This window comes from Muntiacus reevesi, chromosome 7, assembly GCF_963930625.1.
Source record: "Muntiacus reevesi chromosome 7, mMunRee1.1, whole genome shotgun sequence".
NCBI classification, from domain to species: domain Eukaryota; kingdom Metazoa; phylum Chordata; class Mammalia; order Artiodactyla; family Cervidae; genus Muntiacus; species Muntiacus reevesi.
Window position 1 is genome coordinate 62,368,080 of NC_089255.1, and position 144,173 is coordinate 62,512,252.

The following is a 144,173-nucleotide window of genomic DNA, read 5'->3' on the forward strand; positions in this document are numbered from 1 at the left end:
CATCAGGATACATTTGGCCGCCACCCATCAGCACAGCCCTCAGGGACAACCCCATTGAGCTGGGCAGCGAGATACATGGAGTGACTGACTACCTGGCTTCGGAGAATGTGGGAGACAGAATCATGTCCATGGCGGTTCCCAGCCACTTCCTAGGAACTTCTTTTGTATTAATAAATGCCCCCATCCAATACTATATTTTGGCAGTATTTTTGACCATCACACAAACTATGTTTGTTGGGTCATTGCTGTTCCCATTTTTCTATTAATCACTGATATATCTTAGAACTATACATGGCTTCTGATTAGCTCTGGATAATCACTGTACCCACACTCAAGCAATAGAATCCCCAAAGCAAAGAGAGCCATGTGTTCTTGCTAGTCCACCATAGCCATTTCAGAGGAAAAAGCATGATTTCTGTCTGACTTTTAGAGATTCCGAAAATTGTTCAGAGCATCCCAGCACTATCCCACTGACTCCAGGGGCCACGGATCCTAGACTGAGAACCACTGATTAACTATAATTTTTATATAGAAGTTGGTTGACCCCCCTGGTAAATCTGCAGAGTGGGTTCCTTGTAATCCCCCATTTCCAAGATTTTTTCCCTTCCTGTCATCTCTCCTTCAATCCTTTAATGCCTCCCAACATACCAGAACTTTGATTATTTTAATCTTTCCCCTTTTTGATAACATTATTGCATAGGTCAGATAATATTAGATAAAATATGAGAGGCATTCAAATTCTTAAAACCTGGATGCAATTGTTTTATATATTATAATCCATTTTTTCAGTTGTGATAATTACAGACAATGTCTCAGGCTTCAGGTGCAAGGAATGTTGCATTTGTTTTTCTCAAGTTTGGTCCAAGTCCAACATTACCTTTTAGGAGGACCCCATTCTCCCTTGGATGGTTCAAGGCTCTCAAGAACTTACAGAGTCTGGAAAGTAAGCCCCTTCAGCCTCCTCTCTGGGAAGCAGGAAGGTATTATTATGTTGATTTTAGAAATAAACTGAGCTCTGGGAAGGAGGAGCCCTGGGGTCTGTTTCAACCGACTTCCCTGCCCCTACCTTTCTCGGCCTCACATGGTGCTGTCAGGCCTTCTCAAGTCACTGCTGGTCCACATGGCCTTGCTTAAGCAGTTCTCACTCTACTCCCTCCATGATGAGCAGCCTGGGCTTGAAATGCCACCTCCATTAGTTACCAACCAGGTAAGGGCCTCAAGAGGTCCTTCTCTGAGATCCTGTTGCCTTAGAGGCATGATGTCAGCCTGAGTACAGCATCTGCCCATCCATCCATCCTGATAGAACTTGCAACTTCTCCTCCTCTCCGAGGGGTGCCCTTTTACCCCCTGCCACCAAAAGGTTCTGCCATTAGTTTAATAAGATTGTATAAATAAATAAAACACCAAGGCCTGTTTACCCTTGTGAGGGTCAAGGGGTGGAAAGAGAAAGAGGAGGTCAGTGGGCAAGGAGAGAATTTCTTCCACCTCTACCTGAGGTGCTCACAGATGAGACAGCTTCATGCTATAGCAGCGAAAAGCAAAAGCAAAGTTAAGTTTTCAGCAGGTCACACATACACGCTAGATATGGATATCCTACTGCCCCAGCTTTGTAAAACTTCAAGTGAAACTTTTAATATATTTTAAATTATAAATATGTATACATGGAAGGCATTTAGAAGGTACAGAAAGTTAAAGTGGACTTACATAACTCTTGAGTTTCCCCAATGGCTCAGCAGGTAAGAATCTGCCTGCAGTTCAGGAGACACATTAAACATGGGTTTGATCCCTGGGTCGGGAAGATCCTCTGGAGAAGGAAATGGCAACCCACTCCAGTATATCGTCTGGAGAAATTCCATGGACAGAGCAACCTGGCAGGCTACAGTCCCTGGGGTCGCAAAGAGTCCGACATGACTGAGCACATGAACTCACCATGTAACTCTTATGATTCAATAAGATAAGGAAGCATGGGTTAGTATAAAGAAGATCGAAATGAGATCTTCCATGGAAGCCAGGATAAGGAGACTGCCATTGGACAGCAACAGGACTATGATTTGTGTACAGGTTTCTAGACCCTCATCCATAATTCTGACACCCAAAACCAGAATCTTTTTTGTAATACATTTGGCATCAAAATCTGACCCCTCCCCACCAAAAAAAAAAAGAAAAAAAACCTGACCTGAATGAACTGATATGTAGCTAGCTTTAGTCTTCATTCATCCTACTCAGTACAAATATTCATATTTTGCTATATACATATTGGTATATTTGGTCATTAGGTCCTGTCCCAGACTATATGGGAAGTGTTCCATAATATATATGTTACATTTCCAAAATACAAACAATTCTGAAATCTATCTGCACCAAGTATGGGTGAAAGGGATTATGAACCTATAATATTCCCGTCTTTGGGGAGCAATCCCTACCAGGAGGAAGTAGGACTAAGAACATTCATTTCTTCAAGATCTGAAGCAGGATATTTTAACATGGAGTCATTTCACAAAGCCTAAAATTTAAAACATTAAAATACAAACATTTCTATTCTTAAGATTTGTGTACTATAGACATTATCCCTAAACTCCTCTCAACTCTGGGGCGGGGAGGGGGGGAGGGTCTTGGGATAGAGTGAGATTCAGGGACACAAGGATGATAAGGGCTTGAAAGCCAGAGATAGAGTGAGGCTTAAAGACATAACTTGATTTTTTTAAAGTTCAATAGTTATGATTTTACGGCCACAAATTAGATATGAATATCATTATAGCAACCAAATGGCTAAATCAAAATGTCATGAACCCCACGAGAGAAAGAAGGAAATCTTTATAGCTACTAAAGGAGACATTGCAGCTGCTCCCAGGAGGTCTAAGGCCCCCGAGAGAGAAACAGCACCCAGAAATCTGGCCAATAAAATTCCTAAGCCCATAGATCAGAACCAGAAAGCCATAGGCCTGGTTCATTAACACAGCACAGCATCAGTCCTCACTGATTTATTTTCTTTGGTTTAATATGAAGAGCTTGCCACCATTAAAACTTGGAACTTTTCACATAATATCTCAGTATCTGTATTCTCTTGAAAAATCTAAAGACCTGGCTGCATTGGGCCCACGTTTATGCATAGCGGTGATCATCTAGGGCTGGGAATAAGCTACGGGACCATTTAGACAGACATGACTCATTCATGTCACCGCGGTCCCCGTGCTATCTTGGAGGTCCACATGATCCTGCCAGCATTTGGAAGAGAGACACGTGCTTTGGCCACCCAGGACCTCTGGTGTATGGATTCTGAGATTGTACCAGGACACATTAGGGCTACACATGACTATGGGCACCTTAGGGAAAGGGTATTTTTCTGCAGGGGGTCTGATAGCCTTGTTCCAAAACACATATATGAGCAGTAATAACTAGTAAAATCATTTAGAGAAATCCCAAAGGAAAGTGCTGAGCAGAACTAAGAAGTCAGTGAGGATTTTTGCAGAAGTAAAATAACAAGAATTGGAGAATAGTGGACGCAGGTACTCTTCATGACAAGATCCTTAAGGACCAACTAATATAATTGAGAGTCCTTTGGAGAGCAGGGAGATCAAACCAGTCAATCCTAAGGGAAATCAACCCTGAATACTCACTGGAAGGACTAATGCTGAAGCTCTAACACTTTGGCCACTTGATGCAAACAGCCGACTCATTGGAAAAGACCCTGATGCTGGGAAAGATTGAAGGCAAAAGGAGAAGAGGGTGGCAGAGGATGAGATGGTTGGATGGCACCACTGACTCCATGGACATGAACTCCGGCGAACTCAGGAGACGGTAAAGGACAGGGAGATCTGGCGTGCTGCAGTCCATAGGGTCCCAAAGGATTGGACACAACTTAGCGACTGAACAACAACAACAATATAATTGTTTTCACTAATGAGCAATATGCTGCCTTTCTCCCAGTCAAAGACAAATATCCCTAGTAGTTATAGAATACCTACTAAGTATGGGTATTTTACACATGTTGCCTCTTTTACTCTTTACAACATCCCTGGGAGACAGGTATTATTATATCGATTTTAGAAATAAAGAAACTGAGCTGTACAGATTTCAAGTAACTTACTCAAGGACACTAGCTTATCACTGTTACAACCAAGATTCAAATTTAGGTCTTTATGACTCCAAAATTAATTCATTTTTCATTATACCACTAGGCCAAAAGCAAATGTTTATCTTTGCTCACCAAGAAAGTAATTACTCAAATAATTGAGACAAAACATCTCCTCTCTCCTTTTAATAAAAATTACTCTCAGGATCTGACACAAGCTAAGTTATACCTCAATGTGAGTTTAAGTCATTAGGCGTGTTAAATGGAGACCTGAAAGATTTTTCACCCACACAAGTTAAACATTCTAGGGAAAAGGGGTACTTCCTCATTGTCCTTGAAGTCACAACAGCCTCTTTAAACCACATGGAAGTGTTAGAGGAGGTCATCCAGAGGACGTGGCCACTGGTTAACCCAGGAGTTGGACCCAGGCAATTGGAGGCTTCTCTACCCTTCCCCTCTCTTTGTAATAAATGTTCCACTAAAACCATATTATTGTATGATAATAGTTATAGACATTCCTATTCCAGAAGGAAGAAAATGGAACAGACACAGAAAGGAGTTCGCTATCCTGATGATTTTCAGAATTTGGCCAAGCAGAATCCCCTTCCCTGTCAGCTCAGACAGTAAATGTGGGAGACCTGGGTTTTATCCCTGGGTTGGGAAGATCTCCTGGAGGAGGGCATGGCAACCCACTCCAGTATTCTTGCCCAGAGAATCCCAAGGACAGAGGAGCCTAGAAGGCTGCCGTCCACAGGGTCACAAAGAGTCAGACACGACTGAGCAACTAAGCACAGCACCCACCACACCCAGAGTGAGAGCTGTCTTCAAGGACTCAGCCTTGAGAGAACCACGTGCTATTGAGACCATCTGGACAGTACATGTGACTGAACCAGTAAAGGACTCAACATAACTTTTAAGATTTGGTGGGTGGGTGCAGAGTTCTACTCATCTTTCAGCATCTCAAGACAAGCCCCGTATATGAGCTCCCTTGCTTACTAAACATGCAACCTACCAATCTGGAGTGATCTGCCTCATTCCCCAGTGTCTTGTCATCCTCCCTGAAGGGGGACTAGTTTGCAAACCAAGAGTAAGTCCTCACCAAACTTGCAAACATGAGCTGGGAGGTATGCTCAGGGGCTGTGTGTTCAACTCTGATGGGTCCAGTCACAACCTCCTGAGCAGGAGACAGTTTAAAGAAAGAGTATTAATTTTTTTAGGCAGTGCAAAATTCTCTGGCATCCAGGTACCTACCGCATGATCTCAGAAAACTCAATTATTAATATGAGTATATGAACATCATTTTGTTGTGATTAGATTTCACTTTAATTTAAATTCTGTTAAAGCCACAAGGGACCAAAGCAGCAGTCTCATGAAATAAACGAGTCAGTCTCAGTTTTATTTTTCATGTTTGCAAGCCAGGATTATCAGCAAATCTTATCAGTCAGGCGGCAAATTACCAAGAACTGCATTAAAAATGTGTATAGTCATTTTCATTTTTGAAAGATTCAAGACTATAAATAATTAAATGCATTAGACATCTGTTATTTATGAGCTGGAATGACAGTTTTAATTTAGTTCTTCATTTAGCCGAGCCTGACATACTGTGACTGTAAAGGAAAACACAAGAAATATCTAAAAATGACAACCTTCAGAGCCTGCAGTGACCATAGGTGCAAATCAGAGCCTGGTTATTTTCACTTCCTTTCGAAGCTTGTCAAGACACAATCTTCATTCGTGACCTTTTGTTGTCTGTCCTCAGGAATTCTGATTGGCTGACAGAGTAGCTCGCATCTGTCAGTTTCACAATGTAAATCAGGCTGCTTAGTTGGAGCTGTGAACACGCTCCCCATTAATTATGCGTGCAGAACCAAGTCACTAGATCAGATCTACCGACCACTTCAGGCAAATGCCAAAGAATGGAGAACGCCTGCCCTTGCCTTTTCCCACCCTGGAGAAGGGTGTCCCAGAGATGTGCCAAACCTTGTGGATTATGAAAGGAAAGAGGCAAGAAATAGATGTGAGAATTGTGATTTGGAAGCCAAGGGGTAATATGTTAATAATTAAGAGGCACCGTAGTTACTAAGGAAAGTCAGGAAAAGAAGAAACCATTTTTGGAAATATAGGTTCCCTCATCACAAAGCCCCATAAACCTACACACGTCAGCCTGGTACCCCATGGCAAGACACCTTTGGATTCCCGGTTCAGCGGAAGGGCAGTTATCTGCAGCTTGGAGCATTCTGGCATGACCAAGAATCCTGAAGTGACCCCAGCCCTAGGTGTTGAGGAATCACTACACCTTGGCCTCTGTCTGAGCTGCTGGAGGTGGGACAGATCACACTGCCTGTGTCAACCAGGTTAGAGGTAAGCTGTTTGATTGAGCTCACCAAGCACTGGCCCCAGGCTAGTGCTGGAAATTACTACAGTGTTTCAACATTTGTTGATTCCAATCCACAGAATGATTGACTGATTTACTGTTTGTCAGTTTTAAACAATTTGCCTAGGGAATTTTTGCCTCTGTGATTGTGTTTCATGTGTAGAATGCTTGAAGCGCTAGGATTCCTGAGGAAAGAGCACCAGCACAGAATTCGGTGAATTCTAAGCCCTTAGCATTGCTTAACAAGCTAACATGGACTTATGTTTGGGGATCATTTACAAGCACAATCTCCTTGGAGAAAGGAGGACCAATATGTTGTTTCTTTCCAATACATAAAATATAAATCAGGGATCCAACCAAAGGATTCCAGCAGAAATGGTGCACATAAGATAACAAGATCCCCTGGTTTCCCATGCCTCTGTCTTTTCAAACCCCCAAATGGGGCCATCCTCCTGTACTTCCTCAGGCCCTGGGGCATATCCTGAGGTCAAAGAAGATAAGGAACACTGGAGCTCACCACTCACATCCACTGAGTCTGGGAGTGCTCCTGCCCTCAATGGTGGATCCCATACCTCATGCCTCCTTGCCTTCTTTCTTAGAACAAAAACCTGCCTTATCTGCCAGTGTTCATGTCATCCTCAGAGTTTGCCTTCACCTCCTCTAGTTCCTCTGGTAGCTGAAAACAGCCTTGCTTTACCTTCAATACTTGTTCCCCCAGAAACTAGTGTCCTAACCTTTAAACCGACTGCCATTAACGAGGTCAGACTGTGATGCAGCCCAACCAGATGCCTACCATGACCTTCCAGTGGCTCCCAAGGCTATCAGCCAGGACGTCAACCAACTGCCTTTGCTGTAACCCACCAGGGTCTGTTTTTGGCCCCTTTTCTTCTCCAGGGATGGCCCATTCTCATAATGACATCCCAGCTCTGATAACTAGGCATGTAGCTTTTCCCTCCACTCTATCCAACAAGCCTGATTGACAGCTTTTCGGGGATTTCTGACTTCCCCAGCTGCTAATCCTGCTCCTCACCCAGCTCTGTATTCCCCTGCTTCAATTAATCTAGGCAGGAGCTGATTTGGCTTGTAATGTGAGGTTAATTACAGAGTGATAACATTTCTAAATAAAAATGAGCTCCTCCATATTAAAAGCCTAAACTAAAATAAATCCAGAAGGAAATCATTTTTGGTTACAAACCACAATCCCAATTCCCGACTCTCATGAGCACTTCCATCAGCAGGACATGTCCTTCCCCGCGGGGAGGCTTCAGGACACATAAACCCATGAGCAGTCCCACAGGGCCCTGAGAGGCGTCCTGTGCTCACTTTAATGCTCTGCTGCTCCTACTTCAAAAAAATTATATATATATATATATATATAATATATATATATATATATATATTTTTTTTTTTTTCTTTTTCTTTTGGCTGCATTACGAACCTTGTGGTATTTTAGTTTCACCACCAGGGACTGAACCCAGGCCCACAGCAGTGAGAGCACAAAGTCCTAACCACCAGACCACCAGGGAATTCCTTCTACCTAGCAATTCTTAATTTTATCTTCAAACTTGTCTTCTGTCCAAGAAACCCAGCAGGACAACGAATGCAACATGGACGTGAGCAGGGGAAATGTGCTCAACACACATGTTCGTTGTGGTTCCCACTACCACACAAAGTGGTTAGCACAGAGCATCCCCGATGTCCCCTGCACTTAGGATTTCAGTGAACCCACAATGTACCAGCAAGACTCAAAGTGACTATAAGGTACAGGTGACATCTACATTGAGTACGCATGGGAACTCAAAGCCTGAATAGGCCACACCTTGTGTTCAAATCAGTACTTGCTTCAAACACAGAAAGAAGGTAATGGTATTTGAAGAAAAATAAACACCCAAGGAACCCTATGGCATCCTTTCTTCCTGGTGTTACTTTCACCCCTGTCAGTTGGTTCTACCTACTTCCAGTGAAAATGATGTAAAAGAAAAGGAAAAGAGAACCAGCCTTAGTTCCTTCCTTCCAGACCTTCCTCAGTTCTCAGCGAGGCAGAGGTAGAGAGAGCTGGTAGAATGTGCACATATCAGGAAGTGAGATAAAAACACCTGAGTTGCTTTTGTGTGGTATTTCCACTGTTCTAGTCAGGACAAAATACAATGCATATATTCTGAAAGAAATACAACTTGTGGAATTCTGGTGATTCTACATATGAGTTGAATGCTCTCATTTGCATTTAAAACTGGCATAAAGTTGTACTTGTCAAATTTTTGCTGATAATCTAAAATTTCAATTTGTCTTTGTTTAGAAAAACATTATGTAGCAAATAAAAATCACCATGACCAGTTGTGAGAGAGACTAGGGAAAGAGGAAAATGCTTTCTATTTTAGCACCATTAACACTTTTTCCTGCTTTTTGAAAAAGGAGTCCCACATTTTCATCCTGCACTAGACTTCACAAATTACATGGCTGGGAGCAGGCGAGTTGGGCAAGCAGAGTCACCTCCATGCGCAGCCCAGACTGGTGGAAGAGTCGTCCAGGCGGACAGCTTTCCAAGTCTGTGTTCCTGTGTTTGCATTTTCCTTCCGAGATCCCATTGCTGTAGCTCCTCTGCCCTGGAGCTGGGTTCCAGCGCTGACCTGATGGACTGACCTTGAGTCCTACGAGGCTGACTCTGGGGTGGCACAGTTTTGGCCACTGCATCTTAACCCTCAGGACACGGCTGCCGGGCCCAAGCCCCGAACCACCTCTCCATGCCTCCTCACTGCCATATTCCCATTCACCCACTTAATACTGCTCTTCTGCATCCTCCAGTTTGTCAACCTCACTCTGTAGCTCTGCTTCCCCCAACAGCTCTAGATCCTCCCTCCTCTGTCTAGCCAACACAGCCAGTTCTTGGCCACATGAAGCCCCTTATTGGTTTAACTCCTCTCTTGGGTTTCCTGCCACCGGGAACTGCCATTTGGTATTGCCTGGCTCTCTATCAGACTGCTGGCATCTACAGATGATCAGGGTGTAGAGAACAGTGGGCCAGTCACTATGGCAGAGGGAATGGAGCCCTGACCAGGAAAAGCAGCCTTGTGGCTCCCTCAGATGTTACTTGGTTTTCTTCAAGACAGCTTGCATCAGAGGTTCTTCACCTCAGTTCATCAGAACCCTCCTGAGGAGTTTTTAATAAAAACCAATATTGGGTTCCCATCCCCAGAATTCTGGTCGAACAGACATGGGGTCAATTCCCACAGATCTTTTTTCACAATTTCCTCAAAGGACTCCAACATGCAAAAATACAGAGACCCAACTGTAACACAAAAGGCTGAGCTGGGTCTAAAGAGCAGAGCTAAGGATGGAAGACAGAATCAACAGGGTTACCTCAAGATCATTGCCTGGCTCCACCTGGGAAGCCCATTTTATATATAATAGTGTATATACGTTATCCCCCCAAATTTTTGTTGTTTATAAGCCACTTAGTCTGTGGTATTCTGTTAGAGCAGCTTGAACAGATTAAGACAGGTGGAGGTGGGGAGTGCGGGGAGTGCATACGTAAATACAGACAACCTGGTTAGTGTCAGGGAGACACCTGGCTACTGGACTTTGCACCATCTCTGAAAATTTCTCCCAGGTGACGGCTACTTTGATAAATGAATATGTTAGTAAGGCACAAACCCAACCTTACCAACAACATTCTCAGGTACTCCTGCTACCTCTTTCTTTAACCACATATTTATCCATAGAGATATATCTCTATCAAAGCATAATGAGCTCTTAAGTAGGCTACTGCCTGATTCTGTCCTTTGATTTAAAACATCCTGGTGAAGGACTTTAAGGAAACCAACTGTGAAATCAAAACATCTTCTATCTGGGCACTAGGCTCTCATTTTTCCTTTTCCTCTTCTTCCCTTCCCTGCTTTTCTCTGACTCAAGCTTTCTTTCCCTTCTCTTTCATCTTTTCTGAGCGACTCACATTAAAAGAGTATCTAGTCCAATTCCTCAGCTGACCCCATTATTAAGCGATCTGCTGAAGGTGCCATGTCAGCCATCTCCTAAGGCAATTCTATCTCTCAGCCTTCTCAAGCATCCTGAGACGCTTCAGACTAAACAACACAAAAATTTCCCTGAAGCACCTATTATGTGAGCTCCTCTTTCTTCCACGATGATAACTGGTCTCCAGCCTAATTATAATATCCTATTTGGTGTCTAGAAAAAATCTTCCCATTTCCTTACATACCTTTTTCAACCTGTAAAAAGCTGTACTTATTTAATATATACAACTCACTGTGTTTGGGGTTAAGTATACACACATGAAATCACAACCATGAAAGCCATAAACATACCCATCACCTCCCAAAGTTGCCTTTAACCTTAGCAGAAAGTCAGCCCTCTGCTTGGAACAAAGTGGGTCCCCAAGAACAAACTTAAGTGTGTTCAGGAAAGATAAAAGACCGCTCAAGTCGATGGTAACAGCAACTGAAAAGACAACTCAGGTTGTCACATAGGGACATAGAAGCAAAGTCTAGTAATTACATAAAAAGAAAAATTCACTTAAGTGCATATTGGTAGACAAGTCTTTGGGGAGGAGATAAAGCCTTCCATAGTTAATGGCCTGTGAATAAATACTTGATCCATTTCCTTAGAAACTGGCAATACTTTCTACTCCCTCTGGTATCAGGAACTCTGCTTTGTTTTGGCTAGATCTTCCCAATTCCGTCTTCAGAAGAGTAAATTACTAAAAGCACCTAACCATCACTTTTTTCAGGTGACTAAAGGAAGTGGGAACAATGGTGTTCAGAATAACGCAACAGTTGTTGCACTTCCACATGCTCTCAGGGCACCCCTTCCCAGAATATAATAACTACTCAGCCATGTGAGAAGGGTTCGTTTTCATCCAGCTTTGGTCAAGAGATATTACCTAAGGGCAGGGACACACAAAACACTCTTCCACAACTTGACGGCGGGGGGGGGGGGGGGGGGGGGGGGGGGGTTCATAGCAGTCCTTCAGCACAGCTACCTTCTACCACATTGTCGGGTCTAAAGTACACACATCTGTCCTCCAAGACTGACTCCTTGGGCTCCACCGGTCCACAGTGCCTAGCAGATCAGCGAAGACAACGGCTTTCTCCCACCATGTCACAGCCTCTTGTTCACCAAAGTCCACATGCGCTATCCCCTCTAGGGGCTCCATCAGCTCAGCTCAGCTGGCCGTCATATGGCCGTATCCTTCCACCTCCTGGGAGGTGAAGCCCCTGACGACACGCCTGCAGAGACCTCAAGGCCCAGCCCACATTTCTCTCTCTTTCCATCCCTCTCTTATGACTAAACCGTGTGTCTTTGAAAAGCAGGAAGCCTTCCTCAACATCCTCACCCATCGTTTCCATGTGGCCATCACGTGGGTGGCTGAGAGTCGGCTCTCTTCCAGCCCTGACCCAGCAGTCACTGGCTGTAGCTGGCCTGAACCCAGCTCCCGCAGGAAGTTGGCTGCAGGTAGAGTCAGGCATCATCGTCATGAAAACTGTTGCAAGGAGCAGGCCTGGGGGCAGGCTTGCGCCTTGGCAGGGAGTTTACAGGGTCAGAAAGAACATTTTCCTCCCACAGGCAACGCATCCCCAGTCAGCCCAGACTGTCCTTGGGGTGAGAACCAAAGTGATTCACTGGCTTTTATGCTTGCAGTTGAAAATGCAAACTGCTGTTATCAGAAAAGGCCACTGAAAGGATCTTTGGTTTTTGTATGTGCCTTTTTCCTGATTCACACACACACACACACACACATGCATATTCCAGACCCATGAGCTCTGTGTCTCTTTGTAATTTTTCCTCCTCAGTTTCTTCTCTTTCTTTTCCTTCTCATGTCTCGCCTTCCTTTAGAAATAGTCACTAACTTGGGACTTCCTTGGTGGTCCAGTGGTTAAGACTCTGCGCTTCCACTGCAGGGGTCATGTGTTCAATCCCTGGTCAGGGAACTAAGATCCTGCATGCACCATGGAGAGGCCAAAAAAATATCAAATAAGTAGAAATAATCACTGATTGTAATCAAACTGAAGTATAAACACCTTCATTAACTAATTGGTGAAACACCTGAAGATAGTTAATTGTGGTCACTGAGGAAAATAAAAACATTAAACTCGATCAAAATACATTCTTTGAACGGACCGGATTTTTTAAGCAATGTTTCACTCACAGCAAAATTGAGTGAAAGGTACAGAGATTTCCATATACCCCTTGCCCCTGCCCCTGCTTCCTAGTTCGAATAGAAAGAACAGGTATCTTGACAATATTTAGTCCTCTTATCCATGAACATGAAATATTCCTCCATTTATTTCATTCTTCTTTGTTACCTTTCATCAGAGTTTTGTAGTTTTCCTCATATAGATCTTACACACATTTTGCTAGATTTGTATGTAAGTATTCCATTTTTGGTCTTCCCTCATAGCTCAGTTGGTAAAGAATCTGCCTGCAATGCAGGAGATCCTAGTTCGATTCCTGAGTTGGGAAGATCTGTGGGAGAAGGGACAGGCTACCCACTCCAGTATTCTTGGGTTTCCCTTGTGGCTTAGCTGGTAAAGGATCCTCCTGCATTGCAGGAGATCTGGGTTCAATCCCTGGGTTGGGAAGATCCCCTGGAGAAGGGAAAGGTTACCCACTCCAGTACTCTGGCCTGGAGAATTCCATTGCGGGTTTTTTGTTTTGATTTGTTTTGTGTTTTTATTTCTTACCTTTCTTATCTTTTATAGGAATATAGTTGAATTACAATATTACATTAGTTTTAGGTATACAGCAAAGTGAGTCAGTATTTTTACAGATTATACTCCATTAAAAGTTATTACAAGTAATAGATTATAGTTCCCCATTTATAAAATATATCCTTATTGCAAAAGATACAAAATATCCTTATCTATTTTATACATAGTAGTTGGTATCTCTTAGTCCTATACCCCTATCTTGCCCCTTCTTCTTTCCCTCTCCCCGCTGGTAACCCCTTAATTGCTTTCTGTATCTGAGTCTCTGTTTTGCTACATACATTTGTATTATTTTTTAGATTCTACACATACGGAATATCATTCTTTTATGCCAAACTCACAGCTAACATCAAATGAAAAGCTGAAAACCTTTCCTCTAAATTCAGGAACAAGACAAGGATGTCTGCTCTCACCATTGCTTTTCAACATAACATTGGAAGTCTTAGCCATAGAAATCAAACAAGGAAAAGAAATAAAAGGAATCCAAATTGGAAAGGAAAAGGTAAAACTATCACTATTTGCAAATGAAATGATACTTAATATATAGAAAATCCTAAAATTCACCAAAAAACTATTAGAATAAATAAATTCAGCAAAGTTGTGGTGTACAATATTAATATATAGAAAACTGCTACTTTTTTATACACTAATAATGAACTATCAAGGGCTTCCTTGGTGGCTCAGATGGTAAAGAATCTGCCTGCAGTACAGGAGACCTGGGTTTGATCCCTGGGTCAGGAAGATCCCCTGGAAAAGGAAATGGCAGTCCACTCCAGTATTCTTGCCTGGAGAATTCCATGGACAGAGGAGTCTGGTGGGCTAAAGTCCATGGGGTCGCAGAGAGTTGGACACAACTGAGCAACTAACACTTCCACGTTCAATGAACTATGAGAAACAGAAGGTATAAAAGCAATCCTGTTTAAGATCACATCAAAAAGAATAAAATACCTAGGAATTAATCTAACCAAGAAGGAGACAGACCTATACCCTGAAAGCTATAAAATGAAGGAAATTGAAGATACAAAGATATAGGAAGAAATCCAGTGCTCTTGAATTGGAAGACTTAATACTGTTAATATGGTCATATTACCCAAAGCAATCTATAGGTTTTAATGCAATCCCTTCCAAAATACCCATGACAGTTTTCACAGAACTAGAGCAAATAATCCTAAAATCATACAAAACCACAAAAGACCCTAAATTGCCAAAGCAATCTTGAGAAGAAAGAACAAGACCAGAGGTATCACCCTCCCAGACTTCACACTATACAACAAAGCTACAGTAATCAAAACAGCAGCATGGGACAGGCCCAAATGCTGACACTAGACCAACAGAACAGCATAGAGAGCCCATAAATAAACCCACACACCTATCGTCAGTTAATCTATGACAAAAGAGACAGAAATACACAATGAAGATTAGACAGTCTTTTTAATAAGGGTGCCAGGAAAATTGGACAGCTACATGTGAAAGAACGAGATTTTAACATGTCTTCACACCATATACAAATATAAAGACTAATGAACCCAAAGGTAAAACCTGAAAGACTTAAAGACCCAAAGGTAAAACCTGAAATCATAAAACTCCTAGAAGAGAATACCCTTTGACATAAATAGTAGTAAAATATTTTTGGGTCTGTCTCCTAAGGCAAAAGAAATAAAAGCAAAAACAAACAAGTGGAATCTAATTAAACTTAAAAGCTTTAGCACAGTAAAAGAAACCATCAACAAAATTAAAAGACAACCTACTGAATAGAAGAAACTATTTGCAAATAATATGACCAACGATTGGTTAATATTGAAAATAGATAAGTAGCTCATACAACACAATATCAAAAACAAACAAATCAATCAAAAAATGGGCAGAAGACCTGAATACACATTTTTCCAATGGTATTGAGTTTTTAATTTCAGTTTCCACTTGTCATTGCTAGTATATAGGAAAGCAACTGAATTTTGTATGTTAATCTTATTTCCTACAACCTGACTAGAATCACTTTTTAATTCCATCTGTTTTTGGTCAATTATTTCAGAATTCTTTCAATTCTTTCTATATCGACAATCACACCATCTATGAACAAAGACAGGTTCATTTCCCTTGTCTCAATCAGTACATACTTTATTTTCTTTCTTTGTCTTACTGCATTCAGCTAGGACTTTGAGTACAATGTTGAAAAAGGAACAGTGAGTGGGGACACGCTGCCTTCTTCCTGGTTTAGAGGGAAAGCTTTGAGTTTTCAATGACTAAGTATGAATTGTTTTGTAGATATTCTCTATCAAGTTGAAAAAATTCTCCTCTATTCATTGTTTACTGAGAGTTTTTACCATGAATAGATCACTTTTTATGTCACATTTTATTCAAGTGCTTTTCTGTACCTATTATTATCACATGATTTTTTTTCTTTAGCCTGTTGATCTGATGGATCATATGAATTGATTTTTGAACCAGGTTTTCATACCTGAAATAAACCCTACTTGGTTGTGGTAAATAATTCTTTTTTATACATTGTTTAATTTGTTAACAATTTGTTGAGGACTTTTGCAACTACATTCATGAGAGATACCGGTGAGCAGTTTTCTTTTCTTTCTTTTTTTTTTTTTTAGCTTTTGTCTTCATTTATTCAATATCTTTGAAATAATCATTCACAAATTTAACCTATCCTTAAAAATAGGCACTACTTATTTCAGTATATTCCCATTTATGTATAAAGCAAATCAATGGCAACCCACTCCAGTACTCTAGCCTGGGAAATCCCATGGACGGAGGAGCCTGGTAGGCTGCAGTCCATGGGGTTGTGAGGAGTCAGACATAACTGAGCGACTTCACTTTCACTTTCACTTTACATATTCACACTTAGCTAAGTACACAAAAAAAAGCATGAAAGGATATATATTATTAAACATAAACACTGGTAACCTCTGGGAGGGTAAAATGAAGGAAAATCTTAACTCTTTATTCCATATATTTCTGTATGTTTTAAATTTCCACAACAAACATGTATTTATGGATTACTCATATAAATTAATTTTTAAAGACACAAAAGGGCTTAGTTAAACCATACTTTCTATCCAGTCTGCATATTAATTAAAGCTTCTATTGTTTTAAGGTACACTAAAGGTTTGTTCAATCACTCTGATTGTTCTAAACTCTTTTCCTTACTTGCAGTATGAGTTAGTCCCAGTTCAGCACATTAGCCAGAAGTATAATTAAAAGTTATTTCACACTACAGGTATCTCACTGTTCAAGAAATTTGGATTTAAGCTTTTAGAACTCCAGCTACACACTATCCAACACTCAGGGGGGGAAGAAAAAACAGTCAAACAGACTTAGATAATATCCTCTATATTCAAAACCTAGAAATGAATATAATTGGTACCAAGGGACACTTTTATTAGTCAACAGTTTTCTTTCATCTGGTTTTAGTATCAGAGTAATACTGGCCTCAGAATAACTTGGGAAGTATTAATATTTCTCTACTTTTGTCTTTTAAAAAAGATTTTAGAAAATTGGTATATTTTCCTTCAGTGTTTGGTAGAATTCACCAGTGAAACCACCTAGGCCAAATACTTTGTTTGGGAAGGTTATTTATAATATATTCAATTTATATAAAAGATACAGGCCTATTCAGATTATTTTTTCTTGTGTGCTTTCGGCAGATTGTGTCTTTCAAGGACACAATTTTCACCATTTTGTCTAGGCCATCAAGTTCGTAGGCATAAAGTTGCTCATAATATTCCCTTATTATCCTCTTAATTTCCATGGGATATAGTGATGCCCCTCTTTATTTCTGATATTAATAATTTCTGACCTCTCTCCTTTCTTTGTGGTTAGCTTAATTAGATGTTCATTGATTTTATTGATCTTATCAAGGAACCAGTTATTTTTTACTTTATTGATTTTCTTTTTCAATTGATTTCCTATTTGCAATTTCAATGATTTCTGTTCTAATTCTTTATTATCTCTTTTCTTCTTCTTACTTTGGATTATTATTCTTTTTATAGTTTCCTAAGATGTTAACTTAGATGACTGGTTTTAGATCTGTCTTATTTTCTAATGTATGCATTCGGTGCTATATATTTCCTTCTAAATACTGCTTTCATGCTGCTGCTGCTGCTAAGTCGCTTCAGTCGTGTCCGACTCTGTGTGACCCCATAGATGGCAGCCCACCAGGCTCCGCCGTCCCTGGGATTCTCCAGGCAAGGACACTGGAGTGGGTTGCCATTTCCTTCTCCAATGCATGAAAGTGAAAAGTGAAACTGAAGTTGCTCAGTCATGTCCAACTCTTCGAGACCCCATGGACTGTAGCCTACCAGGCTCCTCCATCCATGGGATTTCCCAGGCAAGAGCACTGGAGTGGGTTGCTATTGCCTTCTCCAACTTCATTCATAGCATCCCACAAATTTGATAAGTTGTATTTTTATTTAATTCAAAATATTTTTTTAATTACTCTTGAGATTTCTTCTTTGACCTATGTATTATTTAGAAGAGCATTTGCTGTCTAAGCTTCAAGTATTTAAGGATTTTCCAACTATCTTCTTGCTATTGATTTTTAGTTTACTGCCATTGTGTCTGAAAGCAGACATAAGCAGACACTGTATGATTTCTACTCTTCTAAATTTGTTAAGGTGTGTTTTATGGTCCAGAACGTGGTCTACTTTGTTGAATGTTCCAGCATGAGAGAAATTTGTATTCTGTTGTTATTGGTTGAAGTATTCTCAGATGTCAAGTATTTTTGTTGATTGGTGGTACTGTTGCAGTCAGCTATATCCTTGCTGACTTCTGCCTCCTGGATCTGTCCATTTCTGATAGAAGACTACTGAAGTCTCCAGCTTTAACAGTGGATTCATCCATTTCTCCTTGCAGTTCTATCAGGTTCTGCCTCACATATTTTAACTCTGTTGTTAGTTCAGTTCATATACTTTAAGGATTGTTATGTCTTCTTGGAGAATTGACCCCTTTATCATTATGTAATGTCCCTCTTTACCCGTGGTAACTTTCTTCACTCTTTGAGTCTGGTCTGTCATGGATATACTCTTTTTTAAAAAAAATGTATCATAGCCTGAGAAGCAAGACCTACTCTTGTCATTATCACTTGAGTAGTGACATGCTGAGTCCCCTAACCATGAACAGGGACCAGGACTTGCACTGGCAATTGTGCACACACACACACACACACCCCTAGTATAACACAAAGAGTCAGCTTCAGTTTGTAAACCACAGCATGCGCCACATGATAAACACACAAAGACAGATCTGGGTATGTTAACCAACGTAGTCTATCCTCATCTGAGTGACTAGAGCAAGATCCTGTGTTCCTTCAACCCTTCTCCATCTTACTTTATGAAACAAGGTGGTCCCTCACGGCACAGTCCTTTAGCTCCTGCTAAGGACACAGGTGGAGTGGTTGATGTGCTTTGTCTAGGCACCAAGAATTCGGGATGCTGGACTCTTCCTTGGAGACGCTACGTGAGTGAACAAATATGGACTTTGTTGTACCATGTTGTACAACTTTACACAAGCCTATGTTTTCTTATCCATAAAATGAGAGAGGACAGGAAATTAAGAAATACAAAAACAAGCTTCACAGTTTGTAATGAGGATTAAACGTAACACAGTATTATAAAGTGTAATACCTAATACTTAGTAAATGCTTATAAAATGTCAGGAAAGCATCTGAAATTGCTCACTAATTACAAAGAAGAAAATAGTAACTTAATGGAAAAACCTGAGAGATGCCAGCTTAATCAAGTGATCAACATTAGTATCACTGATAAGACAATCTGACACCAAGTGCCTCGTGATGTGATGCACTCTTATTAAATTCCTGCCAAAAATACATAACAATCTAATTATGAAGAAACATCAAATAAATCCAAACAGGGACATTCTACAAAATAACTGGCCTGTTCTCTTAAAAAATGTCAGTGCTTTAAAGGACAAAGGCTGAGGGACTGTCCCAGATTAAAGAACTAAAGAGACATGACAGCTAAATCCAAGGTATGATCCTGTGTTAAATCCTAGACCAGAGAAAACAATAGCTATAAAAGACATTATCGAACAGTTATGAAAAGTTGAATATGAGATGCAGTAATATTGGATTATATATTACTGCAGGGTTAAATTTTCTGAATGTGGTTGCTGTGCTGTGGTTATAAAAAGACTATCCTTGTCCTCAGGAAATCCATGTTGTATTACTCAGACATAAAGGAGCATCATTTGCAGTTCACTATCTAGTGGATCAGGAAAAAATAATCATTTTATACAGGTGGGTAGACTGAAAGAGAGAGAAAGCCAATGTGGCAAAATGCTAACAACTGGTGAATCTGGGTGAAGCATATACACAGTTCTTTGTGCAATTTTCTGTTTTGTATATTGCAGCTTTTCTTTATGCCTGAAATTATTTCAAAACAAAAAGGTATTAAATGGCAGTGAAGATAACTTTTCAGCGCTAATCGGAAAAAGAAGTCAAGGTGCACTGCCACACTATTGAAAAGGAAGAGGATCCCTGAGGAGGAGCTCTCTAACCTCGGTGTAACCCTATTCACAGCATCTGAGCATTCCCACCCACAGCAACACTGAGATTTTTGCTGGTGAAGCACTTTCCTGAGGAGCAGTGGCCCTTCAGGCATGTGCACACATATACACATACAAACACCCACTAAGATACTCACACTCACAAATACACACACATAAACACAAACACACAAAGATAAATTGAATATAACTGGCAGTTGAAACTTAAGATCTCTCTCCTTCTTAAATTCCAATTTATATGTTGCATCTCTAATGTGCAGCCTTATAATATCATCCTAACTGGTCTATCTTCATCTTTACCTCTTCCAATCTATTTTTTATACTATCTCCAAGGTAGCAGTGAAACATAAACATGATCGCATCATTCACTTGTTAAAAAATAACTTACAATGTTCCCCAAATGCTGAATAAATCCCTTTTCCTTACTGTCATCAAGCTATCTTCAGCTCAAACATAAAGCAGTTGTATGTAAAAGAGTTCTCCTGCAAGACTGGAGGTAATTAGAGGGGCATTAAATTGCATCACAGCTAACCAAGTAAAATTAAAATCCATTATCAGTTATTTTTCTTGAAGCAGAATGATTCAGTTATTTTCCCCATAACCAGAACTACCTTGGAGCTTCCTAATTCAGTGTTTCTGTCCCTTATGCAGTGATTGTCTCCCAGTTGTGCATATGAATGACCTGGGGAGCTGGAACCACACCCCAAACCAGATTTGGAATCAGAATGTTGATGGATGGGGCCCCTCCCACATCTCCACACCCAACTCCTATAAATGCAAGGAAAAAAACATAAAAATACATCTTCCTCCAGAGCAAGCACCCAAGGGTCATGGTGATTTTGTTTATTCCTCCTTTGGCCTACTAGCACCTGGAGAACCAGAGTTCTGTGATATCTGTCTTTGTTAGGAATCATGTTAGACTTTAGGAGACTTACAGCAAGACCTTGACAGGTAATATTAAGAGTTACTCTTTTTTAGAACAAAGCAGGAGGCATAACCCTCCTAGAGTTCAGATAATACTACAAAGCTACAGTAATCAAAACAGCATGGTATTGACACAAAAAACAAACATATGGATCAATGGAGCAGAATAAAGAGCCAAGAAGTAAACCCACATACCTATGGTTAATTAAACTTCAACAAAGGAGGCAAGAATATACAATGGGGAAAAGACAGTCTCTTCACCAAGTAGTATTAGGAAAGCTGGACAGCTGCATGTAAATCAATGAAATTAGAACACAGCCTCACACCACACACAAAAATAAACTCAAAAGGGCTTACAGATCTAAATATAAGACAAGACATCATAAAACTCCTAGAATAGAATACAGGTAAAATATTCTCATTCTGAGACCAATATATTCTTAGGTCAGTCTACCAAGGGCAATAGAAATGAAAACAAAAATAAACAAATGGGACCTAATCAAACATAAATTTTGCACAGCAAGGGGTATCATAAACAAAATGAAAAGACAAGTTACAGACTGGGAGAAAATGTTTGTAAATGATGCAACAAATAAGTGCTCAATTTCCAAAATTTACAAACAACTTACACAACTCAAAAATTACAACAACAAAAAAAAACTCAATAAAAAAATGGGCAGAAGACGTAAATAGACATTCCTTCAAAGAAGACACACAGATGAGCAACAAACACATGAAAAGATGCTCAGCATTGATAATTATCAGAGAAATGCAAATCAAAACTATAATAAGGTACCACCTCACACCAGTCAGAATGGCCATCATTTAAAAGTTTACAAATAACAAATGCTGGAGAGGGTGTGGAGAAAAGGGAACCCTCTTACACTTGGTGGGAATGCAAATTGGTGCAGTTGCTATGGAAAACAGTATAGAGGTTCCTCAAAAAACTAGAGTTGCCATTTGATCCAGTAATCCCACTCCGAGCATATACCCAGACAAAACTAGAATTTGAAAAGGTGCATGCACACCTATGTTCATAGCAGCACTGTTTACAATAGCCAAGACATGGACATAACCTAAATGTCCATCAACAGATGAATGGATAAAGATGTGGTAAATATATATATTTCTGTATACAATGGAATATCACTCAGTCATCAAAAAGAATGAAATAATGCCATTTGCTGCAACATGGATAGACCTAAAGATTATCATACTTAGGTAAATCAGAAAGGAAAAAACAAATACCATATGATATCACTTATATGTGGAACCTAAAATATGACACAAATCAACATATCTATGAAACAAAAATAAACCCACCTATATATAGAGAAGAGACTTGTGATTGCCAAGAGGAAGGCAGGTTGAGGGAAGGAAGGATTGGGAGCTTTGGATTAGAGGCAAACTATTATATGTAGGATGGATAAACCACAGGTGCACAGGGAACTATATTCAATATTCTTTGACAAACCACAATGGAAAAGAATAAGAATAACTGAGTCACTGTTGTACAGGAGAAATTAACACAACATTGTAAATCAACTATACTCCAATAAAATTTTTTCAAAGAATTTTAAAGACTTTGTTTCAAGTACTATACATAGGCTAGACATTGTATGATTTTACCTTACTACACAAATTATAACAATCCTTCAAGTTGTAAGTGACATGTGCCATGTTATAAGCTATTAAGTGGTGATACCAACAGTTGAACTCAGATCCACTTAACTCCCAAATCTTTGCTACTTCTATCACCCTCTCCCATGATATTTTATCTTTGTTTAACAGACAGACTCAAAAAAGGCAAAACCTTTGATGCATCCTTTGTCATGTAGTTCCCAACCCTTTCAAGCAATGAACAAGTTCTGGTTGCCGTTTGCATATTTCCTTAGAACTTTAACTCCAGAAACAATCCCTGTACTTGGACATTACTCTTTGTAACCCCAGCCACCAAGCCTGAGCATCCCAGGGCATCATCCCTGTCTAAACCTACATTTCATATGACTGAGTCAAAGACAGAGTCTGGGGCCGATTTCTTCCGAATGTCTAAATGAATAGATTCCAAATAACTGGAGATGGCAAGTGTCCTAAAATGCCCAGTATCATATGGAAATTCATGAGATTTCACACAGAACTAATATGAGCTCCAAATCTTACCTGTGAGCTGCAAAATAAGTAGGCCAAGTGATGGTGAAAGTAACCTGTTAACATTGGAAGCTGTGGTTTAAAAAAAAATTCTTATTCTCGATGTGCTTCAGATGCTTATCTGTAAACATTTTATCACCTCAGAACTCAGGCAACACAAGGCCATGACTGATGCTCTGAAGGTTGTCGACTATCAGAATCTCATGAACACTAAATGTAAAACAGTAAAGCTGTCTAAAGATTAATTCACACCTGTGGCGAGGAATATCCTTGCACTAGGCAATAGCTTATGATTCTAAAAACACCAACATGGGGAGGAAAAATGGAACATTCCACTCCATTAAAGCCTCCCAACAACTGTTCTTCAATGAAGGTGAGCAAGTGTGTCCACATTAATATTCTATTGCTGTGTGACAAATTACCCCAATATTCAGTGGTTCAAAAAAATAAAAACACACTTTTATTATATCCTAGTTTCTGTGAGTCAGGAATCCAGAAGAGGCTGAGCTGGGTCCCCTGGCTCAGGGTCTCACAGGCTGCAGTGATCTTGAGGCTCACCTGGAGGAGGACCACTTCCAGACTCACTCACATGGGTGCTGTCGGGATTTGGTTCCTTGAAGTTTGTTGGACTGAGGGCCTTAGTTCCTGACTGACTGTTGACTGGAAGCTTCGTTACTTGCTTTGTGGGCCTCTGCAATGGGCAGCTCACAGCATGGCAGCTGGTTTCCCTGAGAGTGAACAAGCTAGAGAGCAAGAGACGGGGAGCGAGATGGAAGCCAGAGTCTTCTCGTAACCTGATATCGTAACCTGACAGAAATGACAGATCTCTGTCTCTCTTGCCCAGCTATCATCATCTTATGAGTTAGAAGCAAGTCACTAAATCCAGCCCACACTCAAGGGGAGGAGATTACTGAAGGGCTTCAATGCCAGGAATTGGGGCTCATTGGGAGCCAATGTAGAAACTGCCTCACCCAATGTCACTGGACTTGGTACAACAGAAACATTCAGGTCAGGCATTAGGATGATCCCCCCCTACTTTTGCTCCACAGACAGTAGCTCCCACTCAGTCCTGGATGATGCATAGGTACTCTTGTGGACCTATTCCTGAGGAGATGGGCTTTTGTTTCTGTTGGGTTAATTCCACTTTGTAATATTCCCCAATATTCTCTGCTTTATCCTAGTAGAGTAATTCTACAGAAAACATACATGCATTTGGAGCAAACAGACACACACACAAACATGAGTTTTTTCTCAGTTTTTTTGTAGACTGAGGAACATCCCTAAAGAACGAACCTCATGAAAGTAGTGAAAAATAAAAGACCCTTTAAATATCAGAAAAGAGATCTGAGTTCAAGTGTCACCTTCAACAGGAACTAATTGTATGATCTTTGATCCATTAGTTAACTTTCTCTTACCTACCAAAAAAAGGGGGAGGAGGGAATGATAATTCTAATCTAACTCCCTTCAAGGCCCGCATCCAGCTCCTTTCCAAGTAGAACTCTCACAACCCCTCCCCTAGGACCCAAGGTCGAAAGATGTCACTTGCCCTATTTTCACACACTCCCAGGGCACCCTGGAACCCTGGTCAGCTAGTCACCTCTGTCAGTGCATTTAAACTCCCATAGTAGCCAAAGGATTTTTTCATTTACATGGATATAGTTTTAATTTTTTTTACAATGAAGCTGAAACACTGAGTGATTCAACACTTCATAGGACCATGCAGTAACAGAGGCCAGGCAACTGTAACCCCAAGAACTGTGCTATGAAGCGTCAAGCTTCTTGTAAAATGACAACATAATTGCAAATGTGAATATAGTGCAATCTCATTATCAATGAATACTCTGAAATGAAAGTTGTTTTCTAAAGAAGCTCCTTCTGTTTTCAAATTAATACATCATACATAATCAGCACCATACCATTTGGCTCATGTGTGACTTTGGATAAGGTTCTTAACTTTCTGAGGCTCAGTTTGCTCACAGTAAAATGTGGAAAAGAAATAACTCTCCAGCAATTTGTTGTGAATACTGAATCACATATGCTATCTAAAGTGCTCATCATAATACACAATTAAGACACTAAATCTATAATTATAATATGCTTTATAATTATATTTTTATTATAGTTATTCATTCTCTTGACTGGCTCAAAAAAAAACATCATGTAGTGTGTTTAAGGTGACTATATTAAAATTTGAGGGCATAATGAACAGGCTTTGAATATCTCTCTTCTCAAATGATCATCTAACGGTCCTTCTTTCAAGAATCAAAGAATTAATCTAGAAACACTTGAGGTTAGTTCCCAGGAGCTTCTAGGGCTAGGAGCCTGAGACTTCATTAAATACAGGAGCTCTTCAGAACCTGAATTGCCCTCCATTAGTATAGGTTACTTCCATAACCTTTGTATTTCTAGTTCTTTACGTTCTTTCTTCATTCTTTTTGTTATCAAACTCCTAGGTACATACTTTATGTTTTCTCAGGCAGGTTGATAATTTCACTTAGCACTTAATAATTAATTTTTTTTCTCTTAATCTTTCTATGTAGTACCCTGGCAAAGTATCTTCAGGTCTTTCGTATTGTTTTTATTTTATGGCAAAGAATCTTCTGATAATGAATAAATGAAAGGTGCTTATATCAGTGACTGGCACAGTTTTCCATGAATGTTAGTGTTGCTGGACAAACAAGAGGCAGCTAATATTGAGAACTAACTCTATGCCAGGAACTACTAGGCAATGACTTTGTTGTTGCTGGGGCCAAATTATCCAGGATCAATGCCTTTACCAGGACATTTCTAAGCCACTTAATTGGTATTCAAACTGATTATCTAGATTCTTTCTCTCTCAAAAAAACAGATGCTGGCTGGTGCTCAGGATGCTAAGATGGTCCTGAGGAGGGTGCACTTTGAAAAAGTTCTTGCGGTCTCATCATTCCCAGCAGTCTCACACATAAAATCCTTGATAGCTGACAATTTAACACACCCGACCAGAAACAAATCATTATCCTTAAGCATCACTGTCAGGCCATCTACTAAGCAGATTCGTAAGGACTTCTGCTGTAATTACCTACAGAAGGGTTGCCAGCAGCTACTGCCCAGGGAAAAAACTCTAAAAACACAAGTATTTTATATGATCTTCTATAATTCATTTGTGATCTGTGCCAGGAATCACAGGTACTTTAGCAGCAACATTAGCAATCTAACTATATATAATAATCTCTTTGGTACCCTGAATTTCCAACCATCCTCTTCGCGATTACTCTTAAGTCCTAAAATTTCACTGCTCATCTTTGGCTGCAACTGTATTTCTGATTCATCAAAACTTGGAAGTGAATACTAAGTGGCCCCACATCCCTGCCTCTATGGGTAGCACTCCCAGCAATTAAAAAACAAAAATAGAAATAAAATCCTTGCCCTTGTATTACCAGTGTATGTAGAATCTTCATATCCATGCTGAAACCTTCAGTTCAGTTGCTCAGTCGTGTCTGACTCTTTGTGACCCCATGGACTTCGGCACACCAGGCTTCTCTGTCCATCACCAACTCCTGGAGCCTACTCAAACTCATGTCCATTGCATTGGTGATGCCATCCAACCATCTCATCCTCTGTAGTCCCCTTCTCCTCCTGCCCTCAATCTTTCCCAGCATCAGGGTCTTTTCCAATGACTTGGTTCTTCACAAAAGTATTGGAGCTTCAGCTTCAGCATCAGTCTTTCCAATGAATATTCAGGACTGATTTCCTTTAGGATGGACTGGTTGGGTCTCCTGGCAGTCCAAAGGACTCACAAGAATCTTCTCCAACAACACAGATCAAAAGCATCAATTCTTCAGTGCTCAGCTTTCTTTATAGTCCAACTCTCACATCCATACATGACCACTGGAAAAACCATAGATTTGACTAGATGAACCTTTGCTGACAAAATAATGTCTCTGCTTTTTAATATGCTGTCTAGGTTGGTCATAGCTTTTCTTCCAAGGAGTACGTGTCTTTTAATTTCACAGCTGCAGTCACCATTTGCAGTGATTTTGGAGCCCCAAAAAATAAAGTCTCTCACTGTTTCCATTGTTTCCCCATCTATTTGCCATGAAATGATGGGACCAGATGCCATGATCTTAGTTTTCTGAATGTTGAGCTTTAAGCCAACTTTTGCACTCTCCTCTTTCACTTTCATTAAGAGGCTCTTTAGTTCTTCACTTTCTGTCATAAGGGTGGTATCATCTGCATATCTGAGGTTATTGATATTTCTCCTGGAAATCTTGATTCCAGCTTGTGCTTCTTCCAGCCCAGCATTTCTCATGATGTACTCTGCATATAAGTTAAATAAGCAGGGTGACAATATACAGCCTTGATATACTCCCTTCCCGATTTGGAACCAGTCTGTTGTTCCATATCCAGTTCTAACTGTTGCTTCTTGACCTGTTTACAGATTTCTCAGGAGGCAGGTCAGGTGCTCTGGTATTCCCATCTCTTGAAGAATTTTCCACAGTTTGTTGTGATCCACACAGTCAAAGGCTTTGGTGTATTCAATAAAGCAAAAGTAGATGTTTTTCTGGAACTCTCTTGCTTTTTCGATGATCCAGCGGATGTTGGCAGTTTGATGTCTGGTTTTTCTGCCTTTTCTAAATCCAGCTTGGACATCTGGAAATTCATGGTTCATGTACTGTTGAAGCCTGGCTTGGAGAATTTTGAGCATTACTTTGCTAGCGTGTGAGATGAGTGCAATGGTGCGGTAGTTTGAACATCCTTTGGCATTGCCTTTCTTTGGGATTGGAATGAAAACTGACCTTTTCCAGTCCTGTGGACACTGCTTAGTTTTCCAGATTTGCTGGCATATTGAGTGCAGCACTTTCACAGCATCATCTTTTAGGATTTGAAATAGCTCAACTGGAATTCCATCACCTCCACTAGCTTTGTTCGTAATGATGCTTCCTAAGGCCCACTTGACTTCACATTCCAGGATGTCTGGCTCTAGGTGAGTGATCACACCATTGTGGTTATCTGGGTCATGAAGATCTTTTTGTATAGTACTTCTGTGTATTCTTGCCACCTCTTCCTAATATCTTCTGCTTCTGTTAGGTTCATATCATTTCTGTCCTTTATTGTGCTCATCTTGCATGAAGTGTTCCCTTGGTATCTCTAATTTTCTTGAAGAGATCTCTAGTCTTTCCCATTGAAACCATGGAATGAGATAAATTACAGTAATATGTCCAATGGCAAGTAAACTCCTCTCAACACTGCCCACATTTCTCTCCCTCCCCTGACAAGATCAGGGCCTGCTCTTTGCCCTAGTGACCTATAATTACTATCCTAGATTCAAATAAGAGTGTACATGTTCCTTTCAGACTCTTTTCAGCTCTATCCAGCTCTACTTTCCCACTCCCTAGGCTGAATGAAGCCTTCTCTTTGCTACCACCATATTCAAATCAGAAGAAAGATTATTTGCATCCATCTGCCTCTCACCCTCACGTCTTCTCTCCTTCCACTTCATCTCCTTAATTGAAAAGTACTTTTGTCCTTCAGCACATCCTCTGAGGAAGACCACTGCTTTACCTTACTCAATCCAAGGACCCAGATGGAAGGATTCACATATTTCTCTTTCCTTAATCCATTTCCCCAGCTCTACTCATCTCCTCTTAAATCAGTTATTCCATCTTCTCCTCTTTCCCATCACCACTGTGTTAATATACTGACCTTCAGAACTCTCCCCTGCTTCCTCGAGGACTTTCCAACCTTATTCTCATCCTCATGGCCAATATCCCCTTCCATCATCCTCAGAGATGGGAACATCACCCATGACCTTTAAACACACACTGGCCTTCCCCCTCTCCTTCAAACATCTTCTTGCACTGTGTGGGTGTGGACCTGTTTCACCTCCAAACATCACAGTTAGTGCTATTGCTCTGAAAGTCCCATCTGACTGCTACCTCTCCCCTGTGGTCCCAGTCCCCTCTCTCACTAAGCCTGCTCTTTACCCTCACGTAAGTATTCAGTCCTGCTCTCTAATCAAATAATTCCCTCTTTTCTGGCTAACTCCAATCTCAACCACTAAACTCTGGTATCCAGGATTCGGTTGTTCTTGAATTTCCAACTGTCTATCCACAGACCTGGTGACCCCCGCTTGGTAAGAGAATCTACACTGAAGTTTTGATGTTATCAGGCAACATTAGGCAAAAATCAAGTGGTCCAAGCACAGCTGGGCCCTGACTAGGGGTGACATGTTGGGTTGCAGCGTTCTTCCCCACCCCTTTGCTGCACCCAATCAATTTCATTCTACTCATCCTTGGTCCCGTTCTCTTACTCTCAGAAGCTAATCTCAACTCCAATATCACTGAATAGAGCTATTTTTTAAATTTTTTTTCAGTTTTATTGAGATATAATCGATATAACACTGGGCTAGTTTTAGGTGTACAATATGATGATTCAGTATATGCAGAGTCAACATCCATCATTTCATACAGTTACAAAATTTTCTTATGAGAATTTTCAATATATACTCTCTCAGCAACTTTAAAATACACAATACAGTATTATCAACTAAGTCATCATGCTATACATTACATCCCTAGAACTATTTACCTTATAACTGTAAGTTTGTACTTTTTGATCACCTTTACTCATTTCCTACAACCCCAAATCCCCATCTGTGGCAACTACCAATCTGTTCTCTGTTTCTATGAGGCTTTTTTTTTAGATTCTACACATAAGTGAAATCATGCGATATTTGTCTTTTTGTGACTATTTCGTTTAGCACGGTGCTCTTAATGTCCATGCATGTTGTCAAAAATGGCAAAATTTCCTTTTTCATGGTTGCATAATATTCCTGTGTGTGTGTGTGTGTGTGTGTGTGTATACATACATATATGGGGCTTCCCATGTAGTTCAGTGGTAAAGAATCCACCTCCCAACACAGGAGCCGCAGACTTGGTCCCTGGGTAGGAAAGATTCCCTAAAGGAGGAAATGGCTGCAAAGAGTCGGACACAACTGAGTATGCATGCATTCACACATCATGTGTGTATACACACACACATACATGCATACACACCAAACTTCTTTATCCTTTCATTCATCAGTGGACACTTAGGTTGGTCCCGTGTCCCATTGCAAGACAAGGGATGTGAACAATGCTAATGTGAATAATGCTGTACAGGTATCTTTTCAAGTAATTTTATTTCCTTCATATACATATATATATATACGCACACCCACAGATGGGATTGCTGAATCTTATAGCAGCTCCATTTTTAGTTTTTTGAGGAACCACTATACCATTTTAGGCAATGCCAAAGAATGCTCAAATTACCACACAATTGCACTCATCTCACACACTAGTAAAGTAAAGCTCAAAATTCTCCAAGTCAGCCTTCAGCAATATGTGAACTGTGAGCTTCCAGATGCTCAAGCTGGTTTTAGAAAAAGCAGAGGAACCAGAGATCAAATTGCCAACAACCGCTGGATCATCAAAAAAGCAAAAGAGTTCCAGAAAAACATTTATTTCTGCTTTATTGACTATGCCAAAGCCTTTGACTGTGTGGATCACAACAAACTGTGGAAAATTCTTCAAGAGATGGGAATACCAGACCACCTGACCTGCCTCTTGAGAAACCTGTATGCAGGTCAGGAAGCAACAGTTAGAACTGGACATGGAACAACGGACTGGTTCCAAAAAAGAAAAGGAGTATGTCAGGCTGTATATTGTCACCCTGCTTATTTAACTTCTATGCAGAGTACGTCATGAGAAACGCTGGGCTGGACAAAGCACAAGCTGGAATCAAGATTGCCGGGAGAAATATCAATAACCTCAGATATGCAGATGATACCACCCTTATGGCAGAAAGTGAAGAACTAAAGAGCCTCTTGATAAAAGTGAAAGAGGAAAGTGCAAAAGTTGACTTAAAGCTCAACATTCAGAAAACTAAGATCATGACATCCAGTCCCATCATTTCATGGCAAATAGATGGGGAAACAGTGGAAACAGTGACAGACTTCATTTTGGGGGACTCCAAAATCACTGCAGATGGTGATTGCAGCCATGAAATTAAAAGACATGTACTCCTTGGAAGAAAAGCTATGACCAACCTAGACAGCATATTAAAAAGCAGAGACATTACTTTGCCAACAAAGGTCCATCTAGTCAAATCTATGGTTTTTCCAGTGGTCATGTATGGATGTGAGAGTTGGACTATAAAGAAAGCTGAGCACAGAAGAACTGATGCTTTTGAACTGTGGTGTTGGAGAAGACTCTTGAGAGTTCCTTGGACAGCAAGGAGATCCAACCAGTCCATCCTAAAGGAGATCAGTCCTGCGTGTGTGTTCATTGGAAGGATTGATGTTGAAGCTGAAACTCCAATACTTTGGCCACCTGATGTGAAGAACTGACTCATTGGAAAAGACCCTGATGCTGGGAAAGATTGAGGGCAGGAGGAGAAGGGGATGACAGAGGAGGAGATGGTTGGATGGCATCACCGACTCAATGGACATGAGTTTAGGTAAAGTCCGGGAGTTGGTGATGGACAGGGAGGCCTGGCCTTCCGCAGTTCATGGGGTCCCAAAGAGTTGGAAACGACTAAGCAACTGAACTGAACTGATACCATTTCCATAGTGGCTGCAAAACTTTTCCAACACTGCACAAGTATTCCCTTTTTTCCACATCCTTACCAACACTTGTTATTATTTATCTTTTTGACAAGAGCCATTCTAGGTGTGAGGTAATATCTCACTGTAGTTTTGATTTGCACTTCCCTGGTGATCAGTGATGTTGAGCACCTTCTCATGCACCTGGTGGCCATCTGTATGTCTAAGCAAAGCTACTTTTAATTCCTCCTTCCATCCACCCCCATCTCCCTCCCTCCCACCACCACCTGTGGAACTAGCTCCCCTACATGGTTTTTGCCCCAGATGACTGCACAGTTTGGACTTGGTCACTGCTTATGCGCCTCCCCGATGCCAGCTGGTTGAGTTACCAAGGTCATTAGCAAGTGCCAAGGTCATTAGCACAAAAGAAGGTGTCAGAGAGTGCAAGCTTTCAGGCAAAAAGTAAAGAGCCTCTCATACCCTTTTCATCTCTCCATACCCTTTCTCATCTCTCCATATGTGCCACTGCTACTACACCAGGGTAGGTGTGTGCAGACCTACACACACCTTGGCAATTGGTGATAGATGTTTTTATGGTTGCTGGCCTTTCATTTGCCAGGGAGACATTCTCAGTTTACTGGATAGATTTTTAGGTTTTTTCTTTGTCACTGTTCTTGAGAATTTTGTTTGATTTGTGCTAGTTTAAACTGTCCTTCCCTTTACTCTTACTTTATTTTATATTATCTCTCCCTTTCAGTTTAAGCTTCTTTCTTTTCAGAATATTTTTCTCTTAATCCTCTTTGTTAAAGTATTAGCACTTAAAGGAGCATTCTTAATTCCTTAATCTTGTACTTAAACTTCAAACCCATCTACTTCTATATTTTAAACTTTTTTTCCATAGGTTTTAGTCTGCTATCCTCTTAATCTTTTATCTCTTAAGCTTTGATGTGTTTAACATTTTACCCTTTTTATTTGTGTTACTATATCTTTCACCTTAAATCTGATTTATTGTCTTGCTACTACTTTTCAATTCTTAATTTTAATTTTCTTATTTTATTCATAGCTTGCTATTTTTATTTTTAACTCTAATCTGCTTTTCTCTTTATTTTTTTTAATTCCTCTCACTTTCTTTCAATGATTCCATTCTATTTCCTTTATCTTAAAGCCTTATTTATCCCTCATGATTACTTTAAGTCTTAACTTTTTATCTGTATTGGGCTTTTTATCTTCCTATCGAAATATTTAGTCTACTCTTTTCCTTTCAACTTTCTCTTAGCAAGTCTCAGTGCTTTCGTTTTAATGTTCTCTTAGCCTTCTACCCTGCTTTTATTATTTTACACTAAGTTTTCTCTCTTTCTTCTACTTTTCATCTACTTCATGACTTGGTTTAAAATCACCAGCAGCAACAGAAGAAAGCCCCACCTCCCTCAGGCAGAGATTGGTCATGTAACTCTCTCCAAGGCTAACATTCTTGGAGGATTCAGGTGGGGCAGTGGCCACAATGGGTTTACTAAAAGTCATTGCTTCACAACATCTCATGTTATACCATGTATGTGGCTTTTAAAATCCATGTCTGTACAGATGGCTAACAAACACATGAAAAGATGCTCCACATCACTCATTATCAGAGAAATGCAAATCAAAACCACAATGAGGTACCATTACACGCCAGTTAGGATGGCTGCTATCCAAAAGTCTACAAGCAATAAATGCTGGAGAGGGTGTGGAGAAAAGGGAACCCTCTTACACTGTTGGTGGGAATGCAAACTAGTACAGCCACTATGGAAAACAGTGTGGAGATTTCTTAAAAAACTGGAAATAGAACTGCCATATGACCCAGCAATACCACTTCTGGGCATACACACTGAGGAATCCAGATCTGAAAGAGACACGTGCACCCCAATGTTCATCGCAGCACTGTTTATAATAGCCAGGACATGGAAGCAACCTAGATGCCCATCAGCAGATGAATGGATAAGGAAGCTGTGGTACATATACACCATGGAATATTATGCAGCCATTAAAAAGAATTCATTTGAATCAGTTCTAATGAGATGGATGAAACTGGAGCCCATTATACAGAGTGAAGTAAGCCAGAAAGATAAAGAACATTACAGTATACTAACACATATATACGGAATTTAGAAAGATGGTAACGATGGCCCTATATGCAGGGCAGAAGAGACGCAGAAGTACAGAACAGACTTTTGAACTCTGTGGGAGAAGGTGAGGGTGGGATGTTTCAAAAGAACAGCATGTATATTATCTGTGGTGAAACAGACCACCAGCCCAGGTGGGAAGCATGAGTCAAGTGTTCGGGCCTGGTGGGCTGGGAAGACCCAGAGGAATCGGGTTGAGAGGGAGGTGGGATGGGGGACCAGGATGGGGAATTCGTGTAACTCTATGGCTGATTCATATCAATGTATGACAAAACCCACTGAAAAATAAAAAATTAAAAAAAAAAAAAATCCATGTCTGCATTTGGGGCTGACCCAAGCCTCAGCCTACATAAAGCATTTTAAAAGAAACAGACCTATGGACTCAAATCCACAGGACCTCTGAAGATAAGGCTTTTTTTGAGGGTCTGTGAGCGGGGCACTTTCCTGAGCTCAGCATTAGAAATTAGAGTAGTGACAGGGATCCTCCTTCTCTCTCCCTTTTCCCTCAAGTTGTGTTGGCTACTAGCCATCTTAATGCCAAACTTGTGGCCAGCCCCAGACAAGTTCTCATCACTTCACCCTATGTTTCTCTCAGTTGCAATTCCCTAGCCTATTTATTTCATTCTGTTTTGTGGGGTTCTGTGTATTTTGAAGAATAATAAATCTTTTCAGAAACAAGGCCAGTTAGAGTTACTACCTGACTGACCTCAGGCAAGATAATTCACTATTCTCTCCTACTTCCTCTTCCTCATCAGTGAGATGGAGCTGACAGAATCTACCCCCGGGTGACTGTGACCAGGTGTTCAACAAATTGTCACTAAAATCAAGAGAGGGGCCCTGAGAAAGAACTGAAGCCATCTAACAGGTGGAATAAAGAGCTGTGTGAGTGAGTTGCAAACGGCTGTTCTTTGCAAAGTTGGCAGTAATGATATTTTCTGTCCCAGCGGCTCTTCTGTGGTGTGGACTGGCTACTCCCCCGTCACAAGGTGGAGTCTGTGTCCCCACCACCCTGAATCTGATCTGGTTGTGCGATTGTTCAGACCAATAAACTTCAGCAGAGGCTACTGGGCCCTTCTAGGCATAGTCCTTAATGTTGCTGGCAGCTTCTGCTTCTCATCCTTAGGAGGCCAACCAACATTAAAAAGTAATATTACAGAGGAGAAATATCATGTGGCATCCCTTGTGTGCAGACTCTTAAAAGAAATGATACAGATGAACGTACGAAACAGAAACAGACTCACAGACTTAAAGAATAAATTTATTGTTTCCAGGCCGGAGGGGGCAGAATAGGGGGAACAGATAGTTAGGGAGTTTGGGATGTACATGTACACACTGCTATGTTTAAAATGGAAAAACAACAATGACCTACTGTACAGCACATGGAACTCTGCTCAATGTTATATGGCAGCCTGGATAGGAGGAGAGCTTAGGGGAGAATTGATACATGCATATATATGGCTAAGTCCCTTTGCTGTCCACCTGAAACTATCACAACACCATTAATCAGGTATGTGTGTGAGTGCTACGTCATGTCTGACTCATGTGACACCATGACCATATGGACGGTAGCCTGCCAGGCTCCCCTGTCCATGGGATTCTCTAGGCTAAAATACTGGAGTGGGTTGCCATCTCCTTCTCTAGGGGATCTTCCCAACCCAGGGATCAAACCCTGGTCTCCTGCATTGCAGGCAGACTCTTTACCAACTGAGCTACAAGGGAAGCCCTAATCAGGTATACTGCAATACAAAGCAAAAAGTTTTTTTTTTTTAATGCTGCTGCCTTGAGTCCAACACACTATGAGAATCCCAAGACATGTGGAGAGGCCTTGGAGGATGCAACCACGTGGAGAAAGAGACACCACGGAGCCCCTGGGGCACAGATATCTGAGTGAAGAACCCATCTGGGAAAGGGGTCCATCCAGAGCCAGTCACCCAGCTGACTCTCAGTCGAGTCCTCCCCCAAATTCCTGACCCACAGAATTGTGAGCAATATAAAATGGTTGTTTTAAGCCACTAAGTTTCTGGGTAATTTGTTATATGGCATTAGATGACTGAAATGGAAATTATAGTTCATTGCAAAATATATAAGTTCATTGGATCCTCAAACCAACTCTTAATAAATCAGCAGAATCAAACAAGCATATCATTTTGGCCATATCCCCAAAGTCAAGCTCCTTGTGGACAAAGACCACATCTGACACTGCTTTAAGCCACCTGGACAATTTCTAAATTCTTAGTAGGGCATTTTGTTATGAAGACTATATGTCCTGTTACTCAGGATATTTATTCATTCATTCAACAGATGTGTCCTGAGTACTTACTATATTACCAACTCTGCTCCAAATGCCAGAGATATAGTGATTGATAGGTCAGATGAAGTCCCTGGCCTGGTGCAGATACCTCTCTGTGCTGCTTACTCTTTGTCCCACCCACCAGACCCATTCTCCTCCCCGCTCTGTATCCAGCAGTTAACCTCTGTGGTCTGCATCACCTGAGCTCCTCACCCTCTGGCTCTCTCAGTAAACTGCAGTTGTTGTTCAGTTGCTAAGTCATGTCTGACTCTTTGCAACCCCATGGATTGCAGCATGCCATACTCCCTGTCCTTCACCATCTCCCAGAGTTTGCTCAAACTCATGTCCACTGAGTCAGTGATGCCACCCAACCATCTCATCCTCTGTCGTCCCCTTCTCCTCTTGCCCTCAATCTTTCCCAGCATCAGGGTCTTTTCCAATGGGTTGGATCTTCGCATCAGGTGGTCGAAGCACTAGAGCTTCAACCAGCCCTTCCAATGAATATTCAGGATTGATTTCCTTTAGAATTGACTGGTTTGATCTCCCTGATGTCCAAGAGACTCTCAAGAGCCTTCTCCAGCACCACAATTCGAAAGCATCAATTCTTCAGCATTCAGCCTTCTTTATGGTTCAACTCTCACATCCATACATGACTACCAGAAAAACCACAGCTTTGACTACATGGACTTCTGTCAGCAAAGTGATATCTCTGAGGCTCTCTAAGCCTGTCATAGCTTTTCTTCTGAGGAGTAAGCATCTTTTAATTTTATGGCTGCGGTCACCATCCACACCGATTTTGGAGCCCAAGAGAATAAAATTTGCAAATGTTTCAAATTTTTTCCCCATCTGTTTGCCATGAAGTGATGGGACTGGGTGCCATGATCTTAATTTTTTTAATGTTGAGTTTCAAGTTGCAGAGAGTTAATTAAAGGGGCTGTTCAGTAAACAGGGTTCGGTCACTAGAAGATGCCAAAAGATCAAGTGGCAGCAGTAAGGAAGGGTCAGGCTGTCTACTCCCCAGCCTCTTCCCTGCCTCATCTGCCTCAGTTGTGTCCCTCAGCCTAAGGCCACAGTTCCTACAGAGGGAGCCCCTCTTCCAGGTCCCCAGTTCTCCTCAGGATCCTGTAATTCTGTCCCTTCCACTGGCCCAGTCAGGCCAAGGAATGAGAACAGAGTCTCCTTTTTGTTAGCTCCTGGACGCCTCACTGTCCCTTTTTGGTTCCTCTGACCTGACCTGCTCTTTGTCAAGAGCCCCTTCAGTAAATTCTCTGCTATTTCACCACCTTGGGGACACCATCTGTTATCAACCCGGGCACTGACTGATATATTTTCATGGAACACATTTCTAATTTTAATTCTGAAAACTGTGGTCAGCATGGTCATTGTGGGCTTCCAGAAGTACTGACCACTCAGTTACCAACTTTACCACAGCTCTAAAACCCAACAGTGAGTCCCAATTGCTATTGATTACGCACAAAGACGATTAAAAAAAAGAGGTTTAATTTCATGTGCTAACACCAATTAGTTAGAAGAGGTTGTCTAGAGCACTATATTGAGAATTGCAGAGCTATATCTGGGCTCTGTAGGAATGAGTTCTGTGATCAATTAGTAATGTCTGCAGTGAACACAGGACAGGAAGTGGCAACATATGAAACACACATATACCGTTTCAGGTCATGGTTTTAGTATCACTGCTGCATCACTATATGCCACTGGGGTCTTCCATAAATAACTTTTATAAACAAAAATTAATACATGAAAACCCACAGTAAGTAAATCCTGTACTTTGTATAATTCTATTTCCATGAGTCAGAGATATTTTTTTCTAGTCACTTAGAGAATTAAGGAACTGAGCTAAACTGAAGGCTCTGACCTTGAACCCATCAATATAGAGCTCTGGCTGCATCAAACTAAACCTCAAATTGCAATGGCTTCAGATACTCATAAAGCTGTATTTCTCTGACCATGGACCTAAAATTCCTTTAGCAATGGAATACTTCATTTAAATTAAATCTCACACAGAACCCTAGACAGATAAAAGCAGAGTTGCTCTGAATAAAGAGAGAAAAGCTAACGGCTCCCTTGTCCTTGACCTTCACCTCAAAAAATTTTAGCAGATCTCTGAGACCAGGAGGGCACAGCTCGACCACCAAGAGGAAACCTCTTAGGTCCCTCAAGACCCTATGCAACCTCAATAGTATAATATTTTCATGTATTAACCAATTCTTTCCATCTCTGTACTCCCAGTTACCTTGAGAGTTAACCCCATTCATGCATCCAGACACTGAGGCATTCACTGCCTCAAGGAGGGTTCATCCCATGGACCTGTAGAACCAAAGGGTCAGAAGCTTAGCTTTTGTTTTCAAAGGGCAAGGTCCAGGTCTGCCTAATTAACATTAGGCTACCCTACGGCACAAATTGAGCCAGAAATGTCAGCGACTTGGCAAAAGAAAACTTCCTTGGCTTGGGCCTTCTTCATCCATCTTTTAGCTGTGTCCTCTGGAACACATGACCTTGAAGGTAAGTGTAGCAGAGGAAGAAAGAGAAAGGAGAGCTCACATTCAGTTTTAATTCCTCAGTCTGTATATTATTCTGCTCAGAATGCCATAACAAAATACCACAGACTGGGTGGCTCAAACAACAGAAATGAACTGCTTACAGTTTCTGGAGGCTAGGAGTCCAAAACCAAGGTGTCAGCAGGTTTGGTTTCTCCTGAGGCCTCTCTCTTAGGATTACCGATAGTCGCCTCCTATCCTCCTATGTCCTCACATGGCCTTTCCTCTGCATACATATCCCTGGTCTCTTCCTTCTCTCATAAGGACACATAACGGGTTAGGGCCCCACACTTTTGACCTAACCTTAATCACCTCTTTAAAAGCCCTCTCTTCAAATATAGTCACACTGGGGGCTGGGCTTCAACACATGAATTTGGGAAGACTGGAGGTAGGGAAGGGGACACAATCCACCCATAATCGCCTGGAATCAAAAAATGCCACTTCCATTCACATTTTATTGACCAGAATAAGTCACATGGCCCATCTAATTACAAGAAAAACCAGAAAGCTTCATCTTCACATATGCCCATGAAGAAAAGGAGAACCAGAAGTAGATGATCACTAGCTATCTCTGCCTCACAAAGGCAACACAAAAAGATCTAGAAAAGTGTGTGGTTGGGGCACAGTCTTCCCCACCCCTTGGGTGAGTGATGGTAAAGGAGGAGGAAAGGGTGATGAAAGAGAAGTAATGGGGGATTCAACAAAGGGCCTCCCTTAGAGAGACCATGTGGACAGAAGCCCAGGGTGACCTCCACAGGTATGCCCCCACTCCTGCTGTGGTCAAGCAACAGTCCCAGTACCAGGAAGACAAGTGGGAGCTGAGTCTGTGTTCACAGATGGCCCAGACTCCATTCCAAGTGATTAAGCACTCTATACTCCAGAGCTGAGAAGCCATGCTAGTCATCATGCCCTCTGACATCTGGAGAGGGTCTTTTTGGCAACAGTAGCCAGCACATTGCCCACCAACCATCCAGAAGGACTGCTGCCCATGTGCCCCAGACTTAGCATCTGACTGCTCCATCACCTGACTGCTCCAGGGGACAACCCCCAACACACACACATACACACACACACACACACACACACACGCATGCACACACGCACACACACACAACTTGCAGTTCTCAAAGATTCGGAGGCTGAGGGCAGAGATGGTAATGGGTTGGTGGCACATGGGCGAGAACCTTCATCCACCATTCTCATCACCTACAGGAATAAATGAAACAGCTCAAGATTTTCCCAACAGCCAGGGCAAAAGTGAATGAACTTCATACAGTAAGCGGCATCCAACTAATGTGTGTCAGATGGAGGAAAGCCATAGAGCCATCTACTGGTCACAAGTGAAAAGGGAAGTCATCTGAAAACAATCAACAGGGAAAAATAAAAATAATCAAATTCTACTCTAATAACTTCATTATAGAAAAGTGATAGGACGTGTCATCTCATTCCCTTCAATGCAGGAAACTATAAGAGACACAGAAGTAAGACATGCCTTGAGTAAATGTATTTAGGGAATTAGAATTATAATATAGTAGCAGGTCAGCCAGCGCACAGCTCTAAGGTGCTTTTCAATTCTCTCAATTCTACATGCTCAGATTTTGTAAAAATAAGACAGGTTCCTTCTATGAAACCTGAAACCCCCACATTTAGTTAAGGAATTCGTGATCCTGCGGCTTGGCTGACAAATGATACACTCCGCACCCGGCTATTAGGTGCGGTGCAGTGCACGATCACAGCTGCCATAACGCCGGGAGGTTGGCTCTCCTGAACCATCAGAAAGGTTTTTATCAAAAAAAAAAGAGAGAGAGAGAGAGCTCCAAAGATTCGGATTAGGGTGGGGGCAACAGAGGCCTCGTTCAAGTCGGTCCCACTTTAAAAGGCAATATCGGATTTAGAAATTGAGCTTTAGTCAGCTAAAACGCACCAAGCAAACTTGCTGCTTAAAAGCCGATGGGTTATGGTCAACCCAACTCCCCCACCCTCACAGGCTCAGTATGTGACTCTAATGTAGTGTCTGCTTCCAAGTACAAAACCCAGAAAAGACTGCCCAGGCAGAGGCTGGGAAGAAACACCTCGGGGTCATTTGCACAGCCTGTGGGCATAATTCCAAAGCTCAGCCCAGGATGTGATCCAGGATACGGTGAAAGCTACATTTGAGCACAGAACGGCTGACCTTCCGTTTAGGGTCAGAAATTGGCTAATCTGTTTCTCAGACCTGCTCCCCAGAAACCGAGCAGATAGATCAAGTTTAACTAAAAGGATGCCAGACGCCATGCCTCCTCCAAACAGAAATCTTGGAAAGACGCTGAGCACCATGCGCCGAGTACACAGCGCCACCTACAGCACGACTGGTGCAACTCATCACAGCCCTCTTCACAGGTGGCCTTGACATGAAGAGCAGAAACAGTCTGGGAAAACCTTCAGGAATCTGTACAGAGCAGAAAAAATCTAACCCAGACGTCAAACTGGGCAAATATGATGTTTATTCGGGGATGGGAAAAATAGACATGCTCTGTAACAGGGAGAAGGTTGGGCTGACTGGTTATAGACTTGTCCATTTTCTTTCTGGCTGGCTTCAGGCTAACAGCGTTGAATTCTGACATGATTTTTTTTTCTAATATCTGTTGCAAGAGTTCACCAAGGAGGAAAATCAATCAAAAATAACCGTCAAGAGCAGCTGACATTGAAATCTGATGTGAAACAGTTCAGTCAATCATATCTGCCGTCTCTCAAATTTAGAAAATAAAACTCAACAGAAGTCCTCAAATTTATAGAAGCTGGACTCGGATGTGATCAGAGCTGAGAGTTCTAAAAAGGGATTGCTACCATCACCTTCCCACTAATTCCTGAAATGATGAGGACAGAATGTACAGTGTCTCGAATGACAGGTAATAAGCTTGGGTTTTTTCCTGCCTCTTCAAAGTTGCCAGCTTGATCAAAAGATATGACGGCAGCCAAGCTAAAATTTTAGATTAATCTGGTGAAAGTATAGGATGAATTTGAGGGGAAAGAAACTGGAGATTAAAGGAACAATTACTTTAAAATAAACAATGATAGTGATGGGTTACAATCATTGAATAAAATGGGAATGTATAAGGCCTTAAAGATATAAATAAGTGAGCACAAGTATAAGATGAGCCTGGAACATCTTGTATCAGAAAGTAAGGAATCAATGCAATCCCTATCAAGATTGCAATGGCATTTTTTTAATCGAAGCAGAAAAAAACACTCCTAAATTTATATTTTAAATTTATATATATTTATATTTTAAATATTCCTAAATTTATATTTACATATAAATTTATACTTAAATGGCTATTTAAATAGCCAGAGAAATCCTGAGAATGGAGAATAAACCAGGAGGAATCATACTTTCTGATTTCAAGTTACAATATAAAGCTATTGTCATTAAAATTGGCATAAAACAATTTATGGTATGGGCATAAAAACAGACAAATAGACCAATAGAACAGAATCAAAAGCCCAGAAATAAACCCAAGCCAAATAAACCCAATAACCCAATATGGTTATCTAATATTTGTCAAGGGAGCCAAGAAAACTCAATGGAAAAAAATAGTCTCTTCAATAAATGGTTAATAACTGGGATAATTAGATGTTCACATGTAAAAGAATAAAACTAGACCTGTATCTTACACAACTCACAAACATTAAGTCAAGCATATTAAAGACTTAAATATAAGACCTGAAACCCTGAAACTCCTAGAATAAAATGCAGAAATAAAGCTCCTTAACATGGGCCTTGACAATGATTTTTTTTGGACATGACACCCAAAGCACAAGCAAGAAAATTGAAAGTAAAATGGGACTCCATCAAATTAAGGCTCTGTACAGCTTTTGAAGACCATAACAAAATGAAAAACAACCTAAGCAATGGAAAAAAATTTTCAAACCATATATCTGATAAGAGATTCATATTCAAAATATATTAAAAACTCATATAACTCAACAGCATAAAAGAACAAATAGCCCAATAAAAAAATGGGCAAAGGACCCAAATAGAAATTTATCCAAAGAAGATACACAAAGGACCTAAAGAGACGCTTAACATCACTAGTCACTGTTGTTGTTGTTAAGTCGCTAACTTGTGTCTGATCACTAGTCATTAGGGAAATGAAAATTAAAACCACAATGAGATAACACTTCATGCCTGTTGGAATAACCATCATCAAAAAGGCAAGACAGGGACTTCCCTGGTGGTTCAGTGGTTAGCTCCGTGCTTCCACTGCAGGGCGTGAGGATTCAATCCATGACCAGGAAACTAAGATCCCACATGCCTAACTGCTCAGCCAAGAAAAGGGTGGTGGTGGGGAAAGATAAGATATAACAAATGCTGACCTGGATGTGAAGAAAAAGGAATCCTAGTACACTACTGGTAGGAATGGAAGCTAATGTAGCCACTATGGAAAACAGTCTAGAGTTTCCTGAAAAAAGTAAAACCAGAACTACCATAAGACCCAGCACTCTACTCATGGGGATATATCCAAAGAAAGTAGAACCGTTATTCAAAAAGATATCTGCACGCCCATGCTCATGGCAGCATTATTTACAATTAGCCAAGACATGGACACTTATCTATCAATGCTTGTATATTTCAATGAAATATTATTCAGCCATTTATAAAAAATTTAAAAAAGGAAATTCTACCATTTGCAACAATATGCATGGACCTTGAAAACACTATGCTAAGTTAGAGAGAGGAAAATAAATATTATATAATCTCACTTATATGCAGAATCTTTAAACACACACACACAGAAAGAGAGATCAGTCTCGTGGCTGTGAGAGGCAGAGGGTGAAGGGCAAGGGAACTGGAGGAAGATGGTCAAAAGGTGAGACCTACCAGATACAGGCATGCCTCGTTTTATTCCCTTTCACTTGACTGCACTTCACAGATACTATGTTTTTTATAAACTGAAGATTTGCATCAACCCTGCAGCCAAACAAGTCTGTCATCATCATTTCTACAACAGCATTTGCTCATGTTATGTCTCAGTGTCACATTTTGATAATTCTCACAGTATTTCAAACTTTTTCATTATTATTTGTTACAGTGATCTGTGATGTGACTGTTTTCAGGCACCATGATTCTCCCCCACTTAAGATAACAAACTTAACTGATAAATGTGCATGCTGATTGTGGGTAAAATACTATCAAATATCATGGATATTGCATGCTAAAGAGAAATTGTTTCTGAAGGGAAGAAGCAACCAATGCAACAAACTTTATTATTGTCATATTTTAAGAAACTGCCACAGACAACCCAACCTCCAGCAATGACCACCCTGACCAGTCAGCAGCCATCAGCGTCCAGGCAGGACCTTCCACCAGCAAAAAAATTACAGTTCACTGAAGGCTCAGATGATGGTTAACGTTTTTCAGCAATGAAGTATTTTTTAACTAAGATATATATGTTGTGCTTTTAGATGCAACACTATTGCACACTTAACTACAGTATAGTGTAAATAAAGCTTTTATATGAATAGGGAAACCAAAAACTTCATATGACTTGCTTTAGTTTATCATGGTGGTCTGGAACTCAATCTACAATATCTCTGAGGTTTGCCTGTATAAGATAAAGAGGTACTGGGGAAGTACAGCATTGATGTCTATAGTTAACATTGCAGGATGACACTGGGTTGGCCAAAAAGTTAGTTTGGGTTTTCCTATAACGTCTTATGGAAAAACTCAAATGAACCTTTTGGTCAATCCAATATATAGGAAAGTTGTTAAGAATTCTCATCGCAAGGAGAAAAAAATATTTTTCCTTTTTCTTTTTTTTTTTTTTTCTTTCTCTTTGTTACCTCTGTAAGAGAAGATGGATGTTAGATGAAGCAGTTGTGGTGACTATTTCACAGTATAAAAATCACATCATCATGCTATATACCTTAAATGTATGTAGTGATGTATGCCAATTATTTCTCAATAAAACTGGGTGGGGGAAAGAAACAGATTTGACCTTTAAAAAGAGTAAGACAGTGCTCAAAGTTTAATGAAGACATGTCAAAAGAACTCAGAAATCAGCTTGAAGGGAGTTCCACGACCCAAACTTGGAAAATGTGAACTTTGAAGTAATAATGGGGTTTACAGTCCACTGAATAAAATGAAAATCCATGAAACCTCAAAGATGAAAGAAGAGAGAGAGAGAAAGAACAATGGAAACTCCCCCTTACAGTACAACGTCAATTAGTAAATGCAGCTGGCATGATGGAAATAGGAAATCACCATTTGGCAACCATCATGGAGGGTACAGGCTTCCCAGGTGGTGCAGTGGTAAAGAAACCAACTGCCAGTGCAGGAGATGCAGGTTCAGCCCCAGGGCTGGGAAGACCCCCTGGAGGACGGCATGGCAACCCATTCCACTGTTCTTGCCTGCAGAATCCCATGGACAGAGGAGCCTGGTGGGTTACAGTCCACAGGGTCACAAAGAGACAGACACAACTAAGGCGACTTAGCATATACGCACGTATGGTGGTTATCTAGGAAAGTGCTGTTTGGGGGAGAAAGATCCACTGTACTATTTAGAGGCATCATATTCACTGCTTACTCTTAAGTAGTTCAGAAAAAAAAGAAGAAAAATGACTCTATACAAGGTTTTGTTTTCAGTTACAATGAGATATGTGTAATGCACCTGGTACATGGGAGATCCTTACTTCAAGTTAGTTGTCTCGCCTCAAGAAATTAGGAGGAAATACTAAGGCTTTTCTACACACTGTCTGAAATAAAAGACTGATATCACATAAACTCTCTTTAACATACAAGAGAAGGGCCCCCAGGAAGATGGCAGTGATAATAACTGGTATTTAGCAACATGCAGCATAATGATAGCTCTTCTTGGATTACAAAGCACTTTTGAGTTCATTATCTTATTTTATCCTCAGAGTACCCTGGAGAGATGGGCAATTATCCTTATTGTTGCTATTTTTTAGATTATTATTACAGTTTTTAGTATGAAGAAATGGCAGTTCAGAGGCCTCAGAGTGGGGCTAAATAAATAATATTTTCAATGATGGCTTCCCTTCTCAAGGAGAGAAGCAAGATTGTACTCATAACTTGTACACACATACATAGCCACAAGCCTAATATTCCCTAAACTCTGCACCTCTCAGGACCCAAAAGAAAAGGTTATAATTGTGCACTCAGTAGGGAACTGGCCCAACCCGACCTTATGTTACTGAGAATGGGGTCAGTGACCCTTCATACCCAGCTGCCTGTCTCTCTGGTTTCCCCCATGCCCTCCCTCCACAGGCACCCTTCTCCAACACAGCACACTTGCTTTAGTTCTGGAGCTGAGCTTGGAAGAATGCATCAACACACAGACTATATAATATCACTTATACATGGAACTCATAGAAACAGAGAATAGAATGGTGGTTAACAAGCACTGGTGGGTGGAGAAAAGATGGCATTGTCAAAGGGTAAAAACTTCCAATTAGAAGATGAATAAGTTCTGGAGATCTAATGTATGACATAATTACTATAGTCAATAACACACTATTACATAATTGAAAGTTGCTAACAGCGTAGATCTTAAATGTTCTCACCACAAAAAAAAAAGTGGTAATTATGTGATGCAATAGGTTAGCTAATGCTCTGATGGTGATCATTTTGCAATGTATGAGTGTGTTAAATCAACACTTTGTACCACATTATATGTCAATGATATCTCAATAAAACAGGAAATAGATGTCAATGTTACAAAAGACCAAAAAAGGCTGTGGAAATGTTCCAGACTAATGAAAGCTAAAGAGACATGACAACTAAATGTATACCTGACACTAGGCTAGATTCTATATTAGAAGGTAGGAAGTGCTAGAAAAGACAGCTGGTAAAATCGGAATATGGACATGGATTAGATAAAATACTGTATCACTATAAATTTGTAACGCTAATTGTATTGTGGTTACATAAGAGACTATTCCTATTGTAGTACACCCAAGTATTATATAGTTCAGTATTTGTACACTGTGTTAATAGTATTTAGAGTAAAAAGCCATGATGCATGTAATTTACCTTTAAATTACTCAGGAAAAATATATATCAGTGAATATATACTATGTATAAACATATGTATACACATATATAAATTTGTATATAAATATGTATGTACAAAGATTCCATATATTTAGAGAGCAAAGAAGAAAGATAAAGACTGTGAATGATACAGTAAACAGGAGTAAAATGTTCCAACAGGTGAATCGGAGTGAAGGGTATATAGGTTCTATTTGCATTATATTATGTTTGCAACCTTTTGTAAGTTTGAAATTATTTTCCAAAAAAATTGGAGGAAAGAAAAGGAGAGATATGGTAGTCCTGGCCCTCAGGGCAGGGTTTAAGAAGGCCTAATGATCAAGATACTTCCCAGGTGGTGCAGTGGTAAAGAATCCGCCAGCCAATGCAGGAGACGCAGGAGACACGGGTTCAACCCCAGGGTCAGAAAGATCCCCTGGAGGAGGGCATGGCAACCCATTCCAGTATTCTTGCCTGGAGAATTCTATGGGCAGAGGAGACTGACAGGCTACAGTCCATGGGGTCACAGAGAGTCCAGAACCACGGAGAGAGAGCTCAGAGCACACACACAAACGAGCAAGAATTCAGGTGTATCTTTGGCCCTCATCAGACCCTTTACCCTAAACTTTTAACCTAAAGCCCCTTAGGCCAGTCCAACCTTTTACTTCACTCCCAGATGATGGGCATATGGTAGGCCCAGAGGATTCTGTGCTGATAGGCCAATTATCATACTCCCTTAATGGTAAAATGAGCTGTTTAGCTGAAACAGCTGAATGAGCTGAAAAGTTGTTTTGTAGGACCCCTTGTCAGTAAACAGGCACTCTTTGAACCCTCGGATGATACTATCAGAAGTACAGGAAAGGCCAATGAATATCTGGTAGGATCAATTCCAGAAAAGATAAATCACTGTTCCGTACAGGGTGATAAAGGCCTGGGGGCATCAACTTGGCAACTAATGTCTGGCTGGACTTCTTAGAAGTGATACCATATCAAGGGCTCATCTTTTGTCTCTGCCATTAACATACCGGGCATTCAGAAGTGACAAGAACTGGACCAGTTCTGGTAGGAGGGACCCCATACAGAGCCTCCATCTCTGCTCCTCCATCCATGTGAGCACTGGGGCGACTGGAGCAGAGGCTGACAGACATCTACCAGACAAGTCCACCAGGAGTATCCTCTGCTGAGTGCTGGTGGTCAACACAAAGATGTGCCCACTCCCATAATTCAGTCACAGGCTTCTTCCCCAGACTCCTGCTCCACACACCTAACCAGATTATTTACCACTGCCCAAAAGTCCGCAGAAACAACCTCGGGCCACCTCTCCTTACAAGCAAAACAGACAAACAAGGGTACCACTGGAAGTGTCCGCCTCACCACAGCCCTAAGGCAACTCTTGAATGGGGCAGCAGTGTGACAGCAGCCCATTTGAATCCCTGCCAGTAGACCCAAGCTCTTCTCCCAGTGCCGTAGGGAACCCCCACCCCACACCATGAAGCCATGATGAGAGGTGGGAGAGACAGAGGTGCAGCAGAGGAGATGACATGGGGATGGGCACCACCAATTCATGCAACACAGATTTCCAGGCTTCAGCCCAAAGTGATCTAGACAGAATCCCCAGGCAAAGTCTTTAAAAAAAGAAAAAAGAAAAAAAAGCCACACACAGCTGATTGCAATGTACCACCAGGTTTGGGAACCACAGATACACAGTTACCTAGCATCAAGACTCAACACAGTACACAGTAAGGCTTCATCGCATAAAGTAGATAGGTCTTTGCCCTCCAGAAGCCTAAAGTCTGGTTGGAGGAATCAGTGGATATAAACTTCCTTAATGAAGGGCTACAAATGATCACTTAAAATCGATTGACAATTAGACTAGAGTGGTTACTTGCAATCAGAAATGGCCTGGTGAAATGAGGCAATCAGAAATGGCCAGTACCAATATTCTCCCCTGTAAAGAATAAGTAATTTAGACATGTAGACCTCTCAATCAGACCAACAGTTGGGAGCAAGGAGAAACTGGGAGAGAGAAATAGAAAAAGAGGAAGACTGGTGCCTTTAGGTTATCTTACACAGCGAAGAACAGCTGCTCCAGATTTTAATCCCAAGTGTCATTAATTATAATGCTTGATATGTTATTGGTGTATGTCTTAGAGAATCCAGGACACGCCTGAGAGGGAGTTCCAGGTAAGTGTGCAGCTGGCACGCATGGGCATGTGGTATGGACTGCCAGCCATAACTCACCAAGGCCTCTCGTGGCTTTACAGTTTCACCCCATATGTTATTGATAACCAACATCCCAGACTGTACAAGACTCCTAAATTCAAAAATTCTGCCTCCTGTCACACCAGATGTAGCCTAATTCCCAATTTCAGAAATGTGTTCATCCTACCTACAGCCCCATATTCCCAATGCTGTTCATTTCCTCAAATAAATAAACACCTACATACATGTATACATACACACATATATATGGTGTTTATGTGGGATTTACATTTGTCAAAATACATTGTAGGGTTTTCGGGGGGTGGCCATTTCTTGGTTTTTTTAATTGGAGGATAATTGCTTTACAGGGTTGTGTTGCTTTCGGCCCTGTGTGCATGTATGCTTACTGTGTCCGATTCTTCCACCCCATGAACTGCAGCCCACCATGGACAGAGATTAGTCTGGCAAGAATACTGGAGTGGGTTACCATTTCCTTCTCCAGGAAATCTTGCCAGATCAGGGATCGAAACCCCAGCTCCTGCGACTCTGGCATTAGCAGGAGGATTCTTTACCGCTGAGCCACCTGGGAAGCCCCTGGTTTCTACCTTACAATAACGCAAATATACATATACACACATACGTGCATACATATATATGTATATAACCCCTTCCTCTCGCGCCGCCCCCCCCTCCCTCCCCTATCCCACCCCTCTAAGTCGTCACAGAGCACCAGGCTGAGCTCCCTGTATTACACAGCCGCTTCCCTCTAGCTATCTATTTCACACTTGGGAGTGTATATACGTCAGTCCTACTTTCTCAGTTCGTGGGTTTTCCCCAAGGAAAAGGAAGACTCGTAGGACAATAAAGAAAAAGGAGGCGCGCCCTCTTGTGGCTCTGCCCTGACCTTGTTGCTTCCTAGTCACGTGCGCCGGGCAAGTTAGCGTCTCTAATTTAAGCCTCGGTCCTTCCTAAAACACAAGCAAAATGCCCTCCCTTATGGTAATCACGAAGATTAAGAAATTGGACGCAAAGCCCCTAGTCAGGTGTCTGCCTCAACATACTCAAATTACACCAATGAACAGTATTTTGGTTGTGATTGTAGTTACGATTGTGGCTGAGCCGACTCACCTCGCAGGAAAGGTTAAGGAAAAGCAGCGCGGCGCCGTCCCCGCCGTCCCCGCCGTCCCCGCGGCCCCAGTGCAGTGCGGGCCACTGGGGAAAGTGGTTGGACAGGCGAGCAGACACTCCCAGCGACGCGGAGTCTTGGCTCCTCGACCCAGCGCTCACCGGGCCGCCAGCTAATCAGGTGCAGGTGGTAAGCGCACGCTGCTCGCAGTTACTTCAAACCTCGCGTTTCTAGGCCGCGTGCAGGCGCTGCCGGCGCTCCAGGTGCTCCGGGTCTCCGGCGGGCGGCGCCCACAGCCGGGCTCTAGGACCCACCCAGGTGCGCGCTCCTCGTCCCCGCTCCCTCTCCAGGGGCCAGGGCTTCAATGGCTTCGTCTGCGCGCCCACTGAGAGGTCCTGGGAAGCTGAAAGGACTCTAGTTGTCAGGTCTTGGCAGGAATCCCTCGTGTCAAAGGGCATCCTGGAGATGCATTTCCCCTCTCTAGTTCGGAGGATGCTTCGCGTGTGCACAGAAGCACCCTTCCTGAGAGCGCAGGCTCTGTTAGAGTCTAGGCTCGCCCGAGGGGCAAATGCATCTTACTCACCTGAAGACCCAGCAGTCGGCCAGAGAATGGGTGAACAAGTAGATTAATGTTGACAATGGAGAAGATAGGATGTGTCCACCTTCTTTTTCTTGTAGTAAAAAGAGGTTTTTAACCCCAGAATCTGTCTCATTGGAGAATCAACACCTCCACCCCCATTCTCAGCCCAAGTGATTCCTACAGGGTTGACCCAATCCTCTCCCCCCAAGAGTGGGCACGGTGATGGGTTCAATAAAAGTCACAAACTCAGCTTGGATCCTCAAATCCAAGATTTTTGCCATTTTAACAGTTAGAGGGTGTGTGGGCTCTACAGACCACGTAAGCCTGCCCCTGCCCCACTTCGTCAGCCTATGTGGTGGTGTATCTGAGGAAGAAACCAGCACAAAGAAACGCAGACCGGGAACAAAACAAGAGAGGAAGAAATTGAGCCTCTGGATCCAGCCATGCCTGATCTCCTTCCCAGACTTCTAAGTACATAAGCCAATAAATTGCTGTTTTGCTACTTGGAAAATAAGAGAACTTGGACTAATACATTGTTCTTTTTCCTTTTACTCCTGAAAAGAACTACGAGAGCACTGAACTAAGAGCAGTTTTTCAGAGTAACCCTAAGACACTGTGAGAACAGACCGAGATTCAAATTCCAGTTCTGTCTTGCAATTGCTATGTGGTCTTGAAAATCTTTCTGTATTTTCTATAAACTATGAACACAGAGTTCCTAGTCACAAATAACAGCCCTTTCCTAGATTTATAAATTGGATTCTAGGAGTTTCATTTTAACCACAACCATTCCAATTACTATGCTGTTTGTACAGTTATTGATGTTTAAGTACCTGCAGTAGTATTTGCACATAAACCATAAGTAGGCATTCCTCATTTAGAAGACAACCAATCAGTAGTCAGATATGTGGTGGCTGAGATAAGGAAGAAATTTGCTGAGATAAGGAAGAAATAGGGTGGAAAGAGTTTCTTGCCACAGGCTTGTTAAATTTCAGGGGATGGTCCCCAGTCAACCATAGGGCATCTATTCTGTGAGGAAGAGCCCTGACTGACCACTGAGACAGTAAACATGTGGAGCAGAGGTCAGCACTGTCCCCATCTCCACATCCTCCCATTCCCCCTGTACAGCGATTAAGTGAGCTCTGCCCTTTTAATGGTGCTGCTAGTAGTAAAGAACCCACTTGCCAGTGCAGGAGGAGTTCAATGCCTGGGTCAGGAAGATTCCCTGGAGGAAGCAACCCATTACAGTATTCTTGCCTGGAGAATCCCATAGACAGAGGAGCCTGGCAGGCTACAGTCCATAGGGTCACAGAGACATGACTGAAGTGACTTAGCATGCATGATTCAATATAGTTGGGAGATGGAAGAGAAGCTTAACCTTTTGGCAATGGCGGGCTTCTTGGTCTGTAGACATGAGACTTGCACAGGCTTACAGGCACTCACCTGCATTGGTAGGACAAATGCTGAGATCAGCGGGGCCAATATTCCTGCAATTTCTGCAGTCCCTTGAAAACCAGAGTTCTTGTCCTTTATGCTTGTTTCCTCAGCTGTCTCTGGAGTTCTGCATGTACCAACTTCCCAATTTTCCAGAAGCTGGTAAACCTTTTCAGTAAAGAGCCAGCTAGTAAACATTTCAGACTTTGAGGCCCACATGCAGTCCCTGTCACAACTGCTCCCCTCTGCCACCATAGTGCAAAAGCAGCCCAAGACAATAGGGACATGGAGGAGGATGGTTGTGCTCTAATAAAACTTTACTTATAAACATGGGCAGTGGGCTGAGTCTGGCTCACAGGTCATAGTTTGCAAATGTCTGCAATTTTTAATTCCTTTCTGCCTGCAGTATTTATATAGTGGTTTCTGTTCGCCCGACTGATACAGTCTCCCTAAATATTCATGAATTTTTCCCCTCCTCTCCTCCCTTGGTGCCTTAATTCAAGCCCTCACCATCCCTTGCTGAAGCTAGCTGGTCCTGGCCTTGGTCAGTCCGTCTGGAGTCTTTTCCTCAATCCATAGCTCACCCACGCTGCTACAGTCCCCTGTCATTCACATGTAAACTCCCTCAATAGCTCTGCATTCTTTTAATTGATGTTGTGTCAGCTGTCTCAACAGGAAGCAGATGACAGGGCAAGTCAGGATAATTCACAATGAGCTTATGTACAAAGGTGAGCCAAGCCGGAGGAACTGCAGGCACAGTGCAGTCCCTCGGGATTCATAGGCAGGCAGCTGTTTCCACCCTTGTCCCTGCCGGGATGGGTACAGAGAGGGGGCATCAAACCCAAAAGGAAAGCGGGGCTTCTCCAGTCATCCGCTGAAACCACATTTGTGGACTGTTTTCATTTTGTTTGATTTTTTAAAAATCTAATTCTTCTCAGGCTAGTTCTTCTGTAATATACAATAAAAGATTATTAGAAAAAAATAAAATTTGAAAACACACATAAAATACAAGCCCCAATTTTTTATTATTAGATTCAACAGGTAACAGATATAAAATATCTCTGTCAAGTTGCTATAAAAGTTTATAAACTCTCTCAATTTCTGTTCCTATCATAGGGCCGACACAGGCCCGCCAGGAGAGTCAGAGGAGTTAGTGCCCCGACCTCACTCCTTCTTCATCTCTCACTCCCACCACCCACCAACCCCCACGGGCCAAACCCAACCAGAAACCAGTCAGCAGGGAAGCTCATTCACACTGCCTGTACTAGGCAGCCTCTCAGGGCAGAGAGCAGGATGCAGAATGCAAATGGTTGGCCGGAGGAACAAAAAGCAACATCAGAGATCCCAACCCAAGGTACCCCAGAATCCCATTTTCCACCCTGTCTTCTTCCTGCCGTCCAATATTCTTCCTGCCCAAACCAAATTACCCATATTCCCACAGCCCCCCATCCACATCCCTGTACTGTTCCCCATGCCTGGAAGTTTCTACTCCTCTGCTCCTGGCCACATCTTCCTCATGCCTCAGGACCTTAGAGGTGATCATGGACTAGGGTACTCAGAACATTTGTCCGTCAGGCTCCTTCTTTAAGTAGCAAACCCCACGTCCCTACATATGAAGTAGGCACATGGCCAAAATTTAGTTGGTTCGTTCAGTTAACAAATATTTACTGAGAACTTAGTATGTGCTGTCCTGGGTCATAGTGTTCTAGGTACTGCTAATATAGCACTGAACAAAAGAGCCCTGGTTCAGATAGGGGAAACACTCGTTTACTGACTGGTGATCAAAATTATGGGCTTCCCCGATGGCTCAGGGGGTAAAGAATCCGCCTGCAATGCAAGAGCCACAGGATCAATCCCTAGGTAAGGAAGATCCCCTGGAGGGGGACATGGCAACCCACCCCAGTATTCTTGCCTGAAAAATCCCATGGACAGAGGAGCCTGGCGGGCTATAGTCCAAAGGGTCGCAAAGAGTAGGACACGACTGAGCGACTAAGCACATAATCATAATCCGCCCCCAGAACTGGGCTACTGACATTTGCAAAGCCCTGTTCTTTGTTCCACTAGGGAGGCCAAGCCAGGAGGACATGCATGTCGCCCTCCTCCCTGGCCACAGTGAGAAAGCATATCGGTCACAGAGAGTGACTCGGAGGGGAAGAGAACTGAGATGAAGAGAGCACCTTGATTACCTTATGATGCCTAGATCTAGTCAAGCCTGAAGTCTACACCTGAGTTTCCCAGCTACATGAGCCAGTAAGCTCCCCTTTTTTCTCTTAGGTTTATTTGACTTCGATTTGTGTCACTTGGAACCAAATGAGACCTAGTTAATACAGGGACTCAACTCAAACTTTACCTTCTTCTTGGTACTTTTCCTGAATGCCTGGTGTAAGATGGCACAGTTTGAATGCTATGACCATATACAGATGGGACCTCTAGCTTGATGCTTCATGGAAAGAATCAAACAGAACTCACACAGGATAAGGACTTGGATTTCTGAATCCCCAGGGGCCTTGAGTATATTAGATGCCCCCCAAATACTTGTGGAAGTAGCTGATAATGAATTCTTGCAGTCAGTGAAACCCTATAACAAAGAGTATATATCTACCATATATATTTATATACCTGGAGAGAGGAATTGACTGAGACTGAGACTGAAAACAGGGCCTTCTGTGATCCAAACTAACCAGGGGCCTAGAGAGTCTCAGTGACTTTCCCTGGGTCACACAGCCAATGGGAGGCAGATCAGGGATTCAAACCCAGACAGTCTTGGATCCAAAACACATATTCTTACCCACTACCCCGCATGGGCTAACCGATAAGGCTGATAATTTCAAAACTCTGAAAGTCTGTCAAAACGAGGCACAGAGCTGTGGTGGTAACAAGTGACAGAATCCATCTTTCTTGCTAGAATAAGGATGTTGGAGAGCCCTGTCATGACCCCATTTCTCCCAGACAGGCAGGAATTTCTAGTCTAAGGGGAGGCTGTATTCTGAGCATTTCATTCAACTACTAGAGCCAAGGACAACAATCATTGCTACAGTCTACGTGCCAAAAGCTACATACCTCAACTCATTTAATGCTTGCATTAGCTCTGTGAAGTAGGGATGGTTAACCCACTCTACAGGTGACAAAGTGGTGATTAAAACATGCGAGAGGGATGCTATCAGCAGTCAGTGGGAAAGCCAAGACCCAAATCCCAGTCTGTGGCTCCAAATCCTGTGTTCTGTCCAGCTGTGCCTCAAGAGATCCGAACCCAGTTTGTGCCAGAACAGCACTAGAGTCCCTGCCTGTCTGCACTTCTGTGGGCCTGGGTGTGGCCCCAAATGGTACCTGAGAGATGCAATTACAGGAGTTTTACTGCATGCAAACATGGAAAGTTTTAACTTCATTTAGGGTTGTTCATAGCATGCACTCCTCCAGGGAAGTTATTTTTCAAAAATCAATATTGGGGGAGAAAACTGTTCCATATGTCACCATCCATCTTTCTCAGCTGTGTCTTGTGACCTTTCTACCTGCTTCTTGCAAAGTATTGACCTTGACTTTCTCCAGTATAAAGACAAGCAATCTCCTTAACTACTTAGCAGTGAACCTACCCAGAGAGATCTGGTTTTCACTCATCTTTTCAGAAAGTCTTATCTCATCCAAACCATTGCTCTTGATCCTTCCCTCCCTGAAATGATCACAATGAGCTTATCTGAAATGAAAGCTTCATCTGTGGTCTTAGGACATAAAGGGGGACTTTTGCTTTAAAATCAGACTGGAGTTATCCTGTGCATGCAAACAATCAGAGGACCCACTCTTAAATGTTATATTACAAAGCCACCCTCCTCAAAAGACCAATATTCCATGTCTTTGATAATTCTACCTTCAGGATTGTTGGAGAATTATACATTTACATATATTTGTTACATTAATTAATTCCACTTTCTCAGCCAGGATAAACGATCTGTGCACCTTGAGTAACTTACTCACCAATCTCCTCCTCCCTACAGCCAACCACTGGGTCTTCAACACATATTAAGTGTAAAACACAGGTCACAAAACAGTACTTACAGTATGATCCTACTTGTTTTCAGGAACTTTATAAGTAACAGCAATTATTAGGACACTAGAGAAAAAGACACCAAGATGCTATTAGTTGTTACAACTGGGTCATGGATTTGAAGTGATTTCTATTCCTTTTGTTGATCTCCATTCTCTGAATTCGTCTACAAAATTTAGAAATAAGAGGAAAAAACACTAAAAGTGTTTTTCATACCAAAAAAAAGAATCTAGCAAATCTGAAACCCTGTGTTCCCCCTGCTGACTTCAGTCTCAGTTCCCTCCCTGGAGCTCGGCGATCCCTAAGCTGCCATCCAGCTCTGTCTTCATTGTACCCTCAGCTCACCCAGGGGCTGACGCCAGGGCAAAAATTGAAAGGGAAGCAGCTCTGGGGCAAAGGGTGGCGGCAAGGGTGAGGGGCAACCCAAGAAGGGATTTCCCAGCCCTGTATCACTTCTGGACTCTGGAGGCATCAGCAGGATGGGACCTGCAACCTCACCTATCCCAAGCACCACCTTTGGAGAAACTGCCAGCTACCCTGGCCTTACCCCTCCCCATTTACTGCTGCTGACTGGGAAAACTGAAGGCAGTCCCAGAGCAGGGCCTCTCCCTTGAGCAAGCCCACATTTGTGGTTAAGAAGATATGGTTTCAGAAGTCAAACTTTTCTGGAATTCAGCACATTTCTGATCTTTCCCAAATCATAGGAATGAAAGCTAGAGACCAACGTACTGGTCAGTAGTGGTTACTGCTCCCCCCAGCCTTGGCAGTCAATTCTGCCCAGCATAATGTGAACTGAAGCAACTTCCTGATGCTTGGAGGTTTATTCGGAATATACAATCATAAACAGACACAGGAGACTCCAGCTCACCCTGTGAGGGATTTCAAAGTGACTCACCCTGAAGCCTCAGCCATTCCCAGAAACAGTTTCACTCTTTGAAAATGCATTTGTGTCCACATTTAGGGACATTTCTCCCAGGACTGTGTGGACCTTGCAGAGAAAGATCATTTTGGGTGAACAGCCCCCAGCTCTCCCTGACTCAGCTGCCCACCAGGAGCCAGGCTGCAGCCGGCTCAGGCAGGAGCTCTGTAAATGCCCGGGAACTCAGAGCAGGACAGGAAACCCCCACCTCTGCCGTCCTCCAGCAGCACAGACTGAGAAACAGCGCCACCTACTGTAGCACTGCTCTCTTACTCTAGACCCCAGGTGAGGGTGGGAGCGTTGAGTGATCACTACAGTGGTCAATAAAATCTATTGTCCAAATGGGACATTTGGAAAGTGAATACTGGGGCGGGGGTGGGAGGAGCGGTGCTATTAAAGCTATGCCAGAATAATAGATGTTAAACAGGAGAACCCCAGACAAACCAGAGTGTGGTCATCCAGAAAACATCTCCTACTTCTATTGCCAAATGAGAAGTCTGTTGCAAAGATAGTACTCCCTTTCCTCCTCAGAAACATGTGCTACTGAAGAAAATCTACTTTCCAAATCAAACCAAGGTCTTTTTGAGCAAGCTTCCCAGCATCCCAGGGAAAGGAGAGGCAACTATCATGGGAACCACGAGGCTGTAGCAGGGCCCTTATCTGTCTGGATCACAACTGCATCTCCAGGGCCAAGGCAGTGTTTGGCAGCTCATTAGGAGCTCAGTAAATCTTTGCTAAATTAATGAACAAATGCCTGAGCAGAGCTTCTAAAGCCATCCAGGATCTTCAGGAAACAAGAGAGACTTAGCAACCCTAAGTAACACTGTTCCTCAAACTGGGTAACAGTTTAGGTTTGAACTCTATTGCATAAACAGTTATGCACTGCCCTTTTGTGGAATTTATAAATAAATATGAAACATGCAAAGCTTTCAAATACCAGGTTGAACAGAAACCTGAAACTGTAAGCTTCCAAATAAACTAAATGGAGAAAAAATGATTTTGAAGCTGCTGCTGAACTTCAAGTCCACTGAAACTACTTCCTGCAGTGTTTCCAACATGATCTCATTCAAAATTTTCTTGGCCAAAACTGGTACTGAATCAACCCCACCCTCACTAAGTGTACATTCTCTGCAAAGCAGGGGCCATGAGAGAATTGGATTCGCAAGAGATTTAGTGGAGGAAATGTCTGTCAAGGCTCAAGGAGAAGGATCAGGAGAAGGCAAGGGAGGGCTTTCAGACCATGATGTGAGAGGGACACCTGTGAGAGGAAGGGAGAGGAAGAGGGGGAGGAAGGAAGGAGGGACGGGAAAGAGCCACCTCAGGCCTGATGCACTTCTAAGTCTGGCCTGATGCTTTGGCCAGACTGATGGGAAATTCTGGAGCCCAAGTTGCTGGTAGAGGACTTATGCGTCCTGTAGGAACAGGCCAACGTGAGTGCTCCCTGCATCAGTCAAAGGCTGGGAGAACGTGACCTCAGCATGAACACAGCGGAGGAGCAGAGGGGCAGCGGCCAGTCCCCTGAGCCCCCACAGCACCAGCTCTAGCCATAGCCTTCACAGGCACTGTTTCAAACAATACTCTCCCTGGAAAAAACTCTTGTTTCTATAAATCCAGACAGGCTCTGGTAAAATTATGCCAGCTTTCAGTCAAATAGTCAAAGTAGGTAACAAGTGAACTATCCCACCACCACCACATTTTCCTCCCTACAGCTATAACTTTTCAGACCACTAGTCAAGATCCAATTTTCTCATAGAATCTCAATCAGTGGGAGCTTTTATTTAAAAAATAGAATTCTATTTTTTCATTTGAATGTTTCCAAATAATTAAGCTTGTCCTGAGCAGCCTGTGTGGGAGCTGCCAGGAGGGACTGAGAAGGGAGGCATTTGGTCACTGTCATCCAGCAGTAAATTCTTTATGGGGCTGGGTTCTGAGTTCCTCATTCTGCTTTTGGTCAATCCATGGCTGTGTTTCTGGTCCAGAAGCTGTCCAGGGTGAGCAAGCGCTGGGCCATCCTTAGCTCTTACCCAGATGGAACAACTTCCGCAGAAAGGCTGGTCCTCCCCAGTAGCCCCTGTAAGAAATGACACAGAATAGTGCTTTGCATCGGAAATAAGGGGGTGACTTCAGGCAACAGGATGTTAAAAGGGAAGCCAGGCTACTCACAGACAATGTTTCTCAGGGTATAAAGCAAGCTTGACAGCGAGGTAGAAAGAACCCAGGTCTAGGAGGGCACAACTGACTTTAACCCCGACTTGCTATGTGAGCCTAAACATACTGACTCAATTCAGCAAAGCTGTACGAAGCCTCTACTATGCGCCAACTGCTGTCCTCTCTACCTTGACCAGCTCATAAATTAAGTACAGGTCCGGGTTTCCAAACCTATTGGCATTTTGGACCATATACTTCTCAGTGGCAGGGGGCAGTCCTATTTAGCAGCATCCTTGGCCTCTGCTCACTAGATGCCCATAGCATCCCTTCCAGCTATGACAACAAAATATATCTCCAGATATTGCCACATGTCCCCTGGGGAGCAGAATCATCCCTAGCTGAAAAACACTGGTGTCTACATTTTGACTTACTTTTCTCAAAGGGTTTGGGAGAGTCAAATGAGATTTTTTTTTTTTTTTTTTGCAACAAGGAAGAGGAATTATTAAATTTGTCACTGTTTACTTATTGAATGCCTACAATGGATCTGTCTCTTTATGTATTGTCTCATTCATCCCATCCTGTGAGGAAGACAATGTTCCTTTCATTTTGCAAATAAGACACTTAAACACAGAGTTTAAGCAACTTGCCCTAGGATGCATAGCTGGTAGGTGGCAGACATGACTCAAACACAGGTCTCCAAAGCTTAGCTCTTAATTAGTATGTTTTCTTTTTCTTATAACAAAAACAAAATTAAGATGGCAGATGATAAAGTACTTAACAGGTCAAAGTGATTCACTATGACTATGATGATGATGATGATTTATCCAGCATCAAGACAGTACCATAACATGAAAGACAGGAGAACTGGTCACTGCCGATTATAAAGAGAAGAGGCTGTGTCCCTGTGGGTGAGTGGTAGCTGTGCTAGGGCTCCTTCTCTCACCCAGGGCAGCCTCTTGCCCATCACGTCTGGCTGGGACTTCAGAACCCTTCTCAGACTGCCATTACCAATCTATGAGACATGACTTAGCAAAGTGGACCCCCTTCGCCAGTCCTGCTCGGGGTCATATCTCCTGAAGCTGGAAGGGTTTCTTGAAACAACTCCCCTGTACAGGTTGTCGCAATCTGCTAACAGGTATGCCTCTCCCCCAGGTGATATACTTACCTCAGCATCAAATTCCAATACAGGAACGGCATCATGTCAGCCTTCATGAGGTACATGGAAAGTCTCTCTTTGCTCTGGTCAAAAGGGAAGGTCTCCAGGGGCTCAGCGTTGTAGTTAAACTCTGCGAGAATCACACGGTTGTAGCCAGTGACCAGCGGACACGACGTGTAGCCATCATACTGTGATGGAGACAGAGTGGAAAAGTTGCTTTTCTTCACATGCTGTCTAGACACCTTGGCTTCCCAGGTGGTTCAGACAGTAAAGAATCTGCCTGACAATGCAGGAGATGCAGGTTCAATCCCTGGGTGGGGAAGATCCCCTGGAGATGGAAATGGCAACCCACTCCAGTACTCTTGCCTGGGAAATCCCATGGACAGAGGAGCCTGACTGGCTACAGTCCGTGGGGTCGCAGAGTCGGACACGACTTGGTGACCAAACAACCACCACCTAGACATCTTGGAACTTATTATTTACTCTGAGCAGTGGCAATGTTTTCCTTTTTTGTATATTCCACTCTTTTTACAATGAAAATATAGAAATTATATAACAAGGATATACTAAAGGCAAAGATTGAAGTTGCATAATAGAGAAACTAATTAAGAAAGCAGCAAAATGGTGGGAAAACAGTTTTCATGCAGAATGGAAGATGGTAAGTTGAGACAGTGACTCTTACAAGGCATACAAACCTTCTTCACTGGTGTTTGATTCTTCATAATCAGGGAAATTGTTCTGTCAAGTACTCCTGACTGGGCAGCTATATAAGAAATGGAAAAGTCAGGGAAACAGAAGTGTCTAGATTTTCCATGAAAACTAATTTGCAAATAATTTTAATGTGAAGAAGTTAAGAAGGCTCCGTATCCCAACCCTCTAGATTGTAACTAGAACACAACTCAACCTAGTGATGGACTCTAGCTTCACCAAGGACCAGACAAACAAACAGGACGGGCTCCTGAGGTGACACAGTGGGAGGCACAAACGTACAACCCGAGTCTGATCATAGGAAACTACCAGACAATTCTAAATTGCAGTATTTTCTATGTGATAACCAACCAGCACTCTTCAAAAATGTCAATGTCATGAAAGTAAAAAAAAAAAAAACAAATGTCAGAGGCTTGTTCTAGATTAAAGAAAACCAAAGAGACATGACAATCAGTGTGCAGTGTGGCCCTTGACTGGCTCACAGATTTACAGGGAATTGCAGATGGTAGGGGAAAGAGTGGATAGGGAAAGCTAAAAAGGACATTTTTAGAAAAACTGAAGAAATTCACAATGGGTTGTATTAATGGTTTCATAATGTAATGTTCAATTTCTTAGACATGAAAATGATCTTGTGGGTATAGGGGAGAAAGTCATTTTTCTTAGGAGACAGAAGTTGAAGTATTTGAGGGTGAAGTATCATGATGTCAAAATTTACTTTCAGATGACTTTAAAAAAGGTACATAGCGTGATCAGACAAAGTATTCATTTATTGGTTAATTATTATATTGGTCACAAAATATGAATAATTGGTTAATACCTGAAGAGTATATGGGTATTCATTGTACTTTCAAAGTTTTCATAGGTTTGAGATTTTTGAAATGAAAAGTTTGGGGGAAATGACTATAAATAATAAGAAGGACATTCAGTGGATTTCCTAGAAAGCCTTTCTTAGGTTGACATAGTCAACAAAAGTAACACATGTTCTGTGGGTATGCAATTCACATGAAACGCTCCCATACCCACCGGCAGGGAGGTTCGTGTTTTATAGCATCTAAAAAAGACAGTTCCTGTCTACAGAAAACAGAATCTAAAAGGCAATTCTCTCCATCACTGCTAGAGCAGAACATCGACGTGAAGAATTTAGTTGCCCAGGCTGAGGCCTTAATCGTGTACCAATCAGGGCACTCTCCACTGTATCTGTCTTAACACAGCAATTTTCTGCTCTGCAAGCTTTCATTGACTCGCATGTGTTTTCTGGGGAAACAAATGCTTCCCTAGTTTTACAGTGTTTCAGGCAGAAGAAAAACAGCCAACCTGCCTAGCATCAGGGATGTTCCAAAGAAGACCAGGGATGTGAGCATGATAGCATGAGAAGTTAACAGAATTCTAGAGAGCTGGAAAAGTGGTACCTCTCTCTCCAATGTCCCCCTCCCCTGAAAACCACCCTTCTGACCCAGAAAAGGCAGATGAGATCATGTTACTCTGGTACAAAACATTCAACAGATACTTTCTTCTTTACACAACACTAGATTCATTGACAACTAGGTTCATTACACAACACTAGGTTCATTGGCAACACTTCCGTTTTGGGAGGCCAAAGGTATTTTTAGGCACAAACATTTCTTCATTAATATAATTCATATATAATGAAATGCCGCTGGTGTCCAACTTTTGTTTTTATTATGATGATGCCTTAGCAGAAGGCACCCCTGCTTTGAGTGAGGAGGGAACACAGCTCAAGGCCTTACCTACGGCAGCAGCAGTCTTTGATGTCGGCAGGTTGGTACAGTCCCCGATCCCAAACACATTTGGGTACCGCTTGTGCTGCAGAGTGTCTTTGTCCACGTCCACCCAGCCGGCAGCATCAGCCACAGGACTCGTCTTGAGAACATCTGGTGGGCTCATGGGTGGTGTAACGTGAAGCATTTCATACTGCAAAAAGGAGAGCATCCAAATGTGTGTTTGTTCCATTATTTCCATAGCCCCACAAGCTCCGGCCCCAACTCCCTGACACACACATGGACTATGGCTGTACGGAGCACTGTAAAGTTAGTGTTCATACTGATCCACATGCTTGCCAAGATCACCCATGCTCCCATGCAAGGCAGTGATAAAATAACTGACGTGGTCTCCCCATACAGAGTTCACAGGATCCCTCTGGCAGCTGGCATGGGGGAATCTGAAAAACTGGAGTTAACTTCACTAACATTTTGAAAGAACTCATTGATGCTTCTACTTATTACTGAAATGAAGCGGGTGATGTATCTCAGCTGCTGTCTTCCTGACCCTCATCTGATGACTTGTAAAGTCTAGTTACATCAGGTTTACTCTGCAAAGAGGTTCTCAAGAGTGCCTAAAACTTGTAAAAACCCATGTTAGGAGCTAATAAGTGAGCACCATTCTCAAATATGAGTCAACTCTCAAAACACAAAAAGGCAACCATCAAAACACCAATTTAAGGTGAAATAATGGGAGTTGGTGATGGACAGGGAGATCTGGCGTGCTGCAATTCATGGGGTCGCAAAGAGTTGGACACAACTGAGCGACTGAACTGAACTGAAAGGCAGCAAGAATATTGACTAGCACTTTGAAGAAGGAGGGGTCTAATTCAGTATTGGATTTACTGAACTGTGTAGGAAGCAGGATGGATTTGTTTTCCCCATAAACCTTTATCAAGGCTACCCTTGGCAATTAGGCACTGACCCAACCTAATCAGTTTTGATGGCTCATGTAACTCTTTTGCTTATGTGATATGCTTTTTTGTTTGTTTACATAATATTTTGTAGTTTATTCTATTTACTTTTAACCAACTCTATCTAGCAATTTCAAATTAATTAAGTGTTCACAAAACAATTCATTACAGTGAAAACTTTAGCCTCTTAGGACAATCCTAACCTTGTGATAGTCAACAGCCCCTGATTTTCATAACAAGTTCCGTATCATCACCAGGGCCTGGCAGTCATGATGGCAGAGGGAGTTAGGGATGTGACATATTTATTCCCACTCTCGGTTATGAGCTTAGTCAACCTTAAGGTGGAGGAAGTGGAGTGAATGTGCAGTGCTTTGCAAAGTACTCTAGTTGGCTCTTTAGTGGCCTGGGTCCCTGAGGCTGTGTCTGTTAATTTACATGCAAACTGAGCACATGTCTTCAGGACAGCAGATGGAATAATCAACAACCATCATCCACCAAATTATTAAGGCCATGTCTGTATTTCTAAAGTTAGCCAGAACTGAGGGCCAAATCTTACTAGCATCATCTCTATCTATTAGAGTATATGTGCTTGAATTTCACAAATACACATGAATTTCATACATCTTTTCTAGAAGGGAAGTTAAATATTTCCACATAACCATCATAAAGGCATGACACTTTACTCGAACAAAAGAACTACTGGGGTCATTTTATAGATTTGCTGCAAATTAATATTGGCATTAGGTTATAGCTTGTTTTTTATCCATTATTTCCATAAATTGAATCTAGTAAATAACATGGTTCTCCTTCATTAACATAAATAACCTATTCAGAGTAGTGGTGTTCAAACTTTTATGTTTATAAAGAAGATCTGTAGAAAATTCAGGTTCCTGGGCCCTACCACCCCAAGATCCCGATCCATTAAGTCTGGGAGAAGAACAGGAATGTGTACTTTAACAACCTCCACCCCAATGATTCTGAAACATGAAACCTGTAGATGACAGTATTAGAAACTCTGGCTTGAAGGAATAGGTTCATTTATAATGAAAAATCAAATGCTATTACTTAGTCACTTCACCTTTCCTTTCCTTTTCTATAAGGAAATGCACTGTACTAGACAATCTCCAAAATCTCTTCTAGTTCTAGGACACCATGATGTAAAACAATTTCAGATCTCCAAAAACTGGAGACTTGGGCCAGTTCACAAGCTCTCTATGAAGGATCAGACACTAGAGGCTTTGGGTACATTTAATTCTTTACGGTAGTGGTGCTCATTCCTGGTTACACATGAGAATCATTAGGGGAACTTTGTAAACTCCCAATCCTCTATCCAGACCCCAGATCAATTAATCAAAATCTCTGGGAGTTAGACTCAGGCATCAGCATGTTTTGAAAGCCCTCTGGGTGACTGAAATGTGCAGCCAGAGCTGAGAGTCACTGCTCTAAAGCCTTTTGGTAGATTTTTTGAAATTCATATTTTAAAGAGTAGAATTAGGTCTGAAGAAAAAATTTAATCTAAAAGCCTATACTTCAAAAGGGACACGAATAATCTTCTTTCTTTATAAACCCTTCAGAAGAAGAATAACCATTTATTTATCCAAGTCCCTATCTGCAAGCCTCAACTAGCCATGGCACAGCAGAGAACCAGAGTTAAAAGGACCTAATAACAAAATTAAGTTCGTGCACTCAAGCTCATACACTTTGCTCATAAAAATATGCTGTGGACCCTCACACTCCACCCATTTGCTTTTACTTTACATAGAATTTAATGAGTTTAGCTATCTCATTTTCCAGCCAATAAAAAAGATTATAATTAGCAGTTTTAAAATGCTGGAGCTAGAAGGGTCTCCCAGTCACAACTGCCTGACAGCCAGGAAGGAAGAAAACTAGAAAACTACAAAGAGGATGCACACAAAACCAAATAACAGAGTAGACTGAGGTCCTTTCATAAGAGGAAAATTAGCCCTAAACAATCCAGTAGGCCCTAGATGCATAACTATATAAGAGTTACTCAAAATTATGACCCTGAACTGGGGCAAGGAGACAAGCCTGGGACATCCTGGGATACCAGAAAGCAAGGAAGTGCTGAAAAATGTAATGGGGACATGTCACAAGGACATTAAGAGCCATTCTGAAAGGATTCCTGCTGACCCAATCTGGGACAACTTGAGCACCAAAGTACTTAAGGACAGAATGAATTATAAACTCTGAAATGAAAGATCTCCCGACATATCAATAAACAAGAAATGTCACAGCCATCAGCAATTTCTGGCCTCGAAATATGAATGAGGGCTCCCAAAACTGCAATCCAGCGGATGCTGCCACCCGCCACGGTGATTGCCGAGGAGCTCGGGAAATGAAGCAGCAAGGTGAACAAGGAAACAGGATTGGCCCCAGATAGCTGAGGTGCTTATGAAAGGAATGAATTCAGTGAGCCCAGAGGCTTGCATCTTCCCAGACATAGAATGCTGAATTCCTTAACTTGCTACCTGATCTTTGATGTTCAGGCTGCCTGTTTCCTTTGTTGCAAACTTGTATATAGCCTGACTTCCCCTCCTGCATCCTTGGAGCAGTTTTCTCAGAGCTACTGAGATGCTGTCTGCCTGACTCAGAGTCCTAAATATTCCCACCAAATAAAATAACACTCTACTTTCAGGCTGTGACTATATTTTTTAGTTGACAAAACCAGTGGGGGGAAATACAGGCATTCGTAAGTTCATACTAATAATTAATTGGGAAGGGAGAGCTTTTGCTGACAGGATGCCAAGAATCTACCAGTACAGGTAGAGGGATGCTGGACTGGAACATCATTTTGCAACCACCATAGTAAAGACTGGATTAGGCAAAAATCATCAATGGATGCTAAATCTATTGGGAAACTTTAATGAATAGTGAGTAGGGTGTTTGCATGGTCTTAAAGTGCCCCCCTCCTTACTAGTAGCAAAAAAGAAAAAGAATAATAATTCTCTACAGTGAAGAAATTGGACCATATCTGGACTTGTGATCAAAATGAACATCATCAAGGGGCAGATGAGCACTGTGTGCTTTCCAATGTGTTATCCTAGAAAGACTCATCACTTATGCCGTATTTCACACCAAAATGCAGAGCCTGAAACTCATCACCAGGAAACACAAACTCAAAACGAGGAACACCCTATTAAAAAATACAAGTGGGGGAGGGAGCTGTATTATTTCAAAATGCAGAGTCACAGAAGACAAAGAAAGGCTGTAGAAATGTTCCAGATTAAAGGAGGCTAAAAACACATGACAATTAAATGCAATACCTGCCTGTAGACCAACTTCCGGAGGGCAGGAAGTACTATAATACTATTCACCAATCAACAAAACTTGAATACAAATCATAGATTAAAATATTGTATCCTTGCTAAATTTACTGAATTGATAACTGTATTGTGGTTATATAAGAGAATACTCCTAACTCTTAGGAAAATTATGGTGAAATATTTAGGGGTAAAGGGCCATGACCCATGACATACATAAGCGTGTGCTAAGTTGCTTCAGTTGTGTCCAACTCTTTGTGACACTATGAACTGTAGCCCACCAGTCTTCTCTGTCCATTGTATTTTCCAGGCAAGAAAACTGGAGAGGGTTCCTATGCCCTCCTCCAGGGGATCTTCCCAACCCAGGAATCAAACACTCATCTCTAGTGTCTCCTGCATTAGCAGGCAGGTTCTTTACCACTTTATCAGCCTGGTGGCTCAGATGGTAAAGAGTCTGCCTGCAGTATGGGAGACCCGGGTTCAATCCCTGAGTCGGGAAGATCCCCTGGAGAAGCAAATGGCAGCCCACTCCACTATTCTTGCCTGGAGAATCCCATGGATGGAGGAGCCTGGCAGAGTACACTCTATGGGGTTGCAGGGAGTTGGACACCACTAAGCAACTTCACTTCTTTACCACTACCACACCTGGGAAGCCTGTAATGTACATAACTCACCTTTAAATGCTTTAGGGAAAAATATATTACATTACATACTATTTATATATGGAGAGAGAAACAGTGAAGCCAATGATAAAGCAAATGGGGTAAAACTCTGCAATAAATGAATCTAGGTAAAGGCTATATACAGTTTTCTTTGTACTATTTTTATTTTTGCAACTTCTCTAAGTTTATTTCCAAATGAAAGTTTTTAAAATTATGACCTTGAGTCATTAACAGCATTTTAAATGATAGTCACTACATACCATTTAAGAATGGAAAGATGTATGCAATATATTTTAGAAAAAGCTCCCACTAAAAAGCTTAAACTGTGAAGTTCTGATGTTTAGAAAATTAATCTTTGGCTCACTTCAAAATTTCCATTTATGGAATCCTTCATTCCTCTAAAAAGGCTGAATGAATAAAATGTGACTGTGTACTGTTTCCTCATTGCTAACAGCTCTTGCCAAAATGATATAAACAAATGATGCTTCTCTGCATCTTCTCTGGATGCCTTTACATCTTGTTCTTAATGTACTATTCCCACTTCACAGAAGAAACAGATGCACAGAAGCCAAGCCCACATACAAAAACTAGATCTCTCCAAGCAGGATGTGGCTCTGCCAGATCTTTCAAGGATTTGTAAGCATTTCCTTTGATGCACAGGTATGAGATGTTTAAAGATACCCTCTTTCCCAGGTAAAAGATATCCATCATTCCTGAACTACCTACAAGCAGGCCTGGCTGTCACAAACCATAAATGGAGACAATCACTATATCCTCCATTTAAGAAGCCCTTCCTGAACTCTAGGCAGCTAAAGTTGTGAAATGTTTCTGGCTGCTTCAAATGACTCAGTGCCAAAAATACAGACACAAAACAGGATAAAAAATTCACTTGGTACCAGTAGATGAGGGCTTCTCTGGTGATCCAGTGGTAAAGAATCTGCCTGCCAAGTAGGAGATGCGAGTTTGATCCCTGGGTCAGGAAGATCCACTGCAGAAGGAAATGACAACCCACTCCAGTATTCTCGCCCAGAAAATCCCATGGACAGAGGAGCCTGGTGAACTACAGTACATGGGGTCGCAGAGTCAGACAGACTGAGAGACTAAACAGCAACAACAGTAGATGAACCCTCCTCATCTCCCATGGACACAACCTCTTATCTCTTCCCTTCCCCATTTTGGTCCACATTCTCCCCATCACAACCCTAAGATGCTCATTGTAACCAGCCTCCCAAGCACACAACAACAATGGGCAAAAAAGTGGGTCCCTCAGTGTTGCCTGTGTCCATGGCACTGCTCAGCTGACAGTTTCACCTCCACACTCACTGAAATCACTTGGGTCTCTCCGGGTTTGTCCAGATTCTCAAAAACAGCCTCTTGCTTATCAGCTCGGACTTCAATGAGATTTTGCTTGTAGTTAACGGTGAGGCTCCTCTCCTGGATAATCTTTTGTAGGGCATCTGCATACTTCTTGACCCCAAAAATGGCTCCAAGAGAAGTGTTGAAAATGATATTGGCCTTGGGTCGCTTTCCAGTCTGAAAAAAAGAAAAAAATAGAAGCAATCAACATCAAAGCATTACTCCAGCCACCCTTTTTTTTTTTTAACCTAGACAAGACTTAAAACCCTCCAAAGAGACCTCATCAGCTTTCTCCATCACTGTGCACTGGTGGGGTGAGGTGTGGATCACAGCCTCCTCCTTCTTTTATCTTCCGTCAGTGACACAACACCTCAGTCCAACTTGATTCAGGGGTTGAGGTGGACTCTGTTCAGTGAGATCCAGAGATGAAAGTCAGGTCCAAGGGAAGATAGACCTGAATTGTTTATTCATGTTTTCATTTGTTGATTTATGCAGTAAACATTTAATGAGGTCCTAGAGTTGGCCAGGTACTGTTTTAAGTGCTCCACATTCACTGGATCATAGATAAAACAAGAGAGTTCCAGAAAAACATCTACTTCTGCTTTATCGACTACGCCAAAGCCTTTGACTGTGTGGATCACAATAAACTGTGGAAAATTCTTCAAGACATGGTAATACCGAACCACCTTACCTGCCTCCTGAGAAACCTGTATGCAGGTCAAAAAGCAACAGTTAGAACCAGACATGAAACAACGGACTGGTTCCAAATTGGGAAAGGAGTACGTCAAGGCTGTATATTCTCACCCTGCTTATTTAACTTATATGCAGAGTACATCAAGAGAAATGACGGCCTGGATGAAGCACAAGCTGGAATCAAGATTGCTGGGAGAAATATCAATAACCTCAGATATGCAGATGACACCACCCTTATAGAAGAAAGCAAAGAGGAACAGAAGAGCCTCTTGATGAAAGTGAAAGAGGAGAGTGAAAAAGCTGGCTTAAAACTCAACATTCAAAAAACTATGGCACCTGATCCCATCACTTCATGGCAAATAGATGGGGAAACAGTGGAAACAGTGATAGACTTTATTTTCTTGGGCTCCAATCACTGCAGATGGTGACTGCAGTCATAAAATTAAAGGATGCTTGCTCCTTGGAAGAAAAACTATGACCAACCTACACAGCATATTAAAAAGCAGAGACATTACTTTGCCAACAAAGATCCATCTAGTCAAAGCTATGGTTTTCCAGTGGTCATGTATGGATGTGAGAGGTGGACCATAAAGAAGGCTGAGTGCAGAAGAATTGATGCTTTTGAACTGTGGTGTTGGAGAAGACTCTTGAGAGTCCCTTGGACTGCAAGGAGATCTAACCAGTCAATCCTAAAGGAAATCAGTCCTGAATATTCATTGGCAGGACTGATGCTAAAGCTGAAGCTCCCATACTTTGGCCACATGATGTGAAAAACTGACTCATTGGAAAAGACCCTGATGCTGGGAAAAATTCAAGGCAGGAGGAGAAAGGGATGACAGAGGGTGAGATGGTTGGATGGCATCACCGGCTCAATGGATATGAGTTTGAGCAAGCTCCGGGAGTTGGTGATGGATAGGGAGGACTGGCATGCTGCAGTCCCTGGGGTAGCAAAGAGTTGGACATGACTTAGCGACTGAAATAATAGTATGATTATAACCATGTTAAAAAAATAGGGAAAACAATGGAAGTACATATCAAATTGATAACAGTAGCTATACCAAAGCAACTGGATTATGAATGACATCTTTTTTCTATTCTGCAAACTTGCAGTTACATAATTTTGTACATGTGAAGTAAAAAGTAAAAATTGATGCTTTTGAACTGTGGTGTTGGAGAAGACTCTTGAGAGTCCCTTGGACAGCAAGGAGATCAAACCAGTCAATCTTAAAGGAAATCAACTCTGAAAATTCATTGAAAGGACCGAGGCTGATGCTGAAGCTCCAATACTTTGGAGAAGTGGGCAGCAGAGGGATAGATGGTCAGACAGCATCATCTACTCAATGGACATGCATCTGAGCAAACATCAGGAGACAGTGGAGGACGGGGAAGCCTGGTGTGCTGCAGTCCATGGGGTTGCAGAGTCGGACACGACTTAGTGACTGAACTACTAAATTTAGAAACAAAATCAGTATTTTGACATGGATAAAAATGATATCCCTTCTGCCCTCCTTGCCCATCCCTGGAAAGGAAGCACACCTTCCTGAAATAGGCTTCTGATAAATACATGATCTTCTGCGGGGCCCCAGCGCACTTCACCGGAGTGTTAGGGAAGGTAAAGATGGCGTTGCCCTCCTTGAAGTCCTGCAGAGCTTTCCATGTCTTCTCCACCGTCCTCACGGAGTAATTGGACCCTATTTTGGGATGCGCAAAACCTTCAGGGAGGCCTTTAATCTGCAACAAAGCACGCAAAGAAATTATCATTTAACAAAAGTGAAAATGGAATCTGTGTTTAGGGTCCTTCTTCTCCATTATTTCTACTGCCTCTCATGTATTTCAGCACAATTTTGAGCCCCCTGCACTCACACACAGTGGAGCTAGCAGGTGAGTGAGGGCTCTGCTAAGCCCAGAGCTGTGGGGCTTGCAGTCATCTGCCAAAGTGGAGACAGGACGAGGCCGAGGGGAGACCCTGGGCCTCTGTGGCCTGGAGTCCAGAATTTGAACCTCTCTTCCCACCATCAGAGTGAGGACAAGAAGCCAGCCTTACTTCCTTTTTGGAGAACAAGTTTTCTTATTGGGAAGGAGAAGAACAAGAGGCAGAACCAAGAGCCACACTATCAGTAATAGCAAAATTAAATTATCCTGTAACAGGTTGGACCAGGCCAAGCGCTTGATAAAAGCAGCAAAGGCAGGAAATTAAAAGCATGGACTTGAGAGCCTACAGACTCCAGTTTGAGTCCTAGCTCTTCCACTTACAAGCATTGTGATCCCCAGTAAACGGATAAATCAGCTAGTGGGTCTCAAGTGCGGTCCCCAGAACAGCATCACCCGGGAACTTGTTATAAATGCAGATTACCAGACCCTAGCTCAAACTCACTGGATCAGAAACTCAGAGGCAAGCCCAGAAATCTGTTTTAACAGGCCCTCCAGGTAATTCTGATGCTCACTGAAATGCTTATGTTCATCATCTGTGAAATGCAGATAAAAGTAACTGCTCTGTAGGATTGCTGGCAGGAGTAAAGAGACCATGGTATAAGATGACTAGAAAGATGACACGTGTATGGTACATGCTCTGTAAACGTCCATATATTCCTGTCAGGAAGATTAACTGGGTCCTTCTCTTAAATGTTAGAAGGCTCATATAACACAATGGAGATGGAAATGAGTGAGTTAAGAGACTCAAGGATGATCAGAGGACCATCAAAAACAATCTCAAGATGAGTGGTCCTTCAAAACCTCTCCAGGCTGAAGGGCACCCACTCGTGACTCATGAAATCGCCCAACACCTATTCCTCAAGTCTCAGGGAAACAGAGTCCTCGGTCTCCTCCATCATATGTTAAGAGTGAGCATTCCTCTGATTGTTAACCATATCTTCTGCTACAGTTTAAGTAGCTGTAATATTAGCAGTCTCAACAACAGTTGAGACTTACTATTCTAAAATCATTTACTCTTATAAAATCACCCTGCATTTTAATGTTTCTGCCATCCTACATCTATGTTAATATTCACTCTACTCACTACACTCCCTCTGAGGGAGGGGGTGGAATATTACTGACCCACAGACAAAGATGAGGAAACTAAAGAGCAAGGTTGAGAGACCCACCTAGACTCTTACACAACTAAATACTGAGGCCCCTGCCCACTGCCTGCAGCCCTTACCACATGACCTCCATGCTTTCCAGTTCCCAAAGCAAAACTCAGGATCCAGGAGATAAATAAAAAGCCAATGTGCCTTCATCATATTTCTCTAGTTTGAAGAAACTGTTATCAAGGAAAACAGTGCCATAAAGTAGTAACCAAGTTCCTTTTAAGGAGAGTTGTTCCTAAAGGGCAGTTTATGACACCACTGAATCCAAGGTGCTTCCCTGGGAACCCGGAAGCAGAAGGAGCAGGAAAGTCTGAGAAAGAGATGAGATCTGACCCCCACTCTGTGAGGAGCTGTGGACCATCCTACCACACTGAGAAGACCAGAGAGCGGGACATGGCACTGCAGAGATTCACCAGGAGCTGGTGGGCGAAGAGCCAGAGGCAGCTGGGCAGAGAGAAGCTGCTCACGTTCATCAAAGCCCAGATCAGAGATCAGTCCTTCTAGAGGCCCAGTGACATCCCACCCCCAAGATCCACATACTTTGGCATCCTCATCAAAGCCATCTCTCCTTTGTTTACACTAACCTGGGTAGTTTTCTAGTATCTCCAAGATTGCTAAGTAACACAGTACCCCTGGAAACATTACTCACATCCTCTTAGCCTCGGTTTCCTCATCTATCAAGAGAAGATAAAAATATCTACCTCTCAAGCAGTCATGAAGAATCAGTATTACATTCTTAGCATGGTCCCTGGCACATGGTAGAGACTCCATAGTAACAGCTACTTTTAAATATTATTGTTTCTTGGTTTACTGCAAGAGGGTGCAAGCACTCTCAGCACTGGTGTCTTCAAACAATTCTCCTCACACGGCCTTGAGCCATCAGGGTGACATGACCATAGAGATAGGCTGCCTTTGTTAAGTCGACTCTGGTGAGCCTTTTGAAGATGCATGGATTTTCCAGAAACTATCATTGGCACCTTTCTCAATAAAGTCCTCCATGGTTTATTGTTTATATGAGACTCATGACCCATGGCACCAAACTCATCGCTACCTCCACACTAATCCATGGCTTGTTTAAACCTTCACAGAACAGGTCTCAGGTCATTTCTTCTACCTCTTACACTGGGCATGTCACTATTCTGGTTTTTAACCCAGCAACACACACCAAACACCCAGCGGATGCAACTCAGATGAGGCCCTCACCTAAACCACTTTCCTGAAACTTGTGACCTGGTTATCAAATGCCTTATGTGCTTCAACTACTTATTCATATTCCCCAAGAAGCTTCTGGAAATCATAATTACTAACTCACTCCATTATGCTTTAGGAAAATAAATTTGAATCTCACAAATTTTCAGAGGACATCTGGCTCCCTAGCTCTCTGAAAAGGGAGGTCTAAGGAACTGCTGGGACAGCATTTATATTGTGTCAGACACTTTATACCAAAAATCCAGTCTCTATACAACAAAACTTAGACATCCCTTCAGTGCCTGATAAGCTAACTGCTGGTATTCTACCCTTAAAGTCTGCTTAAGAATTCACAACCTAAATCTTACTTTCAAAGGAAATACAACTACCTTTCTCGATCCTACAGAGAAAGGCAGTTTTCTTGTAAGTGTGGGAAAGGCTGCTGTTTTGTAAGAATTACCATCAGGCCCTGGACATGCTGAGCTCTGATTAAAGCCTAAAGCTAGAACAAACGATGATCACTGACAGAATCTTAGAGAAGACTTTCTTAAAACCATAAAAAGGCTGCTAAGAAATAAAATTGAAAGAGGATTTCTTAATACTCTTTCTTGGCAAAATGAGTATATAACAACTAAATGCAGTTTTGATCATAGCATAAGTAGGCCAGTATAACATACTTATGTATGCATGCTCAGTTGTGTCTGACTCTTTGTGACCCCCATGGACTGTAGCCCACCAGTTTCCTCCGTCCATATCATTTTCTGGGCAAGAATACTGGAGCTGGTTGCCATTTCCTACTCCAGGGGATCTTCCCTAACCAGGAATCAAACCCATATCTCATGCATCTTCTGCATTGGCAGTGGATTCTTTACCACTGAGCCACCTGGGAAGCCCATGACATAGTAATAGAAGTAGCTTAAAACAGTACCTTCTCAGATTTCCCTGGTGGCACAGTAGAAGGAATCCACCTGCCAACGCAGGAGACATGGGTTCAATCCCTGGTCCGGGAAGATTCCACATGCCACAGAGCAACTATGCCCATGCACCACAACTATTGAGCCTGTGCTCTAGAGTCTGTGATCCACAACTACTGAAACCTATGCACCCTAGAACCCATGCTCTGCAATAAGAGAAGCCACTGCAATGAGAAGCCCATGCACTGCAACTAGAGAGTAGCCTCTGCTCCACAACTAGAGAAAGCCTGTGCAAAAGCAACAAAGACCCAGAAGAGCCAAAAATAAATTAAAAAAAAAAATTTTTTTAAGTACCTTCTCATAGTCCAGCTGGATTCCAAGAGCAATGATAAGATACTTGTAGGAGATCTGAAACACAAAAAAATGACATTTTAGACCAAGACCCAAAAAGTGGCAGCCCCAGAACTGACTCAGACCCCAGACATGAGTAGCCCCCACTGCGTCCCCGTCTTGTAACATGACAACGTGGGGCTGCAGCTGGTGGGCAGGCCAGCAGGCAGGAATGAGCACTCCAGGGTGCCATCATGCCCACCTCTCTGCTGTCAGTGCTTCACAAATATATAACAGGCCTGGCTTCTGGGAGCTTGAGATACCTCCGCTTTTACACAGTGGAGCACAACAGAAAAGAGACCACAGTTATCTGTGTTAACACTGCTTCATGCCATCACTGACTCAAGGGACATGAGTGTGACCAAGCTCTGGGAGTTGGTGATGGACAGGGAAGCCTGGCATGCTACAGTCCATGGGGTCGCAAAGAGTCAGACATAACTGAGCGACTGAACTGACTGTTTCATGTTGAAGGCTGGGAGGATGACTTTCTAATCTTAAAACAATCAACTTTCTTTAAAAGTTAACCTGTAAATCCCACCTACGGGGTAATGTGTGAATCTCAGGCTAATCTGTCCTGTCGTAGAGACTGGATCAACAGCGTAACTGAGAAACTGCTCTTTTGAGGGACACTGAAAAAGATGTGATAGAACCTACCTGATCCTACCAAACAAGCTGTTCGGAATTTAAAACTCCTCTCTTTAAATATGGGCATTGTGCTCATTCATGCTGAGGGCAAAAGTATCCATACCTATTATGATGGAAATGTGGGTTCAGGATCAGGAGGAAGACAAACTGAATTATAACAGTGTAAGCAAAAAGGATATAAAGTAAAGAGACTTGCCTACAAAACTGGAGAATGACACCAGTGAATGTGGGAGCCCAGCCTGGAGCCACAGGTGGTGACTGCCACAGCCTTGGAGAGAAGGCTGGATAGGTGGAGAGGTGGATGGTTGGTTTCAGTTGCTTGTGAAAAACACAAATAGAGAAGCAGAGCAGACAGCTGGGCAGATCACAGTGGAAGAGAGGGGCCTCCGAGACCTGAAAGAGCTTGACTTGGGCTGGGGAGCCAAAGGGAGCAAGTCACTGAAGAGGTCCTGACCTAGCAGACTCGGCTCCAAGGTCACCTCCACCCGTGAGACCTGCCTATGACTCAGTCCCCTCCCTGCTGGCCCCTCCCAGCAGCTCCGTCAGCACAGTGGACTTAATGCTTTTTAGCACTTATGTTATTCAGCAGCAATGTCCTCCTCACTACACCGAACACTCCTAGAGGATAAAGGTTATGTCTTAATCCTTATAGTCCTAGAATCTAACACAAGACACTAAACTGAGGAAGTCTGTAACATTTGTTGGATGAATGGATAGGTAGATGGTTGATTTCGCCTGCTTGTGAAAAATACAATCTATCAAAGTAGACAGATAAATAGATATACCTTCAACTGTATGATTTGCCTACCCATAGAGATTGAGTGCTCTTAATTCCTTATTCTGTAGGAAAGTGTACCAGGATCATTAAATGGCTGAGTGACTCTTCAGGATGTAAGATCAAAGATGGCATAGGATCTGGGGGTCCTGACCCACATGTAAGACATATGAGCACTGTAAAGAAAAGCCTTTGGTTTGTGCATGCCTTAATGGTTCTATTAGAGCATAATATTGATTGTTTTTATGGACTAATAATATACAAGCTTAAGACTATGAAAAAAATAAGGGAGAATAAATCCTAAAGTAGCAAACAACACAAGTACACTTCATGTCTTTTGAATGAGTTCAAGCTTCCAGGGCAGATGATCTAAACTCTAAGGAATTACAAAAACTTGTAGACAAAACTTCTGAACAGTTTCAGAGAACAGTGCAGACCTTGCCAAAAGGCTAAATATGGACAAGTATTTTGTAATTTTATATGGGGGGAGGGTGGGAGAGGTAAATTATGACTAACAATTTAGTAAACAAGATGTTTATCCATTTCGAAATTCCAGGCTCATCTAATAAAAAGATGTCTCATAATAATTTAGAAAAAGAAGGGCATCAGCAAGTGTTTGCAGACTGCAAACCTGCTTCCCATCAGTCGGCAGTCAAGAACTCTAAGCAGAGTGGATACTCAAGAAATATTTCCTTTTCCTTTTTTTTCCCATATACTCTTTTCCCTTTTTTTTTTTTTTTTTTTTTTTACTTTTTGGTTGCACCACACAGCATGTGAGATCTTAGTTTCCTGATTAAAGATCAAACCCACACCCCCTACAGTGGATGCATAGAGTCTTATCCACTGGACCATCAGGGAAGTCCCTCATGTATTCTTTAAAACCTAATAATAGCAACATTTCTTAAGCATTCACTTTGCTCAAGACACTGTCCTGAATATTTTACATGTTTTAATTCATTTAATCCTCACAACAACCCAGTGAAGTCAGTACCATTTTACAGATGAAGAAATTGAGGCACAACTTGATCACAAAGATTGACTGAAAACCTCCTATGTGGCAGGTATTATGCTAAGTCCTGGAGATAGAACACCAAACAAGGAAGACCCAGTTCCTGCCCCTCCAGGAATTCAGTCTAGTGGGCAAGACAGACGTGAACAGAGAGCCACACAGATAATTACTAAACCACAGCGTGCTGGGATGGCAAGTCTAGGGGCAAATCTGACTACTCCAGTAGGTCAGGGAGGCCATGTCTCAGATAAAGATAAGCTAGGAGTTAGCGAGGGGAAGAGGTGGAAGCAGCCTGTGCACAGGTACCAGGGAAGAGGCGGCTGAGGTGTCTGAGGAGAGGAGAGGCCAGCATGCTGGAGCAGGAACAAGGAATAGAACCAGGTTAAGTCTGGAGAAGGAGCAAGGATCCATCTACACACTGGGCCTATGGAACACACTCCAGACAGACAGATCCCTGGGTCAGGGAAGAGTCAGAGACACAGTGAGTCTAGACTTCAGCAGTGCCCTCACACTGTGGACAGGACAGGAAAGTGTAAACATATGATGGAAACGATTATGTAAATTGTTTAATATTTTCAAAAGAATACTGACTGATTCATGTATGCTAGGAAAAAAGTTCTCTAGGGAAAGGTTAAAGAATTAAAACCTTGAACTTAAATGAACCCATCATGGATAAAGGCAAGGAAAAACTGCTAACTGGATGACAGAATCACAAATGTAAAAGATCCAGGCAAGCTGGGAGGATGAACCAAAAGCAAGAAGATGAGACATGATATGCAGACTTCTGATACTTGGCTATGGAATAGAAAGTGAAAAGTGAAAGCCACTCAGTCATGCCTGACTCTCTGCAACCCCATGGACTATATACAGTCCATGAAATTCTCTAGGCCATAATACTGGAGTGGGTATTCTTTCCCTTCTCCAGGGGATTTTCCCAACCCAGGGACTGAACCCAGATCTCCTGCAGTGCAGGCAGATTCTTTACCAGCTGAGCCATAAGGGAAGCCCTAGCTATGGAATACTTTTGCTTAAAAAATCCTGGACAAAAGTCTCACCAGTTTATATACCACCACCTTATTCCTTAGCCCTAACAAGGCACTACAACTCTCCCAAGGGTCTAGACCTTAGAGTCTAAGCAGGTTTCAGAAGTGAGGGTGCCTCCCAGTACCTCTCATTCTCAAGAGGTGAGACAAGTTTATGTTCCTTAAGACACACACAAAGCCAATCAGAAAGGTACTGAGCTACTCCTGCAGTGCAGAGGGTCTGACTAGGAGGCAGGCACTGCTGTACCGAAGGGGTGACGTGTCTTCAAAATACAGGTCTGCTGGTCCCTTGTACTGGAAGCAGACTGGTGAAAAAAAGAAGCCCCAAAGCTCAATCCTGTGAACTGAGAACAGTCTTGTGTTTAATTCAGTCTGTTCTCCTGGAGATATTGGGGGAAATAAGGAAGTTTATCAACACGGGAAAAACAATATATAAAGAAGATATAAATTTTTAAATTTAATGTAAATAAATGTATATTTATTTGTGTACACACACACATATATATATGTATATATTTTAGGATGGGGGATGCCTGACTCGACAGTAGATCATGTGAAAAAAAGACCCATGGTTTGAACAGATATCTAGTCCAGCATGAATCAGCACTGTGAGAACTGTCACTGGCAAATGCTAGCTTGGGCTCTAGCCAGTTGTGGGAGAGAATGGTCCCACACAATTCTGGGCTGTTCTGTAGCACTGGTTACTCTCCCAGACACCTACTGGGGCCATGGATCATGGGGTACTAACAAGCCAGATGATGTCCAGTGCAGGCTAAAGAGGGTAGGGAGGGGATTGGAGCCCATGAGATCTGAGGAAAGTGGGGACAGGAGGAGAGGACGCAGACACGGACTCTAAGTCACTTTCAAATAGCTGGAGGGTTTCCCCACTGAAGAGAGAGAAGACCTTCTCTCCCACACTACAGGAAGAATAAGGAACAAGAAAAGTATTATGGCCACTAACATAGAGGCCAAAGACAAAACAGAAAAGAGATTACAGGAAGGTGGGTTCTGACTCATTAAAGGAAGAACTTTCATATTACCTGTTTGCCTAAAAAAAAAATGAAGAGCGCTAACTTTCAGAGAAGTGGAACATGTAAATACTAACCCACTTTAAATTCAAGCCCCTAACCCCTGTGCCCAACTCCAAGTAACTCGGCTCTATTTTTTAATTAACATTCATCAAAATTCTCCAAGCCAGGTTTCAGCAATACGTGAACCGAGAACTTCCAGATATTCAAGCTGGTTTTAGAAAAGGCAGAGGAACCAGAGTCAAACTGCCAATATCCGCTGGATCATCAAAAAAGCAAGAGAGTTCCAGAAAAATATCTATTTCTGCTTTATTGACTACGCCAAAGCCTTCAACTGTGTGGATCACAATAAACTGTGGAAAATTCTGAAAGAGATGGGAATACCAGACCACCTGACCTGCCTCTTGAGAAATCTGTATGCAGGTCAGGAAGCAATAGTTAGAACTGGGCATGGAACAACAGACTGGTTCCAAATAGGAAAAGGAGTACGTCAAGGCTGTATATTGTCACCCTGCTTATTTAACTTATATGCAGAGTACATCATGAGAAACGCTGCTCTGGAAGAAGCACAAGCTGGAATCAAGATTGCCGGGGGAAATATCAAAAACCTCAGATATGCAGATGACACCACCCTTATGGCAGAAAGTGAAGAGGAACTAAAAAGTCTCTTGATGAAAGTGAAAGAGGAGAGTGAAAAAGTTGGCTTAAAGCTTAACATTCAGAAAACTAAGATCATGGCATCTGGTCCCATTACCTCATGGGAAATAGATGGTGAGACCGTGGAAACAGTGTCAGACTTTATTTTGGGGGGCTCCAAAATCACTGCAGATGGTGATTGCAGCCATGAAATTAAAAGACGCTTACTCCTTGGAAGGAAAGTTATGACCAACCTAGATAGCATATTAAAAAGCAAAGACATTACTTTGCCAGCAAAGGTCCCTCTAGTCAAGGCTATGGTTTTTCCAGTGGTCATGTATGGATGTGAGAGTTGGACTGTGAAGAAAGCTGAGCGCCAAAAAATTGATGCTTTTGAACTATGGTGTTGGAGAAGACTCTTGAGAGTCCCTTGGATTGCAAGGAGATCCAACCAGTCCATCCTAAAGGAGATCAGTCCTGGGTGTTCATTGGAAGGGCTGATGCTGAAACTCCAATACTTTGGCCACCTCATGCAAAGAGTTGACTCATTGGAAAAGACCCTGATGCTGGGAGGGATTGGGGGCAGGAGGAGAAGAGGACGACAGAGAATGAGATGGCTGGATGGCATCAATGACTTGATGGGCATGAGTTTGAGTAAACTCCAGGAGTTTGTGATGGACAGTGAGGCCTGGCGTGCTGTGATTCATGGGGTCACAAAGAGTTGGACACGACTGAGCGACTGAACTGACTGAACTGACATCACCTTCTAACACACTGTATAACTTACTTATTATGTTTATTGTTTATTGTATGTCCTCCTCCACTAGAATATAAAATCCTGAACAATAAAGATATTTGTCCTTTTTGGTTCACTCGTATATCCTTAAAACTGTATACACAGGTTATAATAATGCTTAATATAAATACTGAGGGAGGAAGGAAGGAAGAGCAGAAACTAGGCAGGTAATTTTGATCAGGGTTCAGGGAAAGGATACAAAAAAATCTCTGTACTCCTTGAAATTAAATGCAAAATCAGGCACATATGCATTCTGTAGAGCAGGCTAAGGTCCTGCTTGGAAAGATACATGACCTAAGGAAAGGTTGAGAATGCCTGCAGCCAATGGTCCCTGCTTAGAGCAAGAGGTTAGAGCTGAAAGATTTCCACCAACCTGATTCTACAGTTCTGTGAAAATGCTGGCGTGCCCAGTTTGGAGGGATATGGTTCAGGGGATTAAGGCCAGTAACACCCTTAGGGCCCAAGAGCCACCAGACCCTGGGACAGGCCGGGGACAGCATGGTGGCTGTCCCGGGCTCAACAGCAGATGAGGCGACAGGATGGCTTCTGAGCCTGTCTTCTCACCATCCTGCACTCATCCCCTCAGTCAAACCCAGGGGCTGCAGCTGCTGAAAAGTTGGGATCCAAGTGTGGTGGGGGTGGGAGGAGATGTCTATGGTGCTGAGCAATTGTGACCTTCAAGCTGCAGCAGCAGCAATTCTTAGCCCTAACAGCAACCACAGTCACACGGCAGAGCACCCACTAGGGTGACTGAGATGGATATTTTCCAATATCCCCTTCCTCTGCAGGGCCATCTGTCAAGTGGAGAGGCCCACTGCTTCAAAGGAAAAAGGAGGGAGGTACCTGGTATTTTAACACAGAGCAGTATTGTCTGTTCAATAAGAATTCAGGTACCTGATACTGTAGTAAGCAACAGGGCAAACAGTGGTTTTCAACAAATGCTTGTCTTCACTGTTCATTTATTAATTCAGCATCACTCAGTCTTTCCATCTATCCCATCCTCCTTTTCCCACACCTGTCTCATCTCACACAGTATTCAGCACACACACATGCACACACACACACACACACACACACACAGATATCTCACCCTCTCACCACGAAGCTGTCCATTCTGATACAATGTGCATTCAGTATAAACCCTCAGGTTAACAAAAGCCAAAGGACCCCAGTGGTTACCTTCTTGTCATCATCTGTGTGGATGCAGTTCTTGTCTGGATTCAGATCAACCACCCTAGCTTTGATCCACTCCACACCAGATGGAATCACATTTGCTGTGGGACGGCCAGATGAGGATAATGGTTTGGCACCAGCACCCACCAGGGTCCAGATGGGCTGGTAGAAATGTGTCTAAAAAACAAAGTATTTGGAGATTCATTACAATGTGAGGCTGATCAAAAAAGTCATAGCTAAAGATACATGAGCTAGACTCTCCCAAATCCTCCCTCCTGACCCTTGAAGCATCACAGAGAAGTCTCCAAAAGGTTAGTCTTCCCCCACCAACTCCACTGGTATTTCCTACTATGTTAAATTCTGAAGGGCAGTTACCTTAAATCCACTTTAAGCAATAGATAACACAGTGGTCACTAAAGATAGTTTATGACTTTCTTTGCTGATCTTGGCTGAATTCTTTTGTAGGTAAGGTAGCTCAGATGGTAAAGAATCTGTCTGCAATGCAGGAGACCTTGATTAGATCCCTGGGTCAGGAAGATCCCCTGAAGAAGGGAAAGGCAACCCATTCCAGTATTCTTACCTAGAGAATTCCATGGACAGACCATGGTGTCACAAAGAGTCGGACACGACTGAACGTCTAACACAAAGTAGATCTGGTGTTTAACATGTACATGCTATATTTGTTGTTGTGTTAGTCACTAAGTCACATCTAAATCTTTTGCAACCCCATGAACTGTAGCCCGCCAGGCTCCTCTGTCCATGGAATTCTTCAGGCAAGAATACTGGAATGGGTTGCCATTTCCTTCTTCACTGGATCTTCCCAACCCAGGGATCAAACCTGTATCTTCTGCATTGGCAGATGTATTCTTTACCGAGGAGCCACCTGGAAAGTCCACATGCTATATAAACAAGCATACATACATACACAGGCTTCCCAGGCGGCACTAGTGGTAAAGCACCTGCCTGCCAGCGCAGGAGACATAAGAGATGTGGGTTCAATCCCTGGGTTGGGACGATCGTCTGGAGGAGGGCGTGGCAACCCACTCTAGTATTCTTGCCTGGAGAATCCCATGGACAGAGGAGCATGGCAGGCTACAGTCCATGAGGTCACACAGAGTCAGACTCAACTGAAGTGACTTAACACATAGCACATACACACACATATTATCAGTCCATTTCATGTATGCAGATATAAAGAAAAATTAAATCCAGAAGGCTAAATATGGTTACTCAGAAGTTTGTGAGGCGAGTTTGAAAAGTTTTCTGCCACTTTGGGGATTCTCAGAACTTCATTAACTTCCCCCTGTGTTTCCCAAGCCCATGGGGAGGGCAGCAGATATCCCCAGTCAGCCCTCAGAGGCCCTCTTCTCCTTTCTCAGAGGTTTTTACACCCAAAGCCAGGAGGCATCAGATCCTACGCCCTGATACCCAAACTTTCAGTATTTTCTGGAGTTCTCTTGCTTTAGATGGTCCACTTTTGATCTCAGTTAGTTGTGAAAGTCCTACACTCAGGGTCAAAGGGCAGATTGGTTTAATGGCCTCTGAGAATTCCCACGTATCCATGGAGTAGACTGGAGGACCAAGAGATCTCAACATTATCAAAATGCCTCAAACTGGCCAGACAGAATTGCCAACAGCCCCAGAGAGTGAAGAGGACATAGGAACAGCTTTGCAATCTCCCTACAGCCATAATGCATGGGATCAAACGGGGGCAGAAGTCACCAGCTATGAGAGTTCAATGATGTCAAGTCCATCTTGAACAGAAAAGGGAATGAAAATACAAGCTCGGATCATTTTTTTAGAGTGCCAACAAGCATACGCTCCAGCAATCCCCAAACCAGACACAGGAAGGAAAGTAGCAAACACCTGAGCCACTGGCAGCTCCTCTGAGAAGCCCTGTCATGCACATCCTCAAGGAGCAGGGCAGACTCCATTCTGGCCTCTTGAATTGTGTCCAGTTCCTCAGAGGAGCCTGTTGCATTACAAAGAGTAGCCCCACGGGAGACCCTCTGTGGGATAACTATAATCCACCAGAGGCCACCTAATACAGCGCTCAGACCACTGTCATTTAAAATGTTGTCCCTGAATTAGATGAAACTGGAGCCCATTATACAGAGTGAAGTAAGCCAGAAAGATAAAGAACATTACAGCATTCTAACATATATATATGGAATTTAGAAAGATGGTAATGATAACCCTATATGCAAAACAGAAAAAGAGACACAGAAGTACAGAACAGACTTTTGAACTCTGTGCGAGAAGGTGAGGGTGGGATGTTTCGAAAGAACTGCATGTATATTATTTATGATGAAACAGATCACCAGCCCAGGTGGGATGCATGAGACAAGTGCTCAGGCCTGGTGCACTAGGAGGACCCAGAGGAGTCGGGTGGAGAGGGAGGGGGGAGGGGGGAAAAAATAAATAAAATATAATGTTGTCCCTGAATTAAAGTCACTTTAAATAGGAAATTGGGGCTTCCCTGGTGGCTCAGTGGTAAAGAATCCACCTGCCAATATAGGATACACAGGTTGGATCCCTGATCCAGGAAGATCCCACATGCCTCGGAGCAACTAAGCCTATGAGCCATAACTATTGAGTTCACGCGCCACAACTACTGAAGCCTGAGCTCCCTAGAGCCTGTGCTCTGCAATAAGAGAAGTCACGGCAGTGAGAAGCCCTTGCACTGCAACTAGAGAGTAGCCCCACTCACCGCAACTAGAGAAAGCCAGTGTGCAGCAACAAAGACCCAGCACAGCCAAAAACAAATAAATAAAATTTTTTGAAATAGTTTTTTTAAAAGGTGGGGCGAGCTGAAACTTAAACTTAGCTCTTCTATTTAAAAAAGGGGGAACATGACAGAGAGAGCCCTCCCATCTCCCCACAGAGCACTGCATACCAATCAGAATATAGCAAAGCCCTGGGCAGCCTCATTTGGTACAGGGAAGACTTGCTGAAAAGAAGTGTGCCTTTGTTGCCCTACCCTCTCCACTAAACAGGCATCAGGCCCATTTTGATTTTTCCTCCCAAAGATACAACTCCCCACTGGTGCATGTCTGGTTCCTTAGGAAATATTAGACAAACTGTCAAAAATCTTGACTATTCTTCTGAAACTCTGGACAACCTTAAAATGTTTTTCATGAAACAGTGTCTTATAAACACTTCCCAACTTCCCTTTTGGTGTCTGCTATCTTTTTCTGTTTCATACATAATCTGTTTATAATCCATTGCATTTAAATTTCTCAAACTTACTGACACCTTTTCAGAAGCCTCCCCACCCATCAACTCATCATCTTTTCTCCAGACTGGAACAGGGAAAGGAAAGTGCAATGACCACTGATTTTCCTCTGGACACGAGACTGAAGGTGGAGGGTGATGTGAGTTGAACTGTCTCTCTTCAAAATATATGCTGACGTCCAAACCCTGAGACCTGTGATCATGACCTTATTTGGAAATAGGGTCTTTACAGATGTAATCAATTTAAGATGAGGTCATACTGGATTAGGGCATGCCCAGGTGGCCCTAGTGGTAAAGAACCTGCCTGCCAGGAGATGTAAGAGACACAGGTTCAACCCCTGGATCCAGAAGATCCCCTGGAGGACAGCACAGCAACCCACTCCAGTATTCTTGCCTGGCAAGACCCATGGACAGAGGAGCCTGGTAGGCTACAGTCCATACGGTCACAAAGAGTCAGACTCGACTGAAACGACTTAGCACACACGCATACTGGATTAGAGTGTCCTCAACTCTCTAATGTTTATCCATTGGATTGTCTCTAAAATCTAATCCAATGACTGGTGTCCTTGTAGAAAAGTCTTGTGCCAACACTAGTGGCACACACAGAGAAGGCCTTGTGAAGACAGAGGCAGGGATTGGAGTGATGCACGACCAGCCAAGGAACACCAAGGGCTGTCCACAACCACAGAAGCTAGGAGAGAGGTGTGGGACAGCCTCCCCTTGCCCTGAACAGCCTTTAGGGGAACCATGGCCCTGCTAACACCTTGGTTTTGCACTTCCAGCCTCCAGAACTGTGAGAGGATAAATTATCTGTTTTAAGCCATGCTGTTTATGGTCATTTGTTATGGTACTTCTAAGAAACTAACCCAGAGGAGATCATAAGAAGCCAAGAGATTTGTCCTTGCTCTCTCCCTCCCCCCACCTCCTCCCAATCCTTTTGGATGATCAGCTTTTTATGCCCAGAAAGAGAAGCATGAGCCTGGGGACATGGAGGCCCAGGGCATGACAGTCATCCCCACCTCAGCCCCTAACCCACACGTGCATGTGCACAACACACACTCATAGGGGAAGACTTACCTCGCTGGGCTCAACGATGGCCACGTTCTCTGCGCCCACTCTCCTCTTCATGCGGGCGGCCATGCTGATCCCACCACTGCCCCCACCCAGCACCAGCACTTCATAGTGGCTCTTGGCTGCGAGGCTGGCCCCCGTGTGCAGCTGCAGGGGGCTGGCCTGCTGAGAGCCCAGCCTGAGGAAGCAGGCGAAGAGCCGGGCACGGGAGCTAGACACCACAGAGGCCAGCGAGGTCATCTTCAGGCCGGATCAGGCTGCAAAGGAACAGGTAAGACTCCAAATAAGGAGAGAGCCACTATGGGACCAAAGCATTTTCTTTTAGGGAAGAAGGGGAGACTGGCATCTGGCCGGCCCCAGCTGGCCTATTTCAAGACCACCCTCCCACCTGGCCATGATCGAGAGCTTCTGGGAATGCTTCACCGATAGCTAACAACTGGCTAAGCTTTCCACTTCTTCCTCTCCTTCTCCCTTCAGGACATCGCAGGCTTTGTGTGAACCAGGTAAACCTCACCTTTTAAGTTCTCTCTCATAACGTGCCTGTCCCCACCCTTGTCCATCCCTAAAGTGAAGGCATCATCTAGCATAACCCACTGTCACCCTCTTCTGCTCTCTGGCACGTTCTTCAACTCTTTCTTTGGCTTTTTGGTCCATCAGAGATGTATGAGTCTACAATTCCTTGCCACCTGAGACCTTTCTTAAAAACAGAGTTAAGCAAGAAACCCACCTTCTACAGCTCAGGGTTCAGGTCACAGAAATCAGAGCCTCGGTCCCACTCAGAAGTACCTGGATCTGCTGTCCCAGGGACATGCAATTTAATCAGATCACTGGCTACAGACACATGAGCAAAGGCCCTCCACACCTTTGGCAATTTCAACCAGATGATTAAAAAGCCATAAAAGGAGCCCCTCCCTAGCATCATAAAGCTATATTTTATGTAAAGAATCTGCATATCCTGCTGACAAGTCTTTTATTATATCCAATTCAGTAAATAATCTCCCCTTGATAGGTTTTCCAAGAGATGTACTTCACCTTTAAGAAAAGGTGTTTCTGCTCTAGCAGTTGGTGCTTTGACAGTGAGGAAATGAAGGCTATTCAGAAACTGGCCTTGACTTCATCCCATCCTCAGAACGGGCTTTATATCTTGGATGTGATCTATCATGTAAGTTGAGGGGCCCAGACCAAAATATCTCCCTCCTTGTGTATTACAGAGCCCCAAATTTCATCATCTAGCACCATCCTATGGGTTCCTATGCTCCAGGAACCCTTTATAAAAAGTACCCAGCTGGGGGTACCCAGCAAGTACCCAGCTGGGGGATAACATTTCTAGCTTCTAAGACCACTAACTTCTAAATGGGAACAATATAATTACATGACTTCCCACCGGTGGAGAAGAGGAAGGCTACACAAGGGAATTAGAGAAAGCTGGGATAGGGAAAGGCTATGAAAGGAAGAAAGGGCCCTGGAGGAGTGAGAAGGAGGAGCCAGAGTGATGATTTTAATTAGGATTAACTCTGTTCCAGTGTTTTGGCTCCCATGACAATTTCCTCAGTATTTCAGATGTGACAGGCAACCTGGATCTGGGGGAGGGTACATGGGCTTATAGAAACTGAGGCAGGATCATTCACGGTTACTGCAAGTTTAAGTCAGTATGACTCTTATCAAAAACATTTCTCATCCTTTGACTCTGCTCTCCCATTTCTGGGACTCAGGTCTAAGGAAATAACCTCTAATACTTAAGAAGACAAGATTCTACAAAGATATATCTCACATATTCATTCATAATACAGTCAAATCTGAGTTAACTGGCTAATGGATTGGATCTGATTTCATCCTGGTTACAGAAAAAACAACTGCAGGCTCTAGACTGGAATGGAAGGCTCAGGTTCTAACCAAGGCTAATTTATGATTGCTTCTATTTAAAATGGGTAGGGGGAACAGAGATAACCATCCACATGTCAAACTTTGAGGAAAGGTTACATAAAATACTGTTACACAAGATGACCTATGTAGTCTTTTCAAATTATGTTTACAAAGAGCATATAAAATGCTTATGCTGTGATCAGAATATAAATTGGAAATACAAGTTTAATTATATAAGAGAAACATGCATTTTATTTATTTTATTTTTTTGAAAAATGAATTTTAAAAAAATAAGATTTTAACACAGGCAGTTTTCTCTGGGTTTTAGAATAATGGATGATTTTGATTTCTTCTGCTCTCCTGTATCTTATAAAATCTCTACTATATGCATACATTAATATTATAATAATAAACTATTTTGATGACAATAACAAATATGTTCTAAGTCCTTTACACAAACATTTTACCTGTGAGCTGACTATCATCATCACCATTTTACAGATGATAAAATTGAGGCAGAGCTCACATGTGGATTATGATTTGAACCTGGACACTTAAGTGCCAGAGTGTTTGCTTTAAACCACTATATCTACTATGTCTATCAACAATAAACAGTGCTAACATGAAAATCTTGAATGAAAAAATCCAGATATTTTCCACACTTTCCACAACAGGGAAACCATTTTTTCACGGTATTGACACCTAAAATAGTAGCAATGTTTTGATATAGCTATAATTTACTTTTTCCCTCTTCTTTGCATGTGCTTTTCTCACATTTTCTTTAATAAGCTTTAAATTTTAAAAATCACTCAATTTGGTTTTGTTTGAGTTTTCTGTTTGTTTTTTGTTTCTTAATGATTGAGGAGTGGGGGAAATCACCAAGTAGAATGTTACTCTCTGGTTGGGAAGAAGATATTTTATGATGAATAGACAGTCCTCATATTCTGCCTTTCTATATGACAGCAAATCTCCTCACTTGACTTTTAGGAAAACCACTTTTTCATGGTCCTGACACAACATCTTGTTTTGTTTTTTTTTGGCCACATGACTTGTGGGATCTTAGTTCCCCAATCAAGGACTGAACAGTGGAAGTGCAGGGTCTTGATCACTGGACCACCAGGCAATTCCCCTGACACAGAACCTTTACTCCATGGAGTTACAAAATAATGACCTGAAAGGAAGCCTGGCAAAATTTCTGATTTCAAGCCACACAATCTGAGGCCCTTCAACCTCCTAATTCCCTTCCAGCCTAGTATCCCATGGTTCTCCTCTTGAAAGAGGAAAAGTTGATGCAAATACTTCCCTCATTCAGCCAAGAAGGCAAGTTCTATTTTATTTCAGCAGTTCCCCATAGCTTATTTCTGGATTCTATAGTAATAAACACAAAGTCCTCTGAACTAATTCTATCAACTTCATTAATAATCGTCATCAAGCAGAATGTCCGGGCCTTTGCAGTCAAATTTCAACCATAAACAAAAATTTCACAAACATAAAATAACATGTTAGAGAAAATGTTCCAAGTTTCAAAACACTTGAAAATTTCAGTAACACACTCATTCTAACAATATAACATCATCCTAACTTTCAGATCAGAAAAACCAGAACTACAATCTAACACTATCGGTAGAGAAGGTAGTCAAAGTCAAAGCCAAAGACCAGAAAGAAACTAGAATAATGCAAAATCATAAGTTAGATCCCACTTTGGAATGTGGGAACATTGACCTAAGCCAAGACTGGAGAAACAATCAAAAAACCAGACAATTGAAGGAAGAAAGTCACATAATCTGAACCAGAATGAAAAAAAAAAAAGCAAACAAAAAAAAGACCAAACTTGACCCTGGAGTCAACAGCAAAGAAATTTTTTTAAAAATCTGTCAATAAAATAACTAAGGAGCATAAATCTAAGTCTCTGAGTCTCCCTAGAAGGTAGCCTGAAACACATGTACCTGAAGTTAAGAAATAAGAATTACCAACTAACAATGCAGGAAACGCAGCCGCTTTCGCTCTACACTCTTACAAAGTGAAACACACACTCTTTTTGAAAGAATCAATAAGGCAAAGTTAACTTTCTTTTAACAAGTGCCACATTTATTTAACTGAAATAAATGTATTTCATTTATCAAATACATGTTCTAATTAAATAATGTCATACTTTTAAGTTAGATAAAAATTCCTCAATTAATCCTAAATCAATCGAGAGCTTCCTTCAAAGAATCAAAATAAATGCTCTACTATATCTGTAGTCTGACTGAAGAAGTAAAACCCCTGCTAACTGAAAGATAAGATGGCCTGCTAGGCACCTCCTACTTACATTGCTGGCTGCTGATCTGGGGTCCTGATCCAGACAAATCTTTGGAATTCCTCACCTTTGTACAGCCAGCCCTTCTGGGAAAATCAGTGCAGATCGCCAGAGTCGAGAGCTCCCTAATCCTGAGCCGTGTGACAATGCCACTCACTGGGTGTCAGCTAGGACACTTGACTGAGTTCAAACAGAGCTGACCTCTAAACAAGGATTATTCAGAGCATCTTAACGAAAGATCCATCAGGCCAACAGGACTTACAGTCAATCTTTCAGTTATTTTTGCTCTTGAGGAAACTGAGGGTTCTTTGTATGGGTCACTATTATTTTATCTCAAGCCCACACCAGACTGAGCCCTCTTTGCTTTGGGTTTCAATAACCACAAGGCCATCTTTTTAACATATCACCTTCATATAAACTTTCAAAACCAACGAGAAAAACAGACAACAGGCAGCCTCCAGCTTTCGCCACCTTCCCCGGTTCTCCTACCTGCCCTCTGGGTCCAGCTTCCCTATCAAGCTTACACAGAGCTGTGAAGTCCAGAAGTGCCAGCTCTCTTTGGGCCCCAGTCCCTGAGACACAAGTGAACCTCATCTACACACAACAGGAGCTGGGCTTACACCTAGTACCCAGGTGGCAAAAGGCCTGGAAGGCTCCTCCTCCTCCATTAGCTCCTCCCCCGTGGGCTGTCTGGGCCTTTTAACTAAGGCTATCGTCAGTTATTTCTCTCTCTCCACCAAATTACTTCCAGAAGACAGGATTCAATAAGCAAACTCAGGGAGAGACTGTCATAACAGGAACAGCTAACACTTACTGAGTGTTTTAGTTGTGCTTAGGCTATCTCAGAGACAGACTCCTTACAATAACTTTGTAAAGAGTGTGTTAGTATCCCCAATTTACAGACAAGAAAATTGAAGTTTAGTGGAAAGTGGAGTACCTGCTTAAGGTCACATCACTAATTGAAGAGGAGAGTTTAATTCAAACTGACTCCTCGGTTGAGGAGTCTCACAGCATTAGACTTAAGAGATAACTCAAGGAAAATGCCTACCAGCTGAATTTTATTTACATTCAGATATAATGTAGATTATGCCCCATGGAGCGAGATGGGAGGGAAAATATGATATTAAATTTTAGCTTACTAAGCAAATTGGAAGAAAAAATTTAAGTTTTGGGGGGAATGAGCCAGGTAGAATAATAGTATTGATATTAATATAATTTTAAGGGCTCTTAAAATTTAAAAACACATACTGATATTCTTACAGTTGAAATCATTTGCATTTGCTTGACAATATTACAAGTGACAAGTAGGTAGGAGTATAGATGTCACAAGATTGGCCATGAGTTGATAATATTTTTTAAATGTTAACTTTTTATTGAAGTATAATTGATTTACATTTCAAGTATAGAGCAGTGATTCAGATATATATGTATGTGTGTATGTATGTACACATACTTTTTCAGATTATTTTCCATTATAGGTTATTATAAGATATTGAATATAGTTCCCTGTGCTATAGAGTAGTAGGTCCTTGCTGTTTATCTATTTTATATGGATCTGTATCTGTTAATCCCAAATTCCAGATTTATCCCTGCCCCTCCTTTCCCCTTTGGTAGCCATAAGTTTGTCTTCTATGTGAGTCTATTTCTGTTTTTTAAATAAATTCATTTGTACCATTTTTTCAGATTCTACATATAAGTGATATCACGTGATATTTGTCTCTGTCTGACTTACTTCACTTAGTATAATAATCTCTAGGTTCATCCATGTTGCTACAAATGGCATTATTTCAGAGTTGATAATAATCTGAAGCCAATTTATGGATTTATATGGGCATTCCTTGTGGCAATCTGTGATTTTTTTTGTATATTCTGGAAAGTTTCCACAATAAAAAAAAAATTAGAATGAAACAGCAAAAAACAGTGTGCCAGGATGGACATTAGCTTTGCTCTTTAGTCACTGAAATGCTACAGCTATGCATATTCCAAGTAATAGCAAGATAATAGAAATACAAGTAGCAACACAATTATAATCATACTTCCCTCCCATGTGCCTAGAACTTTACAATTCACAAGGACCATACCTGAGCCTACCCTGGAGGTATTGATAGCACTTTACAAACAGGAAAACTGAGGCTCAGAGACCCAAGGTGATCTCCCAAAGGCCACTTGAATCTGCAGCGAGACCAGAGCCACAGTGAGTTCTTTCTGTGTAAAGCAATTTTTCCTGAATGCCCTTAGGAGCAGCAATGCAGGCATTAGAAGGAGCCAGCAATTCAGAGGTGGTAAGCTCCCAGGCTGGACCTTCTCCAGCTCTAGATCTCAGGACAACCTCTTTGCTGGGCCCTCACATGCCATGCCCCAGAAGGGCAGCCTCATAGGCAGATCCAAGTTTTATGGGCAGGGAAGCCTATACAACTTGGGGACCAAACTTACAGATACAAAATTAGATCATATTGAATGAGAAAATAAGTCACAATAAATGTCTGGATCCTTGGTGATTCAGGATTCTTCTGAGATCTCTGTTACTCGTGGGAGTGTCAGCATTTTTGTTCTATTCAGACCTTCAGCTAATTGTATGACACCACCCACAGTGGGGAGGGCAACCTTCTTTACCCTGTCTACTGATTCCTCCAGAAACACTCTCATAGACACACCCAGAATAATGTTTAACCAAATGTCTGGGCACCCTATGGCCCAGTCAAGTTGATACATAACAGTAGCCATCACACCCTCTGACTTGAACTTTCAAAGGGAAATTGTCGCCATGACTGGATTGTCATGAAAGTGACACACACTGCCCCTCAAAATGCTATGGTTCCTTAATGTGATCACATCTCAATCTGAAGCACATGCGAGTCAAGTCTGTAGGCATATCTGCAGCCTTTATCAGTGGCACTGGATAAGACACTTCCTGAAACCTTCCTGGAGATATTCTGAATCCTACTGTATTAATCACATTTTTAATTTCTGTATTTTATGATTGTTTGACATCTGGGGGTTCTGTTAGTCCTAAAGAAACATTGTTTCTAGGACTAGCCAACTTCTAAAAATGTAAACACCTCAGCCTGGAAGCACACCTTTGGTAATTATACCAGCCAAACCAGAGCCCAAACTTGAACCACTTCCTCTGTCTGGCTTTTACATTCCAGAAGGCAATATTCCTCGCCCCTAATCATCCCTGGGCCAGACATCAAGACAACAAGGGCAGCCCCTACAGTCCAGAGTCCACTAAAATTATTCAAATTAGCCAGCACCAAACCTGGTCAGTCTGCTACCCCTGCCTCATGAAAATCAGACCATAGGTTTTGCCCATGAAAAGTGAAAGTGTTAGTCACTCAGTCATGGCCAAGTCTTTGCAACCCCATAGACCATAGCCCGCCAGGCTCCTCTGTCCATGGGATTCTCCAGGTAGGAACACTGGAGTGGGTAGCCATTCCCATCTGCAGGGGATCTTCCCAACCCAGGGATCAAACCCAGGTCTTGATTCTTTACCATCTGAGCCACCAGGGAAACCCAGGTTGCTTTCCCCTCAATTTGCCTGCCTCCTGACCAATCTGGGGGCTTCCCCATGTGACCCAATGTGGTGGAGCAGGCCTCCTGTTCCTAGGGAACTCGGAGTCAAAGCTTCATCTTTCATGGCAGTCACCTCCTGATGGACTGGTCTCACCATGCCTGATTGAAAACAAATCTCAGGTACATTTTAATATACTTACACCAAAATGCATTCACTACTATTCAGTCAGATGGAAGATTTTACATGTTTAACAAATTTTGCTCTGCTCCTCCTTGCAAATCCGCTCAACTGTCAGGTGGCATTTAAAAGGCAATTTAATTATGTATTACTGTTGAATGCTATAATTATGTGAATGAGTGGGCCAAATTTTACAATTAAATAACACAGTTGTGGTATGATTTTTTAATGCAATAATTACTCCTGAAGATTACAGCATGGGGCCTTCCTTTCCTTTGTCACACTCTTTCACCTGTGGTATTGAAACAAGATATCTTCCCCACCAAGGAAAGTTCTCATGTCTTTTTTACCCATTTAACCTTGATAAACAGGGAAGTGTCATCAATCAGAAGTGCTCAAAAAACATTGTCTAAGCTATATTTTTATTTACAGATTTGTCTCCTACACAAAAGGTATTCAGATTAAATTACATTTAGCAACACTAAATGTGCAAGTATATCTTTATGGAAAGAAAGAGTCACATGAAATTTGCATCATCACAATTCTGCTATAGCTAAGAGTGTTTCCACATGTATGCATTGCATACTTGCTACACACAAGGACCTGTGCTGACACATAGCAATTTCCCCATCCACCCTGGTCCATTCCCAGCCTAGTAGCTTTAGATGCTAATGGAAGAACAGCAGAGCTTGCCAGCTGCTGATAATGCAGGCCAAGAACAAGGTGAGCCAAATTTCAGGGGAAAGTTTTGTTTTTTTAATGTTAGAAAGTCTAATTTAAATATTGGAAAATTAAAGGTAATGAGATGTGTGCACATCTTTTTTTTTTTTCCTAGCTTGAAAGTGTTTATGTTTTCCTCCACACCCAATACAGTTTTTCTGAATGAAGTTCTACTTTCATTCATCACGTATACATCTGATATGTAAAGGTACTAAATAAATCCAACCATCTGTTAATTCACTCTATGGCCCAAACATTTGTGTCCCAAAAAAACCCCACATGTTGAAATGTTAACTCCCAAAGGTTATGGTATTAATCAGGAGGTGGGACCTCTGGGGTTGATTAGGTCCTGAGGGTGGAGCCCTCATGAATAGTATTAGTGCCCTTATAAAAGAGGGTCCAGAAAGATCCCTCACCCCTTTTACTATGTGAGGACACAAAGAAATGACATCGGCCCTGACCCATCATGCCAGTACCTTGATCTTGGACTTGGCTCTAGAACTATAAGAAATAAATTTCTGTTGTACATAAGCCAGCTAGTCTTTGGTACAGGCTTCCTAGGTGGCTCAATGGTAGAATCCACCTGCCAATGCAGGAGACACCAGTTTGATCCGTGGGTCTGAAAGATGCCCTGGAGAAGGAAATGGCAGCCCACTCTTGCCTGGGAAATCCCATGGACAGAGGAACCTGGCAAGTTACAGCCCATGGGGTCACAAAAGAGTCAGAGATGACTTAGCAACTAACCAGCAGCATATGTCTGTGGTACCACATTCCCCCTATTCACAGTTTTGCTTTCCATGGTTTCAGTTATCTACAGTGAATGGCAGTCCACAAATATTAAATGGAACATTTCAGAAATAAACAATTCACAAAGTCTAACCTGCATGCTACTCTGAGTGATGAAATTTCACACCATCCTGCTGCATCCCACCTGGGACATGATAGCTCTTCGTCCAGCTTTTTCCACCAGTTAGTCACCTAGTGGCCACCTCAGCTATCAGATCAACTGTATTGCAGTGCTTGTGTTCAAGTTACCCTTCTTCTACTTAATAAAGGTCCCAAAACACAAGAGAAATGATTCTGACAATTTGAATAAGGCCAAAAAAAGCCGTAAAGTACTTCCTTTAAATTAAAAGGTGAAAATTTTCAATAAAGGAAAACAAAAAACCTTATGCTGAGATTGGTAAGTGGTATGGTAAGAACAAACCTATCAAGAGACTGTGAAGAAGAAAAAGAAATTCATGCTAGTTTGCTGTCGCACCTCAGACTGTAAAAATTACAACCCCAGAGTGATATGTGCTTAGCTGGGATGGAAAATTAAATTCATATTAAATTCATAAATATTTTGAGAGATGATATTCACACAACTTTCATTATACTACACTGTTCTAATTGTTCTATTTTATTCTTATTGTTAATCTCTTTTGGTACCTAATTTATAAGTTAAACATCTTCACAGATGTGTAGGTAGAGGGAAAAACAGTATATACAGGGTTCGGTACTATGCATGCTTTCAGGCATTCACTGAAGGGGTCTTGGGACATATTCCCCCACCAATAAGAGGGGGCTACTATATTTGTTATAGGGGCCCAAGAGGCCTAAGGCAGTGACTGAGATCTTATCCCTCATTATGACAGAAGCTGTACTGGATGCTGGGAATAGAACAGTGAACATGTCACATCAGGTCCTTGTGCTAACAGAGCTTGCATTCTAGTGGAATGGAGAACACATTAGTCGCTCACCCTCCACTATAACACCTTCCTGAAAAGCTCCCTCCTGCCATTTCTTCATCTTAGCCATGGCCCAAAGTCCAGCCCAAGTCCCAGCTTCTGTAGTGCCTCCAGCCAGGCTGGTCTACAAACTGCAGTACCTATCCTGCTCTTCTTAGAACTTTCTTGTGGTCATTGTTTATTTGTTGGCATTTTGACGCATCTGTTTTCCCAGAGAGTCTGAAATTGCCTGATGGTTTGAGACTCTGGTTCAATGGTTCAAGACTCTGGTCCCATCTATCTTCACAACACTTATGGAGTATCTGAGTCCTTCTTGTCATCCCTTGGGTCCAGACAGTTGGGGGCAGCAGGCAGAAAACCTCTGTACCCTACCAAGAGTGTAGCACTCTCTAACCACCTTCTCAAGAACAGCTGCCAAAAAATGAGGCACCTGTATTTTTCACCACCTACATCATCTCCGGATGGGGGTAGGGAGGAAAGTTGGGGTTGGCTTCCAAAATTCTGGGTTTATATCCCAGTTCTTAGACTTAACTTGAAGGAGCAAAACGCAATGTAATCAGTAGGAGCTAAACACCTCTGGTGTTTTGAGGAGAGAAGAAATAACCAATGAAAGTTTGGTGAAACAGACATGATCTGAGCAAGAGATAAAAGACTGGCAGTATTTGGACAAGTGGAGATGCTATGCAAGGGTACATCAAGGGGATGGAACAGCTTAAGTAAGTAAAAGAGTAGGCTACTACCCTCCAGGCCTCCCCCAGCCTTCTCTGCTCTCTCCAAGCCCTGAGAGCTGACCTGTGAGTTGGGCATCAGCTGGCCTCCCTGGTCCTCGGGCTTCCAGCTGGATTCAGCCAATGGGAGGCACCAGAAGATTAGAGGATGGGAAAAGAATGAAATTAGGATATTTGTTGTCTGGACCCCTCCCAACCAGGCTTTGGCTCAGCATAACTGGATTCCTCCAGCCAAAGGCCTTGGCTCTTGTGGGGTGGCCCTTCTCCTCAGCTACACCTTTTCCTCAAGGTGCCAGTAATCACTCCCTCTGCTTGCTTCTTCAGGCCCCAAATCAAATACATTTGCTTCACTACCCTTGCTGGTTCCCTCTAACCCTGCCCACACCTTTGTAAACAGTTGTGTCCTTAAACCCTCTTAACAGCCTTGAGCATGCCAAGTGTTTCCCAAGACCGTGACTAATAAGCTGGGAAGGCCAACCAGAATTGACTGACATTGAGAGGAGTAGATAATAAAGAAACATCACAGTCCAATTATAAAGGGCCATGCTAGGGAATTGAGGCTTTATACTGAAACACAAAAAAAGTTTTAAGAAGTGATAGAACAGAGAAGGCAGCTTTGAGAAAATGAATCTAGTGACAGGGAGAAATTAAATCGAAGGAGAGGCAAAACCAGTTCTGGAAATCAGGAGACTAGTGCAGAGGTCCAGGTGTAATGATAAGGGCCTAATACAGTGTTAGCATTAGAAATACAAATAAAAATTTAGATAAGACAGAGAAAAGGGAAAGAGAATGATTGAATGAGAGGTAGGTAGGGCCCCTGCAGGAGAACAAAACAAAACAAAAGCCAAAGTTGACATCTAGGCAGCTGAAGAGAGAGGACTTGTATGGGCAGAAACAGGGAAGTCTAGGCAAGGGCCTGTCTGGGCTAGTCTGGGACAGTTAAGAGATTTAGGAAACAGAATCACCTAGAACGAGCACGGCAAAACTGTGGGCAAGGAGGAAGGGAGTCTAAGCCAGAGTCCACTGGGAAGAGGGAGAAAGAAGACTGGGTGGTATTGCTGGGTCATATGGCAGTTCTATTTCCAGTTTTTTAAGAAATCTCCACACTGTTCTCCATAGTGGCTGTACTAGTTTGCATTCCCACCAACAGTGTAAGAGGGTTCCCTTTTCTCCACACCCTCTCCAGCATTTATTGCTTGTAGACTTTTGGATAGCAGCCATCCTGACTGGCGTGTAATGGTACCTCATTGTGGGTTTGATTTGCATTTCTCTAATAATGAGTGATGTTGAGCATCTTTTCATGTATTTGTTAGCCATCTGTATGTCTTCTTTGGAGAAATGTCTGTTTAGTTCTTTGGCCCATTTTTTGATTGGATCATTTATTTTTCTGGAATTGAGCTTCAGGAGTTGCTTGTATATTTTTGAGATTAATCCTTTATCTGTTTCTTCATTTGCTATTATTTTCTCCCAATCTGAGGGCTGTCTTTTCACCTTACTTATAGTTTCCTTTGTAGTGCAGAAGCTTTTAAGTTTCATTAGGTCCCATTTGCTTATTTTTGCTTTTATTTCCAATATTCTGGGAGGTGGGTCATAGAAGATCTTGCTGTGATTTATGTCGGAGAGTGTTTTGCCTATGTTCTCCTCTAGGAGTTTTATAGTTTCTGGTCTTACATTTAGATCTTTAATCCATTTTGAGTTTATTTTTGTGTATGGTGTACACACTGAGGAAACCAGATCTGAAAGAGACATGTGCACCCCAATGTTCATTGCAGCACTGTTTATAATAACCAGGACATGGAAGCAACCTAGATGCCCATCAGCAGATGAATGGATAAGGAAGCTGTGGTACATATACACCATGGAATATTACTCAGCTGTTAAAAAGAATTCATTTGAATCAGTTCTAATGAGATGGATGAAACTGGAGCCCATTATACAGAGTGAAGTAAGCCAGAAAGATAAAGAGCATTACAGCATACTAACACATATATATGGAATTTAGAAAGATGGTAACAATAACCCTATATGCAAAAAAGAAATAGAGACACAGAAGTACAGAACAGACTTTTCAACTCTGTGGGAGAAGGGGAGGGTGGGATGTTTCGAAAGAACAGCATGTATATTATCTATGGTGAAACAGAACACCAGCCCAGGTGGGATGCATGAGACAAGTGCTCGGGCCTGGTGCACTGGGAGGACCCAGAGGAGTCAGGTGGAGAGGGAGGTGGGAGGGGGGATCGGGATGGGGAATACGTGTAAGTCTATGGCTGATTCATGTCAATGTACGACAAAACCCACTGAAATGTTGTGAAGTAATTAGCCTTCAACTAATAAAAAAAATTTTTTTAATAAATAAATTTAAAATAAAAAGACTGGGTGGGCATATGTAAGTAAAGCTTGGGGTTGGAAGCTTAATCCTAGACAATAGTCATCTAATCTAAGGGTCACAAAGAAGCAACCTGCAGGCCCAATGCAGACCAGAGCTGTGTTTTGTCTGACTCACAAATTCTGCCTAAATTCTGAATTAGTACCAACATTAAAAATTTTGAATATGCCAGGTGGCGCTACTGGTAAAGAACCCACGTGCCAATGCAGGAGACATAAAAGACACAGGTTCAGTCCCTGGGTTGGGAAGATCCCCTGGAGGAGGGCATGGCAACCCACTCCAGTATTCCTGCCTGGAGAATTCCATGGACAGAGGAGCCTGGAGGGCTACAGTCCACAGGTTGCAAAGAGTCAGACAGGACTGAAGGGAGCACGCACACACCTTCAAAATTCCAGGTCGTTGGCCTCTCTGACAACCCTCAGCTCACATTCTCCCCTGCTAGCTCTCGGCTGGAACTGCCCGTCTACACCCTGGACGAAGTTAAAACTCACCCAGCCCCACAGAGCCAAGATTTGTATTTGTTACCGCTCAGCCCTGGCTGCGTGCGAGCTGTGGTCCCTGCTAAAGGCAATGAGAGCCCTTGGAAGTTCTTAAGGAAACTGAAGAAGACCCCCGTGGGGGAGTTGAGAGGATGACTTAGAGCAATTCAGCTGAATTCAGCATTTTTGAGCATTTACTATGTGCCAGGCACTGTGCTAAGCACTGAGGAGCCCGGGATGAGGAAGAAGACCAGGGATGTCAAAGTGATTCAGTGGCTGATTCAGAAATTTAGGAACCAGCAAGGGTTTGGAATAGACATGAGAACAGAGATGAAGGTATGAATGCAAAACCGACGTTGAAGCAATTTTTGTGACAAATTAGCCACAGGGGATAAAGCAGGAAGGATGTGAAATGGGACCTTGCTCTGGGTGGCTATATGGAAGAGAGGGTATAAGTCACGGGGTTGGATTACTCAAAGTGCAGCAAAGGTCCAAAGCACCAGGGGAGAGAAGGAAACCACACCCTTTGGGAACCCTGAGAACCAAAGGAGCGGAGCCCACGGAGGGATTACACAGGCAGCAACCTTCCTCTTGGCTCACCTCCCCTTGAGTAATGGCATCGCCTGTGTATTCAGGAACTGTATTACTACTTTGTTAACAAATAAAGAAAATGGAGCAACCTTCATTTAGGCCTGCAGGGCCATGTCAGAACTCTACCTCTAGAGCTGTTGCAATGCCAAATGTTTGTTTAAACATTAAACTGTGAGACTAGTGCTCTAGGAGTGGACCAGGAGCAAATAGATCCAGGAAACAATTCCACACAGCTCCTTGATGATTCAGGGCTTAGAGTCACATTGGGGTTCTTTAGTTCCCTAACTCTTTGGGAGGAAACTGTAGGAATTTTCTTTAAAGAATTGCTGATTAAGTGTTACTAATGAGGATGCAGCAATGAAACACTGGCTCCCTTTGCTGCTGAGAAATTTCCTACAAGTTTTCCTAGCCTATATACATTTCAGAGTCAGAAAGTCTCATAATAGGGAAGGACTGATGATTTCACCAAACCATACTTTAACTAAGCAGAAAACAGAAACTCTGTTCATGGAAGGGAAATTAGCTCACATTATAGCTCCAGAAAAGGGGAAAATGTCAGTCAATTGGATTATTGCAACTGAAAAATTTCAGGTTTTGACTGAATTATATGGGGGAAGTGCCTTGTTTCCTTGCTTGCTTTAGCCAATGGGAGCTCGACCGCTCATGTTCTAGTGCATAAAACATCACAATTTAGCTCCCCTTTTACCCCACCATTCACAGTTGGCCTTCAGTCAAGTAAGTATACTGAAGGTTTCAACATTTGCATAAGCCTGTGCATGTCCATCCTGAGTCTGCAGAACAAGGCACACAGGGGAGGGGGAACCTAACATAGAATTAATTTGCTTCCAGTCACACAGAAAGGACCCAGCTTTGCCTTGGTCTCCTGAACCCACTCAATCATCACAATAAAAGTATGCATCAGCCTCAGGAGCGCTGTGATTCCCACTCAGAGTTTCACATACAAGAAGACTCTGAGGAATGGAGTTTCATTATAAGCAGGGACTGGCCAATTTGCCAGGCACATTGTTGCCTGGAATCCAGCGTGTGAGGTCTCAACACAACGAGAAGAGACTCTTTAATTATAAGTTATACAAGTGTTCTTTGAATGTGGGTGAAGAGATGCCAAATTCAATCCTTTAATGGTTAGGACAGAATGAGGGGGTACCAGGTAACGGGTGTGCCAGGTTCCTAAAGCTCATGTCTTTCCTACATCTAGATAAATGACACAGTTCCCCATTACTGCGCAAGCCTCGTATGAGGATATGTCAGCAGTCAGAGACCCAAATCCACATTCTAGGTAGTGCCAGGCAGGGCTCGTCCTTAACTATTCTGAGTCATGTTTTCCTCAACAATGGAATAAAGGATTGAATTGCATAGGTTCAAAGGTCCCATCCTTCTCTAAACATTGTGATCCTCTAAATGAGGGGGAAAGGGAAACAGGTTCACAAGCAGATACTCAAATGGGAATACTTGTTCTACCAGCTCTTTAAATTGATTGGGCTCTGAGTTATTGCAGCAAAGAATGACAAAGGGTTTGTAACCAGGCCTTGAACATAATCAGAATGGAAACCATATCTCCCTTTCTGTTCCCCCAAGTCTGACCATGATTCACTGGGAGCCACTGTGCACTATCCCAGATACAAGAAAAACACCAGAAAAAAAAAATCACTGAGGGTTTTCTATGTGACAGCACAGGCTATGTTCTTCACATAATTTCTCAGAACAATCTGAGAGGTTGGTATTATTATCCCTGTTTTATAAGTAAGAAAACAGACATTGTGGAGCCATGGGCAAGTCACAACCACTTTGAGTCCATTTCCAGAAGTGTAAAATAAGTCACTTCGTCCAGCTGACTTTAAGGCCCCTCCTTCTCTGTGACTCAAAACAAGCTTAGATTTGAATACCTAGACCTTGAAAGACTCATGATTACCGTGCAAACTCAGTTGGCCAGAAAATAGGATATCTAGTCCCCCACCTCGAGCATCATTCACAGGCTCACAGAAACACAAAACCACATCTACTAAACCCAGAACCTCCTTGGGATGCTCTCACATTCTGTACTGTAAGCAAGGTGATTATTAAAACCCATTATTTTCCTATGAAGACATCATGGGCTGCCTTAAAGCAAACTGCCAAGGAAAAAAGAAAGCATGTAGGGTGAAATCACCATAGGCCCCAGAAGTCAGAGACTGGCCCCAGGATAAAGACAGAGGTATCTCCTCTCTATCACTGTAGATAGGGCCGGAGCTGCTGCATGGAATGAAAGCTCCCTGAGGACCGAGCTAGGGTCAAAACTTGGAAAATCATTATGATTAGAAAGGAATTACCCCATGGTCCTTAAGAATCATCACCAGCACCATCAACCATAACAAGATACCACCATGCAATTATAAAGCATCTGCTCTGTACATGGCTCAGCAGCTAGGCTGGTCATTTGCTTAAGATGTCAAGTTCTGTTTTTTCCTAAAAAATAGATCACAAAGGTGAAGAAGGCCTTAACAACCTCAGACAGGATCCAAGGGACAATACAGAGTATCTCTAGAAAGAGCATATGAGATTCTCTTAGGTAGGTAAGGGAGAAGGGTCCTAAGAGAAAGTGAAGGACCCGCTGGGATCACGACTTAGAATAGAGTGCCCAGATCTATTTACTTGCTGCTACTGCTGCTAAGTCGCTTCAGTCATGTCCGACCCTGTGTGACCCCATAGACGACAGTCCACCAGGCTCCCCTGTCCCTGGGATTCTTTAGGCAAGAATACTGGAGTGGGTTGCCATTTACTTGCTAGGCTGCGCTTAAAAACAAAACCAAACAAGGAAAAAAAAAAAAAAACCAGGCTAAACAACAGAAATTTCTGTCGTTCCAGTTCTGGAGGCTGGAAGTTCAAGATCAGGGGCCCTTGAGGCCCTCTGTAATGACAGCAGTATAATATTGCTATATTAACCAACTCTTTTCACTTTGATATTCCTAGTTACCCTGGGAGTCAACCCCACTCAGGCAACCAGACAATTGGCATGGAGGGTTCATCCCACGGATCTGCAGAACCAAAGGGTCAGATGCTTAAACTTTTGTTTTCAAAGGGCAAAGTCCAGATTTAATTAGTCTGCCTCATTAACACAAGGCTACCCTACAGCAAAAATTGAACCAGAAACTTCAGTGGCTCCGCAAAAAAAAAAAAAAAAAAACAAACTTATTTGAGTTGAGCCTTCCTCCTCCATCTTTTAGCAGCATCATTTGGAACACACAGCCTTGAAGGTCAGTGTAACAAAGGAAGAAAGAGAATGAAGAGCTCACATTCCATCTAACATTCCTCAGCCTGTAGAGTATTCTGCCCAGGCTTTCATAACAAGATACCACAAACTGGATTGCTCAAACAGCAGAGATTTATTTCTCACTATTCTAGAGGCTGGAAGTCCAAAATCGAGGTGTCAGCATGTATAGTTTCTCCTGAGGCCTCTCTCCTAGACCTGGGCCTCTTTACGTCCTCCTGTGGTCTTGTCTCTACTTGCACCCCTGGTATCTTTTCCTTTTTTTATAAAGACACTAGTCATAATGGATTAGGGTCCTACCCTTATGATCTCATTTAACTTTAATTCCCTTTTTAAAGGCCCTCTCTCTGAACAGTCAGATTCTAAGGTGTGGGGATTAGGATTTCGACATACAAATTTTTGAGGGGATGCAATTCAGTCCGTAATACCAGTATTTGCCCCTTCCAAAGCTGTGGCCATAGAGAGCCCCAGTGTGCTCTAAATTTACTGTTCTTTACAAAGCTCTCTCCCCATCTTTCCACCCCAACTTAGCAATTTTACAAAGTAAATCACAAAGGTCACTGACTGAGTCTGATTTTCTTCTTCCTATTAACATCCACATTTATTGGATTACATAGACTTTTAAGGCTGGGCATTAAGAAGCAGCTAGCTGGCTTTAGATCTAATCTGGCCAGCCTGTAGCAACTTCCCTCTACTGCTCCTATTTACCAAATCTTCAAGGGTAATGTGCAATGGGGCAGAGGAAGGTGAAAAGAAAAGAGGAAAGAGAAACGTGCCACTGGGCCCAGAAATGCCTCATCATGGATCAGTCTCCACTCCCTGTAAGACAACTTCCTGTGTTACATCACATCAAATTAACGAGCCTAGACACGGGTAAGATGGAGGAGAAACTGTTCTACAAAGGAGTTCTAGTTTCCTATCAACACGAAATTTCATTTTCTCTGGCAGAACACTAGTCACAAAGACCCACACACATAGACCCAAGGGCCCTGGCTGACATTTCAAGCATTCCAGCTCCAGATGTGTTCAGCCACTAGGAAAAAGAAACCCAAATTATTTTAAGCAGAGTTATTTCACAAACCACCAGCTGTCCCCTGGATAAATTCTGAGTTTTTTAGTTGAAGTTACAAGCAATAATTTCCAATGTACTTATTCATTCAAAAAATATTTATGGACTAATTCCTGGAGAAGGAAATGGCTACCCACTCCAGTAATCTTGCCTGGGAAATCCCATGGACAGAAGAGCATGGAGGGCTACATTCCATAGGATGGCAAGAGTTGGACTCGACTCAGCGACTGAACCACCACCACATTCTATGTACCAGGATTGGGGACATAATGGCAATGGCTTGGGGTCCAGAGAGGGCCACAAGTTCTAATAAACAGTACTTATTTCACTCCTTTGTGCCAGGTATAGACTGGACACCTTAAACCCAGGGAAAAGTATGATTGTCTCCACGGTAAAATGAAGAAGTCAAGGTGAAAAGAAGTCCCAAAGACAAGCTCATGATGCTAGTCAGTGGAAGCATCAAGATCAGAAGTCATGTGACCTGACTTCCTCCGCAGTACCTTCCACTTAACCAGGAACTTGGGTAGAAAATAAACATTTATATCTTTATTTTCACTCATTACTAACTGAAATTTAGCACTTCCTTCAATTTCATATAGTGGCTCAGATGGTAAAGAATCTACCTGCAATGCAGAAGACCCGGGTTCGATCCCTGGGTGGGGATGATCCCCTGGAGAAGGGAATAGCTACCTACTCCATCATTCTTGCCTGGAGAATCCCATGGACAGAGGAGCCTGGCAGGCTACAGTCCATGGGGTCGCAAAGAGTCTAACACAGCTGAGTAACAAACACTTCATTCATCTCAGGCAAAAAACTCTAGCAGATACAAGCAGTACCTATGACTTTATCACCAATAGAAACCACAGATATTTTCTTATATTACAGGCATTACCCAAATCTGGAAATATTATTTATGTTCATTACTATCTCAAAATTATGATAGCTGTTAGATCCTGCTAGATGATGTTACTTAACACATTATTTTTAAAAGGCATATATACTACTACATCATCAATTCTCTTAATATTTGGACAAGTGATTTGGAATAGGATTCCTTTAAAACACTCTGCCTTTTATTTTACACCTTCAAAAGCACTGAACCTAAAAGTGGTGCTTAGTCTCCCCAAAACTGCCGAACTGGTATATGGCACAAAAATGGGTCAGAACCCTACACCACAGAACGGGCAGCCCAGGCAAATCCAGAGCTCTGCTCCCTGTGTCTCTGAGTAAGAGGCTAGGTTGGGATTTTTATTTTTAAACGAGAGAAACGAAGAGAAAGGAAAGCACCCCAATTTCACCAGAGGACCCTTTCCACCAGTTCCTGTTTAGCACGGGCCCTAAATGCTCTCCAAGGTTGGTTCCGGCCATAGCTGAAGGATACTTCTTGAGCCCCCTCCCCTCCGTCCCACAGGCTGTGTGGATAAACGCGCCCCACTGTGGGCAGACCAGCAGACGTCACCTCCTCCCCCCGGGGGCTGAGAACCCTCTGGGCGCTGGGACCACGCTGGGGTTACACGGTCAACAAGTGGAAGATGCCGGAAATTCCTACACACCAGGCCACCAAGAAATTCCCATACACAAGACCACGGATACATTGGTTTTTAACCTCCCCTCGCAGGGCAGCAGCTCCACGACCCCAGGGCGTCGCAAGACCCGGGTTCCTGCAGGGGCTGCAAGAGCTGTGGATGCCGCCGGTGGAGAAGAAAAGTGTGAAGCGAATGGAACGCGATGCACAGGGGCCGCGCTGTCCCAGATGCGGGGCAGAGCTGGGTTAACCATCGGCCTTAGGGGTGACCTCTCCCCCCGCCGCGTCCCTTTTCCCTGGCGAAGTGCCTGATATCGGCCGCGGGATGCCTCTTACCCAGAGGTGCGCGGAGCCTCCGGCCACAGCGTTGGCGCAGCAAAAGCTGCCGCTCCCTGCGAGGACTCGCGGCCTCTGCTGGGGCCCGTTCGGCCCCCGGGCGGAGGCTGGAGGCGGGGAGAGCGAGCCTACCCCCCACGAAAGTTCCGGAAAGGTCCCGCCGCTGCCCCGCCCGGCGCCACAGCCTGGGGAGCCGAGGCCAAGTGCAGGCTACACCCGGACTTCCAGCGCGCCCGGGGGACAGCCGGGGGCGCGGGGCAAGCGGATCTGGGGCACCGCCGGCAGGGCAGACTCGCCGCTACCCGCCAGCGCAGCGTGCGGTGCAGCCGGGACCCCTGGGTGCCCCCCAGGAGGGCACGGGGGCCACCTGTCGCGCCCCCCCCCCATCCCGTGTGCCCACACTGTTGCGTAACTGGGAGGGACAAAGGTGAAGGCGGGTCTGTGGGTAGAGGCCCTGGCGGTTTGTGTCGGTCCTCCAGTGAGCCCTGTGCGTCTCATCTGGTCCCCACGGCTGTCCAGAGAGACCGCTTTCCCGCGCTTCTTTCACACGTAAAAGGCAACCGAGGCTGAGAGAAGCCCCCAAACTTGCCTTGATAGCAAGCGCCAGAGCAGCGCTCTCAACCCCAGGATGGAGGTCACGGTGAGCAGGTTTCCAGACACTAATCTCCACACCACGTTGGGTCCAACTTTCATGAATTTTCAACTGGCTGTTCTAAGTAGGTGTGAAGCGCAGGTGAGTAGTTCTTCACTACGTCAGATCTAGAATGCCTTCTTATAACATATATAGGATGTCCAGAAGTCTTACTGCAATTTTAAGCTTTAATAATTTCAGATGTGAGTTAACAAACTTTCCTTTAAAAAGTGCCTTGAAAGTTTATTTCTTTTACATTTATTTCATTCTGTGAATTTTTAATAATCTTTTTTTGAATTTTTTGTTTCAGTCAACTTTTTAAGGTGAAATCCTCGCAAACCAAAAATTGAGGCAATCACAGAGAAGTAGGAACCTAATAAAGTTGAACTTCTGAGCTCCTCCCTCTGGTTTTGTCTTGTTGGGTTTATCTATTGAGGTAAGGCTGGTTTATATTATGTGTTCCAGTTCTATCTCTGTATACCCTACAGCACACTTACACCAAAAATTGTTTCCATCTCTCTAACTTTTTAATCCATCCTACACTCTGTGTCTTTCAATGTGTGAGTTCAATCCATTTACATTTAGGATGATTATTGATAAATGAGGACTTAATATTGCCATTTTATCCTTTATTTTCTGGTTGCTCTGTATCTCCATTGTTCCTTTTCCTTTTGTTTCTGTCTGCTATTTTAGTTTGGTGGTTTTCTGTGATATTTTTGTCAATTTCCTCTTTTTTTTTCTTTTTTTAATGTTTCATGTCTCTGCTCTAGATTTTTGTTTTGTGGTCACCATGAGGTTTGTATAAAATGTCTCATAGGTAAAATAATCCTTCTGCTGGTAGTATCTTATCTTCATTTACCTATATGGGCTTCTTCCTTTTCCTTTCCCCTCTTTTTGTTTCCCTTGTCTCACATTATCTCTTTACATTGTTACAAAGTTGAAGTATACACTAGTTTTTTTCTTTTCTGCTCTCCTCCTTAACCTTTATGCTATAATAGTGTTTAAAATCTAATCTTATTGAGAGTTGCAATTTTCTGGTTCTATGTATCACCTCGCTCAAAGTTTTATGTATTTTGCCTTTCTGTTTTCTGGTAGAAGAGCTCCTTACAAGACTTCTTACAAGGAAGTATAGTAGTGATGAGCTCCCTCAGTTTTTGTTTGCCTGGGAAAGTGTTTATTTCTCCTTTATATATGAATGATAATTTTACTGGATAGAGTATTCTTGGGCAACAGTTTTTAATCTCTCAATATTTTACGACTGTCATTCCACTTCTTCTGGCCTGCAGGGTTTCTGCTGAGAAATCTGCTGAAAGCCTAATGGGGGTTCCTTTGTATGTTACCATCCTTTTTTCCCTAGTTGCCTTTAAAATTCATTCTTTTTTAAAAATAATTTTATTTATTTTTGGCTGTGCTGGTTCTTCGTTGCTGCCAGTGTGCTTTCTCTAGTTGCAGGGGCTACTCTCCACCGTGGTGCATGGGCTTCTCATCGCAGTTGTTTTTTGTGGTGGAGCACAGGCTCTGGACCACCAGGCTTTAGTAGTTGTAGTGCACAGGCTTTGTTGATCCATGTGGGATCTTCCTGGACCAGGGATCAAACCCGTGTCTCTTGCATTGGCAGGTGGATTCTTTACCAGTGAGCCACCAGGGAAACCTCTAAAATTCATTCTTTGTCATTGACTTTTGACAGTCTTAATGTGTCTTGAAGAAGGTCTTTTGGATGCTCTCTCAGCTTCACAGACTTGTATATCCAGTTCCTTCCCCAGGTTTGGGAATTTCTCAGGTATTATTTAAATTCTCTGCTCCCTTCTCAAGCTTTTCTTTCTGAGATAGTCATTACCCTAATGTCACACTTCCTAAAAGAGTCAGATAACTCTCACAGAATTTCCTCATTTTTAAATATCTCATTTCTCTTTCCTCTTCTAGTTGTATCCTTTCTAGATTTCTGTCCTCAAGCTCACTAATTCTCTTTCATATGGTCTGCTCTACTTCCAATGCTTTCTCTAATACATTCTTTATCTCATTTATTGAGTTATTCAGCTCCAGAATTTGATTGGTTCTTTTTTTTAAAGTTTCAATATCTATGGTGAAATACTCCTTCTGTTCATTAATTTTATTAGTAAGCTCATTGAACTGCCTGAGTTTTCTTTTAGCTCACTGAGTTTCTTCACACGAGCTACACTTTGAATTCTCTACCAGTGTGATTGCAATATTCTGTGATGTTTAGTTTGGTTTCTGGAGAACTGTCATTTTCAATTTGTGACATGTTGTTACTGTGGTTCTTCATGGTGCTTGATGCATAGTTCTTCTGCCAGTGCATTTGAAGTAGCCCAGTGGTCCCCAACCTTTTTGGCATCAGGGACCAGTTCCATAGGTTATTTTCCATTGACCAGGGGTGGGGGGATGGTTTCAGGATGATTCAAGCACATTACATTTACTGTGCACTTTGTGTGTGTGCTCAGTCATGTCCAACTCCACAACCCCATGGGCTGTAGCCTGCTGGACTCCACTGTCTGTGTAATCTTCCAGGCAAGAATACTAGAGTGGGATGTCATTTCCTACTCCCAGGGATCTTCTTGACCCAGAGATCAAACCCGAATCTCTTGCATTGGCAGGCAGACTCTTTATACCACTTTGCCACCTTTTATTTCTATTATTACATTGTGATGTATAATGAAATAGACAGCTCACCATAGTGCAGAATCAGTGAACTTGTTTTCCTGCAACTGTAAATACAGATGAAGCGTTACTCGCTTGCCCACTGCTCACATCCACTGCTCACCTCCTAAGAGGCTATGAACCAGTACTGGGGGTTGGGGATTCCTGAAGTAGCCAACACCTTTCTGCCGGATTCTAACAATTCAACAGGTTAGAAATTAAAGGCCTTTCTTTTGTTTTCCTGTAGGTGGCACTACAGCACAAGTTTTTGGTTTCTCTTCCATGCACTGCTTCTGATAAATTATACTCAAGAATCAGTTCTTTGCACTCTCTACCACTTCTGTCAGAGATGTGGCCCTATGCCCTCCTTATCACATCTGTTCCTCTGGGGTCAGTGTTGCAGGTGTGGCTGCCTTATGCACCGGGATGCTTTCATCCCTGTTTCATCCAGGATCCCCTGAATCTCAGGCTCCATCAACACTGAGAGGCGGACAGTGGGAGCAGGCTGGGGATGGGCGGGTGCGTCTGCCATGTGGTGTTGTCAGGTTCGCAGGTGGTAGACCAGGGGGCTGGAGCCATAGGCATCTCAGCAGCTAGTGGGCCAGTGTCCCATGTACAACTGCCACTGCAGCCCAGCTTCTTGTGCTGCAGGCATTGCCATGGCCAAGGAAGCCCAAGTCATGTGTCTGCCTCCACTGCCACTAGTGGGTTCTCTGGGGCTGCAGTCTTAGCTGCCATGGTTGGAAGGCCAGGATTACAGGCACCAACTCCACTGGTACCTCGGTTCTGCCTTTTCTCTGTGTTACACTCAAACCACTTTTTTTTTCTTTTCCATACTTAATGTTAGGGCAAGAGGGAACACCAGAAATCATGCAGGACAATTAACTGTGTGTGGAACTATCCACACAGCACAGGAGACTGGCATTCCTGGCTCCTACTCTGTAAATGCCAATAGATTATTTCCCAGTCATCTTGACAAAAAATGTCCTTGAGTGTTTCCAAAATGCCCTACCTCACCTCCTAGTCTCACCATTTGAATGACATTAGAACATTCTCTAACACCATACACAAAAATAACTCAAAATGGATTAAAGACCTCAATGTAAGGCCAGATAACTATAAAGCTCTTAAGAGAAAAACATAAGCAGAACACTCTTTGACATAAATTGCAGTAGTATCTTTTTGGATCCACCTTCTAATGAAAATAAAAACAGAAATAAGCAAATGAGATTTAATTAAACTTAAAAGCTTTTGCACAGTAAAGGAAACCATAAACAACAACCCACAGAATGGGAGAAAATATTTGCAAATGATACAACTGACAAAGGATCAATCACTAAAAATACAAACAGCTCATGCAGCTCTTCTAAAAACACAGTAAAAAAAAAATGGACAGAAGATCTAAATAGATGTTTCTCCAAAGAAGACATACAGATGGCCAACAGGAACATAAAAAGATGCTCAACACTGCCAATTATTAAAGAAATGCAAATCAAAACTACAGTGAGGTATCACCTCACACTGGTCAGAATGGCTGTCATTAAAAAAATCTAGAAACAATAAATGCTGGAGAGGGTGTAGAAAAGGAAACCCTCCAGCAGTGTTGGTGAGAATGTAAATTGGTGTAACCACTATGGAAAACAGTATGGAGACTCCTTAAAAAACTAAAAACAGAACTGCCATATGATCCAGCAATCCCAGTCCTGGACATATATCCAGGAAAGACTATAATTCAAAGAGATACTTGCACCCCAATGTTCACTGCAGCACTATTTATAACAGGCAGGACATGGAAGCAACCTAAATGTCCATCAACAGAGGAATGGATAAAGAAGATGTGGTACATATATATGAAACGGAATATTACTCAGCCATAAAAAGCATGAAATAATACCATTTGCAGCAACATTGATGGACCTAGAGATTATCATACTAAGAGAAGTCAGAGAAAGAAACATATCATATGATATCATCTGTGGAATCTAAAAAAAAAAATGATACAGATGAACTTACTTACAAAACAGACTTACAGACTTTGGAAACAAATTTATGATTACCAAAGTAGAAACATGGGAAGGAGGGATAAATTAGGAGTTTGGAATTGGTAAACAGACACTAATATGTATAAGCTAGTCAACAAAGACCTATGGTATAGCGCAGGGAACACTACTCAGTATTCTGAGTTTCAGAAAGGAATCTTGGGGGGGGGGGAAGGGTATATGTATGACTAAATCACTCAGCTGTTGTCTGAAACGAACACAACATTGTAATTCAGCTATGTGCATGTTCAGTCCCTCAGTTATGTCAGCTCTTTGTGACCCAATGGACTGTAGCCTGCCAGGCTCCTCTGTCTGTGCAATTTTCCAGGCCAGAATACTGAAGTGGGTTGCCATTTCCTACTCCAGAAATCAACTATATTCCAATAAAAATTTAAAAATTAAATTTTAAAAAGAAAAGGAACAGCAGCCCTGGTTTGAACCATAAAAAAGCAGACTTGGTTTAGATGGGAAGGATGCAGATGAGAAAGAACCAAAAGAGATGTGCTGTTTGTGCATGGTTTGAGGTTGCTGGGTGTGGAGTCAAATTCAGACTTTAAAAAGGGATGCTGAGCAGATCCCACATGCTGGAGACTTCTACCTATATTTATCCTATTATCTTGCCCAAGATCTCTCTTTATCCTTTGAAGATCCAGGACTAGAACACCAGACAGCCAGGAAGGGGGCTGAGACTTCTAGAGTTTCCTCACTCACTCTCAGTTATTCTTTCACTGGATGAACGATACCACAAGCAAGCCCTGTGCCTGCTGCCTGGCCACACACTGTTGAAAAACTCAGACTCGGTTCCTACCCCTGTGGGACTTGGGAAGTAGTGAGAGTGCACGTTGGAAGCTGGGAAACTAGGAGACACACTGTGGGAGGGCGGGAAGAGGAAGTGATGGGCAACGACAGCTGGGGCTGGCACTAAGAGAAACATATCCCAATTCAAGAACATCCAGGAGGAGGAGGAGTAAGCTGACGGGGCTCTGGGAAGACACACAGGCTCTTGAGCAGGAAGGGCTGGCAACAGGAATGGATGGGCCGGCCAGGGGAATAGAACAGAGACATGCACTCCCTGGAGAACAGGAAAGGGAAGGCACAGGAGGAAAAGCATTGTGAAGGGGCTGTTTCTGCAGGCATGCAGCTTAAAATAGTACCCTCTGCTTTGCTGGATCCACAAGCCCCATCTCAGCCCTTCCGGGCAGCAAATTCTCCCCTTGGCAAGTAGCTAGAGAAGCAGCTTCGGACCTTGGGCCCAGCAAACCCAACCTAGCTCCCTAGCTGAGAGAGCAGCCCAGCTGACAGGGAACAGTCATGTGGGAATGGGAGCTGGGGGTGAGTTCCTAGAGTAGGGACCCAGAGTGTTCATCCTGCCAGACCACTGCATTCCCAGAACTGGAGCGGGGTGGGCAGACACAGAGCGTGATGACTGTACCATACCAGGCTTTTCTAAGGCAGACCAACTCCTCCCAAATGTACCATTTTCCTCACAGCCATGCTGCATGTCGAATAAGAACTAAAACTGTTATCCAGCTACAGGGTTACTAGAGTTTCCTTATCTGTTACAGAGAAGATGAAGTTGTTTTTCAGACTAGACACACTAGTGCACATGGAGGTGCTTGCCAAGCTACAAAGGACCCTTAATCAGCACTCTTGGCTGTGGGCAAGAAACAGCTCTGGGTAACTTAGGCAGAAAGGGGATGTATAAAAGCTCTCAGGGGTTCACAGAACTATCAAAATGACAAAGTAGTGGTGGCAGGAAATGTGCACAGGAATCACTGAAGCTCTACAAACTCAAAAAGCAGAAAACACAATGCCATCTTTCATCAGGAACAGCCTGGCTGCCCCTTGAATACTCACTCCCACTCCCACTGCCTTCACAAATCACTCTAGAGCGAGTGACACAAATATAAAGGGAATGAGAATTCAGGTCCTCATGGGAGTGTCCACTGACCAAATCTATATCATAGGCCAGCTGTCAGAGGAAGGAGAGAGCATACGTGGCCCTTCTGACTTCCATCTGGACTCATGATGAGTATCTCCCCCAGACTGGAAAAGGGACTGAAAACTAGGTGACCAAAAGGAAAAAAGGAAAATGTCAACTCTAGGCCCAATAAATATTAGATCTTACTATATATGGTTTTCTACTTACATAAGCAAAGTGGTGTGATAGTAAAAATATTCTGCCCTAGAGCAACAAAGACTTCTGCCAAATACCTGCACATTAGAGTGCTGGAGAATGAAGGCGCAGCTTGGGCAGGCTCAGACTCTCCATCTAAAGGGGTCTCTGAGGACAGAAGCAAAAAACTGGATCGGGAATCAAGCCTTTCTCAGAAACTTAGTCTCAAACTCAGTTACGGAAAATTCCTTTTCCCTGAATTTCCTCATCTATGTGATAGGAATAAATCTGTCCTCCTACCTCAGGGATATGCTGGTGGAATAAACATTATGTCTTTTGGGCCACAAAACCCTCAGAGTATGTGGAACTATGAAGACCAGAGGTTATCTTTGGGTTCATACACCACCACTCTCAGAGAAAATGAGTTAGTGTGCCTTGGTTAACTGTATCAGTAAAATGGGTATTTTTATGAGTACCTACCTCATAGTATCCTTATGAAAATTGAGTTAATATATAGAAAGTGACTGGTGCCATACCTGGCATAGAATAAGTATTCAGTAAGGAAATCAACCCTGAATATTCACTGGAAGGACTGATGCTGAAGCTTCAATACTTTGGCTACCTGATGCAAAGAGCTGACTCATTGCAAAAAAACCTGATGCTGAGAAAGACTGAGGGTAAGAGGAGGAGGAAGCAACAGAGGGTGAAATGGTTGGATAGTATCATCAACTCAATGGACATGAGTTTGAGCAAACTCCGGGAGAGAGTGGACAGAGAAGCCTAGTGTACTGCAGTCCATGGGGTCGCAAAGAATCGGACATGACTCAGCAACTAAACAGCAACAAACAGTAGTCACCAAAATAACTAAAGCTTTATAGGTATTACTGTTATCCAGTGTTCAGATAGGCATTATATGAGGAACCGAAGAGAAAGTAGTTCAACAGGCCTGCTCTAAGACAAACGAAATAGTATGAGTATTGGGCCTACTATAAGAATAGTAGTAGTAATAGTGTTGGTCACTCAATTGTGTCCAACTCTTTGCCACCCCACAGACTGTAGCCCACCAGGTTCCTCTGCCCATGGGATTTCCCAGGCAAGAATACTAGAGTGGGTTGCCATTTCCTTTTCCACAGGATCTTCCTGACCCAGAAGTTGAACCTGGGTCTCCTGCATTGCAGGCAAATTCTTTACCATCTGAGCTATAGGGAAGTCCTTTAGTATCAGAATAGTAGACGTCATTTCTCAAAGATGAGAATGATCAGAGATGTAGAAAAGCTATTTACAGTATAGTTACTGTAACTAGTAACTATAGTTACTATAGTAATTGCAAAGTGCCCCTTAGACATAAAATTGAATGTGAGAGTACAATTGATATTCCCAAGTGATGAAGCAGAGTGGAGGAGGTCTCAATCTACCATCCAGGGCAAATAAATGCTTATGGGAGTTCCTTCTGCCTCAAAATCAAGAGCCCCTCCTACTCACCTTCCACTGGCTCCCTGTCAGTGATGATTCCTTCAAGACATCCCTTCCCAAACCTGCCTTCACGGCAGCAGTGAGCCCCATGGCTCCCGGTTCTGTTCCTTTGGTACTTGGTGTCATGGTTAATTATCACCCTCTTTAGCAGAGTTATGCGTAGTGACACACTGTGTCTCGCCACGAAAAACATGAAGCGCCTGAGGGCAGGAACTGCGTCTGCGACATCCGTTTGTCCCCAGGACTTAGCAGTGTCTTTTTCCCAACAAAAGTGTGTTGGGTTCCACGGAATGGTTCCCAGGTAAGAGTCCAAGTGCCAAAAGAAGCCAAAACAAGCTGCCTCAAAGGACTCTCAGAAATCTAGTAAACTTCCAGCTCACATTTGATAAGCACCTGGAAAATAGTATTCAGTGAAAAACTCAGGAGTTGCAGAGACGGTGAGGATCTGAGGCCTTCCTGACCCCAGGAGTAGGTAGCAACTCTTCCACTACTTCATCTGTGTCTTTTCTCTGCATGTTTGAACAGGACAGGAGAGTTCATCTAATGAGGGAGCACTGGGAGACCATGAAGTTGCACAGTGAGGTTCTGGGCAGCAGGCGCTTCCCTGGAGGGGCTGGGAACCGTGTCTCCTGTCCAGCAGTCACCCTGTGTCATACAGACAAATAGACATAGTCACCCTGTCCTCACAGGTGCGGGGAGCAGCTCCCCATGGACCTGTGGGCTTTCCTTCCTTGAGGGGTAACTCAGAAGAGGAAGTACTGGGTAAACTACTGTCCTCTGAGAGGACAGAGTTGATCCCAAGGCCACATTTCTCTCACCATCTCCCCTTCCTGCCCTCCATTATCCACTCTCCAACCCCTTCGCCCTCAGCTCTCGTCTTGGCAGGTCCTGGTGTCTTACCTGGTGGTGTGACCCAAACCTTTACTCCTGAAGGGTCTGAACACTTGATAATCAAGCCCTCCTCAGGCTGGGTGGCTGCACATGTCTATTCACAGTTAAATCGGGGCAAGTTCAGGAGGTGCCCACCTGAACCCAAGTCTCACACACATTCCTCCTCGCTCCCCTTGTGTGAAAGCAGCCTTCCCCCTCCTGATGACCAGGATCCGTCAGGCCTGCCAGCACGGCAACTCCTCTCTTGCCTATTGCTCCCTGGACACAGAAATTTCCAAGTGTCCTGTCAGTAACTTTACCACATAGATCAGTGGGACGTTTATGGTGCCCCTGGCAGGAGTCTGTTCTCTTTGGGGACCAGAAACTACAATTATTTAGAGCCAAGTTTCAGGGGAAAGCAGCACAAAACTCCACAGTGGGTCCTTTGGAATGACAGTAACCAAGCCCATCCCTGCTTCCACCTCTTGGTTTCCAGACCCTTGATTTCTTCCTATTGAGGACACAGCACCACACAGAGGTCTCCAATTTAATACTAAAGAATGGCACTCCATCCTTTCAGAGTGCTTTCTCAGAGCTGGCACTTCAGTTGAGAAGGCCCCCTCTCAAAATCCACAGGGCCAGTTTCCTCTGGGTGGTGCAGTACATGACACAACCAGAGGGCCCCTGGTTCCACACCAGCTGCATCTGAAGTACAGCCCCTGCTTGGATGATCTGCTGTGTGGCATTCCGTTCCTGTGGATCAGACATTTGGTAAGCCTCCAGATAGAAGGGCTGGTTGAGGATCTGTAGGCAGGATAAAGACAATATTCACTGGCAGTTTGCCTCAGGGTTATGCTAACTCTCCCACCTTCTTTCATACTATAGACTGAGAACTCTGGAGTGCTGACATCCAAGAGAATATCACACCGATCCATTACACCAATGACCTCCCTGTAGGGATAGGACAAGGGGAGGAAGCTAGAATGCTCCAGGTCTTAGTAAGATATTAGTGCTTCAGATGGGAAATAAACCTTATGGACAGACAGGAACAGGCCATTTCAATGATGTTTTTAGAAGTCTAGTGGTCAAGGGTATTCCGGGACAGCCCCTTTTAAAGCAGAAGACAAATCACTGCATCTGACAGTCATGTCTCAAAGGAAGTACACTGCCTCTTTGTGTTCCCCAGGGATATTTCTCTGGCCCACATACTGAGTGACACAGAGGTTGCCAGCATTGAGTGGGGTTGGAGCAGGAAACAGTGTTGCAACAGGTCCAATGGACCCAGTGCAGGTAGGCCTGTTAGCTGACCCCCATGGTGTTGGAGGGGTCAGTGGTGGGAGAAGATGGGGTAACCCACTGTATGAATCTGTAGATGTGGGCCCACTCTTAAGCTGGACTTTATACAGGACCTCATTTCTCACCTAGTCCTCAAAGGCCCCCCAATCCAACAGGATGGCCAGGATGCACCTTCTGGGTCTGTAGGTACTGGCATCAACTCCAAACCTTTGTCCAATAGTACTAGTGTATAGTCATTTAACTAAATGGCCATGAGTAGATTCTTTTGAGGAAAGTCTGGAAGAACTGCCACAGTATATACTTGTAATAGTGTTGCAGGGCCCCTCCTCCTGCTACTTCCACAGTCAATGGGTTTCAGATCTGAAAACTGACTCAAGTCTGGGAACTGAGCATGAGATCATGATTTTTTATTAAAGTGACTGCTCTCAGCCTTTTAATCCAATTTTAGTTTGGGTTTTTTTTTTTAATAGGTAAAAGGATTAACAAATACAGCTCCACTGGCTAAATTCAGACAACCACTTGTTCTTGTAAATAAGGTTTTATTGAAAGACAGCTTTACAATTGTTTACATATTGTTTAAGGCTGCTTTTGTGCTACAACAGCTGAGTTGAGCAGCTGTGACAGAGCATGTGACCTGCAAAGCCTAAAATACTACCTGGACCTTTAAAGTTTGCTCATCCCGTTAAGAGATGCTAAGCAGCATCCTTGTCAACCATGCTGCCTCTAGGTGCAAATCTACACTGCACCCCATTAACCTTCCCCACAACCCTCTGCAGATAAAGCCCACTGACTGCCCCTCGACCTTATCTTCTGAAGAGTGAGGTAATCATGGCTTCCTGGCTTCTGGCAGGTGCGTGCCACCTCCTGGCCTGTATCACTCCTGCAGATGCTAACAAGCCCAGTTTGTAACCATTTCTCCTTCCTTCATCCCCAGCCTGCACAACTTCTTAGTGATGCTGCTGTCCCTCTCATCAGTGCATTTCAGTGATTTGGGGACTGGTATATCCCCTTGTGGGATGCGTTCTCTAGTTGGTCTTTGGGCTTACATAAATAGAGCCGTTCCAGCATGTCCACTTTCCTCAACCACTTTATTCATTCCTGGACTGTCTTCTGAAGTGAAGGAGAGAAGGCTGGGTAAACATCCTAAACTACTGAGCTTCATCCAAGCCAATATGGAGTCCCTGAGCCAAAGCTGGCAGCAGAGATGCCCCATGTCTCCCAGGAGTGGACATTGGCTGGAAGCAGCCTGTAGGAGACATGCCTCAGTACAAATGTAGGTGGGCCTCAGAACACTGTGGCTGGAGCCCTTGGTCAGCTATGGTCCTTCTAGTTAAGAGGTGTGTGAGATGTAGTCTCTGGGTCCCACGACAGGGGCCCAGAATGAAGGTTATGGTGCGTGTGACAAACCCACTTTAAATACCAGTCTGCATCTTTAGTAAGAGGTCTGACTTCTAAGGGGGCACACGCTGTGAATCAGAATAACACCTCTCTTAGGAGAGGAGAGTGATCAACAGAATAAGAGGCTCCAGGACAGACTGCAAAGGCAGGGTGACTCACATGTGTCTCTCCTCCTCACTCCTCACCATTATTCTTGCAATCCAGACAGAAATGGATCCTCTGCCTTCATTCAGAAGTGATCTCGTCCCAGCTCCCTCATTGTGCGAGGTAACAGACCTTAGGATTCTTCTGAACCCAGGCTGAGGTAGTTAAAAGGCTACAAACATCTCATCCGAGATGAATGCTTTTCCCTGATGCTGCCACTGCACCAAGCAGATGGACTGATACCATCATCAAGTGGAAACAACAGCCCGCAAGCCTACATTCACTGACTGGCATGGGATACAAGGTGTCTCATGATGTGAACGCTGGAAGAGTCAGAGATCACCTCCTATCTGCATGTTTACTCCTGACAGGAAATGAACTGCTTGGAAGCCTTCAGTGAGAGAACCTGGCTTCTCATCCTGTGTTCTTTCCCCAAAGACATAAAAATGCACAAAGAAATGAAACTGGGCAATAGGTTGAAGACCCAGCAATGCAGGCCCAGCAAGGCAATATCCATGATAGCTTTCCCAAGGTGGTGGTGGTAGTGAAATGTTCAAAAACAGCTGCAATGGGAACGCCCTGGCCCTTCTGGAGTCGCTCACTTCTACCAGCAGCTCTGCCTTTCTTCTGTTGACTCCAGCAGCACCAGCATCTGAAAGGAAGGTTCCTGAGCCACATCTCAGCCAGGTCCAGTCTCACTGTTGCTTGCTTCTATTGAGTAAATGTGGAGCTTTACAGTCAGTGTAGAATTAAAACAGCCTTGCAGGAAAACCAAAGAAGAGTTCTGTGCCTTCTTCCCACTAGGCTCTCTCCTCACAAGGAAACCCGTGCCTCCTCCATTTCTTCCAATATTATCAAACTGGATTAAACAAACTAGCAGATGAAATGGTGAGTCCACATGATTCACTATCATGGGAATAGTTTTATCAGGTTTAAAGTAAAACTCCTAAGCCTAGTTCTCTCTCTGTTCTTAGGGTCTCTGGCCCAGGAAAACTCCCCAGCAATGTGGTAGCTTTGGCTTTTTCCCAGAATCAAATTTAACTCCACCAACTGTGGTTGTGTGATCTGGGCAGTCACTCAGACTCAGTGTGTGTCAGCCATCCTCAACTGCAAAATGTTCTCACTGATAAAACGCTGGTAAGCATATGGTGCTGGAGGTTGCTATTACAAGATGACGTGTATAAAGCACCTGGCATGTGACAGATGCTCAATAGATCTGGGGCTCTGAACTTCAGGCTTCGGAATGAGCTGGAAGCAAATGTGGGATTATGGATCTAGCCAGAGATGAGAATTCTCTAAGAAATTGGACAAAACAAGAAAAAAACGCTAGCAAGCAATTATAAATAGAACAAGTGTGGGCTAGTGGCAGGACTCACCTGGGTGCTGGTCAGTGTTGCCTTCTGCCTTGAATGCCTGGATTAGCAGGCATGAAAACACATAATCTCCTAAATAGCATTTTTATTATTAAATTAGATCATGCATGTGTGTGCTCAGTCATGTCCAACTCTTTGCAACCCCATGGACTGTAGCCCGTCAGGTTCCTGTATCTGTGGAATTTTCCAGACAAGAATACTGGAGTGGGTTGCCATTTCCTTCTCCAGGGAATCTTCCTGACCCAGGGATTGAACCCAAGTCTCTTGCATCTCCTGCACTGGCAGGTGGATTCTTTACCACTGCGCCATCTGGGAAGCCAGAGTTCCTTATTAAACTAGACAATGTATATTAAAACATTTTGAAAAATATATGCTATAGCAACCCAGGAGACAATGACAATGTTAGATGCTTAAAGTTGTAATAAATAGAGAACTGTTAAGGTTGTCTCATAAATAAGGGAAGTAGGGAACAGAAGGGTGGTACTATAAAATACCTGTGGAAAATAGCAATCTTAGCCCAGTAATCAAAGCCCATAGGAAGCTAAGAAAAACTGAGCCTTTACAGGAAAATAGCTCTCAGGATCTAAGACATTTTGAGGGGCCTAGGACCTTGTCCCATTTCAGAAGCAGAAATTCATGGATTCCCTACTCCTTCCCCCACCACCGTAACACTCAGTTGTTCTGTTTCCACGTGTCTTCTCATTTCTCCTTCAAGTACTCTAAGTGCGTACTCTTATCTACATATTCCCAAGATAGTAAATGACTAAGCCAAAGAGATTATCTATGTCCCCATCTAGGCAGAGTTTCTACTGCCAGACTAATTTTTCCACTACTGAGCCCATGGGTTGGTTGCCCTTGGGCCAGGTGCTCACCCTAGATCCTATCAACAAAGGACCAAGGGGAAGAGTCAGGTGAATCAAAGAACAGAACTCTTGGGACCTTTGCCCACAACCAGATCTATTTTTGGCCTAGAATCCTTTTCTTAGAACAGGATTCCAAGAATGGTGGATGATGAGAGATTATATGATTGGAGAAGGAAAAAAAAAAGAAAGAAACTTCAAGCCTAACATCAAGCTAAAAGATTCAAAAAGTTAGAAAAATGTAATTTTAAACCTTATCAAATATTTTATAGATCACTTTCAAACATCTCACTGCTTAAACAAAAGTTCAGATCATACAGAAAATCTTGACTTACAAAAAAACTATAGTTGAAAATGCTTGGAACAAACTTCATCAAACTAGTTGAGACAATACAGAATTCGTAGACTAGGGGAGCAGAGTACCACAAGATGGCAGCATCGTCCCTTCTGTGTTTCATCAGGTTTTAAGTCTAAACTGTGTTCATCTGTTGAGTCTTTTCTAAGAAAACTATTCACCTCTTCCTTGAAGCCATTTTTAAGAAAACTGAACAGAGCCCTAGTTAATACAGAAGGAATAAAGTTACAATATATGTGGCATCTATTCTTCTACAGTCCAGTACACACATTATCTCTGAGCTCATTTTATTCCAAGATCTTGGGACTGCCTACCTTTTAAAATCTAATTGAGTATGTAATCAGGAATAGAAGCAATGGCTTGGATTATCCAAGGATTACCAGCTCCTAAGCCATGTTACAATTTCAGGAACTTAATCTTTTTAATATTCCCTATTTGGCATTTATGTAATACAGGTTTTTATTATAGCCATTTTAAATATCTGTTTATCTCTATTAGATTCAATTCAGTCTCAACTGTGATGGCTAATTTTACGTGGTAACTTGGCTCAGTCATGTCTGACTCTTTGCAACCCCATGGACTGTAGCCTACCAGGCTCCTCCATCCATGGGATTTTCCAGGCAAGGGTACTAGAGTGGGTTGCCATTTCCTTCTCCAGGGGATCTTCCCTACCCAGGGATCAAACCCGGGTCTCTCACATTGCAGGCAGATGCTTTACCATCTGAGCCACCAGGAAAGCCCCGGTAACTTGGTTAGACCATGTTATATAGCTATTTGGACAAATACCAGTCTAGATGTTGCTGTGAAGGTATTTTCTAGATGAGACTAAAATATAAATCAGCAGATTTTAAGATTTTATTTTTATTCCCTTGTACCAAGTTCAATATGCTTTTTGACTCTCCTTTTCAGAGTCCTAATAAAATTCAAACCTGGAATGGAAGTCAGCAGCACCTATGCACACTTACCCAGATTTGAGCCTTGCAGGCCTCCTGAAGCACTTTGGGAATATACATGATCTACACCAGAATGAACAACTAACTACAACCTTTTCTTCAGTTTAAGATGAAGGGACAGGAGGGGGAGATGTTAACCTAAAACAGGTGAATATTATTATTATTCTTCACATGCCTATAAGCCTCCCTTATTTCAGGGTACACAAAAGATACATCACTGTTCCCTTCTATTTTAGTCTTAGCCTTTCTTTTTCTCTTACTAAACTACCATACTCAACCCACTCCAAAGTTTACTTACCTTCTCTTTGACTGCCCTGCCTTCACACTGTATTTCTTTGGAATTTTTGCTTTAAGTGCTTTTTAAACTAGTCATTAGAACCGTCTCCCTTGACTACTCCCTTAAACTCTCTTAGTGGCTCTGAAAACAAACCTACTGAATAGTTTCACTCAAATGTTAACCTGAAGACTAGATGGGACCTGGCCTCATACATGCTAGTAGAGCTAAACTAGAACAAATCTTGAATGTCTGAGTCACCTGTACAAGCATAATTTCTGAACAAATATATAAAATAGGAACCATCTTCCTTCAAAAGGAAAGCCTAGAGACTAACTTTTAAAAATATGTGCACAGTGAGGTCTGGATGTTAATGATTAAAAATCACTGCTTTAGAAGAAACTACATATATATATATAATTTATTTATAAAAGAATCTAATGAAATCTGTAGACTCAATCCTGAGAAACTCTTATATACAAATCTCTTTGAGAAATTTATAAGCGTTCACGTCTCTTTCAAAAGCCATTCACAGAAGTCCCTCCTCCAGAGACCCAAGGACTACCAGCTTAAAAAAATAAAAAACTTGACCTAAAATATTCTATTATAGTTGGAGTTTCCATAGGCTATGTATGGTCCTCATGAAGCACTTTTTACCAAACCACTGAAAGTATAACTATTATTCTCAAATAGTGAAGAATTTTATAAAGTTGGGTTATTTCAGCTAGAATCTTTTCATAACACTTGCCATTACCTTTTCGAAAAGGATCTCATGAGCAGACCAGTCATTCTGTGACACACCTACAGAGAACACTAAGAGGAAGATGACAGGAGAGGAAAGCAAAGGAATAGAACGTCTGAATAAAGTACATAAAGGAAAGTGTAAAGTGCTGTGTGCACACCAGTGCTTGATAGATGATACTGGATAATTCACAAACCTTTTTCTTCTTTATTAAATGTGTAAAAACGAGTTCTCATTTTTACAAGCTCAAAATCAGACAAGTATATGAGGGTATATAATTGGCATGTATAAACTGTACCCACCAAGAAGCTCACTGCAGACACAATCCATACTACATTCAACGTCTGCATATTTACATGATATTTCCTGCAAAGTAAATACAAAATTAATTCCCATCACTTTAGTACGTATGTGATATACATACTGAAACATACACAAACATAATCAAAACAGTTTTTTTCACACAAAATACCAAAGGCAATCTTTTTCAACTCAAGTATCAATTCATTATTTTGTACAAAAAACAGGAAGACTAATTTAAGGGTTCTGCTCAGTTTTAGTCAGCAAGATATGTGTGTATGCTACTGAAATACAGTTAAAGTTTTAGATTTTAATTACCAAGGTACAGTACTTCTGTTTTACAAATGACCTAAAAATAGTGGTGTGTGCTCAGTCGCTCCGTAGTGTCAGACTCTTTAAAAACCCATGGACTGGGGCTCACCGGGTTCCTCTGTCCATGGAATTTTCCAAGCAAGAATACCAGAGTGGGTTGCCATTTCCTTTTCCAGGGAAACTTCCCAAACCAGGAATCAAACCCAAGTCTCTTACAGAAGTCTCCTGCACTGGCAGGCAGATTCTTTACTGCTGCATCACCTGGGAAGCCTCAAAAATAGTGGATGCCAATACGTATTCTCGACATTTTAAGAAATCTTCAAAATGTAAATACATTTCTAAAAATACATGTACCTTGCCATTCATTCAATAAACATGATCTGTTTTAAAATAGATCACAAAAATTCAATTTACCTGAATTCTATACCTATTTCCTGACTATTTATTTCAGTCTTAAATCTGACTTTGTATCAAAAGCAGTAGTTTAAGAATTTATTCATAAGATTAATCCCAAGAGTTACTGGGTAGCTTTCACATTATTTTATTCCTTATAAATCTAAATCACTACAAAGTCTCAACCAGTGACTTGAATCAGTCCTTGAATCAGACTTATTATCTAGGAGGGTCCTTAAAATGTGCATGGGCCCTATCTAAGAACTAATGAGTAAAAATCTTTCAGAAACTTTTTTTTTTAGTTTCCAGGTGATAATATGCAGCCTAGAGTGGAAGACTCTGACCTGGATCACCAGACCAGTGGTTCTCAACTTATAAAGTACATCTGAGTCACTTGACAAAACTTTTTTTAAAAAAAACAGGAAAAAAAAAAAAAAAGAAAAACAGATTTGCTTCAGTAGTTTGAGAGTGGTGTCCAAGAACCAACATTTCAAATAATCTTTGCAGTTGGACCACAAACCACTCTTAAGAAACAATGCACAGATTTTGTCAGGCTGTGAATGAGTACATTCAGCAGGTTAGGTGACGCTGTCCTGCTGGTACTCATGATTCTGCCACCCCTCGTGATCCTGCCACCCCAGTAGTTTTAACTAATGTTTTGAGGGTAACACACAGCCTTTAAAAATAAAATATATTTCTACTCTTACACATAAGGTCAAAGTCAAGTGAACTGTGAGATCATAATTCACTCACTAAAGAAGGAAAAAGCTCAAACAAATTTTAAAAATCTTTAAACAGACTTGTTCTAAGCACTCAACGTAAATCTAAATGCTTTCCCCAGCCTGGGATGTGATCAGAGGTAGTGCTTCCAGCTCACCAAATGTAATGTAGTTTATGAGAGACAAACATTCTAATCATAATCTGTAACATAACCTACTCTGTACAGCCTCTGTGTAACAGAGATTGGACATCAGCTGGATATTAAATAATACTAAAACAGTGAATAATACACTCTCAATTTAAAATAATGAAACTTCATAATATTTCCCTCACATAATAAATTTCTACATTTAATACTGGGGGTGGGGGCGGGGGATCTAGAAAACACCAAGGGTATCATGCTGCCTCCTTTGTGAAGAAGCTATTTACTAGTTTTCTACCATTTTTGTCATTATCTGTAAAATGGATAGTTGCCATGTATAATTCTACTTCAAGAATTTTTTTTAAAAGCACAGAAAAGTAACCACATGTAAGGCCACACAGCAAATCAGAGACTAGCTAGAAATAGCAACACTTTCCACTTGGGAAGTCAAGTTCATTATCTTATCAACTTCACAACTGTTTCTCACAGAGTGTGATGACTAAATATTATGAATATTTACGTGCATTTGTGTGAAAGCTACACCACCCTCACCCAACTTTAGGAATAATCTACTTTGAACCCAAGAACTGCATAAGAACTAAACAGCAACAACGAAGCTAGGAAGCAGATAAAAGTCTATGGTCAGTGGAATCTCTATGGCATCTTGTTCACCCATCCTATGTCTAAGATGCTAATATGTCCCGTGTACATACTTTTCTATCACGTTCTGCACAAAGGCTTATACCACCTCTTTTCCAGTGGCATATGTGATTAAACAGTTGGCATTTCTTAACCAAACAATGAAAAGACAACTGCCAAAACCTAGTATTATATTGTCAGAAAGGCAAATCATTTCATAAAATAAGAAAATGAAAGTTTCAAATCCACAGTTTTTAAGAAGCTAAACAATGCATAATAAATTTTAACCACTTAAAGAGTCTACACTATTAAATCAAACTGTTTTTCAGTTTATAAATGACCTAAGGTCAAAATAATCAATTTAAAAATTAAGCAAAACAAAGTTGAAAAATTATACAAATATCCAAACCAGGTGACATGTCTTCTACTTAGAAAAAAAAGCTTCTTGAATGGGTGAAATGAAGAGAGATAGACAGCACTCCTGGAAAAGGATTTCAAAACAGAACACAGTGGTATAAGGCACTACCTTAACGTTAAGTCTACACAGGATCATCTTAAAACCAGAACATGAACAGGAAAAGGAAGGATACAAACATCTGACTTCTCACGTCCTTTTAGCTGGTTTGGCAGTTAACTGCTTTTCTCTTTCAAATTCCTTCTCTCGTTGCTGCTCCCTTTCCAACTCTTCTTTTTGTCTCTTCTGCTGCAGTTTAAGTGCTCTTTTCTAAGTTAAAAAAAAAAAAAAATTAAAAGCCAAGAGAACAAAAGGCTTATAGGTTATGGCCTAGTTTAAGCAGTAGTGCTAGTGGTTATGGGGAGATGCAACGGGGAGGTGCAAACTACTGGGTGTAAGACAGGCTCAAAGATATGCTATATAACAGGGGGAATATAGCCAACATTTAGTAATAACTGTAAATGGAAAATAACCTTTACAAATTAAAAAAATGATTTAAGTAATGGTGCTTTTATATAGTAATAAATTTCATATTTAACTTTTAAATTTGTCCTGGGCAATTTTTTTATTGATGAATAGTTGCTGTACAATGTAAGTTATAGGTATACAATATAGTTATTCACAATTTTTAATGTTCTGGGTAATTTAAAGTCTCCTTAATACAAAAAGTTTGTTACTCAAAACTCCTCTTAAATGACAATTACAGTGACATATTCAGAGACCGTGAGCCCACTAGCCCAGTTATTAGTAGAAAAGCCCAGTGGGGTTCATAAGAATGTGTATTAAAAGAAACTAATGTACCATGAATTAAGTATGTGATTGTATATGAATATATAAAAAGTCAGAAAATGAATTCTGAAGAAAAAGAGACAATCCTCTACTTCTGTAAAGATCATAAAAGAATTTTCAACTCACTTTCAACTTTGAAGTCTTTTCATGAAGCATCAACATCTCTTTTCTTATATTCACCAACTTGGCATGATAGTGTTTAGCTTCAGTGAACTTAAGATGGAAAAGTAAAATGAAAAGTCAACTTAGACTGAAATATGAAAATGGATAAATAAACCAATATCTAAGTGATAGTTCATTCTTCCTGAATTAGTCAAAACTTTTGAAGCTTTAATTATCTCCACATTTTAATTCCAAAAGTTCAAATTTAATTTAAACCACTAGTAAGGCTTTTGAGAATACTGGATTCAGTTCAGATTCGTTAAAAAAGTTACTAAACATAGACATTTACATTCTGTACAAATAACATTTTGCCTTAAAAACATGCAGTATAATACTGAAATTTTAGTAAAACTATCCAACAATGGTACCAGTTTCATTCAAGAAAAGTAAAACACCCTGTACGGCCTCTACAAGGGAAAGGCCGAGCAGGGTACACAGGACAGTTGAGTCTGCCCATCTGGAAAAACCAAGCTGTGGCCAGGGAGCCCTAAGAAGGCTGTGGACAAGTTTGGTGATGCTCTTTGGACTTCTGAAGTCAGACCAAGGAGAACAATCTCTGTAAGGAGCTTTTCTTCCAATGAATGGTAAGTACAGACTTTCCATTTCAGCCAGAGATAGGAGAGAAAGAAAAAAGCACTTCTTTCTCAGGAAGCAAGGTTAACAGAGAGACAAGATCAGGTAACAAAAATGAAAGGTGTCAGTAGTGAGCTTAGCAGCCTTAAAGTAGCTACAAGTAAAGTCAGAGTCTGATGAGCTCTCGAGCTTACAGACCCTCTTTCTCTCTCTGGCCTTCTATTGATCAATTCTTACATGACAATCAAAACCACTCTTGGGCTGAGAGAAGGAAAAAGAGGAAGACTTAGTTTCTACCCCTTCAGATGGAAGCAAGAGTATTACATCTGCTTGGTTCTTTCATTTATCCTTAATTCATTCAACAAATATATGCTCTGCTGCTATATGAACTCAGTGGGAAAGACAAAAGTTGGTGGGTTTTGCACACTTCCTTCACAAATCAGGGACTACTGACTAGAAGACTTTGTATTTACAACCACCCATCACTGCCTAACACTAGAGAAGGTGGACTTGGTTTCCGATTGTTATAAAAAGAAAACATTAATCCACCACATTTTCCAATGAAAAGTCCATTTTTTGACATATGTATGAAATCCCACAAAATCATGCAAACTACACTATTTCTAATGTTCAGGGTAAAGAGAAAGGTAGCCACAAGTTCCTTATTTCTGTCAATTCTCCATTTCTTAAAATAAAGTGTATCAGTTCCTCTCATCAAAAAGCTAAAAAAAAAAAAAAAAGCTAAAAACCTTCTGGTGAAATTCAACTGTTGTCACTTATACTGAAAGATATAAAAAGTCTGTCAAGGACTGTCAAACAGTCTCAGCATTAATTTGTTATGGCGTTACAAAAATGCCATACAATGAAATAAATGCTAATTTTAAAAACCATGTACCTGATAAAGAGAGATGGTCTTCCTTAAGGGGAAAAACAGCACCCCCAAAATTCCTTACGTTTACTTTTCTTTATTAGTTTTTACTTATGAGCAGATCTATTCCAGACTTTCATATACAAGTTCAATTTCCTATCACAAGTTTAACATCTGAAAGTTAACAATTCAAAACAATAGAAGATCTAATAAAGTAAATCAAGGTTTCCTGTTAAACAACACATTCTAAATTTTAAAAATTAGAGAAAAAAAATCTCAAACATACTAAGTACAAAATTGGGAGGATAAAACTATTTCTAAATAGTTGTCTCTAAGCTGTTGTCAACTAAATCATACTTGAGAGTAAGTGCTGACTCTCTGTGATCCCATGGACTGTAACCCATCAAGGTCCTCTATCCACAGGATTATCCAGACAGGAATTCTGGAGTGGGTTGCCAATTCCTCCTCCAATGGATCCTCCCGACACAGGGATTGAACCCACATCTCCTGTGGCTCCTGCATCGGCAGGTGATTCTTTGCCACTGAGCCACCTGGGAAATCCCCAAATCATACTTACCAAAGCATTAATGTCCAACATAGAATGACATTCTTTAAATTTTGAAATTTCTTGTTCCAATGTGTCTAATAATACAACTTGGTTCTGTCTGAAACAAAAGCATACAGCCAAAATAAACTCTATATACTCTAAGTGATGGTTCAGTAAAAGGAATCACATTCACCTTGGTTAATGTTAAAAGTAGATTAAGTTGGAAATTTACTGACTTTCCAATGCTTATTTAGTTTAGCATAATCTTTTTCAAAATAATATTCCAAAGCCACATTCTGATAACTAAATATGTCTTTTATTCTGGCCTCAATTTCAGATTCCAGTAACATCAAACCATTTTTAATTATTTTATTATTCTTATTTCTAGCAACTCTCTGTACTATCCCTGAAAAAGTTTTTTATACTATCTTGCCCAAGAAATCTAATGTTTTATATATATTAAAATTGTAACATTACCATAAAGGAAAAGAAGTCATGAATTTTTAGATTAGAGCTGGGAAAAATGCAGTATCAAGGGATAATAACCAGTTGTGTGATCTTGGAAATTTTGTTTTCCTGGACCTAAATTCATTTACAAAGTAAGAAGGTCATACCAGGTGATTTCTAAGATTTCTCATTAAAATCTGATTCAAAACTTTCTATTGAGGAAGAGAAACCAACTTCTCTGATATTCTTCTCCAGATCAACCAATGCTAGTATCACAGAAATAAGTGACACTGGAGGAGGTGGGGGGGGGGGGTCATTTAATTAAATACTGTGAAGAATAATACAGACAAACAAAAGTATGACATGATGTGCTTGCAAAACTATGTCAAACAGAGAACAATGATGACAAAAAGAAATAGCAAAGAAGAGACTGAAGGGCAGTTATAACATCTCATTCAGCACACAAACCCCACAGGTCATAAGTGTCCCTTCAGCTCTGAATGGAGACAACGAAGGGTGAAACACTGAATGGATGAGAGGAGAACTCAGCAAGTCCATGATCCAAGACAAGCAGGACAGCAAAAACACGGTGTTACAACTGGAAAACATAAAAACAAAAAGAAACCAAAAGTGGGTTCTTCCAAAAAGATTGATAAAATTGACAACCTTCTAGCTAGACTAACAAAGAAAAAGAGAAAGAAGACACAAATCACTAACATAATTTATGGAAAGGGAGTCATCACTACTTATTCCATAGATGTTAAAAAGGATAATAAAGGAATACTACAGATAGCTCTATGCCCACAAATTTGGTAACTTAGAATGGAAATGACTAATTCCTTGAAAGACGCAAACTACCAAAACTCACACAAGGAGAAAGAGATCATCTAAGTAGCCCTATACTTAAAATTAGCAACTTTCCAGAAATGAAAGAACCAGGAAAGATGACCTCACTGATGGTTTCTACCAAACATTTAAGGAGGAAATTATACCAATTTTTCACCCTCTCCTTTAGAAATGGAAGCAAAGGGGCACTTTCCAATTCATTCCATGAGGCCAGCATTATCCTAAAGTCAAAATCAGATAAAGACATTACAAGAATGGAAAACTATAGACCATTATCTTTCACAAACATAGATGCAAAAATCCTCAACAAAATATCAACAAATCAAATCCAGCAATGTATAAAAAAGAGTTATATACCACAACCAAGTGGGATTTATTCTAAATACACAAAGCCCCTGGAGAAGGAAATGGCAACCCACTCCTGTATCCTTGCCTGGAAAATCTCATGGACAGAGGAGCCTGGTGGGCTAGAGTCCATGGCGTCGCAAAGAGTCGGGCATGACTGAATGACTAACACACAATAGCAAAAAAAAAAAAAAAAAAAAAAAAATACACAAAGCTGGTTCAGCATTTGAAAATCAATCAGTGAAACCCACCACATCAACTGGTTAAAGAAGAAAAATCATATGGTCTTATCAGATGCAGAAAAAGCATTTGACAAATTCAAACACACATTCATGATTAAAAACATTCTCATCAAACTAGGAAGAGAGGAACTTCCTCAACTTGATAAAGAATATCTTTTTTTTTTTTAGCTTGGATATCCTTAGTTTATTATAAAAGAGAAACATGGAAATTATTTACATGATGAAAGATTTCAGAACTTCAGTGGAATGGGCAGCTTCACGTGATGCCATTTCAATAGTGACTTATTTCAATCAACGTATTTCCCAAGAATGTCACCATCTCTAAATAAGAAATAATCCTTGTCGTCTAGAACTACTTTGGTGCCTCCATATTCTGGGAGAAGAACTTTATCTCCAACTTTCACACTAACTGGCTGAATCTCTCCACCCTTTCCTTTAGAGCCTGATCCAACAGCTACCACCGTTGCTTGCAATATTTTTCCTTGTGATTTTTCTGGAAGCATAATGCCTCCTTTGGTTACAGTTTCGGCTGCACTTCTTGCAACTAATACTCGGTCAAAGAGAGGAAGAAACTTTCTGAATGCCTGTCCTGCCATGACTCCGGCTGCCGCAGTTCGCACTGCGCACTCACGCCACAGGCGAAAGGAGAGCGATAAAGAATATCTTAAAAAAAAAAAAAAAAAAAGCCACATCATCTACTAAGAAACTAGAAAGTTTCCACCTAAAGATCAGGAGCAAAAGGATGTCCACTCTCAGTAATCCTAGGCAACATTGTATTGGAAGTCCTAATGCAGGAAGAGGAGAAAAGGAAATAAAAAGTATACAATTAGAAAGGAAGAAATAACTGTCTTTATTCACAGAAAACATGATTGCCTATGTGGAAAATCCCAAAGAATCAACAACAACAAAAGAAAACCAGAAAAGAAAATATGAATACAGCAAGGTTTCAGAATACAAAGTTAATATACAAAAGTCAGCTGCTTTCATACCTACCAGCAATGCATAATTAGAATAAAAAATCAATACCACTGACAATAATCTCTGTCCCATAAAATAAACTTTGGTATAAATCTAACAAAACACGTATAGGCTCTATATGCAAAAACTATTAAATTCTAATGAAAGAAATAAATGAGATCTAAATATGGAAGAGATATTCTAAGTACATGGAATAAAAAATTCAACATGCTTAAGATAGCAAATCTTCCCAACTTGATCCATAGGGTCAATGCAATCTCAATCTAAATCCCAGCAAGTTATTTTGTAGATGTCAACAAACTAATTCTAAAATTCACATGGAAAGCCAAAGACCCAGACTAGCCAAGACATACAGAAGAAAAATAAAACTGGAAGACTTATATTACTTACATTACTAAATTTCAAATTTCATTACAGAAACTACAAAAATCAAGATAGCATGGTATTATTGAAAGAACAGAAACACTGATCAATGGGACAGTCTAGAAAGCTCTTAACTTGACCCACATATTTCTTTCTTCTTTCTCTGAAGTTTGCTTCAGCTCAGTTCAGTTCAGTTCAGTAGCTCAGTCGTGTACAACTCTTTGAGACTCCAAGGACTGCAGCATCACAGGATTCCCTGTCCATCACCAACTCCTAGAGGTTACTCAAACTCATGTCCATCAAGTCGGTGATGCCAGCCAACCATCTCATCCTCTGTTGTGCCCTTCTCCTCCCACCTTCAACCTTTCCCAGCATCAGGGTCTTTTCCAATGAGTTAGTTCCTCACATCAAGTGGCCAAAGTATTGGAGTTTCAGCTTCAACATCAGTTTCCAATGAATATTCCAATAAATATTTAGGACTAATTTCCTTTAGGATTGACTGGTTTGGTATCCTTGAAGTCCAAGGGACTCTCAAGAGTCCTCTCCAACACCACAGTTCAAAAGTACCAATTCTTCGGTGCTCAGCTTTCTTTATAATCCAACTCTCACATCTATACATGACTATTGGAAAACCCATAGCTTTGACTAGATGGACCTTTGTTGGCAAAGTAATGTCTCTGCTTTTTAATATGCTGTGTAGGTTGGTCATAGTTTTTCTTCCAAGGAGCGTCTTTTAATTTCATGGCTGCAGTTATCATCTGCAGTGATTTTGAAGCCCCCAAAAATAAAGTCTCTCACTGTTTCCATTGTTTCCCCATCTATCTGCCATGAAGTGATGGGACCAGATCCCATGATCTTAGTTTTCTGAATGCTCAGTTTTAAGCCAGCTTTTTCACTCTCCTCTTTCACTTTCATCAAGAGGTTCTTTAGTTCTTCGCTTTCTGCCGTAAGTGTGATGTCATCTGCATATCTGAGGTTATTGATATTTCTCCCCGCAATCTTGATTCCAGCTTGATTCATCCAGCCCAGCATTTCTCATGATGTACTCTGCATATAAGTTAAGTAAGCAGGGTGACAATATACAGCCTTGAAGTACTCCTTTCCCAATTCAGAATCAGTCTGTTGTTCCATGTCCAGTTCTAACCATTGCTTCTTGACCTGCATACACATTTCTCAGGAGGCAGGTCAGGTGGTCTGGTATTCCCATCTCTTGAAGAATCTTTTTCCAGTTTGATATGATCTACACAGTCCAAGGCTTTGGCGTAGCCAATGAACCAGAAGCAGATGTTTTTCTGAATCTCTCTTGCTTTTTCGATGACCCAGCGGATGTTGGCAGTTTGATCTCTGGTTTCTCTGCCTTTTCTAAATCCAGCTTGAACATGTGCAAATTCATGGTTTACGTACCATTGAAGCCTGGCTTGGAGAATTTTGAGCATTACTTTGTTAGCGTGTGAGATGAGTGCAATTGTGCAGTAGTTTGAGCATTCTTTGGCATTGCCTTTCTTTAGGATTGGAATGAAAACTGACCTTTTTCCTGTCCTATGGCCACTGCTGATTTTTCCAAATTTGCTGGCATATTGAGGGCTTCTCTTTCCTTAACACTTAAGAAGAAGATTACTAACTGTTTATTTATCATATTCAATTGTTATAAATAGTAGCTGAAATTACTATCATCCTCATCATCATTGTCCAGATGCCTAAGAAGATAAATGGGGCTATTCAAACACTAAATTTCAGCCAATGTCCTCACCAATTACTTTCCATTTACTTTTGCTTCCCAGCTTTTTATACATAAAGTGTTATCTAGATGTGCTTTGCTTGCAGAGTTGCTTACCCTCCTTCAGTCTATCATACATCATCCAAACTCATTCACAAAATCTGTATGACTTTTCTGCCACAAGCACTGACTGGTGTTAAAATACAAGACATAACACACACTAGGAGTAAAAAAAAAATCTCACTTGGAACTAGCAGAAAACTAAGAATATTACAAACTCCCTTAACTGCAGTAGGGTACCACATGTAACAGAACACAGTATCATCTTTGTACTCATTTATCATCTTCAAGCCCAAGGATTCTAACATTGGTTACTAATATTTACAAAATGGACACAGTTGTTGATTACTCCTCTCCCTTTGCCCTAATAAAGGCTTGTGAGATCAGTTTTCAAAGAGCAAGCCTTGGAGCAGCAGCTGTTCATAGCAAGTTTAAAGCTGACCACCACAAAATAGAAATAATAGGCCAGTGTGGGCAATCCAGAGAGGTCCTAACCCAAGAGGAATTAGAAACTCAGATATTTGTTTCTGGATGGGAACTGATAAAGTCAGAGTGTAATTTCTGCATACTGATCTCACTCTGGGTTCACTCCCTGATCACACACTGTGGGTTCCATTCTCCCTTATCCAGTTCCTGTCTTAGCTTATTCCCCAATCTTTTAGTTAGCTAGTGGAGCTCCATTCCATTAACTAGGACTGAAATGGGTCATCTCAAAAAAAGGTAATTAGAAATTTCTGGCATCTCATGTGAACCAACAATAGAAAACAAATGTGACCCTCATGCAGACAATTTTGCAACTCTACTCAGAAATAGGTATAAACCCATTTGCAACATTCCCAAGAGACAGTACTTTCCTAAAATAGTGGTGAGAAACCAAAACTAACCAGCATCTAGATAAGATTTAGGCATACTTCTTGGAAGAGACCAAATACTCTAGGAGCATTCATCTCACTTTTCACATTTAAATTACAGTATAGTATATGTGTAATTTAATTATTCCATGTCCATTTGCTATCACAAAAGATAAAGAAATACTCTATTGCATTATATGTTACAAAACATTATCCCTAATACAGTATATACTTTACTTATACAGTAAATCATGACTATGCCAGAGAGATGAGGGCATCAGTGGTTTTTATCAGCTCACGTGAGTTCCTGGAGAGCTTGTTTTGATCTCTGCAGATCTGGCAAGTAGTGAGAAAGCAAGCCTTCTGCCAGTTGCTCCACAGCTTTGTCTTCGATGGTCAAGTCCTCTATTAACCCTTCATCTGGAGAAGTGTCACTTAAACCTGTCCCCGAGCAAAAAATCAAATTTAGGAAGCTTTTAAAATGACACAGGGATAAGAGAGTAGTAGGGATGGGGGGAAGGAGGCTGGCGGCGGAGCTCAGAGTACACACACAGGATACTGTAAGTATCTTACCTTCTGAGAAGCCTCTAAAAATTAAGCTATGAGCACTCAAAAAGTATTTTTAAGTTACTAGCACAAGGTTAGGTCTAGATTAAAAGAACATTAACACATGCAATTTCCACATTTATGTATTTTTCAGGGTAGAGGATTTAGAGTTTTCAATGAATTATTAAAGGAGTCTGAGGCCTGAAAGGAAGGAATAATCACTGAATGGAAGCAGGAAATTCTTCTTTTCCAAATTATACATATTTTAAATGCAATGCCTAAAAATATTTTTTTTCAATTCGATGGATTGAAATGGATGAACATTTATTTTGCAGACAGCCTGATATATTAAGTGTTAAGTGTTAGTCACTCTGTCGTGCCCGACTGTGCGACCCCATGGACTGCAGCCCACCAGGCTCCTCTGTCCATGAGATTTTCCAGGCAAGGATACTGCAGTGGGTTGCCATTTCCTTCTCCAGGGGATGTTCCCAACCCAGGGATCGAACCCAGGTCTCCTGCACTGCAGGCAGATGCTTTACCGACTGAGCTACAGGGAAGGGCCTGATATATTACTTACATGTAAAAGGACAGTTGTTTTGTCAGCTGTCAGAGAGCAGGAGAGAGATTTTCTAAGAATTTCTCCTCTCTTGAGATTCAGTAATTAATTTATCACAGAAAACAGTGTAGAGTAATCGTCACTGTGTAAATATAGACATGATGCCAGGAAATATTTTATTCATATTCTTCCTTTTAATAATAACAGTGTAAGCACTGTGCAAGGCATTCAAAAATGTCTAAATGAATACCCATCAATCACTACTCGTACCAAGAAAAATACAAAACATTTTCTAAATAGGGTTCAATGAATTCTAAGATTTTAGAATCACTGGTCTAGAATAAAAAAAAAAAAAAGTGAATGGTCACATTATCAAAACTGTAGTCCACAGCATTTTAAAACTAATATTAAACTCTGAAATACCTCTCTTTAATCATAATCTGGTAATAACCTATAATATCAAATTAGGTCATTATACAGAATATGTTTACCACAATACACTGTCTATAGCTCTTTTCCAAGTATACTTTTTACCACAGATTTAAATTTTGGCAAAAAACAACATGCTAAGAAAAACAACATGATGTCATATATTCAAAATTAGCTTTTAGAGATCAAAATAAAATAGTATGGCTTTTATTTGGATCCTGAGAAACACATGAACAAACTGGATTTCCCTAGGTTTCAAGGCAATATTAAAACAAGAGCTAGCTAGAAACTGAAGCACTCCACCAATGAAATAAAAACGTAATGGGAAAAGTAAAGTATGTACAGATATGCCATTATTGTACCATCAAATGGGAACCTAATAAAATACATCTGATAATTCATGCCACTGCTAAAGGCTTCTTTACAAAATTGTGCAAACAGCAGCAACTCTCTTTAAAAGTATATAGAAAACAAAAGTATCACAGATAAGCAGAAACAAATAAAAATATTTCAACCGTAAGGAAAAACCACCAATACACCTTTCTTATGCTATATAAACATTTTAATTCACAGACACTACCCTCCCTCCCACCCCAGACTTCTGATTAGTATTTGGAAGAGTCTAAGTTACTCGTCTTTTTACACACATTTATTCCCTAAGTTCAAGGTACTTTATTGTCGGAGACAAGAAACTTTTGCTGCACGTATACTGTATGCACTAGTTTTTGAGGTTACAATAAATTAGGTAAGTCCCCTTCCCTGAAAGGGCTCAATACAGGGGAATCAGAGAATGTGAGAGGTGCCCTTGGATGAGAGAAAGATTACTTTCACCAGGGATATTGGGCAACAATTCTAAAGGAATTGTGGGCATTTGAGCTGAAGCTTGAAGAATGGGATAGAATTTTCATTTCTTTCTTTTTTCTTTCTTTTTAAATGCTACTCATTGTAAAAAACTTAAAATACAATAGAAGAGGGCATAACCTGAAAAGTAAAAATATGCCTGCTCACTCTCTTACTCCAGACAGAGTCACACTGGAGTTTTCTTAAATAGCCTTCAAAAATTGTCTCTGAAAACTCATGCTTAAATCCTGTTTTTATCACAAATGAAATATTGCTTATACCATAACTTTTCTCATAAATATGTATCTCAGGTATCATCTGTATCAATATATATGCATTTACTCCATTGTTTTTAACATAATACAACTCTACCATATTTTGCTTAACCATTTCCCTGCTGTTATGGACTGAATGTTTGTGACCTCCCCCAAAATGTATACACTGACGTCCTAACCTCCAATGTAAAGGCATTTGGAGGTGGGAGTCTTTGGGAAATAATTAAGTTTAGATGGGGTATGAGTGTAGGGCCCCCATAATGGGATTACTGGCCTTAAAATAAGAGGAAGAGAGACCAGTACTCTCTCCTTCCACCCTGTGAGGGCAGAGTGGAAGGCAGCCATCTGCAAGGTATGAAGAGGGTCCTCACCAGGAATGTATTTTGCTCACACCTACACCTTGGACTTCACAGCCTCCAGAACTTCCAGGAATAAATGTCTGTTATTTAAGTCACCCAGTTCATGTTATTTTGTTAGAGCAGCCCAAGTAGACTAAGACACCTAGAGAAAATAAGACATCTATTTCACTTTGTGCTATTTCAAACACTGTTGCAGTGAGCTGTGCTTATCTTTGCATATCATGTCACTGTTTCTGTAGAATAAATTCTTACAACTAGGTTAATGGGACAAGGGGTTTATGCATTTGTTAACAGGTAGTTAACAGGAAAACTACCTTCCTAAAAGAGGGCACTAATTTACACTTCCACCAACAACCTACAAAGGGCTATCTCAAAATGGGGAAGAATTCTAAGACTGGAGAAAAAGGGATGCAACATGAGTAAAGGAAGAAGCATGGGATTGCTCTGGAAAGAAAGGTTTGTTTGGGGGGTCTGGAGCATGAGACATATTCAGTAGTGAGCTCTAAGACTATACGGCCGGCAATGACGACCCCTGAGTGCCAAGCTAATGTGTTTGGCCCTTAATTTAGTAAGGAGCCATTTATGGTTTCCAAGCAAGTAAATGACATGATGGGCCCTGTATCTTGGGGCAGTGATGTGGCAGTGTGATAGATGGGATGGGAGAATAAGAGACTGGAGGTGGACTGGCCTTACACCTGTGATTGTTAAAGGGTGACAATACAAAGGGGAGAAGGAACTTGTAGGGTAGAATCCCCTGGAATAGACAGGGGTGGGAGGAAAGAGTTAAGAATAATGTCAGAGTTTCAAGAGCTCATGACTTGGCACCATTAATAGGATCAGACATCTACTTTTATTTAAGTACATGCTGTAGGGTAAGATTAGGGCAAAATGACCATGTTAAAGTATGCAGAAAGCAGATGCAGGAGCAAGCAGCAGAGAGACCCGATCTGCATTTACATACAAGGAAGTCATATTTATAGAAGCAACTTCTAAAGGTGTGAAGAGGGAGATCAGGGAGGAAAAGCACGACCAAGAAAGACCTGAGCACTATTTCGGGGTAAGGTCTATATTTCTGGAACAGGAAGTACAAGTAAAGGCACATCCAAAGTCCTGCAGCCTTTCTTATCTAGGGTTCCTCATCTGAACCACAGACCACAGAAACTGTTTCTCAATTCTCCCAAGGACGGTACATACACATACATAGTACCATTATGGATGCAGAACAAGTCGATTCATTACATTCAATAGATGCCTTAGGCCATTCAGGTTTAAATCTTTCCTTGAATTCGAGTTGAGAAAGACTGTTAGAGAAACAGGGATGCAATAAGGTCAACAAGCAAGACAAGCATTTCATGAATGAGTGGTCAGTAATACCGGATACCTCAGCTCTCTGAATAACAAACCAATCATCCTGGCAAATCCATCTTCAACCACTAACTTGTAACAAATAACCAACAGTGTGCTGGAGTCATTAAGCAAATTCACAATGGCTTCACTCTCAAACCCCACCAACAGCACCCCAAACGCCGTTTTTTCCCCACCCCGCCTCCACCCGCAAGATCTCGTTTCCCGCCCCCTCCTCTAGGTAGGAAGGCCAACAGGGCAAGGTTCCCTTATTCCACGCCGCGGCCAGAGTCTCGGGTCAGCAGTTGCTGAAAGCAACTTACTCCCGTTGGGCAGCACGGAGACCCACCTACTTGGGTCAGACCGCCCGCCCCGCCCAATAGCACTTACCCGGCGTCAGGTCCCCGGCCTCCAGGCCTTCGGGTGGCCCTGCCAGGACCCCGTCCGGGGAAGGCGGCCCAGGGACACTCATGTCCCTCCCGCTGGGAACAGGGAAGGGGCAGTTGCACAGACTGTCAGACGCACTGAGGAAGCACCGAGTGCGTCCAGAGCCCACCCGGACAGAAGCGACGGTCGCACCCGGAAGTGACGAAAGCGGAAGATGGCAGGCTCTGGGCACGTGACCGCGGGCCTTCCCACACACACACACCCTTTTATCCTCCCCCACCCCCGGCGCTTCTAAGAGTTCGAGCTGAAGTGCTAACGGGGTGGGGACTGGGAGTCAGATGAGTCAGCAGCCGCGGGCCTCGAGTCCCCGACTCTGGTGGTCGGGGAGCGGGATGAAAGAGGCGGTGTCTGGAAGGGGCTAGATTGGTCTCCAACACCAGCGAGCTGTATGTTGAGCCTGGGCCAGCAGTCGGACTTTGATCAGTAGGCCAGTCGCAGCTTCTCCGTTTTGTGTCCTTATTAAGAAAATACCTTAAGGACTGCAATTTGAACGCATTAAAAATTCACGTTTATCTCTCTTCAGCCTTGCTAACTAGGAGTTTATCAAGATTCATCTCTCTTGTTGATTGTAGGTGAACGATGTAAGGTCTGGCTTGCAGCATCTGTTAATATCTACTGAACAAATTCAGCCAAATTACCGTAAACTGCGCTTACTGAGATCCTATGGGATGATGTCATGAATTTTTATGAAAAACAGTTAGAAATGGGCAAGAGCTGCCTCAGACCAATAAAATGATTACCTCCTTACTTTAAACCCTCTCACTTAAACTGTAATAGTGGCCTGCTAGTGTTGCACCCCCAAATCGTCTGTCCAAACAGTTTTCTATTCAACAGGCAAATCTGTTTTCAAAAAAAAAATGAGAATTCTTTGTCAAACCTCAGAAACTTGCTCCCCAATTACCTTACTAGTGCATTCACACAGCTTCCTCTTTTGGCCTTCTCTCCTTTCAGGATTAGGTGCTCCTTACTACCTGTGGTAAGCAGAACATGCCCTCACCAAAGATGTCCACAGATTTCATCCCCAGAACCTGTGAATATGTTGTTTCACTACAAAAGGGTAATTAAGGTTGCTAGTCCCTGAGACTGTAAAATGGATTATCCGAAGTTACTGAGTGGATCTGAAGTATCTCAGGGGCCTTCAATCCTGGAAAAGGGAGGCAGAAGAAGAGCGTTAGAAAGGAGATGTGACTATGAAGAATGACTAGAGAGATGCAACGTTGGCTTCGAAAGTAAAGGATGAGGGTTACTGACCAGAACTGCGGTGACCTCTAGAAGCTGGAAAATACAAGGAAGTGGATTCACCACTAGAGCCTCTAGAATGGAACTCAGCCATGTCTCAGTTTTACCCCAGTGAGATCTGTATTGGACTGCTCACCGACAGAACTCTAAGATTGCCGTCAGGATGGCCGAGCGGTCTAAGGCGCTGCGTTCAGAACTCTAAGATAATACATAAATTTGTATTGCCTTAAGTTTGTGGTTATTTGTTAATAATAACATTTGGGAAGTAATAGGAATAATAAAGTAACACACTATCTTTCAAACGTCCTTTGTTTCATCTGAGCATACTCCCAAAAACTATGCCCTTTCCTGCATGGAATATTTCATTATTTTCAAAGTCTTACTCATCTTTCAAGGCTTGGCCAAAATAATAAACTACTGTAAAATCATTCACAATTCCTCCTTCACTTTCAACTCGCTTTCAGGAATTGCACTAATAACCTTTTCTTAACTACAAAGCATCCTCCTGCTATTTAGCACTTAATCCATTCTTGTATTAGTTGCTTCTGTTGACTTCCTGTATCAGATTGGAAACTCCAAACAGAAACTTATTCACAGAGCACCAAATAGGTTCTAAATGAATATTTACTGACTGAAGTGTTGATTCTCCAGCCCCAGATTCCAACTATCTATAATCTCCAAAGTCTGAATTACATGAATGGCACTTCATAAATCCTGGTAACCTTAGCTGATTGTCAGTATTATCTCCTAACCAGATACTAAAACCTTTTGGAATAGACCCTTGTTCAATGAGTTGTCTGTAAACTCTTCATCTCTTAGCACAGTATTAAGCATATTACTTGGATTTTTAAATACTGGATATTTAAGTTTAACAGATGAAATTAATTAAACATTAAAATGTTTTTTAAAAAGAACATTTAAAAGAATTAATGTTCTTTTAAAGCATTTTAACTTTACTTAGTATGACAAAAATGACGGGGAGGACTTTCTGCCAGACTCACGTTGCTTTTCTCTTTCTCCTTTTTCTTCTTTATCCCCACAGGTTTCAACTCAATGCATGTAGTTCTTGTTGAGGACACTTTGTGTTCCAGCCTCCATTAATCAAATACTGTGCCCTTAGTACTGCATGTAACACAGCTCAAAACCAAAAGGTTGGAATTTGATACCACGGAAGTAAACAGTTCGTTGAGTTATATACATCTTTTGAAGTACCTTTAATTTCCCCAGTGGTAGTGGCCATTCTCTTTTATGCACCGAAGTTATAATCCATTTAAAATAACCGAGTGCCTGAGATTGAACTAGGCACTGTAGGGTGTTATTTAAAAAAAAAAAAAAAAAAGGCAAACATTCTTGTTGCTGTCCACCAGGAATTTATATTCTAGCATTTACATAGTAGAATTAGAGAGCATGATGGGAAAGTACTAAATTATGTGGACAGACCTAGAAGAATATAAAATACATCATGATGTCATATTGGTTTCCTATTGCTATTGTAACAAATTAACACAGATCTGGTAGCTTAACTCAACACAAATTTATTACCTTACAATTCTGGAGGTCAAGTGTCCAAAATAAGCCTTTGTGGGCTAAAAATCAAGGTTTTGGCAGGGGTACTTACTTCTGGAGGCTCTGAGAAAGAATCCTCTCTCTTACCTTTTTTAGCTTTTGGAGGGTAGCCACATTGCTTGGCTCATGACCTCACCTCACACTGCCTTTTCTCCCTCCACTGCCATTGTTGCATCGTCTCCTCCTCTATTCTGATCCTCTGGTCCTCATAAGGACCCATAAGGACTTATGATCACATTGAACTTGCCTGCATAACTCAGGATAGTCTCCCCATCTCATCATGGTTCTTTTTAAACACATCAGCAAAGTTCCTGTTGCCATGTAAGGTAATATTCACAGATTTTGGGGAATTGAAAGTGAACATATTTGTGGGGGAGGGGAAGGCATTATTCAGCCAGCCACAGGTGTGCAGTTGTGTAGTGCATGAATGGGAGATAACTAGAGAAAATTTAAAAATTTAATAGAGGAAATTAAGATATATCTTTAAGGACAGGTCAATGTAATATGCCGAGCAAATATTACTTAAACCTTCTAACAGGAAAAAGAAAAACACCATAAGTAACAAGAATATACTTAAGACTCAAAGACCTCAAGATACTGACTTTTGGGGAAAAC

General features: G+C 42.0%; 3 protein-coding genes and 1 pseudogene across 4 annotated transcripts; 1 reads left to right on the plus strand and 3 right to left on the minus strand.

Moving 5' to 3' along the window:
* Positions 1–58,406: 58,406 nt before the first annotated feature.
* SQOR (sulfide quinone oxidoreductase) lies at positions 58,407–107,168 on the minus strand. Its single transcript, XM_065941469.1, has 10 exons — positions 107,031–107,168; positions 86,355–86,605; positions 82,050–82,220; positions 74,903–74,956; positions 70,897–71,091; positions 68,635–68,844; positions 62,425–62,608; positions 60,664–60,731; positions 59,978–60,156; positions 58,407–58,735 (listed from the first exon to the last, which is right to left on the minus strand). Exons 2-10 carry the CDS (start codon positions 86,586–86,588, stop codon positions 58,678–58,680), a joined length of 1,353 nt encoding a protein of 450 aa, XP_065797541.1. The 5' UTR covers positions 86,589–86,605; positions 107,031–107,168; the 3' UTR covers positions 58,407–58,677.
* LOC136172639 (mucin-19-like) lies at positions 100,482–108,055 on the plus strand. The gene is made up of 5 exons (XM_065942040.1): positions 100,482–100,580; positions 106,581–106,939; positions 107,035–107,457; positions 107,628–107,763; positions 107,972–108,055. The coding sequence occupies exons 1-5, from the start codon at positions 100,482–100,484 to the stop codon at positions 107,981–107,983; spliced, it is 1,029 nt and encodes a 342-aa protein (XP_065798112.1). The 3' UTR covers positions 107,984–108,055.
* Positions 108,056–124,396: 16,341 nt separating this feature from the next.
* Positions 124,397–140,875, minus strand: BLOC1S6 (biogenesis of lysosomal organelles complex 1 subunit 6). 2 transcript variants are annotated; one of them, XM_065941471.1, is made up of 6 exons: positions 140,697–140,875; positions 136,257–136,398; positions 130,139–130,226; positions 128,085–128,171; positions 127,310–127,439; positions 124,397–124,575 (listed from the first exon to the last, which is right to left on the minus strand). In XM_065941471.1, the coding sequence occupies exons 1-5, from the start codon at positions 140,776–140,778 to the stop codon at positions 127,320–127,322; spliced, it is 519 nt and encodes a 172-aa protein (XP_065797543.1). In that variant the 5' UTR covers positions 140,779–140,875; the 3' UTR covers positions 124,397–124,575; positions 127,310–127,319. The 2 variants fall into 2 exon arrangements, with proteins under 2 accessions (XP_065797543.1, XP_065797542.1); XM_065941470.1 differs by having other exon boundaries at positions 124,397–127,439.
* Positions 132,143–132,600, minus strand: LOC136172201 (10 kDa heat shock protein, mitochondrial pseudogene; annotated as a pseudogene).
* Positions 140,876–144,173: the final 3,298 nt, after the last annotated feature.

Bases quoted from the DNA above. Each gene is read 5' to 3' on its own strand.
- SQOR (XM_065941469.1), bottom strand. From the start codon at position 86,588: ATGACCTCGCTGGCCTCTGTGGTGTCTAGCTCCCGTGCCCGGCTCTTC. The intron at 82,221-86,354 runs GTAAGTCTTCCC...TTTGTTTTTTAG, and splicing joins CCATCGTTGAGCCCAGCGAG to ACACATTTCTACCAGCCCAT. The intron at 60,157-60,663 runs GTTTGTATGCCT...TCTCCATCACAG, and splicing joins ATCAAACACCAGTGAAGAAG to TATGATGGCTACACGTCGTG.
- LOC136172639 (XM_065942040.1), top strand. From the start codon at position 100,482: ATGAGGAAGAAGACCAGGGATGTCAAAGTGATTCAGTGGCTGATTCAG. The intron at 100,581-106,580 runs GTATGAATGCAA...TCCGTCCCACAG, and splicing joins ACATGAGAACAGAGATGAAG to GCTGTGTGGATAAACGCGCC. The intron at 107,458-107,627 runs GTGAAGGCGGGT...TTGCCTTGATAG, and splicing joins CGTAACTGGGAGGGACAAAG to CAAGCGCCAGAGCAGCGCTC.
- BLOC1S6 (XM_065941471.1), bottom strand. From the start codon at position 140,778: ATGAGTGTCCCTGGGCCGCCTTCCCCGGACGGGGTCCTGGCAGGGCCA. The intron at 128,172-130,138 runs GTAAGTATGATT...TTCCATCTTAAG, and splicing joins TGTTGGACATTAATGCTTTG to TTCACTGAAGCTAAACACTA. The intron at 127,440-128,084 runs GTGAGTTGAAAA...TTTTTAACTTAG, and splicing joins AAAAGACTTCAAAGTTGAAA to AAAAGAGCACTTAAACTGCA.